We start from the raw sequence: 121,896 nt of genomic DNA on the forward strand, positions 1-121,896 counted from the left end.
CGATTCAAACCGATACTCCGATGAAAGCAAAAAAGGTAAACAATTCGCTAAAATGTCTCTCAAACAACTTAAAACTGCACTTCTAGGTCACTGGCGGTCAACCGAAATTCTCCTGTTCATAATTGAGAAAGGCACAATTGCACCGCTAGGTGGATTAAAACAGGTTTTAACTTTCTTTTTGTCCAATTTTTGACGTAGGACTACGTCTTTGTTTTCGATATGGGGGTGCGCTTTGCAAATTCTACAAAAATGGTATAAAAACGAAAAGTGGTCTAATTTTAAACGCATATAATTCAGCCATCTCATGATAAATTTTCAATTTTTTTTGCACATATCGCCCCGAAATACCTCTAAGAATAGATTCCAATAGAAAAACCCAAAGATTTTGAATAACATGGCATTAAAAATTTAAATAATGTGCAACCTAGTCAAAATATCGCGCATTTACACACAGAAGATAGCGTTTCCCAAGTCCCGCACGACAGATTTGTGTACCTAGCGCGCTAAACTTCTTTGAATGACGTCACCATCGACTATTTAAAGAACGGATTTGGCCGGACAAGCTCAGTTGTCTGTTGAATGGCAGGTGGAGCAGATCTCTGCGCTGTGTTAGTTAGTCCGTTACCCTGGCTGTGGAGGTACGCTACACAGGGCCGTCCAACGCGCGACTGAGCTTGTTCGTTCAAACACTATGCTTTCTTTTGTGTAGTGCTCGCTTCCTGCTCACTTTTGTGTACAATCTCGAACACAATTATTCGTACACAAAATCGCTTGTACATTCGAGCTCCATTTGCAAATACGATTAACATAGTGTCGTGGTACAGTTGTCTCTTTCGCTCTACCCATCATCATCAACGTTGACTCATTTTTCATTTTTGATCACAGATTCTTTTTCACAGATGGTAAATTTTTGGCATTTTGATGAAAATTTCAGATTTACACAGGTTTTTAGAAATATTGTGATTTTTCACAGATTTTTCGGAAATTTGTCACAGATTTTTTTCAGTTATCACAGATGGTTAAAAGATATTTGTGACCGGGACACAGATTTTAATGTGGTCTTTCTGTTTGTTATCGGTTGCATGCGTAACCTGCATGATAGCAATCTGTGCTTTCGTTGCGCAAAGAAGAAAACTTTCTTAGCAACAAATTTACGCGGATCGATGGAAAGCACAACGAAAGTTTATTATTTACGTTCGATCAATTAATTGATTCATTTACACTTCACGTGATTCATTTACACTCATACTCATTTTGGTTCTGCTAATAGGTACAATCTACAAAGCTTATTTATGAATGAATACACTGCCACTCGAAAAACCGTTGCAAAGCGCATCTAAGTCCATATATAATTTGTATGCGTACTTTAAGAAACTTACAATAATGGCAAAGAAAGCACGGTCTGTACATGAATTTGACTATATAGTCTAAAATTTGATTCTTCTTCACCGGTTCGGGTTTTTTACCACACACAATCGAAAAGTTTTTACGATTTTTAAAAGCTGATCTTGTGCTATAAAGATTTAGTTCCAGATATAAGTTTGGTCACGGTTTTCTGTCTTCTTTTTTCGGATCTTCTCAAATAAGTTTAATCGGATTCGATCACCTACTACAAATAAAATGACAAATAGAGAATAACGTAATTCAAGCAATCATACTCATAGGTACACACCAAAAAGAACATGAATTTTATCGTGGACGTGATTGCAAGCATGATAGAATTTAACAAACCGTAATTTACGAAATGACGAAATATAACCGTGCTCCATTTAATTTTACATGAAGCATATACATTACATGCGCAATGACATAAAATTACACTTACTTCCATTCAAAACAAACGCTACATGTGGAGTAAAATTACGTGATTTACGAAATTCAACGGCATGTAAAATTAAAATCAAACTTAAAAGTAAGTCATTTTTTATGCTCGTATATGCCAGGGTCAAGAGACGTAAATTTACACGATTTTTTCTAGGTGTGTAAATTCAAGAGCGGGAAAGAGTTGATTCATAGAATCCCACTAATTCCAACCGACATTCAATTTGCGGTGCGCTTTACATTCAGCATGATAATCAATTAATCAAAAGGCAAACCTTTGAAGTTTCTCGAATTCCCGTGTTTCTCGCATGGCCAATTTTTAATTATATGTAGCCTGTAGGTTAGGGTGACCATACGCCCTGGTTTTTCCCAGGACATGTCCTGGTTTTTAACAAACTATCCTGGTGTCCTGGTATGTCGAGGAAATAGTTTCATTTGTTCTGTTTTCTTTCTACTCTAAGCCTTAAATATTATTTTTGTTGAGTCTTCCCTTTATTCAGCCTGATCGATATTGCAGTTACGGCCGGTCGCAACCACAACTGCAACGTAAACTCACTCTCAGTCAGAGTACAAGAAGCAAAACAAAATACACTCGAATCTCCCGATTATACGTTGCCGATATCTCTGATAACTGACAGATAGGGTTCCCAACCAATTTTGGACCCCTAGAGAAAGTGAAATTACGTTAACGTCAATAATATTTGCTTGTCTATGATTTTTACTGCAATACATGCACGAGTCTGCTACAAAATTACTGTTCTTGAAAGAAAACTGTCAACTGTTTTATACATTTCGGACCCTTCCACAATAAATTAGATAAATCATTACAAAGAAACCTTTTCAAACACGTTACATGCATAATACCAAATCATGTAAACGTGTAGAATCGCGGCACCTTTTCCAAATTATGTCATGTTTTCGAGTTTTTTTAGTTTGTGCGTTCAATTTAGCTATTCTCTTTGGTAGAGCCAGCATACAGAAGCTGTTCAATTGCTTGTAAAGCTTACTATTGTGTACCATTTTATGTAGAAGGCTGATGGTACAATTTAATTATTTCTAAATCATCAAAATAATAGTATGAAAATTTGCTGCATCCACAAACTACTTCACGTATACAGTATATGGTACGTGTAATAACAACTCAAGACATTGTCAAATTTATGTTGAAAATAACAAGCTGAGGAATCATGGTTCAGATAAGAGAGAAATGCTTAATTGCACCACTAGGTGGATTGAAGCAGGTTTTTATTTCATTACCGACATATTTTTGGACCCAATTGGAAGCCGAGTATGGTGCAATTAATATTTAAGAAAAAACAATACTTCTCTTACAGAGCTGAACGCTAGAACGAACCGTGAAACAGAGATTGATATGGATTTATGGTTGGTAGTTTGCGAGAGGAAGCAGCAGCTGGCGGGGCACCACTGAGTCAGATCTCTCCCGACCAGGAGGAAATAACTGGCTAACAAGCCGAGCATACTATTTGCTGGTATCATACCAAAACTTGGTATCAATTATTTATTTCATTTGTCTCTCCAATACTTGCGCTAATACCTCAATAAGCTATAATGTTTTATTTGAGTAATATCTTTGTATTCTATTGACTTTTACAAAAACCAAATCAAGACCGTACTGTATTAAGGTGGTGGCGTGGTATGAATACAGGAACGAGCTATTTTATTATTATTGAATAACTTCATACAGTAAATTTTATTATTGGAAGTTTGGAAAATGTTTTATTATTATTATAACTTATTTCATTATCAACTAGTAATTCGTAGAATATGTCTGAGTTATTATTTTTGGTATTTTTCCTCTTATGTTGAACTTATTTACACCATAATGTAGAATTAAGTTGTTGATATGGAATACCTGTATTTAATATTGCGGAGTTATTTTCTTCTGCTCGGGATAGGCCGCACTCCAACGAATTGGAAAATGTTCAGTTCATGAATGGGAAGTGCTGTGCTTGCTTGATCTGGCTGAGGTGATGAAAAACAGCAAAATTGAATATTTCAGCCAAACTAAAAAAAATGTTTGTTGCTAAAGCAGTTTCCATTGGGCACGATGAAACTGATGCTGCCGAATACTTTCGCAGATTGTGTGAAAAGGTTTTGTTGTATTATGCAAATCCGTAGTTTTTTCTTTAAGTTAAAATAAAATCAATTGATTCATATACCACCATAATTAACCAGGGGTATCGAGGGTCCCAACTACAATAAGTTCTTGAACAAACTGAAAGTACGCTATTTTCATACAAGGTGTTGAAAAATTTCGAGCAGAAGCTATGTGTCTGATTTGTCAGAGTGATGGTAGGTGGTCGAACTGTAGTGTCTAAAACAATATTAGCACTAACAGGAGTCGTTAATTATTGCGACACTACAGATAAATGGGCTATTGTGTTCAAAATGAGAATTTTACAGAAGATTAGTATCTATTTATTTATTTCAATTCCCATATTTAGGATAAATTTTAGGATGCGTTTGAGTAATATACTCGGCATTTGCGATTGATGCCCTCCATCAGAGCCTGTATCGTTGTTTCCGGTACGTTTTTCTTCCTTCTCATCCTTCGCCTCTTCTTTGGTCTTTCAAAGTTTGCACTTCATCTTGATCCAAAAGGTTTCGGCCAAATGAAGTTCAAGACTATTTGGTGGGTTCATGTCGCGCTTTGACAACACTCTCGTCTCCTCACGATTTGGAATGTTCTGCAACTGGTACGTTTTCAATCTAGATCGCTTCTTGGACCTCAGCACGAAACTTTGCGAAATATCAACATCAGGACTATGCATTCAGGTGATCTAAATTCTTTCGCGAACGGTTTGACAATTTTTACAGCTCGACTGGAATCTCACTGACCACTACACAACTGAGCGGATTTGAGCAAAAGAAACTTAAAGAAAAACTGAATAAAATTAGGTTAATACCGGTCTAGAATAAACAAAGTTACACAAGTTTGAAAGTGTCGCAATGATTATCGACTTAAGGATCATCCATAAATGACGTAGCATTTTTTGAGTGATTTTTAACACCCCCCTCCCCCATCGTAGCATTTCGTCACAAGCCCCTAAATAGCCCCCTGGAATTTACGTAGCTTGACGGTAAACCTCCCCCCCACTTGACCCCGTAAAAATCTAAAAAAATAAAAAAAAACAATGTTAGTTAGATGAAATGGGTAAAGCTACGTAGCATGACATGACCCCCTACACATCATCACAAAATACAAAACTCCCCCCTCCCCATATAATGCTGCGTCATTTATGGATGATCCCTTATGGCATTTTCGTTTTTGACAGTGCACTACACCGGTGTAGTCGGTGCTACACTCATTCAACCTTGGGTGTAATCAGTCCATCTCTTTCTTTGCACTACATCGGTGTAGCACCAAGAAAAACGAAAACGCTATCAGCCTGACAACGGTGGAGTGTGAGTATTACCAGGCGACCATGTTAGACAAAGTAATTTGATGTGAGTGTATGAGTGCCCTATTTAAAAGAAGCGTGCCTTTAACGGACCACTTAAAAGTCAACTGTGGATTATTGGGAAGTTCACAAAAAACGCTCATTCCTAGGTTATTAGAGCGAGGAGCGTATTCATAGCGCCTTGATCCCTGTAATAAATAGCAAGAAACAATAAGAAATAGAGAGCGGTTTAATGCACTTGTCTGATTCGAAGATATCCTGTCCAAAAGAGTTAGAGCTCAGTACCGATCGAACAGTATGAGATTCTCAAACTCTTTTCTCTTTTGGACCGCTTATCTTCGATACTCTAGTATTGATGATATCCAACTTACCTTGATCCCTTCACGATAAAAAAGTGGACGTATTCCAACCTGGAGTATATGAATAGACGACCTGTGGACCAGAATTTCCTCCCCGAAACAAAAAAGGACAATTTCCATTTGTTTACATTGACTTTGGCAACAATATGGTATCGGAAAAGTTTTTCTCAAGGCCGACTAGTAGTAATTTCCCCTGTTTGTTAATGAATATGGCTTGTCAAACTATATACCCTGCAAATTAACTGAAAAGGGATTGGCATAATTAGTATTCCATACTATGTTGCGTTTCGGCTTCGCCTCATCAGAAACCGACACTAACGTATTGTCGGAATAGATTAGCGCCGGCTTGACGCAAATCCCTTAAAACTAAAACACACTATGTGTTTCAATCAAACGTGATGTCCCGTTAGAGCAGAAGTTCTGTTTATGCCGATGAGACACAAGTGAAGCCGAAACTTGTCTTGGCTTAGCAGGCCTATGCGAAAGCACTATGCTATATTTCACCCTAAGGAGGAAAATTTGGTAAAAACCAAAATTTCTCACTAGGGTGAAAATTTGTTGGTATAAACCAGTCTTTGTACAGGAGGGCACAAATCCAAATATAGCATAATAATTAGTATTGGTTATGCACTAGCAAATTTGTTATAATACATTCAGCAATGTGACGGTTGAGGCATTGGGCAATACTGCTTCCATCATATCCCTCGGTAAAGTAAATTAATTAAATTATTTAACCCGAAAAGACGAATGACCTTAAGGTTAAAACCGTAGCGAAATAAAAAAATAAAATAAACACTAACAAAAGGGAGAATTAAGGCAAAACAAGTATGATAGCGTACTTTGCGGCCATTTTAAATACCATTTTAAAATAAATTAAATAAATCGATTCCCCAAGCATTTTTACATAAGGAGTGCACATTTTCGATAACCGCACTTAGCTATCTATTATGCTATTGACTAATGTTACGACAAGGTTCACCGTTCAATGAGTAACACTTGTCGCGGCGCCTCATCGACCTTCCACAGCGGCGCGTCAACTTGGTCAACAGCGGCGTCATCCGGTCGCGGGAGAATAGCAACTGTCTCATGAACGTCAACGATTGAAATGCAATTAAAGCTCCTTCTTCTCGAGCAGTACATGGAACAAGAAGTGCTTCTCATACTCTGATCATTTTCAATCCTAAAACCTATCTTTCATGCAACAATTAAAATCTAAATTCGTGCTAAAATTAAAACCTGAATTCGTGCAAAAATTCAAATAAATTAAAATTTATACACTGAAAGTAACTATATTATAGTGAAAACGACACGATTAACTAAGTAATTTGTTAACCTAGGAATGTTGATTGAGCGTTTGTGCACCAAAAAATGTACGTTTTCCGAACATTTCTTATAATAAAATTATTTATAGCTTAAAGCTGACGATTATTGACACTGTCTGCTTTCTCGATTTGGACTGCCACACGAAAATTACCTCAATAGCTAAAGCCGCGATTTTAATACTTTTTACCCACTGTGCGGTGCTTGAATCCATCCAACCAGCGATCGTCGTTGCCCGAGATAAGGCGGTACCAGTGTTGCAAAATCAGGTGACCAACTCTTTCCAAATTAATAACACGACGAAAAAACTTATCCGTCTCCATAATATTCATCGGAGAAAAAATCAAAGAACTGGCGTCCGGGATAAATCTTAAATGCACAGCTCTCTATCTAGGGTTATCCACGCGAGAATTCTGGACCTTCTTAACAAAGATTTTCAGAGAAAACTTCAACAAATCCCTCCTCACTCGGAACCATTCTATTCCCTGACGAAGGTTCTTAAGTAAAAACCGAAACCTAGGGGACATTATGGAACCATTTCGCATCGAATTTTTCATACAAACTTGCATATAATAAACCTTTCGTTTCGAGATGTGTACCTCCGCTGGTCTCGTCTGGAGATGTAGACCATGGGTCTTCCTGATAATACCTACCGAAAAGGATAATGCGCTGGGACAGATTGTGTGTTCTCATAAATTGGAGATTGCGATAGATCGTCCACCCGAAAGGGCCGTTGTTGAGGGCATTGATCAATCTGACAGTTCGGTCTCAGAGATGTCGAGAGCTGCCGCAGGTGAGCTGGTGACTTCTGCTAAATCATCCCGAAACATGAAATCCACTGGCTTTGACAATACTTTTATCATCGAGCTAAAACATTTAAGCCCCAGTTCATTTGCTTTCATAGCAAAAATATTCAACCGGTGCTGGGAGCTTAGCTACTTTCTCTCAGTGTGAAAGCTAGTAAAAGTTCTGCCGGTGCTGAAATCGGGAAAAGATCTTTCTGTATCCAAAAGCTAACGACCCATCAGCTTATTCTCTGCCCTCTCCAAGCTGTTTGAGAAATATATCCAATGCGGAACAATTTCTTTCGCTAATGAACATGATGTTTTCCTTGAGGAACAGTTTGGGTTCAGCAAAGGAAGAACAATCATCAATCAACTCACTAGAGCTACCAACATCTTATAGTGTAACAAACAGCTGCCCCAGATGACAACAACGGCCATCTCGAACATCGAAAAAGCGTTGAACAACTTATGGCATGATAGTCTGGTGTTTAAGCTATTTTCTAATGTATCTGATCAAGACCATCAAAATAATTTTTCAAAATAGAGCGCTCCACGTGTCGTTGTAAAATGTTCTTTCAGAAAAAATTTAATCCCTTCAGGTACGCCCCAAGGAAGTATTCTTAAGCCAATTTTTTACAACATCTACACTTCCGACATCTAACCTTTTCCAGACGGTGGAATCCTGTCACATTTCGCTGATGATACAGCAATCCTGTACAAGGGTCGCTTCATCAACGCTTTGAACAACAAATTGCAGAGATGACTGGATTCCCTAACTGAATATTTCACGAACTGGAAAATTGTAATCAGTGAGGCGAAAACGCAGGTCATCCTGTTCCGTCCTGGATTGCAAGAGAGCGGCTCGATCCGTTTTCATGATATTGATATCAAATTGAAGGTAATTTCAAGCTCTTCAATGTAAACCTAAAAATAAAAAATGTTCTCCCTTTGGTTTCCTAATTTTAATTGCTAAATGCAATTATGCCCAATGCCCAAATGTACTTCTATTCATACAAATTGCTCCCCCTCCTCTTAGTAAAATTTAATTACCGCCTATTGTATTTCGAAATGCACATACCCCTATGCTTAACATACTTATAAAATTTTCCTTTTCGATTATAATATAAAAAAAACTTCAATTGATAATCCCCTAGTTTTAGGAAATTTAAAATATAAAACAAAGAAATCCGTGCAGTCCAGCCAACACAAAAGTGCTTTATCAAATAAAAACCTGTTTTAATCCAACTAGTGCTGCGGTTGTGCCATTCTCATTTATCCAAACTATGATTATTGTTATAATATAATTGTGGAAATGTCCATTACATTCTTATTACACTTAGCACGTACCCACGACTACCACAAAAGTCGACACTGACTAAATTTAAACGAAAAAGTATAATATTTCGCGACGCAGGCGTCACCCCACTTTTGAGATAACCCTTTCTGTGACCTTTGACCACAGAATCAGCTGGAGGGGAAACTGATTGTCTCTGGGGTTTGAAAGACATTCGGCAGGACCCGGGGTTTGGTGGTAGAAGATCGAGGTCTGGGGATATTCAAAAGAAGTTGAAGCCGTCTACAAAAAGGCTTCGGGGAAACTTGCGCAATTTCGTGAACGATTGCGTAGTTCCGGTCACGAAGATATGACTCATGCTTTAAACTGAGGACTCCAAAGATCTGATCGTTCACATTGTTCTAGATCGTGGAAGAGGCAAGAGCGGTTTAGTTTTCCTCGCGCCTCGGTGTGGTTTTATAGGTAAATCATTTAAATCGTGAAATTCTATACATCAGTTTAGCCATAAAATTAGTTTTCCCTTCCCAGTTCTAGCTCACAAAAGTTAAGTGGCTTCCCGCATATAGAAGCAGTAGTTTAGAGAGTCGGTCTTCCCGAATTAAGGTAACGTGCAAATTGTGGACAGTGCAGTGCGTGCTCTAATACCAACTTGTTGTTGGATGCGTTGTTTTCGTGCAGGTTTCAAGCTGCAGGATCCCGCCACACCGATCATCATTTGTCATCAACCGCTTCTGATCCCGCTATCTAGCTACAAAGCTCCCGGTGAACCATCCGGAAGAGCGACGACCGTCAAATTCGTACTAGCTAGGAAGCAGTGTCGTTGCCAGGGTACCGACAATCAACCCATGTGGGAAAATGTAAAACAGTGACCTCCATCAGGTCAGACTCTGCCAGCATACGACCGGTCAAATCGTTTGTGGCAACCGGATCAACATGTCCAGCGACCCACGTAAAACCATGGTAGTGTGAGTACCCATTTTCATTTAAACCCGCAAAAGCCTGTTCAGTGTGCTAAGTGACGTTTTCGTGACTAGCTCAAAAAGCCCGGGTTCGAAACCCGATTATCAGTTTTTTTTGTTCGGCGATTTTTTCCCCGCCCCATGAAAATCCTAGGTCAGCGATGAAATCGCTGTACACGCAAGCACGCCGACGAAAGATGCACTCACCGTAAGTTTGGCACTCATTTTCGGATGAACACCACGTTAGGTAGGTAGATTTTTGATATGCTTTGGGAAAGGGAGATAGACAGGATAGGCGGTGACCATGTTGGTTAGCGCGCTGCATGGAAATTAGTTGGAAGGCCTGGGTTCGAGACCCGAAATGTGAAATAAATATTTTTTGTAAGCGAACATGATTTGAAGTGATTAAACAGTTTTTTTGCAGTAAACTATTTTTTGGTATTTTCTGGTGTAGTTGGTTTCACGATTTTCGGTCGTTTCCGTTTTGTAGCGAACATCGTTGACTCGTTTTCCCTTCGACTCCACCTTTCCTAAATCGGCCACGATTGGGGACCTGGTGTTTGAGAAGTTTTTTGCACGTGATGATAAAAAGCGATAAAGCTAATCAATTATACCGGTCTGAGGCCTTCTTTGTATACTGACTTTGATTTCTAGCGAATATTTTCAGACTGGTAATCAAGGTACCTGAAGCCAGTTGGACCATTCTGGACCAAGAACTTAGAAACAAATAGTACCCGCCCGTAGGAGGGGTCTCAATAGCTGGGCAAAACCGAAAAAGGCGGATGAACTCCTTCGGGAGTGGCGTTGAAGCCATCCGATAAATACTGATTTAAGCTCCGGTTCCAACAGTCACGGGTAACAGAGGGTGGTCAAAGGGGAGGGGAGTGATGAGGGGGGGGGGGGGGGGTAAGTGTTAAGGAGGAGGGTGATGCAGCAACCCTTCATGATGGCACTAGTTTATATGGGAATTTGCTGTGTGACCGCACGCTTCAAACCGTTATTCCGGAATCTGAAGTCGGATCAACTAAAAATTCAATAGCAGCGATATACCTTTCAATTGAAACTAACTTTGTGTATTCAGCTATCTCTGAGAGAATATATGAGTACATGACACCTGCAGGCCTCGGTTAATAAGACGATTTTTACAGTGATTGCGTAGTCTTTCTTTATCCCTCCGGAAGTCGCGCAAATCGCCCACTGAACGAGCAGCCGCTGGTGCGCTAAGACGATGTCGCTAGATTTTCAGAGCAGCGTGCACTCAGTGCACTAGCGCGACTTCCGGAGGGTTATATGAGATGTGCAAAAACTGAATAAAAATAATAAACAACGATTTTGGAACATCCGACCGTTGCTCGTTAGTAATTGCTTTCCACTAATTCTGCAAATCCTAACTTGAAACAAACGAAAACCGTCATTGTTTACCATTTTTCGTATACTTTCCGAAAAACAAATTACGTTTATCACAGTATTTTTTGTCGAACACAATACCAATATTTCCCGGGTATCGAAGATCAAGAGGAAGACGTGTTACCTTTTCGATGAGTAGATTTGGCTTTCCTCGTTATGTTATTATGTAAACACTTGATAAAATAGCATTTAACTAGAATGTATCAAGTGTGCAAAATTTAATTAAATTGGTAATAATCGATCTGGATTGCTTCGCCTAGTTCCATGAAATACTTCTGCTTCGTCAATTAAATATATGCTGTCATTCTCGTGTATGTGTTGTTTTGACTTCCGTTTTCTCATGCTTGAGTGGATACATATTTAGTTTTTTTGCCAATCTCTTCATGTATACAAAAACATTCTGTGATCAATAATCTGATGGTAGATCCTATGATTATGCAATTTTCTATCAATCCAGTCGACTTCCTCGTCGCGCCAGCAGCAAAAGGATGCAACTTTTTCACGACTCATGCCTGAAGTTGCGTTCCATCAAAACCGACAAAAATGTTATTTCAAAAGGTTTCAAACAAGTTTCCCAACCGCTTAATGAACTTCTCTCTCAACAGCCTTAAGATGCGCCTCATACAGCCTTTTTGCTATACGCCGGTTTTGTACCAGCCATTACGGTCATCATATCTTTGGTCTGTGCACTGAGCGTTAAATTTGAGTAGGGTTTTTCTTCAACGATCCGCTGTGGATGATGCCGGATGCATAGTGGAATAACTTCAAACTCATGTTGGCTACAACTCACCTTGTACAAATAGATTGATCATTTCCTAACATTTTCATCATTATTCAGCTAACCGGTGTGCCGGGAATCAAAAAAAGCATTTATTAAAATTTAGACAATGCACAATGATAAATTTAATAAAATATGATTGCTTTGTATTCCTATTGTATTTTTTTTTAGAAGAAGACGGATACCCAAATTTTCATTACCTACAAGTTAATGATACTCGTGCGGTATTGAAGAATATCAAGTTTTGGTGAATAGTAGCGATGTTATACCGGTTGAAGCAAATTAAAAAACGAAAACACCAATAATGTTTATTGGTACTCGTAAGTTTATTTGAAAAAATGGTGCAAGAATCCAATAATCATTACATTGTCAAACATTGCTGACCCGGAAAGTACTTCAAAAGTTATTCTTTTTAATCTAGAATAGCTTTAAAATCAGTTTTTACAGTTCGCATTCTGGGATATACGCTTCATCGTTTGTATGCATTCTTACTTTTATATCGCACATGTCAGTAGACGACCCAATGTTTCATGGTATCCATCGTTAGCATACACCGTCCATCGTACATTTTGTTCTCTGGAATGGGCGGCAAGCATAGTCGAAAAATGGTTTCTTTTGAAGAGGCACTGCTATGAACAGAAAACCACATCCCGCTTTGCTGTGCTTTAAGGTTGACCTATGCATTCATTGGATATCCTTGAGGTTAGACTTTTTTTGTTGTTTTCTTTTCCGGTACGAGTTTTTTCTATCGGCCATCGTCCACTATGACTGTCGTCAGTTGTTCCTTCCGTTACAGTCAACATGACGCAATATACGACCAATTTGGATAGGGGAAGCATATATTTCATCAATAATGACAAACGATCGAGGGAACCATTCATCACACTACGGGGAGCAGAAAAATCACTTCAGTGAACAGATTTTGGAGGGCAGCCTAGCAAAGAAAAATGTTTTTGGGACAAAAATCGAATAATTCGACAAAAATACACAGGGTTGGGATGGAAAACTAAATAAACCAAAATATGAGTGATTTATTATCAACAGACGCCAAAAACCACATCCGCTTCACGCGCTAGTTGTACACTTTATAGACAAGCACACACTGTGGTGCTTGGTCGAGAAACGTCCGATTTTATGTACTAGCGGAAAATCGTGACTACCGTGGGTTAGGATAGGGATAAAATGTGTAATAGGAACACGAGATAGTGCTGCTGAGGCAACCGCCGACGTTGCAATAGTATCTCCGTGCCAGGGAATGGAGAGTCAGTCATAAAGCGTTAGCAGCTAACCGAGGTTCTGTGTTGCGGGATGGCACCGAGGCTTTTTGGTATTTATCGTTATCGCGCCAGCAACACAACCACCGACAAGGGTGTACCACAAATCCTGAAGGATGTCGCGTAAAACCATTCTATGAATATAAAACAAGCTAGAGTTCGACCTTTTTTGCAACCTGTAAGCCGCATGACGGAGCAAGCACGAATTCCTTTTTTCTCTTTTCTTTCTATCTGCAATCATAATTAAACTGACGAATAAGGATGATGGTAGTAAACAAAGCAACGTCCCGAAATATATATCTAGTTGGGATTGCAGATGAACTATATTTCACACAGTGGAACTAGTCAAGAGAATTCGAATTTAACGTTGTATTCGTTTATGCATAAAAGAATAGTTTTTATGCGTTTTCGTTAGAAACAGCACGAACAACGGAATTTGGTTGCTCACACTCGCCACAACCAAAGTAGAGCTGCGCCCTATTTCCGAGCGACGCACAGTGGTCGGAAATTGAAAAAATGTAGAATATACTCCTCGTGGTTACGGTATAGTGTTTTCAGCAAAGTTGATGCTTCGTAACTAGGCCTTCATATGGTTGTATCAAAGTAGCTCGGAACTCAGCCGCTAGGGTGGCGCTTCATTAGATGAAGGTGTCTTTGGCGAAGTTTTGAAAATGCTATTTCAAGCAATTCTTCTGAAAGTACTAACTATGTAGGGCCTAATGGTTTTGAGTTAAAGCGCACTTTTTCAAAATGATTTTAATAGTTAAATTTAACCAAAAACTTACATAGTTTCTGTTCAAGTTTATTATCTCTTTTTTCTGTATTTTTTCCTACTGTGACATTAACATCACTGAAACAGTGACATCTTTGGGCTTGCTAGCAACTAACTTTAACATATTTGCTTGTGGTATCTCGTGTATGACATTCAAAATGGAAAACATAACATGACACAATTTAACAAACCGTAATTCACGAAATGACGGAATATAACCGCGTTCCGTTTAATTTTACATGAAACATATACTATACATGCGCAATCAAACGTAAAACTATGAATCATTTTTGATGCTGGTATATGTTAGAGTCAGGAGACGTAAATTTACACGATTTCTTATAGGTGTGCATTAGGCTGTCCCAAAAAATCGATGTTCAAAAAGCCATGGTGCTCAACCCTATAATGAAAGATAAGCTTACTTCAAGGTGAAGATATGTGGAAGCCACGTTGCTAGGCACCGACTCGCTTGTTTACATTGAAAAAAAAACTGCAATCTGACGTGAAAATTCAAACGCACAAATGAGAGTTTCCGAACATTTTCCTTTGGCAACACATTGGCAGAAAAATTGAAGTTTAGTTAGTAAACGATTAAAGTTTCGCGAGTGTTTTTGCAGTGGTGTGTGAATAAAGTGCATTTGAAAAAGTGCAATGAAAACGAGAAGAAGAAAAATAAGAGTGTTTCGAAAAGAAACCCCAAGTGAAGAGGGGTGATATTTTCGCACAAAATAGGAGCTACAGATGGCATTCCGTCAAAAACTCGGATTGATTGTATAGGAAAATGTTCTAGCTTCCTTAAGTAGCAGTTTCGTGGCACACCAGCAAGGTTAGTGTGTTGAAAAACGTATTTTTATATTTGCTCATGTCAGATACATGGTTAGGCAGGGGAGAGGGGTGTGTGCGGCGTGGCAGCTATGTTGTGGCTCGCATGTATAATGTCCTTAAGCACTTTTGTAGAACAAATCAAATTTCTAAAAAATCATCTATAGGTTCCGCAATTTCAATTTATGAAAAATGGCCGTAATTTTTTATTTTCCTGTGGATCTTAGAAAACAAGCCTCGATTAAAATTTCTTTCACAAAAAAGTGCTTATATCAATAATAAAAGCTCTTATTCAAGGCGATACTAGTTTTTTTAATCAATTTTGAAACATGAATATTAAAAATATACATGTTGCATGGAATGAGATGCTTAAAGAATTTTCATTAAAAAGACTGGCACCACTAGCACTCCCGATAAATATTCACACGAATACACAACCGCAATGCAACTAAGGTTTGATTTCGTATTTTTCGTGGTTCGTTCCATACTCGTGCACCGATAAACGAAAGCCAAAAACAAACCGAGATGCAGTGTGAACGAAATTTCAATGTGGTTTACTTGCCTCGGCTGAACACAACCAAGAGCAAAACCGCACACGGTGTAAAGCAAATAGAAACACGTTTGGAGATTTCGTTTACCGTACCGGTACTCAACCGGTTTTTCCTATCTCTGCTAGATATTTTGGGTGTCAAATAAATAGGATTTCTCTTTATCTTACAAAACTTTTCCATATGTGGAATATACCAACTTGTTCTGAGGTAGTTATTCAGATATTTATGGAATTGTGTATGATAAACAACTTTTTCGAATAAGATGTGATAATACGATTGATTAGATTTATTTATTAATGTTTAATTAGACTTATGTCTTGTAATAAAGTAATCCAAATGAAACTATTTCATATGTTATAGAATATATATGACATGATTGAAGCTTCAGAAGAGTTATTTCGGCCCTTTGTGTTTTTGGTGATAGTAATCACTAGTTTTTATCTATACCATTCTATGGGCCATCTTTGTTAAATTCTTCACATGAAGCTATTAATCGTACAGTTCGATCACGATGCAAAAACCGCTAATATACGACAATTTTGCTCGAAAATTGCAATTTTTCATTAATCGCAATTGCGGAACATCTATGATTTTTTAGAAACTTGATTTGTTCTACAAAAGTGCTTAAAATAAGTTTCTCTTTCATTATAGGGTTGAGCATCATGACCTTTCGAATATCATTTTTTTTGAAACAGCCTAGTGTGCATATCATCCTGAGCTCGCCTCAAGCGATCACAATTGACTTTTCTCTTAAGTTCGTTATCAAAAATGATCATCACAGAAGAAATGAAAGTGCAAATAAAGAAGATAATTAACCCTTTTTCCGCCCTGCTTCTGTTATGCTCCACATGGAAAAGGAAAATTTAACCAAGCAGCTAAAACCTTAGTTGATTTTCTATTTTTTATTCGGTAATATTTGATATAGCTGTTTCGATAACCCGTATAGTTATTATAGTTATTATTTTAAAAATCCCGGAATTCTACCAAAACACTAGTTAGAACTGCCGCTTTTCTAGTTTAATTTGTGGAATAAAAAAGGTGTCACTTTGACAAAGGCAAACTCCTTTCATATTCAATCACTTTCCTAATGAATTTAGTTATAATATTAGATGATAGCAACTAACATACATTGTTATTTTCAGCAACGACTTATATTGAACTGGATAACAGTTTTTGTTGGTTTCAACAACTATTTACTGTTGATTTCAATAAATTTTTTTAACGAATGCAACAATAGTTTGAGTGCTTTTAGCTAATGTTTATTATTGATAGGAATAAGAACCTTAATTATATTTAACTGTTTCACCTGCTCATTTCATCCAAACCTAGTTTTTAAATTTAGAGACATTCCTTAACGAATGAATAAAATAATTAATAGCTCTACATCCTCTATTTCCACTGCTTACACTGGTCACCAGATAATTGACTGAAAATGAATTAATTTCAATTGGGTTGGCACCTATAAACGATCCAGTTGCCGCAAACTCACGGTTATTGATGTAAAGACAGTAAGATTTATGCACTAGCCATGTAATTGGTGGTTGGCGTTGAACAGGTCTACATGTTCGGTCGAGATTGTCTGCTAGGTCGACTGGTGGAGAGTTGTGACAACAACAACTGGAAGCATTGTTCTAGCTGGAGTAAGAAAGTCTTAAAAATACATAATTCCTTTGTTAGATGTATACCTCACCGCATTAGTTTGACGCTTAATCCTTTAACGTAATAAAGCTGACAATTTTATAAGCGAGCACCGACGCCTCCACTTCTTCAAGTGTCTCACCCATCACCGTTAGTCCGCGTCCGCGAAACCTACGATTTTCCTGGGTAGCCGCAGTGTTAAGACCCAATCGTACATGCCATTCCAAAGAGTTGGACCGAGAATGAAACCCTGAGGAATGCCCGCTGTGACTCGCATTGACTTCTGCTCTTCGCTCGTCTAGTACAGCAGAACTCTGCTCTGGAAGTAGTTCTTCAGGATCCGGCAAAGATAGTCGGGAACCCTCATTCTGTGCGGCGCTGCACCCATAGCTTCTCAGTTGGCGCTGTAAAATGTTCTTCAAATCTGTCGTCATCACAACGCATTATCGATCTCCTATTTGCTTCTGTTTAGATGCCTTCTCAGCACGCTTGAGCACTGTATTGCATCCACTGTCGATGTTCCTTTGCGAAATCCTGGATATCTTGGACAGCCCGTGCTCACCATCCGTGCATTTCGTCGACCTGTTAAGAATGATTCTTTTCAGAAGTTTTCCGAGAGTATCCAGCAGTCACACGGACCTATACGAGGCCGGATGGACCAGTGACTTTCCTGGCTCCGGCAGCAACACCAACTTCAGGACCTTCCACATTTCGGGGAAGTTGCCTTCACTTAAACACATCTGCAGCACCATCATGAAGATTTCCAGATATACCTGAATCGCTTTCAGCACCACGTTTGGCGTTTTTTCTTTAATTTCAGGCGATGCTTCTGCGAGCTCATCGTTAGTCACTTGCCGATGGTCCATGTTTGATCATTCTTCTTTGCCGTATGGTGTCGGAGGCCAGATAGTTGGATCGTGCTTCGGAAAGAGACCCTCAACGATTATCCTCAGCTTACCCAGACACATTTCGGCTGACGTTGTCGAACCCTTCATTTTCGCCATCACGACTCGGGACGCGTCGCCTCAGGAATTGGCGTCTACTTCTCGGCACTGATCCTTGTGGCCATCTGACTTGCTAAGCCTGATCTCCCGTTTTAAAACGGGCCTAACTTCGCCAAACTCCGCCTCGCGCTCTTCTCTATCTGGCTCCGATATTGCTCTCTGGGCCCGACTTCTGGCTCTGAGACAAGCAGCGCGTAGCGTACTAAGCATCTCGTTCCACCAGTAAGTTGGACGCCGTTTATTGCGTGGTTCCAGTTTCCGCGGCATTGAGTCGTAACAAGCCGTCACAATCCTTCTTGTTAGATCAGCCGCATCCACGTTTCGGTCCCGCCATTCGGCCTGGTGGTCGCTATGCGTATACGTTTCGTATACTCTCCAATCCATGTTCACCGTCAATGAAGGACTAAAGATTGTGACGTAGATGATGACTCCCTCCCGTTACTACGAAATGTACTAACAGAACCTACATTACACAATCGTTCGTCTAACTTCGCTAAAGCTTCCTGGAGGATACACGCTCTTGTATCGGTTACTCTACTGCCCACACGGTGAAGTCAACAGGGTTAGGCTGAACAGCTCAGGGTCGGTGGAACACTTTTACCCCGAGTAGGCAGTAAGATTCGGCGTGATTTCTATCCATAGTGGCGACATGGCATGTGTAAGTAAAAATGCAAATTTCTGGATAATAGCTAATGGCTATTTGAATACACCACTTGTTCATGGGCTGTATGACCGACGGCTCAGCGAAAATGTTTTCGTTGATTACTGATACTACAAATGTTCCACAGATAAGTACCAATTACTCCATTTTCTATATTTCGTTGGATTAATTTTTCGTTTCCTCCGTTAAAACTTCTTTTCGTTGGTAATGTAACCCACATAATAGGGTTGACTAATGCGAAGGTACCTCCAACGAACGACATTCCCTCTTGCTCAGGGGAGGTCGATTTGAATATTTCTCCGCTAAATTTCCTAATCGATAGTAATTATATGCATCTAATAAAACCGACCTCTGGATGGTCTACTTCCGGATCGAAGATAAGCCATTAACTAAACAACACTAGGCCGTGTAAGAAGAAGTATCTTGTCTACGTTTCCGCCTGAGAAATAGAGATTGATGGTGTAGTCTCCGACAGGGGCCTTAATTGCGAAGTTGCAAGCAAAAATCGAAGAAAACTTCTTTTCAATCAGTTTCTGAAGCATTCTTTTAAGGAACGCTCCGAGCAGAATGGTAAAGAGGGCTACGCTACCGGCCACGACTAATTTCTACGTTCTCTTGTTTATTATAGAGCGCGAGTCTGACAATCCCATTGAGGGAACATATTCTAATGTGCCAATAATTTTTTGAAGGGCGAAAATCAGTCCCTCTCCTAAGCTTCCTAGTAAAGACCTGAGAGTGTCCCTTGATGGGTGCTGTTACAAAACCGAAATCAATTTCTCCTGGTCTTAGAAACTAACAGAAATTTCCATATGAGACATCAAAAACCACAAGTGTTCCAATATTTCTGTCGTCATTTTGTCAGGTTTTACACAATGCATTTGGTTTACTTCCGATGTAGATTATACACCATTTAAACATTAGTTGCCAGGGATGGTAAAACACTAGAAGGAGCGTTTTTGGAGATCAACATTAGAGATGGGCAAACCGATTCAGTTTGGTGAGTGATCCGTATCCGATTCACTCACTAAAATAATTCGACTCTTTTGATCGATTCAGTGACTCGTACTTTGAAAAATGATTGTTTAAGATAAAATGAGAAAAAATCCAAGAAACACTTTCGCATTACACATATTTGAAGTACTTCATGATTATAACCGATTTATCAAGCGCGTTAGAATTATCGAAATACTCTAACTTAATTAGTGTGCCCATTGATTGAAAGAGCTACGCGTTCACTATATCCGAAACAATCCAATCAAAACGATAAATTCCTCCGGTGGAAGCGTACAAGGCTTTAACTGGCTTGGTTCTCGACACTGCGATTAAAGATCATACGAAACGAATACTTGGCGCGTACAACAGTGGACGGTCTACCATTCCATGGTGGGCAGAGAGCGCTCAGAATTGCAGGCGAACACATCGAAAGGTACGTTAGAAACGCACATACAAAACTTCATGAAAACTGAAAAACGCGGATAATGGAACCGGTTCGTCGACGAATTAACGAGAGAAACAATGGTGGTTAGGTCATACGTAGTGTATTCGATTCAGCATTGGGTCGAAATACAAGGAACCAAGAATTTTTTTTTCGGCGACTACAGCATTCCATGTAGATCCATCCACATTCAAATAATCAGCGGAACGTTCGTTAGATGATGTACGCATCGCTTATGGAAATTGAGCAATCCCAAAGGAATCAACAAGCCTTGGTTCAAAGGGATGGATAAGGGTCGCGACTTAATTCGGGTCATAAAGGGCGTTTACATGCTGTCAAAGTCGAAGTCGTGTTTTTCGATTCAACGAAAATGGAAGTGAACCAACGCGAGTCGAGAGAACAAATTCTTTCCAAACACCTGGAATTTCCTGACCTGTCGCACCGGCAGTTGGGAAAAATGTTGAACATTCACCATTCAACCGTCTCCAGAGTGTTGAAGCGGTTCCAGGAGCGGTTGACGTTGGACCACGGCAAAGGAGCTGGAAGAAAACCGGGACCGGAGAACAAAAAGACGGTGGGAAAGGTGAAGCGGATGATTAAAGCAAATCCCAACGTCTCAAGCCGTGATTTGGCTAAAAATATCGGCATGTCGCAGAGCTACGTCCAGAATGCAAAGAAGAGAGCTGGACTACATACATACAAGGTACAGAACTTTCCAAACCGCGATGAGCGGCTACAATCGACGACTAAAACTCGGGAACGGAAGCTCTACGAGAAGATGCTGACAAAATATGGCTGCTGTGTGACGGACGACGAAACGTATATAAAAGCCGATTTTAAGCAAATTCTGGGGTTGGAGTTTTTCACCGGCAAGAGCAAGTTCTTTGTGGACGACAAATTTAAGAAGAAGAAAATGTCGAAGTTCGCCTCCAAATATCTCATTTGGCAGGCATCTGCTCTTGCGGACTGAGTAGTGAGCCTTTCGTGACAAAGGGCACAGTAAATGGCGAGATCTACAAATCTGAGTGCCTCGAGAAGCGCCTATTGCCGTTCTTGTAGCAGCACGACGAAGCTCCGCTATTTTGGCCAGATTTGGCATCATGCCACTATTCTAAAAGTGTCCTGGAGTGGTATGAGGCCAATTCTGTCCATTTTGTTCCAAAGGACATGAATCCGCCAAACTGTCCGGAGCTGCGCCCGGTGGAGCAGTACTGGGCAATGATGAAGCGGGAACTTCGGAAGAGCAAGAAGACAGTCAAAGACGAGAAGGACATGTTAAGAAAATGGAAAAAAAACTGAGAAACTGGTACCGGATGACACTGTAAAGACTTTTATGGAGGGCATCAAGCGAAAATGCGTTCAATTTTACACTCAAGGCTCCATCGATTGACTTTTATTTTGATTTTTGAAGTAAATATATGTATGAAACTACCCTAAAATTTTGGTTTGATTTTAAACATTGGCAAGACATTTTCGGTGTCGCAATAATTTCGTGTTCGCCCTTTACCTCGGGTCATGTCCAATCATTATAAATTGGATGAGTATCTCCGATGTATTAGGGTCGTAGAGAGCGGACTCTGTGCTTATGGTGACGGTTGTCGCAACATTAAGCATGTTATCCGGTCATGGCTATGATTTAACGGAGATCTGGCACTAGTGCCCTAGTGCCAGATCTCCGTTAAATCAGGTCCTTTCGGCCTCGTTCCAGCCTGAGATGTGCTGGCTATCCTCTATCTCCCTACACACTGAATTCGGCTCGGCAATTTCCCAACAGCTGCGTGGTCAGAAAATTTAGAAACTGATAGCTTAGTAAAGTGAAATTTGTTTGCTGATTTTCATTGAAGTATTTTCCGAGTCTCAGCTATCAAATGTCACTTTTACTAAGATCCAAGCAAGACAACCCATCTCCCCGCATTTCCAGCACATCCGGGATCTATCAGAGCTTTTGCAAACCCCTGCCAAATGACCAAAATCCATCCACTTGAAGCATTTCTCCGCTTGTTTATATTCTCGTGGGACGTCTGAATTTTATGGGGACGTTACTCATTGCTGTGGTCAACTCAAACTGCTGTTCAGGAACTTTCCTGAAATTCATCTTGACCAAGGTTACGTCATCCACGAGAAGGTATATTTTCAGAACCAGGTAGTACAGTACTTCTGGTCGCTAGTTTCTGTTTCATCATTCGGTTCGGTTGTTTGGAGATACGAAATTAACGGTAACTACTTTAGACCGTTCAATGGCTTGCATCGCAAATTTAGCGTAATCCCGGTCAAAAAATCAAGGGTTTTTCACCGTCCAACTAAGCTTCCGTCCAAAGGTCCAGAACGACGTTTGCTTTGAATCTTCTGGGCCACAATCTTGTGTTCATGGAATCGCCCACGGTAGAAACGGCAGACCAAATTGGGTTTCCGGCGTGTGTGTGCAGGCTCAATATCTTCATCTTGTCTTTCATCTAGGACAACTTTTTATTACAGTATCCAGAAGAAAATTTCGCCACTAACACACATGTTTTTCAAAACAAATCGTTGTCAAAACTCTTCGATGGAATCCGCTAGCGTTTAAATAAATTGTTCGAATTCAACGTGAAGCAGACCTTAGAGCCCAATAAATGAGCACTATCATAGCGGAATGAGACCTTGCGACAAGACTAAAGTATTTTATGCATTAGTGAATGTTTGAGAAACTTGCTACCAGGGATATGAACGCTCACGTAGGTCGGGACATGGTGTACAGACGGAAAAAATCGGTCAAGAATTCGCCGAAAAATAGATGTCATAGGGGTCACATTAACACAGGAACCAGAGGTGGGAAAATACCGTTTGAGTACCGGTACGGTAAACTAAATTTTCACAAGTGTTTATGTTTCCTTTACATTGTGTGCGGTCTCATCGCTGGTTGTGTTTATACGAGACACGAAAACCAAACCGAGTTTCGTTTACACAGCACCGCGGTTTGGTTTTGATTTTCGTTTACCGGTGCACGAGTATGGGAAGGAAACACGAGAATAACAAAACCAAACTTCGGTTGTGTTGCGGTTGTGTATTCGGGTTGATGTTTATCGGCTGTGCTAGTGCTGCTAGTATTTTTATTAAGAATTCTAAACAAATTTCTTTATAATATAAGGTATCTTTTCGGTAATTGAAAAAATGTCTTCAGAAATATTTCTGTTCAAATAAATTATGTTCGAGGTCATGAATGGCGTTCCTTAACTCAATATTGCGACATTTTCATAATGATTTATCATCAGGAAGTTTTCAATATGGGTATGTTTGGTATGGGAAACTGCCCAAAAATCGAAAGTAAAAGGAAATTTAATAGCCTCCGCTATTTTTATACCTATGATAGCAGATCAAAATTTAAGATGACGGTATATTCAAGATATTCTGAAGAGATCTGAAATGGCGAGCTATATTTAATACTACTGGTATTCAATAACGTTTTAATGGTAAAAAATATCATGAAACGAGGGTATTTTTGATATCGAAAAGTTGTGTAGAGATTAAAAATTGTTATTCGTCGTCATTTTGCATCCCAATATGGTGGTATTTTCACGAAAATTTAGCATTTAATAGCATGCATATTTAAATAGGCATATATTTCCAAGGAAACGAAACTTGAATTGCGTCGTAAATTAGAAATTCAAAATGGCGGCCTATTCATGATGATTTAACAACTAGCATGGTTATATTGTGGACCAATATCCACATTAATGATTGAAGGTCGTTTTACATGTTTTGTTGTAATGAGACAGACAACTTCGGGATTGGACACAATGTGATCAAATTTTTTTATTCAAATTATTGCGCAACATTTTTTAAAAATTTAATTGTTCTGCAGTAGATTTACATACACACATCGACTGGTATCGCCGGAAATATTTATTCCTTAAAGAAACTTAGTTTTTAATGGCGGTCTATAAAATGAGTGTTTTGCTATTCGTTAGTTGGTTGCTGCTCTCAATGAATTAAGTTTTTTTGTAATTGAATAATTTAGTGGTAGTTTTCTCTAAACTCGAATGTACGCGACCAAACCTTCTAGATGTTTCAAAACGATGTACAGTAACAGCAAAAACAAACTGAAATTCGGATTACCAGCACTCAGTAAATAAGAACCTAATCGTGAGTTTCCCCCCACTTGCGTCTGAGTTGCTTACCATATGTAAATAACACACACATACACGCAATTGCCTCTGTGCAAGGATAGATGTATCAATACGATGCGCCGTAGCAGTAATAATAAGGATATATGTATACAAAATGCGAGTGTGTGCTCGAGATTATTCGAGAATCGCTTAACCAGCGCAACCAGACGTGGATTAGATCTCATTTATACGATTACTGGCGATATAAATACAGGCTACTTTGAATGCATTGAGTGTTAATGTCACGTCATGTTTAATTGATTTAATTAATTTTATTGATTTCATTAATTTAATTGATTTTATTGTTTTTGTCATTTTATTGACATCGCTGATTTCATTGTTTTCTTTAATTTCAATTTAAACAATTGTTGAACTTTTAACAACTGCTCAGAACCAGCCATTTCTATATTACCCCATTGACTCTCAACAACTAATTGAACTCGATTCAGTTGTCTATTCGGCAGCACTGCAGACGAGTTTACTGCTTCTTCTTTCAACCGAAGCACCGTGTACAGAAAAAACCAGGCCCGGTTTTCTAAAGCCAAACCGAAACCGCTGCTGAGAATAAATCAACACAAGTTGAAATTCGTACACACATGTAAACGGTGCTGAGTGGCTCGGTTTGGTTTTGTAAACTGAGAGTCGGTGGAGGTTTTCCTTTCGTTTACCGTGTGAACGAAATCCAAACCGAATACGATGTGCATCACTCGTTTACACGTGTTGAGATTTTGAGAACAATACCAGTGTATGTACGTACCGGTTGGTTTTCTTACCCACCTCTGACAGGAACTTGGCAAATTCTCCGGGGGATCAAGGACCATCGTAGATGGCTAATATAGTCAAAGACTTTGATTGATTATTAGTGATATAGACCCGAAAATTCAGGTGATGTTGCTTCCATTTTAATATTATTACATGATTTCGACATCTGGGTGGTACCAGTTTATAAAGGAATTTGCTGTGTGACCGCGGTCTTCAACTCCTAACTCCGAAACCAGTAGTCCGATCAACTACAAGCTCAATAGCAGCTTATAAGTGTTAAACCATTCAACACTAAGTTAGTGCGAAACGGTTAAACCTTCTCTGAGAAAATTGAGAGACACACACACTCGCGCACGCCCGCGTCCAAGGCTTAGCTGCGAGCTGTGGAATGGCAGTGTAGGTTAGTTCAATAAACCCAAATAAACAAAACAGGACGGATAGCGGGAGCCTAGGATGCGTAGGAGGTAGTGGGAATCCCAAATGAGCTCTATTAAATCTTTATAAAAAGCTACGAAAATCCGCTTCCGTTGAGATTTGAGTAAAGAAGTCCTAGCCCAACTGTAGTGTAACCCGGTACATTAGGATCGATACCAGTAAGATCCTAATTATGATAAATTGGACCACGAACCGAAAAAGAATACTTGAACAACTTTGGTGTTTCAACAATAACAAATTACTATTACTAGGTATTACTAGGTTTTGATGACACGAGCTTCCCTGCTTTCAAAGCCTCATTCGGGAGAACTGATGGCTTCATGAAGACAAATAGTATATCGTTTTTAAATTAAGCCTCTATTTGATTACCAAGCCAGCGCCAGATACTGATGAAACGAAGTCAAAACGCAATATAGCGTAATATTTTTAACATAAAAAAATAATTCAGTGTTCTAAAACTCTTTAAACCGGTTATGCTAAACGTTACAACCCTCAACTATTTTTATTTAAAATATGTAAAGGATATAGATTTGCTAGTTTATATTTCTCACCGGTTATTAGAAATGCTCAGTATGCGCATTTTTTCAAGCCATTCCCGTTTCGTGGGTGGGTCTAGTCAAGTGAGCAACATTTCATTAAACTGGATCACCGAACGACTGTAATGGAATTAAGCGCACCGTAAACGAATCCTCATCTGGCATTTTTTCTTCGCCGAGTTTATGGCACAAGCAAACACACAAAGGTACAAGAGTTTGTATTAAATTTGGACTGACACCTTCGTTTGCTTCTCCGCCTGTCAGCAACCGAAGAAAAAAGGAAAATGATTATGTGCCAAGTCTTCCGGTTCCACGAACTCCGGCTTCTCGCCCAAAGCGGGCATTTGCGATGTCAGGCACATCAGGCTTCCGCCGAGTACTATGAAATCCTGAACAAGCAAATCATCATCAGCAAGATCCCACTATGGGTACCGTTCTAAGTTTGTCTGTCCTCACTGGAACATGCACTTCCAGGCAAAAAAGTTAACCTTTCTGCCACTGCAACTATCAGCCACATCATAACTGTGAAAGTCTACGTTTGTTCGCGAGAAAAGCTAACTCCAATGCTCCGATGCTGGTGGCATTTCATTTTACGATATCCAACTGCAACGAGATGAAAACGATGCTGAAAGTCGTCGGTGGCAAGCTGTTTATTCATTTTTCAGAATCCTATGAATTTCTAGCAGAGCAACGAAATATGCTCTTGCACTGACATTCATAGCGAAAATTATAGCTGGCCTGGTGCATTCAGCAGATTGTTGGGATTGGTCAGACTAGGTGAATGTTTGTAGATCATATGTATTTTCTATGGTTTTGTGTACTTGGATTCGCTCCTCAGAAGTCTGCTAGGTAGATTATCCCATCCAACCGTAATCTGTTGATCATACCAGACACAAAGGGCAATTTGAATAGTGTCCAAAACTTGATGTGAATTCTATAATAACAGATAAAAGAGCGAGAATGTCATATCCTTTCCAATCTTGGAGAAACTGATGAAAATATTTTGACTTTACTTATCTCGTTGACGACCAGATAGACGATGAGATGGCCTGAGCGAATCTTGAGATGACCCAGACGTTGTTATACTGGTTGTCAAATGAACGGAGCATTACCTTCGTTTGTTTCAACGTCCGAAACATGGTTGCTCTGGAATCGTTGATTCGATTGTAAAGAATTTTATTTCGTCCATTCTAAAATCGATTTTTTCGGAAGCTAGTGGATCGGACTTTCAACATCTATACTGCCTATGATCGCAAACCAGTCCCATAAAGATAGGAAATCCCATAGAAAACGGGACAAATATGCGATCATGGGTAGTATATAACACTGCAAGAAATAACAGCACAACAGCCGAGTGTAGCATGAATTCAAGGCGTTTCTGCATGAACATTGAGAACTCTCGTATTTCCTTTAGTGGATAGATACTATGGGCCGGCATATAAATCTGATGTGTAAATATACAAGAAATATTGATCTTAAATCCATGCTTCATAACTAAGCCACATAACACTCGTTTCTATAACAAGGTATATATATATATATATATATATATATATATATATATATGTATATATATATATATATATATATATATATATATATATATATATATATATATATATATATATATATATATATATATATATATATATATATATATATATATATATATATATATATATATATATATATATATATATATATATATATATATATATATATATATATATATATATATATATATATATATATATGCGCAGAAATAATATTTACAATTGTTACATAAATCGTAAGTGCATGCTTGATCACTTATTATAACCTTATATTTCATAACGATTTTGGGTGTGTGAAGCAAATAGAATTTGCAGTCGGATTTGTGAATTTACCGCAACTAGCATTGCCATGCAATCAGCAATCGATTACCAATTCCGCACACAGGATTAGAGATTTTCAAAAAAAGATTTTTCTTACTCGAAAAAAGAAACGAATGACGGAAAGTTAAAAACTTCTAGCGAAATTAAAACGATGTGTGTAATTTTTTCTTTTGTAATGCCAGATATCATTATTACCAAATATTGTTTCCGTGAACTAATTTCCAACTTTATAAACATTATTTACGAACATTGGGAACATTCTTTGCAGTTCGAATAAATAACATCGACTGATTCATGATTCATAAAATCTTGATCATGACTTGGTTGTAGTAGTTAACAAAATGAAATCAGTCATAACACCGTCATCGGGGGTTACTTTACGACAGAAATAGAACTTTTTGTACATTTCACTCAAGAACTATGGTCACGCAACTTCAAATTAGAAACTGTTTAATGTTTTACATATGGCAGTACCTCCATTAAACTGGTCAGTTAAATGAACTTTTGAAGAATGAAAATTGGATATGAGATAAAAAGAAATAAAAATTGGCGTCAAGTCGCCCCCACAGGGGGGTTACCTTACTCCAAAAACTTATTTTTCCAAAATCACGTTAACTTCTTGATTTATTGTTATGGATTATGCTGGTTATTAATGTGTGAATGCGAATGAATGTCGTGCTCGTAAAAATAAAAGCGTATGTTTAAAAACTGCGTACCACGCATCCAATAACCTTGGTTTGGGGAGTCAATGAATTCTACAATGAAAAACAGCAAGCCGAGAAAAAACGTTTTTCATGATATACTTTTTCATTGAGCCTTATGAATTAGACAACCTTGTTTTAGTATTTTTCTTAAAGTAGCTTTAATTGTGTTCCGGAGTGCAAAAGTTTTTCCAACAGAAACGAGATATTTAAGGTTCAAAGAACTTTCGGAGTGCGTCTACACGAATTGAACGCTTGGTAGAATGCGTTGGAAAAAATGCGTTCAACTTTGTCACCAAATCATCCATATAAAGCATTTATTAAACTTTGAAAGAAGAATATCAGTCGATTTATTAGATTATCACGATTCAAATCATGCAAAATAGTTGACCGGGCGGAATGGTGCTTTTGAAAAAGCGGCGGGGATTTTTCGTCACACCACCACACTGTGCCGGGGCACGCAGCACAACTGCGTAGTGAAGAAACCACAGCCACTTTTTCAAAAGCACCATCCCGCCCGGTCAATTGTTTTTCCAGCAACTCTTTTGCACAATTTGAATCCTAATAATCTAATAAATCGACTGATTTTCTTCTTTTAGAGTTTAATAAATGCTTTATATGGATAAATCGGCGGTAAAGCTATACACAATTTTTTCTTAAGCATACTACCAAGCGTTCAATTCTTACACATACTCAAACAAAGTAACTTGAGCCGGTCCGGTCAGTGCATCCAGCTTTTATGAGAAATTCATTTCCAATATACTGAGGACCATTTTAGTTTAGTAAGGTTTTAACCATAAGATCATTCGCCTACACTGCAGAACTATTCCTCGCTGCTTTTTCTGTCATACCACAACAAACCGCTTCAATACACATATTTTAAATACTTCTAGAAACGATGTCGTTTTTATATGTTTGCTCCATTGCAACTACACTACTCTACTTGCAAATTTTCGATTATTGTTTTTTTTTCCAAAACAGTCAAACTAGTACGTTAATAAAAATCTTCTTAGAATTAGTATCAAATTCCAAAATAAAAGTAAATTTTTGATCAAATATACAGATTGTGTAATATAGACTTAAGTAAAACTGGGCGAAAATTTTAGATAAAATGGACATATGGTCACCAATTTCCAAACAATCTAAAATACGGACAAAAAGTACAAACACAAATAATTGTATTACATTGCCAGGTTAATTTCACGTAATCTATATCCCCTTATCTAATAATTTGATTAGTGTATCACACTTTCCCAAGAGAATTTAAGTTGCGTATATTTTATATTTCAGTTTCATCGCCTACTACGATTACTTGCAAGCAGTTTTTTTAAACCTATATCCATTTCAATTTGTGTTAAACTAGTGAATAATACTATGTTTTGCTTTTGTCAAAATATAACGTTAAAATTGAACTAGAAGTCAAGTATCATTCATTAATTTTGGCCTTTACGCCCGTGGTGTAAAGTAACTACCGATGACGGTATATTATACATATTTCAATTATTTCACAAAACTCACATTTATTTTTGTAGAAGATATCCCAAAAACGTGCACGTTCATGTTATTGTTAATAAATCAAAAGACCCAGAGCTTGCTGTTTATAATTTAATATGAACGACCCACATAACATTCGGAATATTATTCATAGTCCCACTTTTGTTTATTTGTTTGGTATAATTTCGTCTGACACAGATGGTCTTAATGAAAACTTAAAACTAAAAGTTAAAACTAATTAAAAATTTAAACATTACGAACAACACTAAAATTATCAAGCACTCGTTGACGAAACGCATTAGTCGACACATTAAAATCGAAGAAATCAGCAAGTTCGTTAAATCGCGGGCAGACGAATTGAAGCGGGTCGTGCTGTTCGTACTGTGTATTTGGTGACTCCAGGAACAAAAAGTTACGACGACGAAGTTGTCTCACAGGAGCGTACCAATTCAGCAGAGTAAGCAGAGCAGAGCTTTCAATATCGCCTGTGAGTAGCTTTGCAGCGAATAATCCCTGTGAGGTGATCCGTCGTACCTCCAGCAGCTCGATGTTTAACAGCGTTCCTCGTGAAGCATCTTACCCGAACAGTGGCCTCTGGTTTTATAACGATGACAAACACAATTATGAATTTTAAACTTTCTTCTGTTTATTGACGATATAAATTCTGCACGCCTGTTAATTATCACTAATTATCGCGTATTTATCCCTGATTACTTTGAAACCTAAGAACAGAATGATCACCGTATAAGTCACTTTCGCTTCAGCGTAATCGTCGCTAAAAATACTTCTTTCTATAAATCACACCTCATGCGCAGCGCGGGTCATGAACTCCTATCAGCTGCCTACAACGACTCTGACTTTCGCACGCGCGCCTGCTACGCGTGCGAACGCTCATTAACTTCTTACGACTGACCGACACCTCGCGCGGTGCACGGGTCACAAACTTCTATCAACTCACTGAACCCCATAAACTGGACCCAAAAGACTGTTATCAATTCGTCTGTGTAGACTTTTCTCGGAGAGAGAGTCTCAGACCTAAACAAATTATTTTTCTTTGCTCGCGAGTGTAAAGACCCCGGTGGATGAATCAGTAGTTCATTATGATTCACACTCGGAAGTCTTTATTTTCTGCAACAGCGTCGCTATCGCGGCTAGCAACAACAAGTTGCGTTTTTTTTATATAATTAATTAATTTATTTAGGCCCAAATGCGGTAGCTCGACGAGGCCGATTGTTTGTTTTTTTTACAATAAATAAAAAAACAGCTACGTTAAATTTTTGATCTCGTTCAGGCGCAGCTTTCTGCTGCGTGTTGAGATCCTTTTTCTAGGGGGCGAAATATTGCCAGTGTTGTCCACTGCAAGTTGAGGTTCATTTCGTTTGTCTTTCGCGTTATCGTTCACGTCCATGTCCTCATCCGTACTACTTTCCTGCTGCTCGCTGTCGGATGTTCCAGTTTGTGTTTTACTCTTAAGGGTCGTTTTAGTATGTTCGTTATCGGCATTCGTTTCGTTGTTGTTGTTGCTGGTTGTTGGTGCTTGATCCATAGATGTTGGTTTTGCCGCTGTTAGTGGTTTAGCGTAAGATGGTTGTGTGCTGATTTCAGTTGGATTTGAGTTTTCCTTAACAGTTTCTACGCAAGGTTTTCCGAGGTGCAGCTTCTTCGTGCAGAACTGGCACGTAGGAATTTGCCCTGGGTACGTGACTAGTGATGTTTGATGAATGAGAACATCGTCACTTCCTAACGCTGTGACGGTTATGTATGAGGGAATTGGCTTGGTCACACGCATTCTCACCACACGAACACCGTTAGGGATGCCCGGGAAAAAATTTCTCCAAGTCTCATGTGTAACGGAGTCTACTTCTCCGTATTTTTGCAAGCATTTTTTAATCGCGCCGTCAGGGGTACGCGTAGCCAAATCATGGACACGAACTTCTACAGCGCCGTTCTCGATGTATACGGGAATGCTATATTTAACATTGCCGCATTCGGCGGTGTGCTGCATGTTGTTTCGCGAGGCGAATGACTCAGCTTGGTTAATGTTGTTGAACGAAATCAGCACGCAATGTTTGATATGATGCATTTGTAGGGTTTTCACTTCAGCCAGATTGAGTTTCATCTGCACTTTTAATAACTGTTCCACTTCCCGAATGGCTGGTCTTACGGGGCATTTCGAAAAATCAACAGCAACACAGTTCAACCGCAGCTGGGTTGCTTTTTGCTGGGCACCGTCACTCATCACTAAATCGCACAGTAGGTATAGGCTATTGTTATATGGACTGCTTGTGTGATAGGCACCGATTGATTTTTAGGTAGAATTGACTGTATCACTTGCGCGGGACGATTTTTTGCTTCTGCTCAGGGCGAGATGTGAAGACAAACTGACAAGTTGCGTTTAATTAAACCACTTGTTTTCTCGCCTCCGTAAGCATATGGCTTGGAAAGCGCGAGTGCATCAAAATATCAGCTCAGCTTAAGGCTATAGCTGGTGATGTAACCCAGGAAATTAGCTTCCATGGTACATCACTTGGTGAAATTTTGCCAGGGTTGATTCTGGCCAAAAACTGTGGGCATTGCATGCCCCCTTACTTACTTTAATTATTTTGAAAATTTTCGTATCGTCTGCACGACAGTCCGATGGTAGTAGCGATGCAACATCGTTTATAAAAATTGAGAACAGTAGTGGACTAAGGTTGCTGCCTTGTGGAACTCCGGACCGGTTTGTGAACGATTCCAAAGTTGTCGAGCCGATTTGGATCTGTACAGAACGGTTTGTTAGATATGAGACCCAACGCTGAGACGCCGAGGCGCTGCAATTTTCCCAGGTGTATTCCATGATCCACTCGATTGAATGCTGCTATATGCCAAATCTATTTGCCACCCAGCATCCATATTCCGTTAACAGTTCGAGGTAAACTGTATAAGGATGGTGGATGCTGAGCGCTTTGGGTAAAAGCCATGTTGTTCAGTGTCAATATAACTTTTACAGCTGGCGAAAAGAGTGTCGTTCACGATTATTTCGAATAACTTGGAGCAGGCACACAATAAAGGAATTCCACGATAATTAGAGACATTGTGTTTGTCACAACCTAGCCACCGGATTACAGAGAGCGAGTGCACATCGCTTTAGCACGGATGACGATATACCATCAGGGCCAGCAGCAAAGGATAACTTCTATTTTTGCATGGCCGTCGCTAGCATGCTTTCAGTTATATGCGGAATACTGTAGTCGAACACGTCACGTAGCATTTCACGCGTAGCTTCTTCTATCTGCATCGAAGTGACGGAACTATCGTGGAACGCCTGCTTAAAATGTTCTGCGAACAAATTGCACTTCTCGCTTTAGTTGCAGGCTGTTGCATTTTTCAAAAACCTGTTTTAATCCACCTAGAGGTGCAATTGTGCCTTTCTCATTTCTCCAAACTATGATTTAATAACTGGTTCGTACAATATAACATTATGGAAATGTCTTTCATTCTTATTACACTTGGTAAGTATATATAAGAGCACCTTTTTAATTCATCGCGGTATCGGTTTGAATCGGAGTTTTCTATGTGATCGCACTCCACAACCCGTAACTCCGGAGCCGGAAGTTGGATGGAGATGGAATTTAATATCAGCTTCCGAGGACGCAACACCTTTCATTTGAGGCTAAGTTGATCAAATCGTTCTAGCCATTTTCGAGAAACCAATATAACCGTTATTCTGAATTTGGATGCTTCCGGATCCGTCGATGGAGACTTTGAATGACTTGGTGAATCTACAAATTCAACAGCAGCTCATGGACGTTTCATTTAAAATCAAGTTTGTCAAAACCGGTTCAGAAAATTCCGAGAAACCGATGTGGACAAATCAACAAATTTTGTTTTGTAACCATACTCTTCAACTCGTAATCCGGAACAAGATGTCGGTTGAAAATGAAATTCAATAGCAACCTATGGGAATATTATACCTTTCATTTGAATCTTAGTTTGTAAAAATCGGTTCAGCCATCTCCGAGAAACCGATGTGTACATTTTGTTAACAAATCCGCACATACACGCACATACATACATACATCCATACATACACACATACATACACACAGATATTTTGCGATCTCAACGAACTGAGTCGAATGTTATATGAGACACTGCCCTCCGGGCCTCGGTTAGAAAGTCGGTTTTTGGAGCAATTGCATAACCTTTCTATATGAAAAAGGCAAAAGAATAATATTTAATTAGCTTAATCAGCATGATTTCAATGTTATCTTCATGTGATTATATTTTGAAATGTTGGTGGAATGGGTTTGAACGTGTAGGGAATGGGGGGTTAGTAGAGTGGGAGTGGAGGATGCGTCAGAAATCCTTCATCTTATTTCGGTATACGGGGTGGATGAAGGAAATGCGGGCGTGAGGGTGGTCCAAGGAGAGGGGAGTGATGAAGGAGGGAGGTGTAAGGGCAAGGCGGGGGGGGGGTGGTAAGGGATGCGGCAACGCAATACTCAACTGCATATTTTGCCTTCCATTTGAGACTTGGTTTGAGAAAATCGGTTCAGTCATCACCGATGAACCGATGTGACTTTAATTGTGGAATATGCCCGGAATTCCGGACTTCCGGAATCGTCGATAGTGGACAATATATTCAAAGAATGTTTGATTGGCAATCAGTGATCTAGATCTGCGATTAGAAGTAATTTGGTGGCCATTTCAATAGTTTTTAGCCTCTGAGGTATTACGTTTGTACCGATTTATATGGGATAATTCCAGTGTACCCTTACTAACACCCCTGTAACTCCGGAAGTAAGAGTCAGAACTGAATGAAATTCAGCAGCAGTCAATGGTATTACTGTATCTTTCATTTGAAATCAAGTTTGTAAAAATCGGTAAAGAATTCGTTGGGGAATGGATGTGATATTAGCTTAGGAACTTGGCGGGTTCCCCGGGGACGTCATGAACCGTCATAGGTGGCCAATGTGGCCAAAGCTACTTTGATTGATCATTAGTGATCCAGACCCGCAGACTAGAGTAATGTTACATCAATTTTAATATGTTTTACATCATTTGAACATCATGGTGGTACCAGTTTATATGGGAATTTGTTGTGTGACCGCACTCTTCAACCCGTAACTCCGGAACCGGAAGTCGGATCAACTAAAAATTCAATAGCAGCTTATGGGAGCGTTATACCTTTCAGATGAACCTAAGTTTGCGAAAATCGGTTCAGCCATCTCTGAGAAAATTGTGAGTTTAAATGACACACACACATACACACACATACACACACATACACACACATACATACACACACAGAGACACTTGCCGATCTCGACGAACTGAATCGAATGGTGTATGACACTCGGCCCTCCGGGCCTCGGTTAAAAAGTCGATTTTTACAGTGATTGCATAGCCTTTCTTTATATGAGAAAGGCAAAACATGGAGCGAGGCAGGCCAATTTCCTTTCGCTTTAAGTTGACGAACGACCAAAAAAGTTTGGGGTTTCGACGAAGGTTGTCTTCTGTGCGCTTCACATGTTGATTGTAGAGGTAGCGGTTGTAGTGACGATACCGGTTGCTTGTGATGTTCAACTGTTGTTTAAGGGGGGATAAGGGTTTCAGCGTGAAAAAAGAACACTTTTTTTGCGATTTTTTTTAGAACTTTGCGTAAAGCGAATTAAACCAAAACTTAAGTATAGCATTTCAATAACATGCTGTAATTTTTCTATGCAAAAATACCGACAAACGACTTGGTGACGAAGCTTTTTGTAGAACGTCTCTGGAAAAACATGATTTGCGGTGTTACCTGCCATTCCAAAGCTACTGAACCGATTTCTTTCAAACTTTGCATACACAGTCTGTATACAAAATACCTAACCCCTACGTTAAGTTTTTGAGATAAATTTTAAATTAAGGAGGTTTTTACTCATTTTAAATAAAAATTACCATTTTTCACGAAAAATTTCGCCTTTTTATGAGTAAACACCCCGTTAAAAAAAATTATTCCAAAAACTCAACGTAGGGGTCAGGTATTTTTAACATAGAATGTTTGCAAAGTTTGAAAGATATCGGTTAAGTAGTTTTTGAATGGCAGGTAACCGCGAATCAGGTTTTTTCCAGAGACGTTCTACTAAAAGCTTCGTCACCGAGTCGGTTGTCTATATTTTTGCATAGAAAAATTACAGCGTGTTATTTAAATGATGCATTATTATGTACAAAAGTTTTGATAAATTTGCTTCACGCAAAGTTCTAAATAAATTCGCAAAAAAGTGTGTTTTTTCACGCTGAAACCTTTACCCTCCTTAAAATAGGGCGAACGAGAACTGCAATATTTCCGAAGGTCAGTCGATCGTGTTCGCTTGAGCGCACGTAATTGTTGATTCGACCAATTACCACCAATGTATTCAATAAGGTGTTAATCTCGGTGAATACCTGTAGGTTGAACCCGTCGATAAGAGCGCAGCTACCGGCCTGCATATGCGAGAGCTCAGGAAAACGCCATTACAGGTTTGACTGGTTATAGTCGCGAAATAGAATCCGCCGCGAGTCTTACGGCTGTTCAAGTGGGACCGATCAGTTCTGAATACGGCGTACTGATGTCCAAAAAGTTGTGCAGAATAGATTTGCTCATTCAGCCACGTTTCCGTTAGAACAATTATGTCGTACTCAACTTCCTAAACAGCCAAAAAGAATGCCAAATTGCTTATGATCTTATATCCGTGCTAGTGAAATAGTTCACTAAATCATGATACCACAGATCGATTCCACTTTCACAATTTGGTTAATTTTAATTCATGCTTCTGATACTAGCATACGATTTTTTTTTTCGAAATGCGAAATATTATTCATGGATAGTTTCACGCCTCGTGAACTTATTCATAATTTCGCGTGTATTAGACACGATTTACCGTTGGTGCTCGCTAAAAAGTTCACGACATCACAAAACATTTTCACTATTTTGATTTTTTCGTGTGAATAATATCACGGAGTCCGGAATATTATTCATGGATTCATGCTTAGTTGATAAACTGGTTATTAATTTTAGGTATATTAGTCATGATCTATCTTACATGTTCGCGACTAAGTGTACGATTTGGAAGATATCCTAATCATTGCCACATTCATGCAACTCTGCACATATTCTTGAAATTTTTACAAGGAATATGTTCATAAAAATTTCATGCATTCATTTGAATTCCGTGAACTAGTTCCTGAAATATGATATAGTAGAGATCAGCTGCTAGCGACCAGTACCTTCGTTTTTTGGCTTTCATCAAATTCTTCATTCGCGTGTCTAACGTCGCGTATTGTCGATAACGAGCGGATAACCCGCCATCCCGAAAGGTTTTATATGCGGCGGCCTTCGTATTCCGCGTATACGTCTGAGCACTCGTCCCATCATGGGTTGGGGGCCATCCGCGAGAGTTCGTGTCTGGTACGCGTTTGGTCTGAGCTTGAATCGCGGTGTCGAGAACAAAACCAGCCAGGAACCCGCATTGTTCCTCCGGAGGAAGCTCTTGTGTGGACACGATTTTGCCGGAAATCGTGGACGCGTAGCACTTCCAAACAATATTTAGTGTGAGGTCATAAGAAACATTAATTGTATTCGGTGGCCCTGAATCGTTAGCAATAGTAATTACTATTGGCAAATGGTCGCTGCCGTGAGGATCAGGGATTACCTTCCATGTGCGATCTAACCGCAAAGATGTCGAGCAGAGGGACAAGTCTAAGGAACTCGGGTGGGCTGGGAGCACAGGACTCCGTGTCACTTCACCCGTGTTCAAAATGGTCATATAGAAGTTGTCGCAAAGCTCGTGGAGTGAGGTACATCGATTATCGGCATGAACGCAATCCCATGCCATTCAGTGGGAGATCACATAAAAGTAGCCTCTGTGTGGGGAGGAGTCCCGCAATATCGTAAAGCCGTCGGTGGCCAACTGAGGCTTTAGGGGGGATGTAGGTTGAAGCAATACAAAGGTCTTTGCCTTTAATTCTGGTTTGGCAAACGACAACTTCAATGTCTGGGGTCGATTCGATTGAAAGAATAGCACTTCTTGATCCCCACACGTACTCCTACGTGAGAGTCTTCTCAATCTAGGGGAATAATATTAAAATCGTGAAAGTTTCGATGTATTTCTGCAGCAAGCTATGTTTCACATAATGCAAATGCATCACTTTTCAAGTTATTTAGTAAATTTTAAAAGAATCGATTTTCTGGATAATGCTTCTGCAATTCCACTATAGAACAGTGATCGGATCCGGGACCTCGTTCAAAGAATTAGCCATTAAAGGATAGACTAGCTGAAACGAAGGGCCATTTTACAGTCCAATACACCAAGAATGTTTTTCACTGCGGGGAGAAAACTTGTCGAGATACTTTTAAGAGCGTCAGAGATATTTAAAGCTGATAAAATAAGGTCCGCAAAGTCAGAGTTGTCAACGTCAATATTGTTTGCCTTTAGTACACTTACACGGCACAAAAAGGGGAGCAGGTAAACAAACCTTGTCAAAAAAGAAGTAGTAGTTTGGTAGAGCAGAACCGGCGAAGGTAACCCGATAAGAGCCTGAGTTGACGTATGTTTCTTCCCGTCAACTGCGACTAAAGCTGAATGCAAACGTTTGCACTCCAGGATGATCACTGGCTGGAGGATGGGGTCTTTAAAACAACCAACCCCTTATGTCAGCAGATCCGCGAATTGAAACTCGGATCGGAGGCTACCCGCCGCACTTAACCCAATTTGATGGCACATAAATAGTATACTCCTTCGTAAAAAGATCGTAGCTAAAAAAATCGTTTGCCTGTCAGAGCTCGGGAAATCTTCAGTAAATGCAAACACGTTTTGTCTTTGGCCCGGAAGCAGACCACGTAAGGCTCGGTGACCGAGCATGGATATACCTTGAACCGGGGAGTCTATTTTGTTGCCACATCCATCGTACCTTGAGGTGTTTTATTGTCAAGGAGAATTCATTTTTGCATGGGCTTGTTGCCCAATGATCATTTGTAAGAGCCCCAAAACAGGGAACCGTAATATAATTTCGATACATATCTTTTATTTATAACAGCACATATGATACACACTGCCACAGCATCATTGGTCGTATAACTGTTAACGGATAAACACAAAAGACAAAAAATAAAAAACCTCGAAGTGGCGCAGAAGGCTTAGGATAACCTTTAAAACGGATTAGCTTGTTTTACTTTCTGCGCTACACTGCACGGACTGAAAAACACGTCTACACGCTCTGAGAGTCACTGTGCGTAACGGATGTTCAATAAAAAATAAGAATGATTTCAATACCTTTCTGTAATTAAAGTAAAGAGCGTTCTCTCCTAGAGAATTGCTCTCTGGACTCCCTAGAAATAGGTGGCATGTTTCTTTTCGCTCGGGTGCTGTCAGTTTAATCGAAGAAGGCGTCGAAACAGTAAGCACTCCGCGAGCGTGTTGTACGATTTTACGAAACGCATGGTCATCGTGAAAAAAGGTTTACAGTAGACCACTTTCGAGACGAAAACAGTTTGATTACAGTTTACTGGATCCTGGCATCCCTGAGCGTGAAGCGGAAGGCCGGTAACGGCCATCCGGCGAAGATAATGACGAAGAAGAAGGAAGTGTTTGAAAAAATTGTTCAACAACAAGAACGGAACGAGTTTGTGTGACGCCGGTCGAACATATCACTGCTCCCATACCTTGATTGACCGAACTCCTCCATATAGAGGACATTATCTGTCGGAAGAAGACTCGGTCCTCCGAGTACACGGACGAGCGGATAACGATCGTGAAATCGAAAAAAGTTATGCTGTGCATCGCCATATCGGACAGAGGGATTTCAAAGCCGTTGTTCAAGCCGAGCGGTCTGGCTATCAACCGACAAGTGTACCAGGAGGAGTGTTCTAAGAAAATTCTTCTGCCGTTCTTAAAGGAGCATCATGCGAATGGGAAGTACGTCTTCTGGCCGGACAAGACCATTTAGGATTTTTTCGGCTCCCTCAGAGCCCTAGTATACAAAAATAATACAAAATGCGTAGTACGGCTGACCAGGGCCTCTTCTCCAATATTCATTGGCGTTTTTTTTTAAGAATTAACATTATGTTTTTAATAAAAAATACTGAATTCGTTGAATTTTTGTTTAGTTTTTAACTACATGACTGAAAAAATTCTCATTTTTTATTGAACACCCGTTATGACAAGTTCCACAGGGGAATCAAGAACCGTCATATGTGGTCAATGTGGCCAAAACTGCATTTATTGGTTATTAATGATCTAGATCCACGAATCCAAATAATGTTGCATCCATTTGTATAAAATCGTGGGGCAAGTTTATATCAGAATTTGGTATGTTATTGCACTCTTCAACCCGAAGCCGATCCACAGCGGCTTATCGGAGTGTTATGCCGTTGTTTTACAACTAAGTTTATGCAAATTAGCTCAGCCATTGCCGAGAAATTTGTATCATGACACATACACACATATACACACGTACACACATACATACAGCCACATACATGTACCACGATGAGCATATCCGGGATGCGGTCAACAAAGTAATGTCGAGTAGGATCAACAAAGCAGCGCTTTAGAATTAGAAGGCCGCCATGAAACAACAAATCGGGTTCGGAAAAAATTCCGCCGCCGAGGAACCCTCCGCAATAGCTGGGGCAATAGCTCCACCACCGGGGACCAATTGAGTAGTACGCGACGCAGCAACCGGATCGGGTCATCGGGGCGTCAGCGAACAGTACGTCAGGCTCCACCGGAATTGACGGGCCGACCTCGCTACACCGGGTGGCTAATGAGTAGACTAGATCCGCCGCCGGGGACTATAAAGAATAGAACGCGTCGAACAGCCAGCAGCGAGTTGTTAGGACGCCGGTGAATCGGAAGCTGAGCTCCATCCGAAATCGCTGAATAGACCTCGGTTCCTACTCACTGGCCCGTTGAGAAGGTTAGGTCTACCGCCGGGGACTAGGACTAGATCGAGTAGATCGGGACGAAGCAGGGCGCTAAATGGCTCAGGGAAACGAACATCAGTATAAAGAGAGATAATAATAGATAGAGCCGAAAAACTAGCGAAAAGTCGAGAGTAGAGTTAAATGGCTCAAAGGTCGAGTCATTTCATGGTAAATAAAACAAAGTGGCGCGACGAAAGGACAACGAACTCCCACTTCCCCCTAAGTAATACTTTGATGCAGCTCACAGGGAAAGAAGAGCGAAAAAAGTAAGGAGTGTTTTTAGTGGTTAGGTACAAAAATAACTCGTGAGTTCCACATAGTGCCAATACACTACATGCAAGACTTTTGAAGCTTTCAAAATCTTATTATGAAAAAAACACACACAGACATTTTCCGAGCTTGACGAACTAAATCAAATAGCTCGTTCTTCGCAGTGTTCGGAGATTTGTGCCTTTATTCCCAGCCGTATGTCCATAGGCGTGCGCAGCCTTTTCCATTAGGGGGGGGGCTAACAACTTAAAAAAAATCAGTTATGTTAAGCCTTCATTATCACTTGGATTTCTGGTAGAGATTCGATTGTAAAACAGTTATTTTATTTTGTAATTTAATTTTACGTTGTTTCATTTATTTCCTTAATCTAGAAAAAATTAACAACAAACATATTCAACTTCCTTGAAAAAAAATTCTCGTGGTCTTTAGCGTAAAATACTCGTCACGTTTTTTGCAATATGATTTTTTGAAGTTTATAAAATTGAACATTTTTCAATCGCAGATAACATGTGAACTATTGATGCGAGGAATTTTGCTACAAATAATTAAAGTTGTGTTTTGGTATGAGCAGTCTGAAAATCTTTTTAAAACCTTTTTTATCATTTGACTTATGTATCCTGCAATAAGCAAGGCCAATTTAAAATCTAAAAGGGTAGCGATTTTTGGAAGTATGATTTAGCATGATACGAAGTATGATTTAGTATAATACGTTATCAGAAAAAAAAAATGATGCGTATTTATTGTGGTTTAAAGACACAATTTGGGGTTTTGCGGTTTATATTCCTCTCGAATGAAAATTTGAACTTTGGGCACGAAACCTGCCTTTAATTTCTGCACAAGCTGCTGATCAACATCGCCGGCTGCTTTTTTCCAGTATCTAGTCATTGAAATAACATCCTTAGCCATGTTTCCATTCTATATATTTAGAGTACATATATTGGTTTGGGTGGAATTCCTATATACTGCGATTGTGTGGAATTGCGGGAGGTTAGGGGGTTCAACCCATTCTCATTATTGAATTTATTCAGATCATGATCATACGTCATTCAGACCCGCGATTTTGGCCATAATGTTTTGCTTTACGGTCCAGTTTAATTGCTTGATAGCGCTATACTTGAAGAATACTTCCCACATCCATGCCCGAAATTCCTTGATTAGCTTTGAAAGCCTTCATGCAGGACTCATGTTTCTGGTACCGCTTCGACGATACGATGGCATCTTCTGAACAGCAGACAAACATTACTTGAAATCTATTTGTAATGAACATATAGAGGTGGGCGTAGCGTAGTAGTAAATCGATTGCCTTGTACGCAGTGCACCTGGGTTCGAGACCCGACCCCGCACATAGGGTTAAAACCTCTATAATCGAAATAAAAAAACATAGAGGTTTGGATATTGTGCTCGGGTTTTTATTTCTTTTGTGTAAATTTAATTCTTGCTTTTCCATCGCTTGACAATTTAAGAAAACATTAAATTTTTTTGCGCAAGGTCAAGGTCTCAAGAGAAAGACACAGTGTTGCAGTCAAAAGCTTCCGGAACAGACCACAAAGAGCACTGCACCGGATAAGAAGAAGCATCGTTATTCTACATTCGTTAGCTTCAAATTTTTCCAACTTGGACTTTTTTTGTAAATTTGAAGAATTATGTTGGGAAAATTTTGTTAAAAAATCAGAGTGATTCTCAACATACGAGCTATTTCAATTTTAATTTTTCTTGAAGATCCAAAACTCAACAATGTGAAAAGTTTTACAACTGAACAAAAAACCAAAAATAAACAAGATCAATAAAAAGTATTATTAACTAGTGGAAAAATCCATTAAAAAATTCATTTTGAGATATAAAAAACAACAAAAATTCGTATCTCTTTTGAATTTACGTAATCAGATCAAAATATTTACGAAATATAATATTTCTCTTTCTATCTCGCCAGGATTCGGTAGTGGATTATGGTTCACTGACGACGTAAATTATAGTGCATTCAAAAAAATCTGGATGACCTTTGTTAATCTATTAATTGTGATATATTATCTCCACTGTAGGATTTATGCTTAAAAATAATATTTATCTCGCTTTTAAATTTTTTAGTTTTGTTTTATGATGTGCCCTATTCTCATAGTCACGTCACTCAGTGACTAGAAGGAAATTTTCTTCAATTCACTAGGTGACGTGATTGTGAGAATAGGGCCCGATATCTATTTTTTCAGGAATGAATGAATTCTGACATCACCTCAATTCTCATCTAGATTTTCACCAAAAATTACTTCTTCAATTTATAAAAAATCTCTATCTGTAGTATTGGGTGAATCTCTAATGGGTTTATAAGAAAAATGAAGACAAACAAGCAACTCCAAGAATCAAGAAAAAAAATAGAAAATCCTCTTTCTGTAGGAAAAAATTTATTATCACTTTTCGGGCTATATGAGTGGTCCAAAATAGATTTAGAAAAAATAGTTAGGAAAGGAATCAATTTTTTTCGAAAACATTACTATTTGTAGCGACTGAACAATCCGGATATTTGATGCAAAGCATGGTCGAATGCATAAGAGATTTTCTGGAAGCCACTTTCCAATCACGCTCCACACACATATATTCATCGATTGCAAGCGTGATATACGTTTTCCCCAAAAGTCGACGATGCCTTGCAGATTGTCTACCCACGCGTTACATGTCCAAAAGCCTCCCGACGTAAGCCTGCGTGTATAATCCGTACAGCTCGATGCTCATGCTACAGGATCATTTTCCATTTTCTTTTCTTCATCATAGTATTTAGTAGTAAAGTAGTAGGTTGGTAGAACTTATGTTTAGTCATTTAGTCTCTGATCGACGCCAATTCCGAAGTCTTTCATGAAACCAAGAAGCATGTGATTATGGTTTCGTTTCTTCGTACACTGTATCGTATCGTATTTTCGAGTGCATCACCTTCAATGTATCTTTTAATCTGATCAGCAGCCCGCAAGTAGTATTGTCATAAGGCAATGGTCCGTAGTTTGTCTTCTGGTAACCCGCTGTGGTAATCACTGATAAAATATTCTGTCAATAAGCGCTGTTTACTAAACAGAACACGGGAGAGTAGTTTATAAGCGGTATTGAGGCGCTTTATATCTAGATGATTATCACAGCCGAGCCTGTAGATTCCAAACTATTCAGTTTTTTTCCATTCATCATCACGATCGCGTGGATGATCACTTCGTGCCGTTTTAAAACTCCTGAATATTTTTTTACACTGCCTCTAGCATACTAGTCCATAATTCTCAAGCCTTATGCATCCCTTGATTGTCTTTTTCAGCGGCGTTCAGTTCACTACACTGTTCTAACATAAAACCAGTTTGAGCAATAAGCTCCTAGTCTGATTTTTCTCATCTGTTGCTCGTTGGCACTCCACATCGAACCAGTTTCCTGGTGTGTCATCCGATAGTTATGTGACTGCTGATTTGGTCGCCCTATGAACGTGCTGCTACGTTGCGATCAGGTGATCTCTTATTGGTCATTCCTCAAAACTTTGTGTCCTAAAGCCGGAGTTATATATCTCAGGCTTTCCATGAAATAAGAAATTAAACGTGTATTTTTTGGTATTCACTATTAAACTATGTATATTAATATATTTTTTCAGTTTGCCAAAGGGATCTTTTCATATGTTTCATAAGCATTTTTTTTTCTATAAATGAAACTTCCAGCTTCAATATATGGGTTTCATTCTAGGGCAAATAACACATTAATTATGGTAGCTGATACCATCATGATGCATTGCTTTTTCAGTAGGTCACACTCAAAAAAAAATAACAAATTAACATAAAAACTATAAATGATTAAAACCGTTTTGGAACATGCATTCCAAAAGCCTATTTTCATATTTCTCATTCGTGTAATGAAGAGTTCTTTTACAGTTTAATTTTTTCCGTTTTAACGATATTAAATTAGCTGAACATTACTTAGAAGGGCAAGTTATGAAAATTTAGAGCCATAGTACTCAAGTGGGAGCAAGGATTTAAAATATACAGATCGCAAAACTAGAAAAAAATAGAAGTAGAATACGTTGTTATCCAAACAAATAACATCTATATAATTCCAAAAGTTCATCTATTATTATATTACTGTTAAGTTTTAGAAGAAAGTTGAATGTTTCTCTTGTTATCGCTTACCATCTAATACCTCCTGGAATCGCCATATATGCCTTTGTAATAAAAAGTTTAAATTTTTAGGTAATGCAAAAAATGAAATTGATCACGAGCACTCTTATATTTTTAAGTCGGTAACCGAATTTTTGCTGCAGTTACCGCTTATCTTGTTATCGATAGAGATTCCTGATTTCAACGAACTTGCACCAACTGTTGATTTTAACGAGGCGTTCTAAGATTACAAGGCTTGCTTAAACAAAATGAGTTATGCAGTAAGATTCACATGTTTCTGGTATGTCTTCAACAATATAATCATATTTATAAAAGTTTTAAAAAATTCCAAAACATTAGGGGGGGGCTATAGCCCCCCCTAGCCCCCCCTTGCGCACGCCAATGCGTATGTCTATATGTATGTTTATGTTAGTATCTGTTCAATCTGTTATGATGTGCGTGGGAAGTTTGTTACGTCGTTTTGCGGACACTGTCCAAATGCTTCTCTGTACCTGACAACGGAATTATGTCTAGTCATTTTATCCGGACGATGAAGCGTTGTCAAAAAATGCAAAATAAATGCTTTGTGGTTGAGACCAAAATGCCATCTTTAAATCTACAACGGAATTGGTCATTCCAATCCCTCCTAAAATGGCTCTTGCTTGATAAGAAAGGTAGAAAATCTAATTTTGCTGCAGTTGACTTCGATAATTTGTAGAAAAAATAAAACTGCGTTTTACATAGCCAGTACCTAGCTAGATTGATTGATATGATTGTATAAGGACGGTAACACAAGCAACTCTATGTGATTAAATGGTTTAAATTTTTATTTAACTAATTTGAAAAAGTTTACCGCCTGCGACAATTGTTGTGTTGTACAGCGAAACGCATGAATTAGTTATCACATCAGCAAGTCTCAAAGGAAAAATAAACACTTTGATTGTCGCTCCGCTTACCGTTGGCATGTTTCGCCGTTTCATGCAAATTAATCATAATTTTAATTAATCTTTCAATAACATTATCAGCTTTACATGTGATTTGACTCTCGACAGTGGCAATCCCTTCATCATTTCCACTACCAACTGATAGGCCAGATGCCAAGCGCCTCCATCCAAGAAGATGCCCAGTATCCCATTCCCGCATCATTTGCGGTAGGCCGGAAGCACGGAGTAAAACGGCGGTAAAAACAAGAGAAAGTTTGCAAAACCTATCACTGACATCCTGACTGACACCGTGTCACAATGCATAGGCAGAACGTAAGCCGTGATGCTCTTTTCAATTCTCTACTCTCACCAAATGACCTCGATGCACTGCAACTGGAGCGAGAGAGATACTAGGAAGATAAGATTTTTTATTGTAAGAGAACTCAGATCAAGGCTCGCGCTTGAATACTGCGCGCACTCCACGAATATTCCAAAATAAGAACCGTGGAGACAGGCAACATCCTCAGCTGGATGCTGCTAGCAGTAAAGTTAGTTGATTGTGAAACGTCCTTGCGTCCAGACGGTTGGCAACCAATGTTCGTGAAATAAACCCGTTGAACGCATATGAAACGGCAGAACTAAGAGCTACCGTGCGGTGGAAAGCTCCATTTCATCGTACACCACGGCTTTTACACCCAGTAGACTGAACCCAAAAAATACGCAGGTGGTGTGCGGTCGCAGGCTCCTACTGGAAGTTGTAACGAGCTAAGCGAAATGAGGCTTCGTGCAATGCGTGGTTTGCTTCGCTGTTATCGTTACTCGTGCCATTTGGATATGCCCGAGATGAAATTGGATTATTGAATTAAAACACAACTTTCTCATTCTGCCCACACACGAAACGGTTCGAGTGGATAATGGAAGGTACGAATACACAACCGGTAACTATCAGTGCTTGGTTTGGCTGATGTTCCCAGAGTGTGGTGCTGGGCGTAGTGACAGCAGGAGCGAAAGCCGCAATGAATTTATATGTGCGTTTCGCGTACGAGTGCTAATTGCCATAAACGCAAACTGGTGATTCACCCGTACGGTGCACCTTCCGGGGAGCAGTTTGTGGGTAAAAGTGTAGTGTACTGTAGTGATAGCATGAAATATCCTCTTTCAATCATACACGCGGGTAACACCTTCCAACCAAGATCGGAGCAGTTCAAGTGTTTAGGCTACTGTTTGTATGCAATGTGTAGTGTGCAGTACCTGTGATGATAATGAGGAAAATGTAATCACTTGACTTATACTAGTATTCAGTGACGTTAATGAATTTATCGTGTCGGTGAAATGTGATAGGAGTGTGAGATGTGAAATTAGATCGTTACTCACACTCGCTCTACTAAAAGCAACGACGAAAGCAAGGCTCGTGCAGAGCACATATTGGCAATAATGTTATTCGTGTCCTCCAACGGCTTCTCAATTATGTTTGTTGCCTACCAATATAGTACTAAGAGTGGGAATGTACGATTATCACACTTCAGGTGCCATAAATCAATACTTGTGTGTTCCATTAGTGAATCCCTATTTCATACAGTTCGTTAGTGATTCCTTGCTTGGAGGTACCGTACGTTAAAGGCGTTGGTCTGGGCAAAAAGGTCATGGCAAATGCAGAAGGTGTTGCAACGAGATTGTGGTTTGCGGCACTGTGGACTTACTTCGCAACACCTACGTTTGAATGTTCCTTTGCTAGTGATTTTTTATGCTAACACCGGTGTCAACAGCGCTTGAACTCCACTGCTTTTATCTATGAAGTGGAACATACGATGCCTTATATTGTGAAAGAATGTCAAGATGACGACACTGTTTGGTCTGAAGAAGTAAACTTTTTTACAAACAAGTATTTGCGAGCACAGTGCACATGAAAAACTTTTTATCGCACAATCTCCGGGAGCCGTGTCAAAAACTTTACGATTTACGAACCATCTAAGAGTTCAACACTTGCTATTAATTTTATACATCAATTTGGAGCAGCACTCCAAGGACATCTAAAAGTTATGTGAAAAAAATCGAGCTACGCTTAATACAGTAAAAACTTGTATTACTGGCGAAATAATGTACTGACTGCAATATTGCTTTTTATTAGAACTTACTACACTAATTCAGATAATCAATAACAATACTACTTTCTTGAGGGACACAATATTCGGAAGTAGAATGATACTGAGCTGAGATGTATTTTAGCACTTATAATTGATGTTCTATTTTGTAACTCAAAACATTCTGCAATGACCACTTGATGGATCGTGATTGATGAGCAATAGCTGAAAATTTTGAATAGAAAATCCATCATCCTTACGAGTAGAAGTAATATCCCAGATTCTACGTGATGTGATGTGAATTACTGTGAACACACTGAATTGCCGAAAAAAGTCTAATCTACATCTCCATAGAAAATGCCTACTTTAGACTACACAGAAAAATACGAATATTTGTAGACTCAACTCAAACTCCTGAGTTGATTTCTAGATCCACCAGGAGGTCATACTACAAATTTGAGCCAAATTGAATAATTCCAACGTATTCGAAGTTTGTGTGGGTTTTTCGACGATTTACATAGAGAAAACGCATTAAGTTACATTTGCACCACTAGGTGGTACTGTATCCATCAGTTTTTCACTACAAGTGAAAATAAGAAACATTATTTTATTACTTACAACTTTGTCGAAGACTGCAAACCAATCCAGCTTCCTTAGGAGAAGTTATTTAACTTTTAATGGCGTGATGAATGTATCAGTTTTGCATGGTGCTTAACGGCACAGGATGCTGAGCCAGAAGTCGATTCCCACGAACTTTATATTTTGCAAAATAACAGTTGGGTTTAAATAAACCGTATGTTTGGAAGAATTTTAGTACATGATACGAGGCATCTTTTGACAATATAATTTAAGTTTTCTATATCACCGCATAAAAAGCGCCAAAACTAACTCTTAATAGAAGAGAGCTAAAATATGAACATATTCAGAAGAATTACTTGAAAAGGCTTGTGCTACAACTTTGTAGAAGACACTTAGTTTCCATCTCTTTCCGCTGACAAGTTAGTGTAGGCACCCTAAACGTAGTGAAATGTAGAGCTAAAAAGATGACTCATAGCATGTTCTCAAATTCTTCAAAACATACTATTCAGCTAAATTCAACAATTATTTCGCAAGCAATAAGGTTCGTGGTAATCGATTACGAATTCACTACCATGTGCTGTTGTCCCATACAATACTGACCCAGATATTACTTCATTATAAGTTTAACAACTTCTCCCAAGGAAGATGTACTGATTTAACGAAGATATGGTCGGTGTTAAGTCAGACCGGACTAAGTCGCAAAACATCAAAAAATGAGATAATGATAGCCCTGGATAAATAATTTCGTCAGCTACATTGAACTTTTGCCAGAATTTAAATATGTAACAATAAACAGGAATTATGGCAAAAATAATTTTCTAATTATAATGTAAAGGATGCTGCGATTCAAACTTTGAACTCGTTTTTCTCGAAATCAATATTTTGTCACTTAGTCCGGTCTGACTTAACACCGACCATACAAACAATGAATTTATCTTTCTTATTTTCACTTGCAGTGAAATACTGATGCATACAGTGCCACCTAGCGCTAAAAATGCAAGTTAACGTGTTTTCTCCATGTAAATTGTCGAAAAATCTCATACAAAGTTTGAAGACGTTAGTTCGGTAGCTACACTTGTTGGATTTAGAGCAGACACTCCTGGTGAGACTAGGAATCGATCCGGTGGGGATAATTTTTTTCTTGTTACTCGAGTCTTCACCTTATAAATACGTTCAATTTTACGGAAAAATTATGTCTCACTAACACGATTACAACATGTAATGCTTTATCATAATGTTAACAATTTTTTATCAGCGTGATTAAAATTTAATAAATTCTATTTCAAAAGAACCTACTTTGAGACAGTAGTTATGGATACGTTTCCTCTGTAAACATTTTAAGATTTCATTTAAGATCATTGCGTACAGTTTAGTACACTGCACCCAAGTTTAAATTCTCATGACATCCTGTTCTGTAAATTCAAATATGCACTGTGACCGACAATTGACCGGACAATCACAAAGTGTTTATAAATCTGTAGGTTAAACACAAACTGTTTTCAGTTTTGGTCATCGTTCGATTTTGTCGATAGGTTTTGGTAGATGCTTTTCGGAGAAAATAAAAATAATTTTTTTCTGTAGCTATCAAAATAAGGAATCAGAATAATATGGCTATATTGGCACGTTGTCCATGTTATTAAGAGATTTGTTCCTTGCCATGTAGTCTCGTCACTTTCCTGATGGGAATGGAAAGGGAGATGAAAGAAAATGGTACACCAAAAAATAATGAAATTTAAACGACATGTAAATCAATACGAATGTAAACATACAACGATTGAATCAAAAATTTGATTGAAAGTTACATTAAAATCAATTGGAGCGTCAAAGGGATCAACATAAATGACGTAGCATTTTCTGAGTGATTTTTAGCACCCCCCTCCCCCATCGTAGCATTTCGTCACAAACCCCTAAATACCCCTGGTAATTACGTAACTTGACGGTAAACCTTCGTCCCCCTTGACACCGTAAAAATTTAAATAAATAAAAAAAAGATGTTAGTTAGATGAAACGGTAAAGCTAAAGTAATACAATACCCCCCTCCTCCCCCATATAATGCTACGTCATTTATGGATGATCCCAAACAGCATACAATTTTACACTTTCATTCGTGTAATATTACATGTCATTCATTTTACAGCAATATTCGAGTAAAAATACATTGAAGGGCATTGGTTTTCCGTTTAAAGAAACTGTAATTTTCAACCCACGTGTAAAATTATAATTAAATTCGTTGAAGAAAGCACGACGAGTCGTATGTATTTGTGGTGGAACTTAACTTTACATTTATATTCATGCTCCAAATATGTGCATGAAAATAAACTTAAAATTACAAAATATTTTTTCCTATAGGGAAATGGAAAATGTCAACGCAATACAATTACAATAAAGAACAGCAAACAGCCTGGATTCTTTATACCCGAAGGAATGGTTAACCCTACTAATAAAGCCTATAGCTCTTTACCACACTGGACTAGCAACTATTTATGTATGGAGAATCAAAAATCCGGATACGCAATTGCATTACATATCAAATCACAAAGATCACGTGATTAATCATCAAATTACGGATGCGCTAATTGTACGATTTTTAACGCTCTATCCACATGTGCTACAGTCTGTGCTACGATACGCAAGGTCGTGTGTTCGAGTCTAGGTGTGCGCCCCTTTACTGTTTTCATTCATCGTGAAATCATCCATGTGTTTACATATGATTTTTATCCACTCATAATTATCTGATAGCATGGTTGAATGGATTAAGTATTCTTCAGCGATCTCCCCGTGAGAGGCTAATTCTTCAATGCCAGCAGTATTTTTTATCTAACGCATATTGGTCACCAATACGCATACATCGCTAATACATAGGCAAGATTCGTTTTTTCTGTTTCTTACATTACATGCAAGGAAGCTTCTTGCAATTTTTGCACATTACCAGAACGCTTGCAATTTTTGCTCGTATTTATTGCATTAATTTAAGCGAATCTTACCGGGTACGTTTTGGGTGTAGTGCAGGAACAATTGCAGTATTACAATTGACAAACTAAAATGTATTCAACTTTACTTCAATTATGTCTCTGACATTAACCACAAATCTGAAGAGATGGCAAAGTTAGTTGCTTGGACAAATACTCGATGCTCGTGATAAATATTTTTTCTAGAGAACTCAAATTTATAGGACTAGAGGTTATCGGCATGTTCAGGAGTGATTCAGTTCTGAATTCTTACTTTTTGACAGTTCTAAAAGCATGTTCAGTAGCGTTTTATTTTATATAGGAATTTCAAATTAGATCTTGAACTGAATATATCCCCAGCAGAGCGTTTTGTTTTTTGATTTCGAACAGTTTTGTTTTAAAATTTGAAACTATTATACAACACCGTTCTATTTGTTGCTGATTTTAAAACACGTTTAGAACTGTATTTAATTACATAGAAAGTATTCGACACAGACATTTAAACCCGACAGACGAGGGCAAATAAATTTGAGACCAGTAATGCTGAAGACATGAATTTTAAACTAACTACACCCAAAACTCGACCGTAGTACCTTTACGGTAATAAGAAAAAATTGCTAATAGCAAGTTGAATACTAAAACGGTCCCAACCAAAAAATCCCCAAACGGCAATACCAACACATTCAAATCTTCTCTGCGTCGCACTCATGTTTCATCCACTCTTATACAATAAATATTAACGCGTCGGATTGTCTGGAAGTGTGTAGCGCTTCGCTTGTCATTGTATTGCGCATCAAGCGAAGTGAACACAATGTGGATAAAGACGAGTTTCTATTTTCTCTACATGACACATTCCGTATTTGAAGATTGGCTCACGCTCAGCTAGCTTCAAAGCCCAGTCAGAAAAAAACGACTCGAAATAGTTGTGGGGTATTTCGGCCGGTGTTAGATTGAAATTGCTTTTCTATCACTTTTTATCACAGACCTCAACAGCAAGGTAACGACTGCACAAAACATGATCAGTCCTTCCCGTCATGTACGAAAAGCAAGTCCTACGGTTTGGATCCACGCATCCGAATCGAGGGTCCAGATCCAGATACTTGTCTGGATCTAAGCACTTTAATAACTTTTCTCAGCGAATTTTCACAAACTAACAATGTTCCACGAATGTGTTCAGTAGAAGAATACCTTTAGAAATATATAGTGTTCTCATGAATTGATTGATGAGGTGATTATTTATGAATTTATTTTTAATTTTAACCGATTTTCCATACTAATTTCCATATAAACTTTGAAATTTTTGGATTCCTTACCGATTTTTACAAACTTTGTCTCAAATGAAAGGTGTAACGTTCCCATTGGTTACTATTGAATTTCTAATTGATCTGACCTCCGGTTCCGGTATTACAAGGTGATGAGTTCTAACACGTAGAAAATACATATTTAACATATACGACGATGAATGTAAAAAGGTGAAATGTTTTCCAAAAGGTGAAAACAGACTTTTTAGGACTGCTGATTTCACACCTTTTAGCCTTTCTCATATAGAAAGGTTATGCAATCGGTCGGAATTTCGACCTATTAACCGAGGCCCTTAGGGCCGAGTCCCTTATACCATCTCGGACCTACCTGACGCCCGCATTCCCTTCGCCCACTCGTATACCAAAAAGGTTGTTCCCAACGCATGCTGTTCTCCCACTAATTATCCCTCTACTCTCACCCACCAACACGCATTTCAAAATGTATGTTAACATGAAGGCAACATTGATTCACGATGATTACCATAATTAAATATTATATATTTATTTGTTTCAAGTTTGTCACAGTCGACATGATGCTCATCGTGTTCGTGGTAGTCCTACTCTCATATATACTTATCAAGCGTTATAAGAATGCAATAGATATTTCCACAATGTTTTATTGAACGTAGCCAACTCTTAATCATAACTTTGATAAATGAGAAAGGCACAACTGCACCACTAGGTGGCTTAAAACATTTTTTTACATTTTTCTTTGCTTTGCTTCCCATCTGCGAATAGCGACGTTGGCTTCGGTTGGAAGAGGTTACCAAATATACGCACTCGCTATTAACCAAAACGATAAGTTTCCATTTCCCAACCTTTTTGCCAACCGCCGGTACGGTGTCGTGTTATGATGGCGATTTGCAAATCGCTATTAACCACGGTGCGGTGCGGTTAGTCTAAATGAAATGGCGATAGTAGCATATCCGCTGGTGATACCCTAATTACCTTTCAATTATTTTTACACAAATTTTACGACGTATGTTCTCTGTGAGCATTCTAGTGCTTTTAATAATAAAAGAGAAGTGTTGTAAAGTATTATCAAAAATCTTTTTGATTCGAAATTCGGTCTGGTTTCAAAGCACACTCATGTTTCTCATGTTTTTTAGGTGTAGACCCAAGTCAGTAACAATATCCGAGTAAAGGTCCCACCAGAGTCCCTCTTACCCATGTCAGGTGTCCGTCTTTCCCATTATAGTTTTAAAAGGACGATTTCGTACCTCTTTTTTACTATCACTTTAACCCTATAACATTGCACTTACGTTTTCCACCCTAGAACGTTCCACTGGGGTACAAATGTACGCCACGCCAACTTTGACTCCTGCTTCGACGAAGGCCAAAAACAAATTGGCTGTACCATCTTTTCCCACTCTTACTATGAACTCTAAATTGAATTATGGTTAACGTCCCAGGTCGGTAAATGCCTAATTCTCGTCTACACACGGCTCCAAAGAAGGCGTGGGGTATATTTATACGCCAGTGTAACGTTCTAGGGTTAAACATCTTTCTTTTTAAAATTTTATGAGAATAAGTTACTATATTGATGGAGTATGATCTGAAATCACGGTTTGCATACAATTTGCGAGTAATGCGTCAATGGATGAGTCGAATTAACGATTTAACCAGTTCCCCTATAATAATAAACAAAAAGCTAATGAAGTTCGTAGTGTGCCCTTCATACTAGCTTTTTAGGTACAGACAGAATAGGGAGAGAAAAGCTAAAGCCAAAAATATCTTTTTGAGCAGACCAACCATACAATGTAAATAAACATTATTCATGCCTGATTTGGAGGAGATAAGTATTGTACATCCTTCTAAAAAGAAACATAAATATTCGTCAGAATTTAGTTAAATCGTGATTGTAAGGTGCATTCTAGAGTATATGTATTAGTAAAAGCAAGCTTTAAAATTATCTCATCTCTTTGTTTCAAAATGCACATCATTTGCTAAACAAATCCAACGATCACCATACGGTTTGTTTTCAAAATATAAAAATATAATAACATTCACAGTGCTGCACGTGGAAGCGGTTGCCAGAATGTTAGTGTTGAAACCATCATACAAGGAGTGTTGCTGCTTTGACTGATTTTCACTATTCGTCTCTCTCCCTATTCTCTCTAGTTAGGTACAATGTACATATTTGATACTTAAAATAATCACTTTTTCCGTCGCGGTCGATACTTCTTTTATTATATTTTTGTTTAAAATCTTTTACCCTTTATTTCGAAACTATATTGCGCTATTCCATTTTCTTATTCAACGTCCATCGCTTTATAGACGGTACTCTTGAATGCGAACTGAAATTTTCAGTACGCAACAGTCTCTCTACAGCTTTTTGACGTTAATCCTAGAACATTGCACTGGGGTACAAATGTGCCTACGCTAATAAAAATAAATTATACACGAACTTTAACCCATATAGTGCAACGATTCCACATATTGTTTGGATGATACCCTGAACAGGTCGTTAGGCTCTTAAATCATACGATGTTTATTAGGGTAACGTCTTTTGTGAGGCCGTGTGAAGACGTGAATTCGGTATTTACCAGCATGGGACCATAACCATAATTCAATTTAGAGTTCTTAGTAAGAGTAAGAAAAGGTGGTATAGCCAGTTTGCTTATAGCCTTCGTGGAAGCACGTGTCAAAGTTGGCGTGGGGTACGCTTGTACGCCAGTGTACGGTTGCCGTTAGCGTTTCGCCATGTTTCTTTCAAATCGGTTGAAAATTCGCAAAGTTTTAGTAATTTTTGTGAGAAAAAACGAAATCGGGATTTTTTCACTTCCTTTTTGTTCAAACCAATTTATGTATCATTGATTCAATAAATTCCGTACATTCACTTACACAGCTGTTTTTGCAATCAAAAAACAAAGAAAATTATATATTATACATTTCTTTTGTTTGCATATTTATCTGCGACAATTGCGACATTTGTACCCCAGTGCAACGTTCTAGGATGAAAAACGAAAGTGCAACGTACACGGGGTAATACGTCATGCACCTACGATGCTTCTAAATTGTTGAACTATTTTGTTTACGCTACGCTCTTTTTATGTCATAATTGAAAATCAATTGAAATGAAATATATCTGCATTCACATTAAACATACCCTTAGATCGACGAATACCTGTTTGTTTGTTCTATCAATCTACCCACCCCAGTCCCGGGTCTAAGTAAAAACGGCATAAGATGTGTGAATTTTCAATAGTCTTTTTTTTCTATTTAAGGGAGACCGAGGAGGGTTGAATCAGTTTTTTGTTTTAATTAGATAAATTTAAAAAAACTGTCATTAGATAATTGTCTATTTTTAAATTTCTCATTTCTGTTTATACTTCATCAAATTACATCAGAATAAATGGTACAAATCAATAACAAATCATCAATATATTGATTTTTGGAACAGTGTTCTCTTTGTTCCAACTCTCCTCCTACCGAGGTAAGTTGAAACAGCAATCAATGTAAGTTGATACAAGTAACCAATTATTTTAAATGTAATAAAAATGATTTCTAAAGAACCAAATGTTATAATTGTGTCATTTTTATTCGTTCACACTACGATATTTTCTTAAAATGACATAAATTCTTATAATTATTTTTCACAGTGTCGATCTACGAAGAAATTGACACTTGTTTATAAAATTATTGTTAGATTTTGGCCACAAGTTGAAACAATGTGCTTCAACTCTTCTAGATCGAGAAGTAAAGCTTGATCCACAATTTACAATTTATACATTGCAACGATGGAAAGAAGACTACATAATTATGATATTGTCAGGATCCAACATCGCTTAATGCCCTATATATACTAAGTTAAAAAATATTACAAAAACTTACTTTTGCGCATTTTTTGTTGTGTGTTCACCTTAAATACCCTATCACTCATTTAACATCGTTCACATGTATTGGAGGATTTGCAAGCACGATGTAAATAAAACAAATCTCTAACGCTACTACTTCGCCAGTAATTGGCATTGTTTCAAATCTCCTCGTTCCCTTACTCTCCTTTAAAATTCGAATTGCAAAAAAAAATCGAACCAAAATCATCAGCATCACGTAATAAAGTACTCCATCAAAACAAAAATTTCGGATTGTTCGTCGTATCATTATGTACCTCTTGGTGAACTTACAAGTAAATCATTTGACTTATAAGTCACACCCTTTAATGAAATACAATAAAATCAATCAATTCAACAAAACTTTAAACGCCTATTTGATTATTCCACTACCGATTCGATAAAAGCGATATTTGTACAACAATATTTTTCAAAATGAACTTAGAAATGTAGAATGGTGTTGTCCGTTGACTTTTACTCATTATACAGGTACAGAATTAGTGTTTTTCTGATTAGCGCTCAGCTCTTCACTTTTCCGACTCAAAATGCCTCTTATCTTCGATTGCAGATACATTCGAAACAATAACATCTGTCATCTAGTAATTTGAGGTACCACATGAGTGCACTAGAGTCAACATAGTTATATTACTCTCGTATATGTCTTTGATGGGGTATTATCTTATCCTTGTAGTTAAATATTTTTTTGTATTTTTGGATTGCAGTATTGGCAAATCTTTTATCTAATTTATTATTTAAATTTCCAAGTTATTATACCTGAAAATCTATTATCAATAGCATCATCTATTGCAACAATAACCTTATTCAGTACAACATATCTGAGTGACATTTTATAGCCTTTAAACATTATTATTAGACTGACGAAAATAACAGTTGGTGATCGGTTAGCTGATGAACTGAAACTTAAAGCGATTTGGTGTAAATAACTAGTCCACATAATTTCCCATTTGAACGGCGAGTGACTGGCAAATCGCCAAGAGAAAACTTTCATTAACCTACACAGAGAAATTGTGATCTGCATTGTTTGCATATTTTCTATCTCCGTCCCGTTTTTTCTACTATGTAGCTTGAGTCTTGCGTTGCCTGCAGTTCCACTCAACAGTCAGTTCAGGTTTCATAACCATTCTGAATTTAACATACCGATTTTTAAAGGCTCAACGTGGGGAGAGGAAGAAAAGGATGGTACTAGGGTTGAAACAAAGTGCAATGTAAATTGAAACATACGAGTATACTTTAAAAAAGGATGCCGCTTCATTTGTAATTTAAACGAGCTTTGTCCTTCGGCGCTTTCCATTCACACATCGCATGCCAAAGCAAATTCAAGTGCTGCCTTGAATTATTTTGTAAACTTCTGTACACAAACCATGGATGAATGGAACGTATTGTTATAATTTATTACATTATTGATACCAAACCAAATGGAATGAATTCCTTTCGGCGTCATTTTTGCACCAATTATAAGCTGGTAAGGGCAAAACGGAAAATTAGAGCTAAAAGAGAAATTGGAGGAGGCGCATGGTAGGTTATGGAGAGGAAAATAGAAATTTAAAACGATTTTTAAAGTTTGAGATTGAATATCTTGAAACATTAATGGTGGACATAATTCAGAAAAGACAGCATCAATCAGAGAATCTAGAAAAATAGTAATTGTTAGTTACAGTGTTGCCAAATATGCAATACTTCCAGTTTAAAACTTAAACTGCATTTTTCTCACAATTTGTGTATTTTTATCTTGAAAATGATTATTTCGTTGTGTTTCTCAGACAGTTTTACATATAAAAACATCTAATACATCAAGATAACTTGTACCAATCCTCAGACATAGTCATTTTAAGCAAAAATCACAGAATATCTCAGTACGTTTCTCGCCATATCGCAGTAACTAAGCAGAATATCAAAACTCTGAAAACACCACTTTGTAGAGATTAGACAAATAATATGGCATATCTAGCTCAGTTTACCCCAAAATGGCGTTTGTCATATGATAACACAACAGCAGCGATATAGCTAACCTGCAATCTTTTTGGTTCAATGAAAGCACATGACGACATGTACACTTTTCAGACCACGGTGCAGAAACAAGGTGTCAAATCACATCACGGATACTCAGATAACGTCTGTTGAATGATTGCATTATTAGTAAAGTAAGAATTGGTAGAACTTGAATATGACTGCGTTGTAAATAACATATGGTGTATACGAAACTAATGAAATGACACGGTATAAAGGATCCCGATGTAATTATTTTGTGTAATTATCCCAAAGTAATTGTTTTGTGGACCATTCCTTGATTTTGGACACCAGCCACAATGTCGAAACAATCTATCAGTTGTTGGATTACCTTCATACTAAATCACATAGCTGGTGTACTGATACATGTCTTCCATTTTCTTAGCAACATCTATGCGAATTGGCTTATATTGCTAGCAATTTATTACAGCAGAAAAATACGAATGCCTCAACGAAACAGCTGGTGCAAAATGATTATGCGATTGCTCACTCTAATTTGCTGCCGTTCACCGCCATCTGCACAATGTCTGAAAAATATGGTATCATTTTTCGCTCACGTATAACAGTTTTATTCCGTATGCCGTCTGCCAGCCCGCGAAATTACATGAAAGTGGAAATATATCAAACAGGTACAGTCCTTGGTACAGTCACATTCTGTTTCCAGCTCACGTGGCAACTTGAAGGCCTCGTAGGACAGTAACGTAGCGATAAGGCAAGCTTTGCACTGCACAGGTTCAACTATACATCCACCTTGCTCACTTCATAGGCATCCATTCAAATCACACAGGTTTGCTAATCCGATCGACGAAACGTGTTTGATATTGCACAGAAAAAAGGATTGATTGCAAATGCATGTAGGAATTTTCTTCCACGAAGCAATCGCATCAGTCAGTTCGACAGAAAAGGTTGTAGAGGAAAATAGCCTAAGACGGACCTTGCGCTTCTCCATACTGGAAAAGATGGGCATATTTTCTATGCTAAAACAAAGCAGAATACTGTTAAATTGCACACCCATGGACTTTTTTTTATTATCACAACATCGTGATGTACCGACAGAAAACAAAACTTATTGGTCTCACTCTGCCCTTGCCCTATGCTCATCTTTACCAATGCTGCATGTCCATTTTACCCATGCCAGGTGTCCGTATTTCCCACCCCCGTTTTGAAATGACGATTATGTTCCTCTTTTTCACAACTATTTTAAACATCTTTCTGTTTGAAAATCTTTAAGTATAAGTTACTATATTGATATAATATGATCTCAAATCACGGTTTGCGTACAATTTGCGAGCAATGCATCATTGAATGAGTCGAATTAGCTATTTAACATTAAGGTGTCCGTCATAGGCACAGCTCCCCTATTCGTATAGAGTTGAACACACATAAAAATTTCGCCTTTATCGAGATTTCTAAAAAAGTGTGGCAATTCATTCTATCATACGAAGTTCCCATAAAGATTTGACATCAAACTGCCATTGCATTCGGTATGTCGTAGAAGAGCACGGTCAGATTAATGTCCATTTCATTAGACAAAGTCTCAATCTACCAAATTGTTCAGATTTTCATCCTACCGAAAATTTTTGGCCAATCCATACAATCTCTTTTGAGGCAAAACAATCCATACAATCTCTTTTGAGATTAAAAGAACCTTTGCGATATTTGGGTTTTCACCGTGAGTGTGCAGAAACTTTTCACGTATCTTGCTACAACAAATTTAGAGAGGTGGTGGCAGCCAAACTCTAAATGGAAACGTGTACCTAATAGGGCGATATTGCAGTAATTGACTTGAAAAGTAAAGTGCAGTAAGTTTTTTTCTGCAGTAGGTGGAATCAGGAATCAGTAGCGACTGGCTCAAATGGCATGTTTCCCATATTGATCGAAGATTTGTGCCTTACCATGATTTGTCTTTTCGTCATTTTTCTGACGGGCAGGATTGGGGAAATGATAAAGTTAGGGATAAGGGAAATAACGACACAGAGAACATGGACAATACGGAAGTATTCTTCACTCTCAAGGGAATAAACACACTTCTCGATGAGCGGATACATTAACACCCCGAGTTATTGAGATAACAGAACGACAACACATCTGAAGAGATACTGTCATTCAAATTCGGCTTAAACCGTTGTAGGTTTATAAACTATCGTTGTGACATTTGAAAGCCATAATTCAGTTTATAACCCTTTTTAGCTAAAAATTCCAGAGAACGGTCGTCGATATTGCAAAAATATTGCTGTGTTTTCTCTGTAAGCGACTTTGTTCACAGAAGTTCACAGTAAACTGCCCACGAAACAGGATTATGGAACTCTAGGCTAATCAAAACATCAGTACTCTTCAAACAGTCGTTGGGATTCCATTGAATGTAAAGGAATACCTTATTCTAGTGAAGGCTATATGGTTCGACAATAAAACAGGAGTGACCTGCCTTCTCACGTATCTCCTTCAAGTTCTATTTCAACCATGTACAGCTTTTCCGGAGAGAACCAAACAATACCATACGTAGCCAAACTCACTGAACCTGGGGATGAACGAATTAGGAGGGTTTGAAAGGAGGCACCCGTGAAGATCTTTTAACAGATCATCCTTCAGCGATTTCGAAAGGTAAACTTTCTCCAACCTTGCTTGCAATCGATAAGTATTGAAACTCGAAGATCCTATACAATCAGCCGAAGCATTGTTGAAGAGAGCACTTCTACGGTTGTGCTTCTTTTCTTTGATTTTAATCAATTTGTTTCCCATTTTTATAGATTTAGAAGGAGCACATTTCTCATCACTACCAGTATTCACACTTGATGCTGTAGGAAGTGACTCAATTTTCGATTCCCCGAAAATCCAAAAAGGATCTACACGCATCAATGGTTTCATCAAAATGAGTGGGAATTTACAATCTGGCAAAGTCCACACCAATAAACTCAATTTTTTCTACCACTTATTAAAAATCGAATTATCATACAGTAGAACCACATCTAGGCGTTCAAATGATCAAATACGATATGATCAGATAACGACGGCTCGAGCTCATTGGGTACGAGCCAGTTTGCCAACTCATGCGTAATACAGTCAGAGCAGAGAGTTCTTCTCTGCCAGATCGTGCAAATGTTGGGTGATTTGCTACATTAAGTATAAGCAAATTAGTGCTGCTTAAACAGTCCATCAATTCGGTGCCTCCCAAAGTATTATCTGAACTGCCTCAAATTATGTGGTGGGTATTTTCCGATTATGAGTGGAAACCTATTTCTGCCACAGTATGATACAACCCTTTTGAAATCATCAGAAGGTGTGGTCGGATAAAAGATATGCGTCGATAGCACTTTTCACAAGTTAACATGCACGAGGTATTCAGGCATTGCACATTTCATCACCGGCACTTATTGTACAGCTACTAGACCCACATGCATCCCCTTAAACTAAGCGTTCGTCGACACCTACGGTATAATAGAGTGTAGCCAGTGACTAAGCCTACCGTCATTCCACGTGGTCTGCCAACTTTCGAGTGTCCTCTGGCGAGAGATAGAGCAAAATTCATTGGAACAGATTGGCCTTTCATAGATGGCACCAGGGCCGGCGGAAAGCGTGAGTAATTACCCACTCGAAATTTTGAACCATTTCAAAAAATTTAGATGTGCAACGCATGTATCTCGCACTACACATATTTGAAAACATCGATGTACCACAATTCCATTTGCATAAACGAACGTAATTTAATTATTGAATGTAATGTAAGCTTGAGCATTGCGAAAATGGAAAATATCCCTACTAATGGACCCCTCACCCTATGCTTTCTACCCACTCGGGCGTAAAGTGTTTCGCCGCCCCTGGATGGCACCCTCTAATGCGCCCTCCTTAGCTGAGGAATCTGCATTCTCATTGCCCGTAATAGACCAATGCGAGGGAACCCGTACTAAGGTAATCAGGTGTGATTTTAAAGATAAAGCACATAAGGGCTCCCGTATTTTCTAGTTGCACCTAGTTTTGCGACGTAAACTGAAGCAGGATCATTGACCTCGAGTGAAGCGAATGGAAGATACAGAAACCGGTGGGCGATTTGATTGGTTAGTGTTGAACATGTTATTGAAAACAATATTTTGGGTCACTTGAGGACGTTTGTGATCCGGGATTCCATTGATCTCTTCCGCCATAGATATGTCGTAAAATACAGTTGAATCAGAAGTACCTAGAAAATGAACACTATTGAGATTATATGTAGAAGAATTGATGTTCTGTGCCATGAAGTCGAAGTACAAGGACAAAAATCGGTTGTAAGAATTAAGCTCCACATACCTTTTGAAAATTGCATTTACCAAAGGGTACAAGATATCGTATCGAATCGCATGAATGAAAGATCCAAAAATCGATTTTAGAGAACACCCGCCAGCACTTCAAACCTCATCGTACGGGTCGACTGCATGCAACCCAAGGCATTACGCAAACAACGATGTTGGATTCTGTCCACTTTGATAAAATGAATGCTCGCAGCGGATTAAAATCAGACACACCCATACTCCATTACCGACAATATTGTTGTTTGGCACAACCTGATCAGATCTCCTGTGTCGCCACCTCACCATGTTCTAGTTATTGTACCAAGAAAGTTGATCCTTTGTTGACATTTGTGTTTCTGATACCTAATGTGGCATCCCCAGTTACCGTTAGAGTCGAACCATACCCCGAGATATTTAAAAAAATAAAACTTGAGCTTGATCCATCAATTGCGCTGGTTCGTGCTTCCTTGAAAATACTCTCAGTTTTCTCCGTAGAGGGTTCAATATCCAGCTGAAGAGCCCTAGTAGACAAATCGTTCAAGGTGTCTTGCGATGGTCATTGCAGATTGACAGCTTTCGGTCCTATAACAGAACCACTTCGTCATTCTCAAGTTGCCTTAGCTTGCAGGAATTCGCAAGACCTTCGTCAATGTCATTCAGGTACACATTGTATAGTAGGAGGCTAAGACATGCCTTGGGAAAGACCTATAGAACCAAATATAGATGTTATTTAATCATCGTGCGAAAAAAGCATGTTCTTTTGAGATAAATGCAGCAAAAAAGTTATAAAAAATCGGTGAAATCCACGCTTGTGCAGCTTTTCTGAGAGAACGCTTTTTAAAACTGAGTCAAAATGACACCTAATATACAAGAACACTAATGCCATCTGCTCTTTTTAGCATAGACCATTTAAATTTCTTTTGAAAGCAACGCCTCCCTTTGCCTTTTAGGACGGCAATTCGTGTATCTGATAGAGAGCCGTTTACTTCGGCCAAATGGTCAAGGTGGATTAGGAATTTTCGAGTCCAGGATAGCATTTGAGTTGGCCGCTATGAATTATGGTCGGAGGCCAGTTTTCCTGTTTTTTGAATTTTACTCGCCAGGAACTGGTTGAATAAAAGCAAAAAAGGCCTTTTCGCAGAGTGGTTTATCTAACCCTGGAGGGTTATTTTTGCATGATAAAAGCGCATGTGAGAAAACCGCTTTTTAATGAATTATAATACTCTCAAAATGGCATCTATTTGGCCTTATTCAGGACATTTTAATAATAGTTTTATGCATAATTGCATTCTCCGTAAGCAATAGGGATAAGTATTTCGCCAGATTGGTTTAAAATTGCGAATCGTAAAATAATTATTGTTTAAAAATATAGCTGCATTCAAGATGAGAAGAATCTCGATTCAAAGCGCTGGCCATTTACGCAAAATAAATTTTTGTTGTCCCAGACCAAAAGTTAACATTTACAAAGTGGTCGTTTATGCTCTTGATTCAATCCAAAAAATATCGAATTTATGTCGAAAATAGATGCGTTAAATTATATAGTATAATACTTTCACTCAAAACGTCAGACTAGCAGAAGATGAGTTTTATACGTGATTAAAATATGTTTAACAAATTTAAACAGATTTTAAAAATCCCTCTAGTCCTTGCACCCTTGCACTCGCTAGCGATTGTACACTCTTTGTTTTCCCGAAGAAAATATATTCAGAAGATACCATGATAGTTTAATGCGAAGATAACCAAAATAGTTTCCAGCATATTTTCTTAACAAAAAGTTCAATATTCTTATTCAGCATAATTTTTTTATACAAAATTATTTTAGCTTGGTTGGGAATCAAGATTTCGTTACTGGTCATGTGAAATACCCACATGAGTTTCCAAGAATGGAATTTTATAAAACCTACATGGCACCGAAAAATGGAAGCTTTAACTGTGAAACATACATACATACATACTATTCAGGTATTTCAGATTGATTACGTTTTCACAATCATTGGGTTTCTACTATCCAGGAATTTCCAGGAATAGCCAGCGATATTCGGTGCAACTAAAACGGGTTATACAAGCTGGTACCACGTATTCCTGCACAAAATCGACAAATGGGTTGGGTTGGATACCTGTTGTGCTGGTGACTAGTATCCAATTATTTGAGAGATTCCTCTTCACAAGACTTGGAAAACATTGATTCATTCCATCATACCCATTCGCATATGAAAAAGAGGCATCAAACCGTGTAAATACGCTAACACTAAAATTAATTGTGTGAAATCGGATCCTTTTTTTCCATCGCCAATACTAGCACAAAGAGAAGGGATCGATAAGTGTTCGTCAGGTTGAAAATATCTCGAATAAAACACGGCACTCTACCAGTCAGTTGTGAACATCGAGGTTTGTGGCAAAAGCATTAATTTAAAAAATTATGCAAAGTTACGCTACACAACCCACCACCGCCCTGCCCAGAAGCCAACAAGGGTAACTTTCAAGGTAATACACGCTATTCGATGTATCCAGCAGGATAAAAAAACACGAATAAAACCTTGCTGAATTTTGCATATCTCTTTCGCGAATGATGTAGTTGTACAAATTCGAGAATTCTTTCGTGTCCATGTTTTGTGTGGCTGAGTAGAAAGTTTGTTGTGCAGCAATTTTGCTAAAAACCGAAAACAATTCTCGAATAAAGAGTTCAAAGGATGCTGAATGCGCCTGAAGCTTCATTAGAAATCTAGTAATTTCGGCACTCACTAAAACCATTCTGCATGCGCCATTGCATGCAACCGACTGAGTTGTTGCGATATAAATTTTATTTATTTTTGCTATTATTCATTGTTAGACGTGCATGCGTTGAAGCAGCATTGAAACCACGGGACATGGCTACCCGTGATTTTGAGCGGTTGTACCTCACCGCGAGCATGAAGACGACGACAACGATGCCCGGGAAAAATCATGAACAGCAACGGTTCCTAACGGTACGATTTTATCTTGAAACATGATTGCCATATTTTCTACAGACCGAAACATTCCGACACAGCAAGGAGCGCGTTCGTACAACGTTTCGTAAGGAATCGAAAATAAATTTATGATAGCGAGAAGAAAATTTATGAATGATTCCGGTTTGTACACCACTAGCTGGAATCGGCAAATTGCCGCTTTGAGAGAAACCAACTTTCCAGTTTTGGGAAATCGTTTTTGTCCTATTTTAAGCCGACAAAGTTCTGCTGCTAAAAAGCGATAGATCATATGTCGGTATGTGCTTTCAGTCACTGTTTTGGTAAAGCCAGTAATCTGTTTCTGCGGAGGCTGAATAATTTTATATGGTGTTGAGTCCCTTTACATCATTTTTCTTTTGTTGCCCAAACCATTTGAATCTAGGAGCTTTCTCAGTTCAAAGCGTAAGTAACTTCCAGCGTCACGTCGGAATTCAAATTATTTTTGTTTAGATAAGAAGTGATTATATCGAAGCTAAATTCAGACCGTGTAATTATCGAAATCGCTTTGTTCCTACCCTTCCTAATGCTTTAATTGGACAATTTTGAGTTCACCCACTCCACTATATAGTTTCAAAGTTCCTTTATGCCCGCTGTTAAAATATTTGAAAAATCAACTATGGAAGCATTAAATTCAATGTGAATACCAAAAATCCGCTGTTTAGTTTGTATTACTTTTGGGAAATATTCTGTTATCATTTTGGTAATAGACCATGCAGTTGCACATTGCGGTATTAAACCGTATTACCGGTAAGATTCTAAACGGAGGAATGGCGAACTTCGTTAGCTATGCATGTATGTGTCAACCTCGGCTCTGTTCGTACGTGCGTTACTTCAGTTTCCTGTGTTAGGGTGACGAGCCCATTTTTGCCATGTTTCTATTGTTACCATACCCATTTGAAGCCGTTGGTTAGAGCAGTGTTTGCCATCTTTGTTCAACGTATTGAATCAAATGGTAGCGCAACAATAGGGGCACTCGATTCGAGTTTTTGTTGCGCTCAAACACGAGAATTTCACTGTTTTCATCGCATTTGTGTTATTATATTGGTTTTTAACAACTAAGCAAAGCTTTTGATGTCAATTTGTAGGCATTTCATTGATTGTAAGCCGAGAAATCAATGAATTAGTGAGGCACCCTGCTTAGTATGGTGAAAATAGGCACTTTACCTTATATATTTATATTTTGTGGCACTAAACACTCTTCCATATCATACCATGGATGTTCGAAGTAATCACAACTGTCTCGATTTTCGAGCCTTCACTCTTGAATCACGAATCGTACGAATCATATTTTATTTGGTCAACTTAATCTACTTATGCTAACTAATACATATAAACCTTAAAAGCTATTTTTAAATCGGATAGGTAACTAAGTTCTAGCGGGCGTGGCTTGAACAAGCTCGCCATGATTGTTCTTTACGCCTAAAGTTACTGCTATGGCTATTGTGATAGTATAGATATTTCTCGAGTACTTTTTCAAATGGACGTAAGTAACATTGAGAGCCTCTCTTTGTTTACTTTCTCTTTCGTTTATTACGACGTCATTACAACACTTTGTACTAATTTTCCAGTACATATCGAAAGCCGACGGTTTTTACTACAATATTATGCAGAGTAGAGTAGTAAATGTTGAAATGGCCGAGTAATGAACAGAAGAGAAAGACCTCAAAGAGAATCTCTCATTGTTACTTACGTCCATTCGAAAAAGTACTCGAGATTTGCTTTGGTCAAAGATTAAGTTGGTTTTTCTATTCTCTTGCGTCACGCTCTCGTCTGTGCGTGCGCGGGATGTTTTCTCCCGGTTGCCTTTGAGAATTGAGCGTGGGTTACCGTGAGTTACCGTTCGTCATTGTTATTGCTACTTGTCGAAAAGTAGGTTGAAATTGGAGAACGGTTCTTGTTTATTTATTGGTCGTCATGCGAAATGTTCTTTGGGTTTGTATGTCGAAACGGAAAGCAAGTTTGTTTTAGGTACTGAGGTTCAACTGTTTTACTTGAGGTGTCGAGAATGTGGGTCTTGTTTTCGTTTGGTTTGCATTAGCTGTGAAAAACATGGGTTCTTGTCGATGTTTGGGATTGTACTTGTTGTCATTTCTTGAGCGTTTTTTGAAAACGTCATATCTGCAATGAGTTACTCTCTTTGTTTACTTCCTCTTCTGTTAATAATTCGGTCACTTTAACATTTATCCCTCAACTCTTTGCATAATATGCTAGTTAAAACCACTGTCTTTCGATCTGTACTATAAAATAAGTGAAAAGTGTTATAGTGACGCCGTAAAAATCGAAAGAGAAAGTAAACAAAGAGAGTAACTCATTGCAGATGACTTTTTGAAAAAACGCTCCAGATTTATGAAGTTGAGCATGGAATGCATGGTCTACGGGTTTGATTTATGTTATCGTTTGTCGGGAATTCTTGCGTGGTACGATTTTGTCATGTTCGATATGAGGTTTTTGGTTCGTGGGAAACTATCTGTTTGAGATGGGATGTAAAGTCGTAAGTTGAGGATTGTGTATAATGTCATTAGCTCAATTAGTATTATTGTTTAGGGTATGGTTTAGTACGGGTATAGTACAATTGTATTGTTACCGAGCCAAACCGGCCAGAATTCTGGCTGGTTTCTGCCGAAATACTGGCAAGAACCAATCGAAATTCCGGACTTTTGTGTGAGTAGGTCGAATGAAACAAATTTCAAAAATCGATGCGTAGCTTTTTACTGATCGTTAGCATTAGGTATTATGTTACCTGGTTCCGCTGTATACCCAGATCCCAAATCTGGGTAAGATCACGGATCCAGCCCGTCTATGGATATGAACTAGTTTAGTCTGAATTAGGACCAGTTTCAGTACCCGGACTTAACCCATCCTCTTTTCCTTTACCAGGTCTACACCTGAGCAAGGCGCAGACCCGGGTTTAGATCCAAACAAGTTCGGATAAGTCTTGCTTCTCATACAGGATGGGAAGGACTGTTTTTATTTTGTCCACTTGCTACCATGTTGTTGATGTCCGGATAGATAAGCGATTTCAACTCAACACGGCACGAAACACCCCATCACTATGGCCAAGTGTGAGCCAATCTGCAAATACGAAAACGAAACCCATCTTTCTGCACATTATGTTCGCTTTGACTGATGCGCAATACACTGACAAGCGAAATGCTGCACACTTTAAGGTTCAAAGAACTTTCGGTGAGCGTCTACACGAATTGAACGCTTGATAGTATGCGTTGGAAAAAAATGCGTTCAACTTTGTCACCGGTTTATCCACATAAAGCATTTATTAAACCCTAAAAGAAGAAAATCAGTCAATTTATTAGAAACAATGGTGGAAAAACAATTGACCGGGTGGAATGGTGCTCTTGAGAAAGTGGTGATTTATCGTCCTACCACCACACTGTCCCGGGGCACGCAATACAACTGCGTAGTGAAAAAAAACCACAAAAGCTTCATCCCGCCCGGTCGATTGTTTTTACACCAAATATTTTGCATGATTTGAATCCTGATAATCTAATAAATCGACTGATTTTCTTCTTTTAGAGTTTAAAGAATGCTTTAGAGTTTAAAGAATGCTTTATAGCGGTTCTCAACCTTTTTCGTACCACGGACCCCCTAAAAATCCCCTTAGCTTGTTGCTGACCCCAACGGATAAACATCGATTTTGTATGCTATCAATATGTTATTTTCAGTTTGTTAGGAAACAAGACTTAAAATTTCAATATGCATTCGGAAAACATGTTTTTCTACGAGGACCTTTAGCAACGACTTCACGGCCCCCTAGTGGTCCGCGGACACCAGGTTGAGAATCACTGCTTTATAGGATAAATCGGCGGCAAAGCTGTACACAATTTGTCCTACGCATACTACCAAGCGCTCAATTCTAACACATGCTCAAAGAAAGTAACTTGAGCCTTAAGAAGATCCGAAACGGTCACATGCATTGTATAAGAAATGGCGAAACGCGAAAGATCTCATATTTCATCGTGAGTGCTACACAGAGAGGGTTTGAATGATGTTACCGTTTAGAAATTTTATTCTTAATACCTTTTTAGTGTTACACGTCTTGCTATTAGAGCTTTTTTTCTTATTGCCGCCAAGGTATTACGGCGTAGTTTTGGGTGTACTACACAATTTGGTAACATTGAGTACAGTCATGATTCACTGGTAGGACACTTTTTAATTAGGTTTTCTAGTTGGACCTCCGTTAGTTGGACCATTGCCCAACTAATAGGCACCTAAATGCCAAAATCTCATGTCAAGTTTACTTTGACAATCAATCTGACAATATTTATTGATGTGAACAGATGCTTTAGACTACTAACATCTCCTTTGGAGAGTTTCTAACATCTGTCACTCGGTCTAACTAGCGAATGAAATAGCTGAACCTAGAGTGTAGCCAAACCAGTGAATCACGATTGTACTTTGCTTCGTTTATAACATACCTGAGCTCAGACCTCGAGTAAAATGAAAGCTATGAATTCTTCTCAAATAAGTCAAGATTTTTTCTTCCATATGTCTAAGTGTCCGTGATACCTATCAGCTAGTCGTAAAGTCACTGCTGAAGCTATTGGGATGTATAATCAAAGATGTCAATTAACCACATATTTCGATGTATATAACAGCTGTAATCGAGCTGAATAAATTGTAAACAACTACTTAATCCACCTAACAGTAAGATGAGACATTTCTTACACATGATCAGCTGTTGGATCTTTCATTAGTTAGTAGAGCTTATGCGAAGTAGGCACCCAACTAGAGGCGGAATGAACACAGTTTCAATTTCTGCATGTATAATACAGCGAATAAATTGAATAAATTAAAGAAAATAAAAAAAACAAATGAAATTTAAACATTTCTAAAGCAATGAATTGATAATAAATTGATGAAAAGTTACCCAATTCATAAAACAAGTGCAGTGATTAATGTAAATCATATCTATGGAATAAATAAATCAATTTAGTTCTGCTCATTGAGTAAAAATTTAGATAACATAAAACAGTTATAAAATTAATTGATTCAAACTAGCAAATTGAATGAAATGAACAAAAGAAATGATTGAATAGAATCAATCAAATTAATACAACGATGACACTGAATAAAATGTGTCGACTTGAAAAAGGAGTAAAATTAACGAATACAGTTTAATTTAATAAAATTTATAGAATAAATAAAATAAATAAAATGAATAAAACATAAAAAATAATTTAAATGGATAAAACGTCAAAAATAAATAAAATAAATGAAATGAATAAAATAAATGAAACTAATGAAATTAATAAAATGTTTTTTTTTCCTTTTTTTTATTAACCCTCCGGAAGTCGCGCTAGTGCACTGAGTGCACGTTGCGCTGAAAATCTAGCAAAATCGTCTTAGGGCACCAGCGGCTGCTCGTTCAGTGGGCCATAAGCGCGACTTCCGGAGGGTTAACGACTAAGAGAGTCAATTTTACTTTTTTTATGTTTTAACGACATTTAATTAGCTAGGGACTGGAAGGTGTGAAATATTTTTCAATTTTAAGAGCCATAGTACTCAAGGGAGAGCAAGGAGTTAAATGAAAAAAGTTTAGAAAAGCTTGGCGTAGGGTCATATGAACAAGCTTAGAGTTTTCCGGCAAATTAACCTTTTGTCTGCTACCGCAGGAGTCAGGATATTTTGGCATTTGAAATGCGAATCACCTGAGTCTGCGGCATGGCCTGGACGAACGTAAAGTAACTTTGTACTTTATGCTGTCGGAACCGACAAAGATAGCACTGTTGCCCAATAAAATACGTGATAAGGGACGCGGACGAAAATAGCTGACCACCGCCATATTAACAACTAGAGCATATAATAATTTATTAAGCTAGCTGCAAAGTTTGTCGCAGAATTGCAGACAGTCGAATTGAGTACCGGACTTTTTCAGAATGATATAGCGCATTAGTATATATGTAGGATTATTACAACCCATGCAATGATCATGTACGCCAACGGATTGAATTTCCAAGAATTTGCTTTACTGTTAAAACACACTCTTGAAACTACTATACAAAATGTACATCACATAACGCAACTCATAAAACAGCTCTGTTTCCGTTTTAATCAATCTTACGATAATACTCTACACAAACTCCAATGTCGTGTTATCGGAAAGCGTAGGAACAAATATTTGAATATTTCCTCAACCTACGTACCAACCTAGTTACCAAAATAAAAGACTTTAGCGTAACAAAAAACATTTTCGCGAAATTGCTGTCATCAAGTTTTTGTACATTGTACTTAATTACTCTTTTTATATAAGGTTCGTGACTATCAACTAAAGTTTATAAAAAGCACGATTGAAAGAATTTGAAACCCGCTACGGGGTGTCAATTAAAATGGGTACCTTTTCAAGACTCAGGTCAAATAACGGGTGCCATGATAATAATGAGTTTATTACACACCCGTCACATTTTCGGGGTGTCCACGAAAACCCAAATACAGGATGTAACGCTAAAAGGTGTATGTTTTCACACTATATACTACACTGCCCGACGGGACCAGAACTCGTCTCGCGGCAAATATAAATAATTTTTCATTTTTAATTTTCCAGCTTCCTGTGTCTCTGCCAGATGCCTCCCATATGGTTGTTTTCTTTCCGCTGACTCGTGACATGATACTGCGAATTTCGACGAATCACAAAATTCACGAGCAACGCAAATGAGCAGGGAGCGTATGTTTGGTGCGACCAGGCGACTAGAGCCTCTCGGTGGTGACATGGGCAAACTTATTCGGCAGTATCATGCGGCAACAAAAATCGGTACGAGTTTGGTGGTCGGATCACGGCATAGCGCCTCAGTGACACCAGAATATCGTATACGCTTGGCTAGTCAATTCGTTTTCACTTGGCCTGAGATACGCCTGTGTGGCTCGCTTGTCCTGATGGGACCATTCAGCAGTGCAAATGCCAAGCGGTAAATTTCGTACATTTACTTGTCCCCCAGCGTATTGCAACTCTCTGGGAGGCGGACTGTGATGAGGGTCTCCCGACAAGTGTCCCGTCAGAGCAGGTGCTTTCGTGTAGAGTTGCTGTGCTTTTGTTGTGCCAGAAGGATATAGTTCTAGGAAGTGCATTTCTGATTAAATGCATATGTTCTCATTTGATTTCTCTCGTACATACATTCATTCGACTGAAAAACGTTTCACCTGATGATTGTGCACCAGACTCTGGTGAAACCTTTTAAGCAGGCTGGTTATGTTAGTGTTGATAGCTTAATCCACGGACTGATTGTGCATGGAGCATGAAATGGAAGCAACATTTTCGTTCCAAATTGCGAGTTTGGACCTTCCCCACGAAAAAACAACTTAATTATTTTTAAATTTAGCTGGCTGGCGAGAAACTATAGGTACGGGATTTGCAAGGGAATTCTATTCATATGAAAATAAAATCGAGATTGAAGGAACCGCCGTAATTAAATCTAGTTGGTTGTTGGTCAGCAATTACGGCAGCGTAAGTTGCTTTCTTTATTTACTTCAGTTTATTGTCGCCGGTTTATTTTTAAAGAAACTCTTTCAAAAAAAAATCGTGCTTTTAGGAGATTTACAAGATTCTAAAACACAATTCAGTCTATAAAGATAAGCGTAAATTTTACACAATTTACCATAAATAGATATACGACCTTTTGCCTGTTACTTCAAATCAAACATTATTGGACTATTGGACGAAAACGTAAAATATCCATTAAAGTATAAAGGCCTATGATAGCGACCTTGTGATTCGTTTAAAAAGAGCGCCACGGCATATTATGCAAATCGGTAAATACCTGTGGAAGGATAATATCAGGCGTCTGCTTTAATTTCCCTATTGCCATTCATTGGAAAGTTAACTTTTGAACATAAAGGGTGAGTTGATAATTATGGCGACACTTCAGATTGGTTGGTAAATCGGTTATAGTTATAAATTGAATTTTAGAATGAGTTTGAGTAATATGCTGGCATGAAACCGAGCCAAAACAACGATTGGAGGCACTGCATTTTTTAAACCTAACTGTTTATGGTGCCTTTGGTCAGGAATGGATCATCATTACGTTTGCCACAAGTGCATGAAGCCTGCCAAATCAGGTACTACGAGGCGAATTTCGATAGCTTCATTTATTTGTAACGGTCAGCAAACTTGTCCTTACTAGTGAAATGTTCTCCTGTCCTGGAAACCGCTTAAACTCCCCTTTGATGTAGGTCACATGACCAATGTCGCAACACCGGTATTTCGTATAGAATTTCCAGGCGCGCGTTTTGGCAACACTCTGCTGGCGTTCCATTTGATTTGGAAAATTCATCATCTATTACGTTTACAATCGGCATTGTTTTTTGGCCCTGAGAAAGAGACGTAACGAAAGGTCAAATTTCTTACCAAATCTCGCGTCAAAATGTTCGGATTACACTTAAAATGAGCAATCAGCACTCTCTCGGTTTTCGACCAGCTCCTGGCTTGTTATCCATTGTCTTCCATAGCTGGAACATTTGGAATATATATGAGATGGTCGAATAATCCCATATGATTTATTGATTTTCTTCCATCTTGATCGGAACCTCACTGACGATTGCACAACTAAGCGTATGTAAACAATGAACTCTAAAAAACCTGGGTAAATTGGCACAATTTGAAAAAAGTTAACAGGCTTGAAAGTGTCGCCATAATTATCGACTCACTCTTTATTTGTACGCATTTCGGTAATCCTATTTTATCCGGTTGATTTAATTTTTTTTAAATGCCGCGTCATATTATATGTTGAGTTTATCCGGCTTTATAATTAAAATTAAATTCCAATTATACCTCAAGTAAGTGCAAGAAAATTTTTATTATGCGATTAACAATATAATAGCGAATAATAAACTCTGCTTTTAGTTGAATTCATCACATCGGAAACGAATTTCATTTCAAAATTCCCCACCAGTTTCGATAGAATCTCTTCCATAAAAAATACATATTGCACCGAGATGCAAATCGTTCTATTTTTTATGTTGCTCACTTCGTTATCATTTCCGTTCAATCGCCATAGCGGAGATAAAATTCCATTCCGGATGCTACCAAGCTAACAGTTTAATATTTGATTGTGACAAAAATGTCATGCAGATCTAGATGTAAAGGACAACCGTCGTTTTATCAAAATTTCCAATATGGACCATTCATTTGTGTTATTCAATTGCCGAGAAACTGCAGTTATAGCACTATTTTGCATCGAAAAGGCACCTAAATCTGGGCTAGGAGATTGTTGGCAGAGGATTCAACCAAATTTTAGCTTTTATCTTTTATTTTTTCATTTATGGTATAGCGAATCAAATTGTCTGTATTAACTATTACGTGGTGTTAGTTCGTACTATTCTCCTAGGAAGCTATTATTCGCACATACTGAAAAACTGGTCATTATTCGAAGAATTATCTAAACATTTTGAATTACTAATATTTTAGAATAGCCAGTCAACAGTTACTAAGACATCTACTCAAATCCCAATTGTAATTAGGGAAATTTTGTCGATAGTCTACTAATCTTCAGGGAGTTTTGGTGAATCTTTTTGTGTCCAATTTGACATAACCGATCAGAATACAATGGGTGATCTGAAGAGTCTGATAGCGATACAAACTCAGAGACCATTTTCAGTACTGTCAACATAAATAACTTACTAGAGACGGGAAGGACCACTTTGTTAGTAAATTTAAAGATGGCGTTTTGGTCTCAGGTTTCAATTACATAACATTTATTTTGCGTTAAAGTCGTGGCGGAAAATAATTAGTAAGTTCATGAGGAAGCAAAGAGCTTTAAACCCATCAGTCTGATCGTCTTTCTTCTCAAATCAGTGGAACACTTATTCGATCATTACCTTTGGGATATGAACTTGGACGGTCGCTCGCTGCATGCAATGACAAATCCATTTCAGCGGAGGAAGTCTATTACCACTCAGTTACACAATGTTGTTTATAAAATTAGACATCGACTATGTGCCTTTGGAATCCGTTTTGGAAGCAGCACAAGGTCACCTTTATATATCACAAACTGCATAGACGCAATGCTTAGCAACCGACATATATTCTCATCAGTAGAGATAATGAAACTGGGTGTCTGTGGATGCCCTCAGAACGGTGTAGTGTTCGTACTTTTATGAAATCTTGTCACTTGTTGAGAAAACTTAAAGAGCTTGGTTTTCCGACATATGATTTCGCTCATGATTATCACCGATCATCGGTATTTACATAAATGCACTGGTTGATTTAATGCAGTAAGCCTTATGTGTTATTGAGAAACCCGAGCCAATACTCAGGGGTTCACCATACAACCTCATAAAAATACCACGAATATGGCATGCGCCAAATTTTACAACTATCAAAACAGCATAAAATGGTTTGAAAAGTTCATAAATTTCCAAGAATATAGTTTTTATATGGGATTTTCCGCACCATGCGGCATCTGAAATTATGAACTATTCTAGCCAATACTTTTCTGCCGGGTGTGACGCACAATTGCAGTATTCTAATCGGGGTACTGACTGGACACTGCTGACTGTTCAGCAGGCTGAACTCGTGTGATTTTTGTGAATTTGATTACGGAACTTCAGCCCTGCAGAAATGCAATTGCTTTCCGAATTTTTGATTTTACATACATAGATTCACAGCCCAGTGTTGTAAAGCGCTATATGTTTTATCAGAACGAGTTAAGAATCCAGGCTACTTACTGTTTCATGTTGCGATTGTATTGTATTGTGTTGGCATTTTCCATTTTCCCATCTTTTTTCCACTTACCTTTCCCTTCCCATCAGGAAAGTAATGAGACGACATAGCACGGCTCCGAATAACATGGGAAATGCGCCAATCGAGCCAATATAGCCAAGATTGTGCTGATTGATTGGTTAAAAGGCTATATCACAGTGAAAAAAATTTCCGTGAAAATACACGAATTTTTTGCCTACAATGTGCACAAGAGTCTTTGAAATGTCAATAAGACGAGATTTATTTATGACTAATCTTAAGTGTGACATTCCATTAAATTGTTTAAAAAATTCTTTAAAATTGTAATATTACATATGTTAATCACGAGGTTTAGAAATTCAAGTATCTCTGGAATAGAATAGTTTCTCCTTTGTGGAGAAAAAATATGGTAAAAACTATTTTTTCTCTATAAAGGAATTTTCAAACCATCTTTGCGCGGGAAGAGCAAAAAACCCAAAAATGCCTTAGTTATGGAATTTGCGTTTCGACTTCGCCTCATTAGAATCCGACACTAACTTAGTGACAGGACTAAGCCAGCGCCGGACTGACGCTAGCTCCAAAAAAGTCATGTCATGTGTAAACTGATGAGAATTAATGAAATCGAAACTTTGTTTGGCTTAGCATGCCAAGTCAATATGAAATGCAGTATTTTGAAATCACATTTGTAGAGGGCTATCATAAGAATAAATAAATAGGGTGATGAGCCTATTTTCACCATACTAAGCAAGGTGCCTCACTAATTCGGTAATTTCTTGACTTACAATCAATGGAATGCGTAAAAATTGACATCAACCGCTGTGCTTCGTGGTTAAGAACCAATATAATAACAGAAATGCGTTGAAAACAGTAAAATTCTCGTGTTTGAGCACAATGAAAACTCGAATCGAGTGCCCCTATTGTTGCGCTACCATTTGACTCAATGCGTTGAACAAAGATGGCAGACACTGCTCTAACCAACGGCTTCAAATGGGAACGGTGATAATAGAAACATGGCGCAAATAGGCTCATCACCCTAAATAAAGGATTTTCGATAAAAGGAATTTCACTGGGTACTACTTTGCCGATAAGATGATATTAAGTGTATATGAAATATTTATTTGGAGAATATTAATAATAGCGTTAAACAACACAGAAAGCTTTCGCTGAAATGAATTTTCCCGAAACAGTCGTTAAAAAAATAAAACGAATTTTGAAAAAAATGGCGGTCATACGACTTTGCACCCTTCAAATGAACAATTAGAGATACACCATCTAAAGTTAATTAAAAAAGTCCTCTGCACTTGACACGTTCTAGCTCGGAAAATATGGAAAATCCGACACGGAGTGCGTTTTAGCTCAAACTGCAATTCTTCCAGCATTTCCTGTTGTTTTTTTAACGTGGATGCAAATATTTCATACAAGCAAGCTTCAAACGTGATACAATTTTTCCTACATCATCATCACACATCGCCGCATGTTGCACGTAGTACATAAAGGCATCAACCCATTTCACGACGCATTAGAATGGAAATGGCTCGAACGGAACAGCTCGGAACTTCAGCAGTGGATTTATGCAGGAGTGCAAAAATGAAGTTCAAACTTATGATAGTGCAGTGTCTATAGAGAATAATAAATAAAATTCAAGACGTCGAGCTATCTGAGGTCTGACTGCATACTTGTCGAGAAAAATGAGCTATAGATATTAAATTCAATTACAGTAGAGTGAAGCTGAATAGAGGCAAGTGAAAAAAGAGTGCCGAAGCGATGACAGCAAAATTCAAAAGATGCCAAGAAAAGAAGCTCTCGTATTCCATCGTGCGAAGGAACGGAAGCTGCTGGAGGATAAACGAAATTACGATGTAGGAGTGAAAACTTTCTATATAGACAGAGCATGTGCCATCAGTGATTGTGATAAAATCGTCTTCATGCGGAGAATGTAGATGCAGTAAAATATTTTGTGATGACATCGTCGTATTGCTCACACCATCAATGTAACAATGTCGCTTTCGCGACCATTGTCTTTTTGCTGACGACGATGATAGGTGAGTTCAAATCTATAACGCATTTACGATACTTACATTTTGCATCTTTCACAACTCTTTTCCATGTACATCCATTGTTTCGCCATTGTTAATGGGCGGTTGGAGGTGGTTTTAGCGAATATATGCTCTCGTGCGACGAAAAATATATGGTTATGGAGACATCTGCGAATTCTAATTTATTATTCGTTCAGGTTCAGCACATTCTTTGCACACTTAAGCATTTCTTTGTGGGGCTTTCGTTATCTGGTCAAAAAGAGTTTAAGTACGATTCACACTATACATCAGGCTTCCGTCACCGGTATAGAATGTCAACGGAACGTCAAAACTATTTACATACAGTTGAATGAGGACATTCACACACTGCATCAACGACACAAAACGTTTTGACGTACGAAACATGTGAACGGCCAGACGATAAATGCTTTTAACTTGTACTACTGCAACGGTGACGTGGCGTTGACGTTCTTTTCCGTTGGCGGAAGCTGATGTATCGTCTGAATTGGGCTTAATGATTTGAAGCTTCAAGTATAATATATTTGTATTTCTAATTACCTCCAAATTGTAAATTGTTTCAAGATGATGATTTAAAATGGACGAATTCATGAAGTTGGAAATATACCTCGATCCCAACCTTTCTTAATTGTGTATTTGCATATTTTTTCGGACTTTAGAGTTGTTGAAAATTTAATATCCAATGAACTGCCCATGATCGCATAGTTGTCCCGTTTTCTATAGGATTTCCTATCTTTATGGGACTGATATGCGATCATGGGCAGTGAACTAGTGTATTAACTTATAATTTAAAAGTTTGGTATGAATATCTAAAATTATCTTATTCAACCTAGAATAACCCAAAATTCTGAAATCGCATAGTGCACTGAGTGCACATCATTATGAAATTCAAGAGAAATTGTCTTAACTCAAGTAGCAATTTTTGTAGCCACAACTAGTGTATAACCAGTTTGTCACAAAAAAATGCACTAGTTAGCGGCGGAAAAAAAATTCGCTACTTGGGCAACGATAATGACGTGATTTCCGGAGAGTTAATAAAACAATAAAAGTTCAACTGTTCCAACATCAACAACATCATAGTGGAGAACAATCATAACAAAAGCAGCACAAGTGTCTGCCCGAAGTCAACAACCTCTACCTTTCACTTCTTCTATGGCATATCTCTCTGAATTTCGTGAACAAATTGCTATGAAGTCTGGAACAATCACAATTTTACGTTACTCCACGCGAAATCCCGTGCAAAACTACGTGCGAAATTCCGCGTGAAATTCCAAGAGAAATCCCATGCGAAATTCAGCGCGAAATCTTTAAAATTAAAATATTCTAAATTATGTACATTATTTATTAATTATTCATGGACGATCTACGGCACAATTTTACAAAAGCATCCTGAATGACAATTACAATTACAAAAATGCGCTAACGAGAACTGCTGTTAGTTCAAATCAGCATTATAGCGATGGAGTGCTTCATTTTGTTGAAATACATCTTCCGTTTGTATAGTTTTTAATTCTTCTGTAGCTCCAACCGCCGCGGATTTTTTTGGCTGAAAATCAAAGAAAAAAAGCAAAAGAAGCAAAGCTGTTGATGTCAATTTTTAAACCTTCCATCGACTATAGGCCGAGTAATTAGTAAGGCCAAAATATGCACTTTACCCTATTTATTACACCCATAACGTGAAAAAACGCAAAATATTTTTTCTCGGAGCGGAGTATCTGTCTCCTTTTATCACATTCTATCGACTTAGCGCGATAGAGTGTATTCGACTCTAAGTTTGGATTAATCCAAATACTATCTCAACTCTCTGTTTTCAACACGAGTGACTGTAGATAAATGCTCTGACAACAAAGTATACCATTTCTTAATGATTTCTGCCTGATGTAGTGCTAGAAACCACTCGCTAAATCAAATCCTGCTGATACATTCAAAATGCACTGTACCGTTTCCATATTCCGTGCCTCCAGAAAGTTGCAACACCTTTGAGTTTGCCTCCTTTTTTCCCACAATAACACCCTAGCTTGCAGTAATTTTACCCTGTGAACCTACCTGGAAAAAATCAAGTTTCATATCATTAGCGACGATTCGTTAGAGACCTGCTCTTGATTCTGTGATTGCTGGGGTAACAACCACGTTCTTTTCTTTTCTATGCATTCTGTTTATTCAAATGGCACGTTGTTTCAGCTCGACGGTACTAAAATGCTTGCGTTTAAATATTTGAACTTATTTTAAAGTGGTGCGCCAAAGTTTGAACGATTCTTACAGTCCTTTGGACTGCAGACATCTAAAAAAATTGCAAAAAATCGTATTATCACCAATATATTACTTGATATATTTTTGCAAAAACGTCGGGGTTTTTATTGAATTGAATTCGAATTGAGTTTTTTTTTTATTCAATTCGATTATTTGTCACTTGTTGAGAAAACTGAATGAGCTTGGTTTTCCGACTTATGGTTTCGCTCATGATTATCACCGATCATCGGTATTTACATAAATGCACTGGTTGATTTGATGCAGTAAGCCTTATGTGTTATTGAGAAACCCGAGCCAATACTTAGGGGTTCACCATACAACCTCATAAAAATACCACGAATATGGCATGCGCCAAATTTTACAACTATTAAAACAGCATAAAATGGTTTGAAAAGTTCATAAATTTCCAAGAATATAAATTTTATATGGGATTTTCCGCACCATGCGGCATCTGAACTTGTGAACTATTGTACACACCAAAAAATCTGAATTTTATCGTTGACGTAATTGCAAACATGACACAATTCAACAAACCGTAATTTACGAAATGACAGAACATTACCGTGTTTGAACGATTCTTACAGTCCTTTGGACTGCAGACATCTAAAAAAATTGCAAACAATCGTATTATCACCAATATATTACTTGATATATTTTTGCAAAAACGTCGGGGTTTTTTTTTTGAATTGAATTCGAATTGAGTTTTTTTAATTCAATTCGATTATTTGATAAATCAGTTGAGGTGAGTTATTCCTATTAGTAATGTAAAAAATACATACGATTTTTCTCTGCGTTTTTGGCATTTCCTGTAGCATGAGAATTTCCCAAAATGTTTACTGTGACTCAAAGGGTTGAATAAAATAATACGAAATTGGAACCTTGTGAAGAACTTTTCTCCTAATAAGCCGTTGGGCCAAACCTACAGTACATGCCTACGTCAAAGTCAAACATTTACCGATACTCAGCCCTAACCTTAGTTAAGATTTGGCCGGATAAGCTAGAAGTAACTGTGAATTACCTTAAGCAGGCAAACAAGATTGTTTGCTGGAAGCTTTCTACGCAAGGTATCATATCTACGTACAAAGACAGTTGACCCGCATAGGGCAGACATGCGAAAATCTGCTGCAGTATGAGGTTAGGACTTTCAAATACCCGGTGCTTCAATCAGCGAAAATTCTGAATAGCTAACAACTACATTCAGCAAAAATCGCGGAGGATGGGAAAACATTTTTTTCTTAACCAGCCACGGTTCGTGTGGTTTTCGACAGGTCAACTTTGCCAAACTGTGTCCTCTTAGATCAAATTAGTCTAACAGTTCGCAGCTTTATGCCGAGGGTCGTGAGCTACATTTGTTCTCATTGTAGCAACAAGGATAAATCAGCGAGAATTGTGAGGATGAGTTTTGGGACAGAGTTGCTGAAAATTTCTCTAATGTGAGGAAAAATTTAAAGACGCGACCACGGATGCGGTTATTGAAAAGCATGTTTAACGAACACCACGTGCAAATTTTAGCTTCCTAGATAATCAATAACTACCAGACTATCCGAAATATTTGCACGGATCGTCGTTTGTATTTACCATCACAGATAAAAGATCGTTTAACCTGAAATACTAATATTAATGTGGCAAAATGTACTTTGGGACGGAACAATTATTCTTTGGAAAAGGCATAGAACTAATCATTAGTGCAGAAATAAAACATGTCAATAAAAGGATTTTTCTAATCCAATTCTTTTCCTATTATGAATTCTTCCTGGTAGCAAGGCATACATAAGAACGGTGCTGCACCGTGTCTTATTCCTGTGCACTGGCTCATAACGTGTCTTAGCTCAGATCATTTAGGTAGTGCTCTTGATAGTATTCGATGAGTCAGAGTTAGTATTTTTTTACTCTCATTTGAAACATCGATCGCTCGGAGAATTCGAGTTGAAACAGCAAAAACGCGAGTCTCAGATTTTTTTTCGAAAAATATCATAGAACATATTTTAAACTTTCAACTAATATAAATATAAAATAACATGTTTTAAACTTTCATCGCATTTCCAATCGACAGGATAATGAAAAATATGAGACAGATATGATTGGAACGGCACTGCTAGATTTGCTTCTTTAAGGGATTGAGGGTTGCCATGGAAAAACAACAGTTTTTCTCAAGTACATGTCTGGACGCCCTTAGTAAACGAAGGACTTTAAAAACTTCTGTTTTGCTTCAAAATGGTGATCATTTTTCGGAAATTGTTTATTTTGAATGACTCAAAATAAAAATTCCTTGGTACAGGAAGAAGTACAATAAGAAGAAGAAGTAAGAAATGAGAGGGTAAATGTTTCAAACCGATTGGTTTAGCTGTTGCCGATACACCGCTAAGCCGTTTTCGAAAAAATACGATTTTTAGATAATTGCATCAAAAGTTTCATGTTAATTTTTTGCAATACTGAAATCAGGTATATTCGATCTACATAGAATCATCTATTCCGAGGCCATAGTGACTACACAGCGAGAGCAGCTGATGCTGTTGGATTAATTGCGTATACAAATACGAGAACAAACTAAATTTACACTCTCATGTAAAAGGTTTTGAACAGAAGATACTTTTCCACCCAGTGTCTGCCTGGTTACAGAAACGACCAAAGAAAACATGATGGAAACTTTTGAATAAAGAAGCGATGAAAGCGCTCCAAAATTTAATCGAACAATAGGTTTGATGTGAGTTTCTTTCTGGCTTCTGGCTGTTTCTGCGAATGTCTATCACAGACTAACAGACATAACAATCGAAAACAATGCTTTACCCGCTTTAATGGTTATTTTAAATATATTTGTAGTTGGGACTGTGGCCGCATTTGAAATTATTGCGCCACTGACATATGAACAATGATATGGGGGATAGACCACTGGTGAAAAAGCTAGTGTTCTGGGAAATTGCCTGATCAATATTTTTAAGGGAATTCGCTCATAGTGTTATGCCTGTTAATCTGTGTGTCTAGCTCCAGGACACTAATAATCTCCTGGTTGAAATCTACCAAGCGGTGGTAGCCCCGAACAACCCCCAACTAAAACGACAAAAATAGTGTAAAATAGAGAGCAATTGGAACACGGTCTCATCGGTGGAAGTTTTGGTTTACACCACTATGCACAGGCACCATGACTTTCGATTCTCTTTCGATTAGCAACTGTCATCGCGCCGTCGATTACTACTTTTTCAAATTCGAATTCAAACAAGGGGTGAGTCCCTTAGAACAATTCACAGTAATACACGATCAATTCACTCGTTACCACAAAGTGTGGCACAATGAGGCACACTTCTGACAACTCGAAAACTGTCAACAAAGTGTAGTTAAATAATCATAGCAACCATTGCTTTTGTATTACTGAACACCGTGGCACATCGTGGCACATCTTGGAACATTGCGGCACAAGCTACCACGCTGTTTGTTTGCGAGCACAATTCGATTTGTGCCAAGCGACTCACCCCTTGAATTCAATTCAAAATTTGATTGACCTGTCGACCAACACACTATATTCAGCTTTTTGTTCGTGGCTGCATTCCCAACTGCGCACCTCTCTTTGACTAGTCGTCTGTCTAGTGTCAATTTTGACATATCAGTTGTGTTAATTTTGACAAGCCGTTCCTTCGGTCTCAATTTTCACATCGCGGTAGGCGTTCATTTCAATTCTCATCTCAAACATTGAACGTCAAATCATAATTTTTGATTTTCTTTCTCGAAGAAAAAGCCTAGTTCGGTTCGAGTCGTGGCAATGGATTCAGCCGATTGTAGTCCCAGCGGCACAAGTACAGAACATAGAATATTCGAAATCACGTATACGAAAATGGCTTTCAATAATCGTTCCACTAACAGCGCACAATACGATGACCATTCGTTCTTATAATTTAATCGGGCGACCGCTATACTGAGCTAATTATCACAATTAGTTTTTTTTATTTTTTTGCTACAAATTGTGATCGAAATTCGCGCAGATCTTTAACAAACATTGCTAAGGTACTGTATTGTTAGAAGGTTGCACGATTTTCCTGGTCATTTTAAACCGAGCTTCATTGATTTATTACTAGTCGTATTGTATGTGATGAGATGATCTCGACTTTCACATAGCTTTCAAAAATCTGATAATGTGCTTATAAATTTATTGATCAGCTTATAAATAGATACGCGAATAAATTGATAGCAACGACAATGTGATTGAAAACAAACTAACAAATTTAAATTTGACGTTTAACGTTTGAATTGAGAACATAAATGAGCAAGGTAGGTGAGAGTTGTGACACTTGTGGCTTGTCAAAATTGACATTACTGACGAATTGTCAAAACTGACACTGGACGAACAACTTGTCAAAGTAGAGGTCTCATTTTAAAACGCAGCCACCAGCAAAAAGCTGAATACCATTTGTGAGAAATACCCTGTTCGATTCCCCAAATATTTAAACAAACATTGTGTGGGCTTATTGCTTGACATTTCCTCCAACCTATTCCGAAACTACATACTGTCATTCAAAAACATCCCAAATTCATCCTAATTCATTTTCATGATGTAATATATTCTCCCTTATATACCATACAATTAAAAATGAAACGTCGACATTCGACCGTGGTTAATCTTTCTCGAGGTTTATGGATAATCCTTCAATGATGCGAGAAATTCAAACACATCACGTACCCGATTTCGACAGGTTTCAATTTCCGGAATTTCTAACCCACCTTACGTGTTCGACAAGCAACTGGGCAAATAAGTTTGGGTAGAAATCTGTTCCTCAGCTTCAATTCGAAAACAACGGAAGCACATATTCCTCCGAGTCGGTTCAGTCAAAATCATGTGCGGTTTCCCATCAAATAGTACGTGACGTCTGTACATACAGTCTTTCTTTTTTCTGCTCTGCTTCCAGATATGAGAGAACAAACCATGTTAACCGAGTATCCCCCAACGACGGAAGCCGTACCATATTCTAAACAAATCAGTTCGAGCAGCAAATTGTCATCGCCGTCAGTTCCGATGTCGGCGACGGAGAAGATATTGCTTAATGTGACAACGACAGACACGTTGACACCTTCGGAGCAGCTTCGAGAAAATTTCTCGACACCTCAGTACGAGACGGCAGCATTGCCGCAGTCACCGCCCACGATTGCGGCAGCATCATCGCAACCAACGACCGTAGTACCATCCTCTTCTCTGACAACAGGAGCACAGACGGTGGATCAACACAAATCTAACTATAGCATAAAGTTCACAACTTTTCGACCATGTAAGTTCCCGTTGCAAAGAGACCGCTGCGTTAGAATTGCAAATAGGTATGGCGAAAAATACTAATAGCTTCCAATTTGGTGATTTATTGTTCCAGTACTAGTACCTACTTTACCTGATATTCGACATAGGATTATACATTCGATGCCTTATCAGTCCAAGCATCACCACGAGCGGCATTGGGGTCCATTTTTCGAAGAGCCACTCAACGTGACTTCCGGGGCACTGCAAGTCGGCTATCATTTGTCAACGGAAGCAATCCTCAACTGTAGGGTAGGGATGCTCAAGGATAAAACGGTAAGCCAACAATTTTCCAATCTTCTAACTGAAGAATCCCTTTTAGTTCGGGTTGAATAAATCGCTCACGTATGAATTGTACGTTGGCTCAAAACAATCGATTGCTATAGTGTAGTGTGCTAATGGCAAAAATGTCTCCATTAATCTTATCTCTGTCGGTAGCCCAAACTGCTCTAATTTTCATCCAAAGCCAATGCTTTTATCCTTTTTCCTCTCCCCATTTCCACGTTACACTGCTGACCGACAAATTCCACCTATTAGGTGATGTGGATCCGTAGGACAACCGATAAGGTATCTCTGCTCACAGTAGGAAACAATACGTATAGTGGCGATCCGAGGATAAGAGTGAAATTTCAATATCCAAATAACTGGCGCCTACATATCAACCCGATCAAGAATGACGATGGTGGCTTATATATGTGCCAAGTTTCTACGCATCCGCCCAGAGTTTTCGCCACCAATCTCACAGTACTAGGTAGGTAGCATTCTTTTTTAGATTGCATCCGATCAATGGGCGATCCGGCACAATTAGCATGGCCCCGAACAAAGCAGCGTGAGTGATTGTCCCGTTGTTCATCGGTTGTCCTTTCATTTCCATTCTAGTGAAAAATTGCCAAGCAATCATACTGCATAACAAAGCAAAAGCTCAATGACGGCAGAAATACGTCGGAAGGGTACAGAGACAGGTAGCATGCCATTTGTCTGATGATGGGTAAGTGGGAAATCCCCTTAAGTAGCGATACGCCGAGCGATGGGCATTTACATGGGTATCGATTTCCTTTCCAAGAATACATCTTTTGCCCTGCTCTGGTGGATAGGTGATCCGAATATATATGAAAAGCGCTAGAAGGAAAAATCTGAAAAGTTCGACTAGACGGAAGTAAACGAATAGTTACTGATGATTCGTGCGTGTGCCTTCAGTGGAATAATGAAATGCGTATATCAGTCATATTAGCATTCATACACATTATTAGATAACATATGCGATGGACACATTTGATGATTTGTGTCCACATAGTAATGCAGTGTGTACCACATATATACTGCCCATATATGCATAAGAGTCCCATATTGAAAAACAGCAAGCCGAGAAAAACGCTGTTCAAGATTTACATTTTTCATTGAGCCTTATGGATGGGACAACCATGTTTTGGTATTTTTTCAATATTTTCTGAACAAACCTGGTAAACTGATTTGTACATTATGATTCAGTGGTGATACAGAATACAATCCAACAGATATCTCATTTTCGACAAAAATCCATATGGGACTCTAATGCTTATATGGGCAGTATACGTTTTCAATACTTTTTCATAGTAACTTTTTTCTATTCAAACGAACTGCACCACATTTTCAGCGTTTGTTTTAAACCCTAATCAATGATGTTTTTCGAATTCTGAAAGCCTTGGTGCGTTCTGTTCGTTTGTTATGGCCAGGCCCGATGAGAGGGGGGGTCAGCCAGGGCAATTACCCTGGGGCCCGGGTCGCATTTAGGGGCCCGCGCTTTAACCCGGAAGATGGTCGAACATGTTCCGATAAAAATGGTAATAGTAATTTCTTTATAATCATTCGCCTTATTAAATTGTCATATGATGAAAGTGTTAAAAAATGAAAACTTTATTTGATAGTTGTCTTTTGTTAAAACAAACGTTCTTAAGCGAGTTTTCCACTTTGTGTACATGTTAAAAAACAAACGAAGGAGTATACACTATAAATTATTGAGAAGCCAATTCAAAACATGTTCGAAGAAAGCAATAGAGCGTCAAACCGAAATCCGAGCGCGAGGACAAACGCATCCGTTCTCTTCTACGTTCGATTCTTAATGGTGGTGCCGGTTGTTGGCTTGGAGATACTGTGTGTGATTGTTGTTGAGTGAAGATTTGTTCCTGTCAAATTCGTGGATATTTTTGCAGAAATAGGCATAGGAATCTACCATGGGTGCATAACCAGTGTTTTTCTGGTGAAACGTCCCATTTTCGCTTGATAAGCATAAAAAGTTACGTATGAAGGAGTTGGTTTGTACGGAAGCATTCTCACCATAAGAACAATGTTAGGGGCACCCGGGAAAATGGGAATATTCAGCTGTTATGAAAACCACTTCTCCGTTTCTTGGCATGATTTTATTAATCACGATGGTGTGTGAAGATAAGTCATGTAAGCACATATCTCTGGAGGCCTTTATATACGAGGATATTGTTGCTAACGAGGCAGCTTTCGTTGGTGTGCTGCACATTGTTCCGCGAAACACACGACTGTGCTTCTTAATGTTTGATATGGTGCATTTACAGGGCATTAACTTTTCCCGGATTGAGCACAATCTGTACGTTTAGTAATTGTTTTACTACCCGAGTAGCTAGTCTTGCAACACATTTCCAAAAATCAATAGCAAGACAATTCGTCTGCAGTCGTTTTTGCCGTGTATCTTTAGTGGAACGATTTTTAGCTTCTACTCTATGCGAGATGAGAAGGTAGACTGACCTTATTTAACCGGTGATAAAAAAGGATAATTTTTGTATTTTTAATTGCACGTTCAAGGATTGTTCCCTCTAGCAAAATATCCCTAGCAAAGAATTGTGTTGAGATAGAACGGTAATTTTGGGCCTCGCCAAAGATGCATGTGATGTCTATAAGAACCCAATTATAATGTGCAAACTAAAGCAATCAAACAGTTCAGTTCAGCCAACAGCAGCAGTACTCGGTTGCCCGCTGTACTCGCAGTTGTTTAATTTGCGTCTGATTACTGCGATGATTACTCTATATTGTTGTCGGGTTCTGCATATTCTCACAGCATATAAAAACCGGCTCCTACGTGAGACATAGCACATTGTTTATTTACAAAACCTGCATAATATTTACAATTGGAACCGGTTTAAACTTATGTAAATTAAAAAATCTTTTTGATTTAATAATTTTAAACGAGAATTTCGAGCTGCATCTGCTACCTTCTCATCTTGCTTACAACAAAAGCTACAAACTGCTCCACCGTTACCAGCAAATAACTCAATCCGTGTTCCTGCTTTGTCTGCACAGTAGAAGTAATGTATCGTGTTCCAATTCAGTATGTCGAAAAAATGAGTGATGATTATAAGCAGATCATAAGGTTTATTGTGGTCGAACTGTATTCCTGTTTACTTTTCGAGGCTTCCTTAAGATGTATTGTTAGAAGGACAAATGGAGCTAAAGATGGCCAATGTTTACACTCTACAATTTCACCATGTTAGACATACCGTGCTGATTATGTTTCAGAACATCAATCAAGTAGAAGCGTTTTTTTTGCGAAACGAAATATATCGTTGAATGTGGCAACATGAAGTCAGAACCTCTGTATATATAGGCGATGACACAAACGAGGTACGAATACACGAATTAGCACTGTGCGCCTCTAATTACGTCGATAATCGTTATTTACACCCGAGTACCCGCATGTTGAAAAAATCGTTACTATGGAAATTTTACCCGATTTGGATACCACGGAATAAGAAGCTGTCGAAATTCAACCTGTCTGGCACGCTATCTGTGGATGTGGATATATGAGTCAACCGGAGACTAATAGAAACCACGGACTCACGAATTTCCCATGGCAGAAGAGGTACCAACTCATGCTGAGCTAGACGGCTTAGGTTTAAAAGGGCCCAGCAGTAATACAAACCTTGGGGCCCGACGCGGCTCTCGACGGCCCTGGTTATGGCAGTTTAAGTGAAAAAAGCTGTTCAGTTCATTTCTAAAAAAAATCACAAGTGTTTTTTACGCTGAAACCCTTACCTCCCCTTAAGAAAATAAAAATTCACAAAAAATGCAGTACTCGAGTAATCTCTCTGTAATAATTAACACTACATGTAGCAGTCAATTGTATTTCTTTAATTTTTGAATATAAGTTTAATTCGCTTCGTCATTTAATTGTTACAGTTTCCTATGTTTTTTGCTCTGAGCTTGTTTTAGAATGATTTGAGTGCTTTCTTGAATTTTTCAACTAACTAATACTGCTTCGCGTTGTCACAGAAACCGGAGGTCATTAAAATTCCGCTTTCTCCGGTTGTCAACCCAATTGAAAATGTTTCGAGTATGATGGTTCGCGATGTATATGACAACGCGAAACAGTATTCGTCAGTTTCAAACTTCAAGAAAACAAACTAATCATTCTAAAACAACACACCTAGAAAAAACAGTGTAAATTTACGTCTCCTGACCCTGACATATACGAGCATCAAAAATGACTTAGTTTTACGTTTGATTTTAATTTTACATGACGTTTAATTTCGTAAATCATGTAATTTTACTCCACATACAGCGTTTGTTCTGAATGGTAGGAAGTGTAATTTTATGTTATTGCGCATGTAAAGTATATGTTTCATGTAATATTAAACGGAACACGGTAATGTTCCGTCATTTCGTAAATTACGGTTTGTTGAATTGTGTCATGTTTGCAATTACGTCAACGATAAAATTCAGATTTTTTTAGTGTGAAGCTCAGGGCAAGAAATATAGAAAATAGTAATAATTAACCCTCCGGAAATCGCGCTTATGGCCCACTGAACGAGCAGCCGCTGGTGCCCTAACACGATTTCGCTAGATTTTTAGAGCAGCGTGCACTCAGTGCGACTGTCGGAGGGTTAAATGACGAAGCGAATGAAACTTGTATTGAAAAATGATAGGAATTCGTTGACTAATAAATGTAGTGTACATTATTACTGGATTATTACTTGAATAAAGCATTTTTTGAGAATAACTATATTTTTATTTAGTGAACGTATATATGTAGGGCACCACTTTTTTCATTTAAACTGCCATAACAAACGAACAAAACGTACCAGGGTTTCCAAATGTCGAGAAACACTGTTGACACATTTTTTACTTAAATTACCATAACAAACAAACAAAACGAACAAATCCCAGGAAATATTGTTGATTGAGCTTTTAAACCAAGCTTTGAGAATTTGGTGTAAATTGTTTGAATAGAAAAAAAAAGTTATCCTGGAAAAATAGGGTGAACGTATAAATGTGAGGTACACTGAATGTGTCTGTAGATCTCACATTTTGGAACCATTTCGCTTCTGGAGGTTACATTATCCCGGCAGAATACAAACTACAAAATACATTATCCCGGCAGAATACAAATAAAAATACTAATAGCTGTGTTATATATTTTATTACTGGTTTCTAACTTATGGATCGCATTTAAATTCCAGTCATACTCTGGATAATAGTGGCGGGATATCAGGGGTTATCAATGAATAATCAAATGTTCGGAATCTGTTGAACAAATCAATAACAATTCTGAATCTAAAACACTATCTGCTTCGAAGGGGCTGCGTTTAAATTAATTCACTGAAACGAAACAGATGGTTTTGTTGAAATCGGTATATAAATAATCAATTTTGGGAATATTAGAGCAGACAATAAAAATAACATGCTTAGGAGCGGGCATAGCGTAGTTGGTAGTCGATTGGCTTGTTCGCAGCTCACCTGGGTTCGATTTCTAACCCTGCACATGGGGTTACAGATTTTTCTAAAAGAGGCGAATGACCGTAAAGTTAAAACATCCATAATCGAAATAAACAAAAAATAAACAAAATGGATGTAAAGTTGGTACACAGCGGGAACTGATACGCAACTCGGTATAGTTAACATACTCGGGACGTACAACACAGGGCCACCTTCCTCTAGATTGATTTTGAAATCAAGCATAAAAGTGGTACGTTCTCTGTTTCAGTAGCTGACGAATAAAAAATGTCATGGAAGCGAAAAATCGATTATACACTAAAAAATTATTTCCATTTTTTGAGTGCATTACAGGATTTTTAGTGCACCTCGAGTTGACCGATTCGGTTATTCAAGCACTCAAATAAATGGTTAGAGAATCTTATTTTACTGTATCAGTTTTATTTATTTTTGGCAAATTTTAGACTAAGAGAAACGGAAGCAATGAACTTAAAAGACGGATAGGTATTCTAGAGCGAATCAGTTATAAACTTAAAAGAGAAAAAGAGTCCTTTGGCTTCTGCTAAGTGGGACTTGGGCGTTGAACCCAAGTCTACCACATGGTCATTGATAGAACATAACTCATCATCATATTTTTCCGCCAATACTGGCAGGAAACTAGTTAAAGATTTTTCGTTGTGGTTATATGCCTGAAAAATATTAAGTTATTGATGTTTTAGTGGACATTTGAGCACAGTTCTTCCTTCGGCAATGTTTTCAGTGTTTATCGGCAAGTAGATAGAAAAGGATGAAAAATGGAGTTCATAGTTTGTTTCTAGTACGTCAGGATCGGTGTCAACAAAAGTTTGAAGATTTGTGTATTACCAATTATTACACTAACCATCCAGTTGGATTGAAAATCTAGTAAAATGAGAAAAGTGAAGTAAGAGAGTTTTTATAGTATACATTTGAAAACGGAATAGAATGGCATAATTGGACCTTGTATACAAGGTCACCTTTTCAAGCTAAGCACTTTTAAAGTCGAGAATTCAGAAATAAATGTTCAAAAACAGTTTTGATGCTTAATTTCGAAGCCATCAAGTTTGGAGTATCTTTAAAAAATTTAATAATATAATTCAGTGCATCTCATGACGACTTCATTTTGGCGATGAATCCCCCTAAAAGTAATTATAGCGAATCAACTCGTTAAAAACATTATCTAGAGACCTGGAACCTTCAATATAGTTGTTATGAATGATATCAGAAACAATTCCGTTGTAAACATGTGAGCTCTATAAGAGTAGCATATCGAGATACAGAATAATGTCTACAAATTATTATTAAATTCTATTTTCTTGAATATAACTATTTATTGTAAGCTTTAGAGACTCGTACCATGGATAAACATGTGTATTCTAGTAATATAAACAACTTTGCAAAAATTAAAAAAAGTTAAAGTAATCATAAGAACTAGTATATAAATAATTAGTTTTTTTCCGCAAATAATCTAATATATCTTGATATCCTGAATGTGTTGAACATCCATGTCTTCAACAAAGTTGTTTCTAGTATCATTCTCTTTTAGCATATTTTATTTGCCGCAAAGCTATTCTATATCGAACTCAGGAACTATACGGAAGACGCCAAGTCTTTTCATAATGTTTTGGAAGAGTTGATTCTTTATAATTACTTCTAGGGGGATTAAACACCAAAAATATTGTTTCCAATAAATGCGCTGAATTATGGTACGAAACTTTTTCGAAGATACTAAACCTTCAAAGTTGACGGTTAAAGAAATTATGTGATCTTAAACGTGGATATCACCACAAACAGCAGCTTATTTAACTTTATTTATTTTCCTACATTTTTATCCCACTGGGTTGCTTTTTTATAAGTGGCACAAGCTAAATTCGATTATCCGTAGACTTGAATATCCGAAGATAATGACACGATTATTCGCAATCCATTTAAAAGGAGACATCGCCTCGATTATTCGAACTATTTTTCCAAACTAGATTAAGTAGGATGCTGGCTCAGTGGGCAAAAAGAATCGACTTTTTTTTATTCGCTTAATTGTTAGTATTGAGCCTCTAGAATAGCCTCTAGTGGCCACACTAAACTTCTTTCGTTTTAAACAGCAATGCATTCCTCGTGCGTATTTGCTGTAACACACGTAGATATCAATTTATGGTCAACTTTAATAGCGCTTTTCTCGAAACCGCGTTTTTAAAATTGGCGAACACGATAACTTAAAAACTCATTAACGAATCGAATTGTTTTTTTATGTAAATACACATTATGTGTAGTATGTCGTTGAACAACACAAAACTAAATAAAATTTTTCCCCCTATTATTTTGAGAAAAGTGAGCGAATTTTATGGTAAAATATGAGATTCTTCGGTTTTCACGAAACCTTTTCCAAATCTCAAACTTTTTTATTTTCGCTGGGTAATCGAGTAACTACAAGTCCGAATCCTATTGAATTTCCTGTGTCAGACAATTTTATCAAGAGTTATCATATTCGACATGGCGCTCTTCGATATGGAAATGGTTGGACGTCTCGTCTTGGAATGTATATAGCATAGGGTCTAACAGCGTGTTGTTGTGAATCAGTAATCGATTCCCACGTACTTTGGACATGATCGCACTTAGTCAAATAACATTTTTGGAAGTATTTTATTACATAAATAGAGTTAATAGAGTTAGCGAGATAAAACACGAAGAATCACTGATAAAGACCAGTGCTAAAACTTTGCTTTAAACGCCTAATTCCTATCTCTCTCAGTTGAAAAGTTCATGCTGGCATAGAGGGTATTCGGTGAAATGTGGAACTAAAATTTTCTGGCCGAAAGATTATTCATATTTTGTACTAAAATCTTGCACTATGCTATATTTCTCCATTTAAGAGAAAATTGTTTAAAACCATCTTTGCGCTTGAAGAGCTTAAAACCTATAACTATATTAGTTATTGAATTTGCGTTTCGACTTCGTCTCATCAGAATCCGATACTAACTTAGTGAGAGAGAACTAGGTGCACTGACACATACCAGTCGTGAAATTTAGTGCTCTGTATAATTGTTGAATTTTAAATGGTTTACAAGTTAGAATACAAAGTATTATGTACTAAATGATTGAATGAAATAGTTAAGTTCATTGTGAGTTTTTGTTTGTGTATAGTGGAAAAAATTAATTTTAATAGAAGATACATTTCTTAAAAGCAGAGCTTACGAAAGTGTGTGTGTGTTACGACTTTGATTAAGGAATCTTCGTGTTAGTGAGCGAATCACTAATAAATATGTGAACGAAAAATATCTGTGCTACGTGAAGATGCAGAGGAACACCAAACGGATGAGTCTTCTTTAAATATATTCATTATGTGTTTGTGGTGGGTTGTAGTATTGAGCAAACAATCGTGTTTTTGACGCAGGACTACGTCTTTGATTTTGATATGGAGGTGCACTTTGCACATTCTACAAAAATGGTATGTAACGAAAAGTGGTCCAATTTTAAACGCATATAATTCAGCCATCTCACGATAAATTTTCAAATTTTTTGCACATATCGCCCCGAAATACTTCTAAGAATAGATTCCAATAGATAAACCCAAAAAAATTGATATCATGGCATTAAAAATTTAAATAATGTACAACCTAGTCAAAATATCGCGTATTTACACACAGAAGATAGCGCTTCCCAAGTCCGGCACGAGAGATTTGTGTACCTAGCGTGCTACGCTTCTATGAATGACGTCATCGTCGACTATTTAAAGAACGGATTTGGTCGGACAAGATCAGCTGCCTGTTGAGCGACAGGCGGAGCAGATCGCTGCGTTGTGTGATTTCACAGCCAGTGTAGCTGAGTTAGAAGTCCGTTACACTGGCTGTAGAGGTACGCTACCCAGTGCCGTCCAACACGCGACTGAGCTTGTCCATTCAAACACTATGCTTTCTTTTTTGTTGTACTCGTTTCCAGCACACTTTTATGTACAATCTCTAACACAAAATCGCTTGTACATTCGAGCTCCGTTTGCAAACACGGTTAACATAATGTCGTGGTACTAGTTGTCTCTTTCGCTCTACCCATCATCATCAGCGTTGACTCATTTTGCTTTGCGCGCATTGGTTCAATATTTGAGGCAAATGTGTAAGTAGGTATACTTAATATGTTAGCAGGGTTACCATATTCACAGATTTTTGAAAATATTGTGATTTTTCACAGATTTTTTGAAATTTGGAAATCACAGATTTTCACAAATTCACAGATGGTAAAAATATATTTTTGACCGAAACACAGATTTCAATGTGGCATCCCTGTTTGTTAGCTATCTGTGCTTTCGTTGCGCAAAGAAGAAAACTTTCGCGGATCGATGGAAAGCACAACGAAAGTTACGTTCGATCAATTGATTAATTCATTTCCACTTAGCCTATTCTATTTTGATTCTGATAATAGCTACATGCTGCTAAGCCTATGTATGAATGAATAAAATGAAAAAAATGAAATGAAAAAAAAAATACACTGCCACTCGAAAAACCGTTGCAAAAACGCATCTAAGTCCTTATAAAAAATTGTTTTCGATTTTTGTATATTTATAGTTTTGATATATGATTAAGACCACTGCATTCGCTACATTCGCTACAGCTATACTTAAGGAAAGTTAATGTTAATGGCAAAATATAACTAGAAAGCATGGTCTATACATGAAATGTGATAATATTGTCCAAAATTTTATTTTTCTTCGCCGGTTCGAGATTTTTACCACACACAATCGAAAAGTTTTTACAATTTTGAAAGCTGATCTTGTGCTATAAAGATTTAGTTCCAGATATTAGTTCGATCACTCAAATAAGTTTAATCGGATTCGATCACCTACTACAAATGAAATGACATGATTACCAAGAAGGTTTGGTTCAATATGTAACATTCGATGTTGATTGCTTAAACTATGCGTAAGAAATATATTTGATTTATTATTACTCTAAATGTACTAAGAAAATAAATATGTTACATTAAGTAGTATAGTCCTACAGTTCGCGCAACCCCATAGGGCTGCCCCTTGCAGTTTTTAATATTCGGACGTATGCCGCAGCGCAGTTATGTGTACATGGTACATTGGTCATGTCGCTTGTACCCAAGTAACCAATAAGCATTATAACGTAGCCTAATATTTGCTTTAAATCCACATATAAAGCAGTCTTATAGAGCCGTGAAGCCCTAAATACTGATATAATGCTGGTATTATGCCAAATATAGTGCTATTATAGTGCTATCACTGTGCAGAGATTGACTGTTCGTTTTTGCAGCGCTAATGCTATTATATAGCACTAGCGTACAAATGTCAAATTTGAAAGCCTAATATTGGCACTACTAATGCTATTAGAAACTTTCAGTTGGCTGTCATCGTCCGCCATGGTTTTAAAACCATTTCTTATGTTTCCTTTTGGTATAGTGAGCAAAAAGGAAAATTTTCAATATAAAATGTTCTGTTTAAAACCGTGATTGACTCTTTTCTAATGCATTGTAATGAATATCCTTAATGGGTTTTCTTTCTCACATGATATGAATGTTTTACGAAAATTACCTTTAGTAAGTCTCGAACTGAGGTACCTTGCCTCATCCTTCACGGTAAGTGCATTGCGTTTGCTGCCTGGACTATATCGCATATGTTCGATTGAAATGAAATATGCCCAATATAATCTTCAAGAAGAGTTGCATAACGAATAAACCCACAACATTACAATAGCATTATATCGGCTTTTTATTTGCTCTATAATTGCATTAAATGCACATGTCAAGCTTACATGCTTTAAAGATCCTTGAAGCATGTACGCGTTATATCAGCTTTATATGCGCATATAGAGCAAGCGATAATGCTATATTTCGGCTGTGCATTTATACATTATTGATGTTAATATAGAGCTTTATTGCATTGTTAATGCTGTAATGGAGTTTCAATGCAACATTAGTGCAAATGTATAGCCAATATAGTGCAATCGCTTAATGCTTATGGTTACTTCGGTAGTGTCCCATTCACACGATCCGTCGGTCTTGCGCCACCGGAGCATTGCGCCAACGGAGCGTCAAAATTATTTACATGCAGGTTTTAGGAGACGTTCAGACACAACTTTAACGGCACAGAGTATTTTGTCGTACAAACGAGCGTCAATTTTTTCTGACGGAATCGTGATGTGACGTTGACGTTTTATTCCGTTGGTGGAGGCTGAAGTGTCGTGTGAATCGTACTTTAGTTTCTTTCAAGCATACGCTTCGCTGGTGTTAAGTTAGAATTTCCTTTTTCATTTCAATAACATGCTGTAATTTTTCTATGCAAATATATCGACAAACGATTCGGTGACGAAGTTTTTTGAAGAATGTCTCTGAAAAAACATGATTTTCGGTGTTACCTGCCATTCAAAAGCTACTTAACCGATTTCTTTCAAATTTTGCAGACCAATTCTACGTTAAAAATACCTAACCCCTACTTAGAGTTTTTGAGATAATTTTTCGATGAGAGGGTATTTACTCATAAAAGCCAGAATTTTTCGTGAAAAATAGAAATTTTTATTTAAAAGGAGTAAAAAAACCCTTAATTGAACATTTATCTCGAAAAATTTGTCTGTTTACATCCTGCGTCAGAGGAGTCGTTTAATACTCTATAGTTTTTCATGTCCAGGTTATCCGCGATCAGATGTTCTTTCCTGCTCTTGAACTTATTGTTGACCAGCGTAAATCCATCGTCATTGGTACTACCTTCCTTGTCGATGTTGCATACAATTGATTTTGGGGTGCTGGATGCTTCTTTTGCGGTTGTCACGGTTTGTGATTCAGGCATTGGTATTGAAAACTGTTTTAGGTTAGTTTGCTGTGGATGAGTTGGCAATCGGTTGATATGCATTTTCCTCTGCATCTTCCGTGCTAGGTTTCCCATGACGTGCGGTCTGATTACAATACTTGCCTGTAGAAGGATTAGGATGTTTAGGGAATACTACTCCTATTCTTAATGCAATCTAACTTAGAATTGTAAAAAATTGTTTCAGAATTGTAAAAAATTGTTTCAGAATTCTCCTCAGTATGCCGATGTAAACGTTCTCAGAATTATGATGGAATACTGCTATTTTGACGTTAGCCTCTTCCATCAGAATCCCCATAAAGATGCTATCATGATTATTTCATAAGGGGTTACATACCATATTTTTCAAAATATTGAATTTTTTTTATTACTCCATCTGAAAGTACAACTCCTTGAGAATATATTCCCAAATTTTTATAGAGATCCGAGAAACAGATCTAAAGTTACAGCGCTTCCAAGCGCGCTTTGTCTACCAAGAGCAGTAACTTGAAATTTTAAACTCGATTATCTCGAAATGCTGTTTTTTCAAAAATGGTTTTTCACGATGGTGATCACGATTGCCGAAAAACCACTCAATCGATTTTCTTCCATTTTTCTTTTCAATTGATCGTAATTAATTTTTCTCATACCTTAACAATTCCTTTTTATGCATAAATTTTTGTTTGATAGGTGAGAATTTTTTTTATTTCGATTCTAGAGGTTTCAATCGCCTCTTCGGGTTATGAAAAATTTCTAACCCTATGTGCGGGGTCGGTAATCGAACCAAGGTGCGCTGCGTCATGTAATTATCTCAGCAATGGCTGAACCGATCTTTATGAAATTAGTTTCAAATGAAAGGCCTAACGTTGCCATTTGACACTATTATTTTTGATTTTCGATATGTTGTTTACTCTCTGAGATATGGACGATTTTGTCAAAACACAGCAGGTTTTTGGCGAATAACTTTTGAACAATACAATATTGTCCAACAAGCTGCACATAAAAAGAAAGTATGCATTTTATTCATTTTTTCCAGTTTATTCATTTTGTTCAGTTTCTTCATTTTAATAATCTGACTACTTTTTCAGTTTCAATCTTTTCTTCCAAATAGTTTATTTGATTCAATTTATTTCTTTATATTAATTTATAACCTTTTACCATTGTTCAATTTTTCATTTTAATCGATGCATTCTGTTCATTTTCTTCTTTTTATTCATTTTATCACTTCAGCTCATTTTGTTTATTTGATACGTTTGTTTTATTTATGCATTTCCTTTATTTTTTACTTTATTCATTTTGTTCATTCATTCTTTTTATTCATTTGATCCATTTCATTAATTTGATTCATTGTATTCACTGGATGAATTAAATCAATTTGACTCATTTGATTTATTTGATTCATTTGATTCGTTTGATTCATATGATTCATTTGATTCATTTGATTCATTTGATTCATTTGATTCATTTGATTCATTTGATTCATTTGATTCATTTGATTCATTTGATTCATTTGATTCATTTGATTCATTTGATTCATTTGATTCATTTGATTCATTTGATTCATTTGTTTCATTTGATTCATTTGATTCATTTGATTCATTTGATTCATTTGATTCATTTGATTCATTTGATTCATTTGATTCATTTGATTCATTTGATTCATTTGATTCATTTGATTCATTTGATTCATTTGATTCATTTGATTCATTTGATTCATTTGATTCATTTGATTCATTTGATCCATTTGATTCATTTGATTCATTTGATTCATTTGATTCATTTGATTCATTTGATTCATTTGATTCATTTGATTCATTTGATTCATTTGATTCATTTGATTCATTTGATTCATTTGATTCATTTGATTCATTTGATTCATTTGATTCATTTGATTCATTTGGTTCATTTGATTCATTTGATTCATTTGATTCATTTGATTCATTTGATTCATTTGATTCATTTGATTCATTTGATTCATTTGATTCATTTGATTCATTTGATTCATTTGATTCATTTGATTCATTTGATTCATTTGATTCATTTGATTCATTTGATTCATTTGATTCATTTGATTCATTTGATTCATTTGATTCATTTGATTCATTTGATTCATTTGATTCATTTGATTCATTTGATTCATTCGATACATTCGATACATTTGATTCATTTGATTCATTTGATTCATTTGATTCATTTGATTCATTTGATTCATTTGATTCATTTGATTCATTTGATTCATTTGATTCATTTGATTCATTTGATTCATTTGATTCATTTGATTCATTTGATTCATTTGATTCATTTGATTCATTTGATTCATTTGATTCATTTGATTCATTTGATTCATTTGATTCATTTGATTCATTTGATTCATTTGATTCATTTGATTCATTTGATTCATTTGATTCATTTGATTCATTTGATTCATTTGATTCATTTGATTCATTTGATTCATTTGATTCATTTGATTCATTTGATTCATTTGATTCATTTGATTCATTTGATTCATTTGATTCATTTGATTCATTTGATTCATTTGATTCATTTGATTCATTTGATTCATTTGATTCATTTGATTCATTTGATTCATTTGATTCATTTGATTCATTTGATTCATTTGATTCATTTGATTCATTTGATTCATTTGATTCATTTGATTCACTTGATTCATTTGATTCATTTGATTCATTTGATTCATTTGATTCATTTGATTCATTTGATTCATTTGATTCATTTGATTCATTTGATTCATTTGATTCATTTGATTCATTTGATTCATTAGATTAATTTGATTCATTTGATTCATTTGATTCATTTGATTCATTTGATTCATTTGATTCATTTGATTCATTTGATTCAATTGATTCATTTGATTCATTTGATTCATTTGATTCATTTGATTCATTTGATTCATTTGATTCATTTGATTCATTTGATTCATTTGATTCATTTGATTCATTTGATTCATTTGATTCATTTGATTCATTTGATTCATTTGATTCATTTGATTCATTTGATTCATTTGATTCATTTGATTCATTTGATTCATTTGATTCATTTGATTCATTTGATTCATTTGATTCATTTGATTCATTTGATTCATTTGATTCATTTGATTCATTTGATTCATTTGATTCATTTGATTCATTTGATTCATTTGATTCATTTGATTTATTTGATTCATTTGATTCATTTGATTCATTTGATTCATTTGATTCATTTGATTCATTTGATTCATTTGATTCATTTGATTCATTTGATTCATTTGATTCATTTGATTCATTTGATTCATTTGATTCATTTGATTCATTTGATTCATTTGATTCATTTGATTCATTTGATTCATTTGATTCATTTGATTCATTTGATTCATTTGATTCATTTGATTCATTTGATTCATTTGATTCATTTGATTTATTTGATTTATTTGATTTATTTGATTCATTTGATTCATTTGATTCATTTGATTCATTTGATTCATTTGATTCATTTGATTCATTTGATTCATTTGATTCATTTGATTCATTTGATTCATTTGATTCATTTGATTCATTTGATTCATTTGATTCATTTGATTCATTTGATTCATTTGATTCATTTGATTCATTTGATTCATTTGATTCATTTGATTCATTTGATTCATTTAATTCATTTGATTCATTTGATTCATTTGATTCATTTGATTCATTTGATTCATTTGATTCATTTGATTCATTTGATTCATTTGATTCATTTGATTCATTTGATTCATTTGATTCATTTGATTCATTTGATTCATTTGATTCATTTGATTCATTTGATTCATTTGATTCATTTGATTCATTTGATTCATTTGATTCATTTGATTCATTTGATTCATTTGATTCATTTGATTCATTTGATTCATTTGATTCATTTGATTCATTTGATTCATTTGATTCATTTGATTCGTGTGATTCATGTGATTCATGTGATTCATGTGATTCATGTGATTCATTTGATTCATTTGATTCATTTGATTCATTTGATTCATTTGATTCATTTGATTCATTTGATTCATTTGATTCATTTGATTCATTTGATTCATTTGATTCATTTGATTCATTTGATTCATTTGATTCATTTGATTCATTTGATTCATTTGATTTATTTGATTAATTTGATTTATTTGATTTATTTAATTCATTTGATTCATTTGATTCGTTTGAATCATTTGATTCATTTGATTCGTTTGATTCATTTGATTCATTTGATTCATTTGATTCATTTGTTTCATTTGATTCATTTGATTCATTTGATTCATTTGATTCATTTGATTCATTTGATTCATTTGATTCGTGTGATTCGTTTGATTCATTTGATTCATTTGATTCATTTGATTCGTTTGATTCGTTTGATTCATTTGATTCATTTGATTCATTTGATTCATTTGATTCATTTGATTCATTTGATTCATTTGATTCATTTGATTCATTTAATTCATTTGATTCATTTGATTCATTTGATTCATTTGATTCATTTGATTCATTTGATTCATTTGATTCATTTGATTCATTTGATTCATTTGATTCATTTGATTCATTTGATTCATTTGATTCATTTGATTCATTTGATTCATTTAATTCATTTGATTCATTTGATTCATTTGATTCATTTGATTCATTTGATTCATTTGATTCATTTGATTCATTTGATTCATTTGATTCATTTGATTCATTTGATTCATTTGATTCATTTGATTCATTTGATTCATTTGATTCATTTGATTCATTTGATTCATTTGATTCATTTGATTCATTTGATTCATTTGATTCATTTAATTCATTTAATTCATTTGATTCATTTGATTCATTTGATTCATTTGATTCATTTGATTCATTTGATTCATTTGATTCATTTGATTCATTTGATTCATTTGATTCATTTGATTCATTTGATTCATTTGATTCATTTGATTCATTTGATTCATTTGATTCATTTGATTCATTTGATTCATTTGATTCATTTGATTCATTTGATTCATTTGATTCATTTGATTCATTTGATTCATTTGATTCATTTGATTCATTTGATTCATTTGATTCATTTGATTCATTTGATTCATTTGATTCATTTGATTCATTTGATTCATTTGATTCATTTGATTCATTTGATACATTTGATTCATTTGATTCATTTGATTCATTTGATTCATTTGATTCATTTGATTCATTTGATTCATTTGATTCATTTGATTCATTTGATTCATTTGATTCATTTGATTCATTTGATTCATTTGATTCATTTGATTCATTTGATTCATTTGATTCATTTGATTCATTTGATTCATTTGATTCATTTGATTCATTTGATTCATTTGATTCATTTGATTCATTTGATTCATTTGATTCATTTGGTTCATTTGGTTCATTTGGTTCATTTGATTCATTTGATTCATTTGATTCATTTGATTCATTTGATTCATTTGATTCATTTGATTTATTTGATTCATTTGATTCATTTGATTCATTTGATTCATTTGATTCATTTGATTCATTTGATTCATTTGATTCATTTGATTCATTTGATTCATTTGATTCATTTGATTCATTTGATTCATTTGATTCATTTGATTCATTTGATTCATTTGATTCATTTGATTCATTTGATTCATTTGATTCATTTGATTCATTTGATTCATTTGATTCATTTGATTCATTTGATTCATTTGATTCATTTGATTCATTTGATTCATTTGATTCATTTGATTCATTTGATTCATTTGATTCATTTGATTCATTTGATTCATTTGATTCATTTGATTCATTTGATTCATTTGATTCATTTGATTCATTTGATTCATTTGATTCATTTGATTCATTTGATTCATTTGATTCATTTGATTCATTTGATTCATTTGATTCATTTGATTCATTTGATTCATTTGATTCATTTGATTCATTTGATTCATTTGATTCATTAGATTCATTTGATTCATTTGATTCATTTGATTCATTTGATTCATTTGATTCATTTGATTCATTTGATTCATTTGATTCGTTTGATTCATTTGATTCATTTGATTCATTTGATTCATTTGATTCATTTGATTCATTTGATTCATTTGATTCATTTGATTCATTTGATTCATTTGATTCATTTGATTCATTTGATACATTTGATTCATTTGATTCATTTGATTCATTTGATTCATTTGATTCGTTTGATTCGTTTGATTCGTTTGATTCATTTGATTCATTTGATGCATTGGAATCATTTGATTCATTTTATTCATCTGATTCATTTTATTCATATCTTTAATTTTATGCATTTCATGTTCAGTTATTCGTTTTATTTCATTCAATTTGTTAGTATGAGTCAATTTATTCTATTGATCTTAGAACTATATCTAAATATAATCATTTTTTGCTTTACTTTTTTATTTCGGTCGTTTTGTTGATATCTATAATTCAGTTTATTCGATATTTTATTCGTGCAAGACAAGAAACTATTTTCATCCCACCTCTAGTTGGGTGCATACTTCTCGTGAGTTCTGCAAACTAATCCAATAGTGAAATGTGTAAGAAATGCCTCATCTCACTGCTAGGTGGATTAAATCGGTTTTTTTATACAAATTTTAGTGCTCAAAACAGCGATTTTTTAGGAAAAACATTCCCGAATGCAGGAAAAACTTATTATTTATTCAACTAATCGTTAAGATACGAGGAATAATCGTATTAGCATGATTTTTTGGGCTTTGGGATTTCAAACCATTTTTTATTTAAGAGGTTTGCGGTGATCATGATTCTCCAATCATGATCACCGCTAACCTCTTAAATAAAAAATAGTTTCGTGGAAAAAGCTATTACTCCGCCAATTATCAATATAAAATTGGCGGAGTAATAGCTTGTTTATATAAACTTATGCTTGTTTTTTCCACTGAAAAATGTACTACCATACTACCACACTATAAGTTTGATTTAATGAAATTATTGCTTATGCCTTTACGTGAATTTAAACTTTCTTGACATTTTTCGCACTAAAAGGTATGTAACCCCATGGGCGAGGTTGCCTCAAGATGCAGATTTCCTTCAAAATGTTGAATAGAATAGTATTTAAATCGTTAGCAACATTATGTCAAAATACTGAACAGTATCTCGCCAGAATTCTGAGGATCAAATTGTACATCAAAATATTTTACAAGATTTCATTGGAGATCTGAGCATGATTCTACCAGAATCCTGAGAAACTCACAGTTTCAGCAGAACTTCGCAAGAAATCGTCCACCAGAACTCCGAGAGTTTCAGAATCCAGATACTGCTAGAAACCATCGCAGTTTTGAGCATCATACTTTCACAATCCTGAGTCAGATTCCACAGGAAAATTAGTATGGATATTACCGGAATCCTGGCTAGAATTCCCTTAGAGTTATGAACCGAAAAGCGTAGAAATACTGATAAGGATTTCTTCGGAGGGCTAAGAAGAATCATCAAAACAGATTCAAACAGATTTCGGTAAAAAATCTGAAGAAGTCGCCTTAGAAAAAAAATGTGCGAAATTGATCAGGCTTTTAGCAAAAAATATTTATTTGTTATTCGGTTGGCACGTTTCAGTTCTATAGCTCATAAACCCTTACTAGGTCCAAATGGCACCAGTTTCCCCTACACAATTTTTCAGTGCTCAGCGAGTTAAGAAATTTTAAAATGTGATTAAATTTTTTATGCTATGAACTAAAACCATCGCTCTTTTCGCATGGACACACAATAGATTATGCTCAATTTTACTAAAAAATGCCGGAATTGTATGAAATCTTAATCATTTATTGAAAAATGGTTTGAACATTCCTGCAATTCTTAATTTTCAAGAAATTGTAAGCAATTTGCAAAAATCTTAAAAAATCGTTTTAACGGATATGTTTAGACAAATATGCAATCGATCAATTGAACGTATGAAAAGTCAATTTAAAATATAAAAAATCTGATGGGGAACCTTGTCCAACGATCGATCTTTATCCAAATTCACGAAAGATTTATTTAAATAAATTCCGTTCCATGCATGTTATGCATTTTAATATATAAAAATATATAGTGCTAAATATAAAATATAAATATAATTTACATTATTCGGTTGGGTTCATTCCAAATAGGCACAGATTTGACGGGATCACAAAGCGAAGCGATTTCTACGGGTAGCATATCAGCAAATCTTTTTATATGTTTTCTTTAATGCACGAGTAAAGCAGCAAACGCTCCAGGCTTCAAAGGCGAAGATTTTCCATTGCTTAAATCCTCAGATGAATACGCTTACTCCTTCCTGTACGCCTTATCGAGGTCGTTACCCGAATGACGGAAACAGTATATTCACGAACCGTAAAAGTCGAAGGATTTACGTCCATTCTCATGCAGATGTACTATATATGTAACACACCCAGTTTAATGCAAATAAAAATCACCCTCCCACGTGTAACGACGAGCAAATCGGTATACAATTGTCTCAAGCCTTGGGTCGGTAAATTTTCCACCAGATTGATTACGAGATGTTAGTGTAATTGAGCGAAAAAAGAGTCTGTTTAGGAAGTATTTATGGCGACAATAAGTCCCACGCCCGACAAGTTTCAGTCAGTTGTTTCAATTTTGGGTATGCCATGTTGTGCCGGAAATTGCTACACCATAATCGAAATTATACACGATGAAATCGGAAAAACAATCAATCTTCCCTGTGTCTTATTTTATTCGTTTTACAACAGAACCCGCAGTCCGGATCGTCGATGAGATGGGATACGAGTTCTATGACCGATACTATAAATTAGGTAGCACAATCGATATATCATGTCAGGTGTCGTTATCGTATCTGGCAACCCTGCCGGTGAGAACCCGGCCGGTGTCGACAGGACATGATGCCAATAGTCTACAGATGGTGCCATCTGGCGGCGACAGCACCGGCGGCATCAATAGCGCGAGTACGACCAATTCCAAACTTTTCAACGAGGGAGCGACAACTAGCAATAATAATAAAGATAAGGCCAAACAATCGTTACCGCAAAACATCGTGTGGAAAAAAGATAGTACCGAGCTACCGAAAGATATCAAGCTCAGCTATAGGTGAGTCTATGCAAACTGTAAATGGTTCCATCTGGTGGCTTGCCATACTGAGGTTCTCAACCACTGATTGTACCGTCACGAATTTCCGACTCATAATCGTGCCACGAGTTGTTTCTAGAGATTGTGGTTGGCATGAAATGTATTCTTACTGAAGCGGAAACTCGTTTGATTATGCTTAGTGTTTACCATTATTAACGATATGTTTTAGGTAATATTTGGGGACTAGAACTTGGCGTAATTGTGCTGTAACATTTAATGGTATTCACAACAGGTAGAGTGAAATGGCAACTATCTAGATGATAGGCTGTGAATTTAGTTAATTTGATGTTCGAAACACCGCCGTTATGCATCGAAACAAAATAGAAGGTGTAGAATTTTCCGAGAAAAGGAACGAAGCTGGAGAAGGTCTTATGGAGTTTTTTTTCTTGTTTGGTTTGTTGAGAATTGTATCCTAGCCTACAATTTCTCACAGGGACACGGAACGATACATCCGCTTTGAAAGAAAACATGAGATTAAGGTGACTTTTGTTGACTAAATTAATTATTTAATTCAATGAAGGTAACGGAAGGCATCTCATCAGCTTAGCGATGTATAGTATACATGTCCAATACTGGCACTCGTCCACATTAATAATGTATCATCTGTTTGAGACAACACATGTGGACGACAACTCACACTTCCAACTAGAACCAATTCAGGTAACATACGTTATGTTGAGCGACAACTACGAAAGATTCGTAAGGAGATGAAAAATTTTACCAACGGTTGATGAACGTAAGGCGACATGTGGCTGGTAAATAAGGAAAAATAAGCATAATTTGAATTGGTCTCTTGTCTAAACTTGTCTTATGTATTATTTTTATTCGCATGTAGTGTTATCGTAATCTCAATTTGAACGCTTTTGCAAAGTAGCACGATTATTATGTATAAAATATGTATCGATTTAATGGTGATTTAATGATATTCTCGTGAAATAAAACCGTACACAAATACATACTATTTCGGGAAACCGCGAAAAACATCCATATTATCTTAAGACCACGTGTATATCAAATTTCAAGTTATGCTAGTTGAAAATCAATAATGTTGGACATTTACAACACACAAGGTGGTCCCCCTTAGAATGTTACAATGGTTACAATGGAGGCTTTTTCAGAAATAAATTTTAGTTAAAAAGTAATTCATTGTCATTTGAAAAAAAAAAGATGTTCGATGTTTTAAATGGACAAGGTGGTTCGCCAATTGGGTTAAATTGGTAATATCTTGAACTTCTCAGGAAAAAGTTTTTAATTAGAACTTAGGTCAGATAGTGAATGTTTTGGCTCGACACAAAAGGTGCATTAGCAACCGGAACATAAATTTAAAAAAAACGCGGACCGCTGAAATGCGCTTGGTGGCGCAATCATCGACGCAATGCAGTTGGAGCGCAACTGTGAAACACATGTAGCAAACAATGGCGTTCTTAGTTTTTAACTTGGCTTAAAATTATATGTGCGTGTAGAATTATTAGGGCATTCACAACAGCTCATCACCGGCTAAAACACCCCATCCATTGTTGTGAAGCATCTTCACCAATTGCTGTGGGGCATACCAACCTCTTGTTGGCATATTACACTGTAACCGGGGGCATTTTGCCCTAGGTGAAAGAAAAAACTAGAATTTAGACATCATTGAAAAATGTTTAATAATAGGTACTTGTATCAGGATGTTTTTAATAAAAATGAAACGGGTGCTAATTTTTACCTAATATAACAATAAATTAGAGCAGTTGGAACGGAGATCACAGTGTCGAGTGTTGAAGTATAGCTATTTTTGCTTAAGGGGGGCGTATTAGACCTGTTTACCCTAATAGGATAATGTGCTTTGTGTTCGTTTCAAACTATCGATTGCACTCAATGTATTAACTAGTGGTGGGAAACCACTAATTTAAATGGCAATTGCCGCGCGAGTTTACCGCAACTAGCCTTTCTTGTTCATTCACTCGCAAGCTCACAAAGTATTACGAATATCTGAAAGCCTCAGTTCAAAATAAAATATAAACATAACTGTACAAATATGTTTCTTCGTGGCGATTGTCAGAGTTTCACTCTTCCTCTGACAAAAGTCTGCGATTGGTACTGAATGCAATTTCTTGCAATCCAGTATCATTTCCTGTTGAAGTGAAGGATCCCTTAGTGAAATCAACTCTATATTTCAGTGGCTGATAAGATACGATCGCTGATTGATTCTAAATGAAATTGTTAACAGTTTGGTATTTTCACTCACAAATGTACAGTATCCTTAAAACAGTCAACCCCATACTTTATAAGATCATTGCAAGTCAAATTGCTATCGTTTACCACGCCGTTGATCTTAACTTCGCGCGACGCTGCGTTGGCACGGTACCGATCCGTAAAAGGCTTTTTGGAAACAATCTCATTTGCATGCTTTTGGCTGGACACAAAAAGGAAGATTAGTATATACCAAAATTTGGTTGTCGATTTCCGCAGAAATTTGCTGAATTTTCATCAGCTGAAAGTTTCGGCAATACAAGATGCCGAAAAATCGGCAATTTGAATTGAATCTGTTTGACAGATTCAGTTTGCTGAAAATTCAGTAATTCAAATTGTCAAATTGACAGCGCAGTTACCGGATCCAGCCCGGAATACTGAGAATTCGGCAATTTCGCTGTCAATTTGACAATTTGAATAACTGAATTTGCAGCAAAGCAAATCTGTCAAACAGGTACAATTCAAATTGCCGATTTTTCGGCTTTTTGTGTTGCTGAAACTTACAGCTGATGAAAATTCAGTAAACTTTTGCTGGCATTCGTCGAAAAAAATTTGGTGTGTAGACATCCATTCCACCATGAGGGGGAAGCTGTTCTTGAAGGAAGCTATATATGCACGCGTGTTGAGCCCAAGGTAGAGTAAGATCACATTAAATAAAAATGTCGGACCAAGTGTGGAACGGAAAATACAAAAGATGTTAATGATTAAATGAAGTCAAGCCAAGAATTTTGAACAAAAATAAATCAACGTTCGACAGTGAAATCTGACGGCTACAAAGCACAAAACATTCAGAAACAGGTGCAACCACCTTCACAGAAAAAAAACAAAAGCATCGTTGTGCACGCTTAAAGCATAAGCAAACACAAGTAGAGCTTCCACTTCCCAACGGTTTTCAGTTTCCCGGGATTCAGGAAATAAATTAAAAAAATCACGGAAACTCCCAGGATCCCGGAAATACAGAAGAAAAAAAAATAAATGCTTTTCTTAGAAACGAAACAATAAATTAAAAAACCCGAATGATTGCATGAATATCTGTCTTAAAACAATTGTCAGAAAATGTTGATTTGAAGAACTACATATTATTGAATCATTTGATAACTCGTTACTCAAAAAATATTGCATCAAGCAATGGCTGACGTCTTCCATCGACTTCCCGTTACGGGCAGTATCCGGATTGCCTAACCTTAAGGCCATTCAAAAATACTGCTTCTTTGAAAACGACATTATATGTTTGGATGTGTAGGATATTGGATGGATACGGCGTGTACATACGTGTACGGTACGCATGCCGTATCCATATAATATCCTACACATCTCTACATACATTTAAAAAATTTAATCGTCCGGAATGCAAAATTGTAGCCATAATTCATAATAAAATTGATATTACAGTTCTGGTACAACACATTGGACGAAATATGCATTCGATGATTCAAATATATCTGCAGACGTTCAGGAACCTTACTTGTTTCAAATAGTATTTGCGTTAAGCACGAAATCTCTGCGAACTATCTCAATTTTTGAAACAAAAGCTAATCGATTTTTTTTAAATAAATCAACACCGTTTTCATAACTAATCTTGATAGCAAACTTGTTAAATTAAGATCTAGCTATTGAAATAAGAAAAAACCTTCAAAAATCAAATCAATCGGTTCATCGGTTGTGGAGATATCATGACCACCACTGCAATGCTTCGGGGTAATAGTCGGCAAATTTTTCCATTTTTAGCAGTGACTTGAGTGAGGTTTGGACTGTCTACCTGAAAAATCACGAAAAATATCTGCATTTTATCAGATTCAAAAATATATAGCCCATTAAGCTGCGAAACAGTTAAAAAAGTATAATTTACAACTACACTGGAACCTCCATTTACGATCTAAATAGGGGGTTCGTAAATTGAATTAGTTAATAAAAAAGAGTTCCTTATTTGGGATTTAGTTCGTAATTTTGCTTTACATTCTTATTAAAATTCCCTGGATGCGCAATATTCTCGATAACCCTAACAATATGGGTATTTTTGGAACGGGCTTGACAAGTAGATGAACCGGAAAGCGCAACCTTAGATTACAAAACGGCTAAAGACACTGATTTCCGTCATACACTCGTCAACCTTAGATTACAAAATGGTTCAGGATATCAATTTCCATCATGCACTCGTCAAACCCGTTCTGAAAATACCCATGTTGTTGAGGTTAAAGAGAATTTATCTAAACCAGAAGTCGGCATCTTGGATTTCAAAATGGCTTCAGACATCGATTTCCGTCATTAGCTCGTCAACCCCATTGCGAAAATACCCAACTTTTATTAGTAACAGAAGAATTAGTTAAATTGTGTACAACTTCATATTGTATTGCACGTACTCAAACTTTTTTATGAACTTGATTCGTAAAAAAGAGTTTGTTATTTCGAAGTCAATTCGTAAAAAAAATTACGTAAATTGAATATTACGTAAAAGAAGAGTTTGTAAATGGAGGTTCCAGTGAACTACCCACATCAAGTGTTTACCGGACGAAGCAATGTCTGCTGAATTTCTTTTGCAAAATGCAAATCTTTTGGAATAAACTATAAAATATTTTTCCCGGGATTCCCGAATGCCGGAAATGGAAAAGCACAATTTTCCGGGATTCGGGAAGCCCACGAAATCCAAAAAACATGGTATAGAACGTGTCATCTGGGACACAGACATAACAAGAATGACCGGCGGAACGGTAAGAATGATGAAACGGTAAAAATTTATCTTTTAAGATATGTCCTCAAGCTGAAATGGAACCTAGTTGGGTGCGTTAACCACTCCGCCATCGAGGGTGGTGGGTTGGTTGGTGATGGGAAAGCATTTTCCAGAATTTTTTCACGTCCAGAGTATTTACGTCAGTTCCAGGCGAGACATAGTGCAAATATCATATGAAGTGCAATGAGTGCTTTTTCCGTAATAAACAAAAAATTAAAAATTTCAAAAGAAATAATCTCTGAGTAACTTTAATTTTCAAACGAAAATTATTTAACTCATTCGAGATACTTATGGTTCGTTATGATAAAGCTTTTTAAAATGATTGAAACAATATTTCTATTTATTATTATCATTTAAGCTGATCATCGTTATACACCAGATCAAAATGCTCGAATCAACAGAATGTTTATTCTTCCTTACTGCATAGCCAAAATTAATTTCCAGTTGATATTTTATCAAAAAATATTAGTATTCTTTTCTAGCTGAACCGTCTTGTAGAATAATTTACCGTTCCTTCAATACTAATTCGATAGTGAAAGAACTCTTTTAAAAGCGTCCACATACAATAATTGAAAATGTAGAAGTTTTACCTAGTATTTCGACGGCTTCTTTACTTACTACATATCGTCGCTGTTGTGCTATCTTATGACAAACGCCATTTTGGGGTAAACTGAGTTAGATATGCCACATTACTTGTTTGAAAAATCTCTACAAAGTGGCGTTTTCAGAATTTTGAAATTCTACTTGGTTACTTAGATATAGCGAGAAACATGATGAGAAATTGTGAGTTTTTTGCTTCAAATCACTGTATCTAGAGATTCGCTCAAGTTATATTGAAGTTTTAGATGTTTTTATGTGTGAACATGTCTGAGGAACGCAATGGCATAAACATTTTCAAAAGAAAATTACACGAGTTGTGAGAAAAACACAGTTTTAGTTTTAAACTGGAAATAAAGCATATTTGGCAACACTGTAATCAAAAATAACATTTTTTTTCTAGATTCCCTGGCTCATTTCCTTCAAAATGAATTTCACCGATTGTTTATAGACTATATGAACGCAAAGATATGAATAAAAGTTAAAAATTGATGATTTTTTTCTATGGAAACTTTTCCATGCACGATTATGACACGTCATATAAATTTTGTCATCAATACACGCCTATGACACGTGTGAGTGCGACTTTTGTTTACATTCATAGTAAAAACTCGCAACATAGTCAACCGATCTTCATAATATTTGAGAGATTAATTCAGAATAGATAGAAGCATCAATTGTCTCCTTTGGATTGTTTATACTATTTATAAGTTTCAAGATATTCAATCTCAAACTTTAAAAATCGTTTTTCTCGAAATGTGCTAAATGGCGCTTGTCATAAGATAGCACAACAGCGACGATATGTTCACAAACTACCGCGTTACTCCATTATATGTTGTTTGATGAAGGCGCCTGATTATTTGGTAAGAACAAACCCTACAATTACGGAAATACTCACAGCCTATTGATCTTCTTTGAGTAGTATGCTTAAATATAAAGAACAGATTGAAATGAAAAAACATTCATTGTTGGGACAATGGAAAGAGTATGGGAGATTCAGCCAATGAAAATTAAATAAGATTCAACCGTGTGTTCCCATTACAATGTTGCCAAAAACACCTCTAAATCACTTGTCTATGTAAAATTTACCATTCGAGGGAATTGTATGCATTTGAAGTAATTAAATTTTCACTCCGGAGCGATCCAATACCAGTCGTACAATTTATTACTCCCTGCTGTCCCGTTGACATAATCACAGCTGTGAGCAGTCGTTGTGGCACTCACATTTGTTGGAAAGTCATCATGCATTGCGATGAAAACAATTTCTATTAGCACGAAATTGCAAACACGATTACGCCAATTCAATACGACCCTTTTGTTTCTTTGTTCAAGTATTGACCATAGCTCGGTATTGAAATGCTCTAATCATTTGCAGCCTGTCGAAGCAGTGGTTCAACAGCCGACTCTCCATTAGACAGGCCGAGCGGATACATAGCGGTATCTACACGTGCACGGTTGCCGACAAACAGACGATCTCCGCACAAATTCAAGTACTGAACGGTATGTGAAACTGTTTCTCTAGTGCCGCTCAGGATGTGTCTTTTGGTCACGCCACAATACAGATACCCGGCAATTGGAGTACAATTGCCTGGAAGAAAGGACACACCCTGATGAACAACGTAAATGGAACACGAGTAACTCACAGTGTATGCTAATGAAAATTTTATTCGTAAAATTTAGGTGAAACGCCGGCTGCGGTCCAGCATAACCGAGGAGACAGGGAAAGGACAATTTCTGCACTGATCTTCTATTGCGTTCTCTGCTGGATCCAACTGCACATATCCTACACGTAATGTACCGGTGAAGTCCGAGGCACGAAAGCGACAATATATCAATCATTCCGAAAAGGCGCAACCATCATGATTAATTATTCCCTCTTTGTGGGTGGGTCGGCGGCGGCGGTTGGCTCTACTCATTCAACAATCACTGGCCAACACAATCGAAGCATAGCCCCGGGCACATTTATCCAGTTGCAGATGGTCACAATCAGCGCAATTTCGGTCATCATCCGATTAGGAAAGATTTCGGTGCGAATAATGAAGCGCCTTTAGCGGAACCACCCAACAATAGAACCCGAGAGTCATGATTTATGCATCATTTTTCATCTCTGGCACCACCAACGGCTGATGATTCCGAATAAGCGTTCGTTTAATCGCCATTCTCAGCCTCATTGTTATTCCATTGCATCTCGTTCCTACCATTCATCCGAAAACGTTCTTTTTTTCATTTTATTACCAAAAACTCTCGGCATATCGTGGTGGACAAATGCACAATGAGAAAACAGTTGACCATTTGATTGCACATTATGAAGTGAATAATACCAACCAAACGAACGAGAAAAAAATCAAAAGGAAGTTTATTTTCTAGGAATTGAATTCTAACAAATTGTTAAAAGTTTATTAACGGTTATGTAAATACACTACTAACTACAGCTGTAAGTGATGTTTTGAGTGAATATTAGTAAGATAAAACAACTAGTTAAAATTCTAGTGAATTTTGAAAATATTGAAACAATAGTAATCTCATCTGACAAACATTTCAAGCAGAACGATGAAAATGGTTAAAGGTAAAATATATCTTCGAACTCATTATTGCAAAATCTATATATATATACACAAATCTTCTAAACACACATATTGCAAAAACAACACAGCTGTATCTAAAAAATGAGTGTAATATATGAAAACAAACTAAAGAAAGAATGAACTATTGTACTATTAAATCACGGGATAAAATAAAAAAAATTATATACGAAAAGGGAACTGAGAAAAACTTACACAGCGTATATAAACAAACGAAAAACATGTTTCATTTCACGTTTCACCATCCTTCGCAGACGTCACTGTTCGATATTGAGTTTTCCCAAAGGCCACAAGTCGATTGTCTCGTATCTGATTTTAATTTCAACTTGTGCTGCATCTGACATCCTTGAAATGTACTGCCACGATCCGAAAACCACAACCGTTATTATGTAAGTATTTCAAACCGGATTCCAAGGGGAGTCACGTATGTGTTTTGTGTAATCAAGTATCAAACCGAGAGAGACATCACAAAATAACCCTACCTAAGCGGAACTGTACGAACCCAAACGGTAGTTTCATTCGTTTATTTGCTCTCCCCTTCTTTTACCGACTTTCAACATCGTTAGTTTGCTTTTTCCTCAGACTGCGTTCAGGGCATCTGAGTGCTTGACAAAACATAAACTCGCAGCAGTGGCGAGCTGAAATTGCTGGAAGGCAATATAAATTGCTTGCCTAAACGACGGAACACAATCTGCGAACAAAGGTAAGCTAAAAATGTACAATGTATCATTTTTTCTGCTGCAAGGGAAATCGAAAAGCACACTCCGCAATTAACGATGGACTAAACGCTGAGGATGCGTTTGTTTTAATATATCGATACAATAAATTGTGTGGAATAATGCGAAAATATTGATAAATGTTGCGATCTTTTTTCATTAAACGTTAATTTTTTACTGGTTCGCATTTTCCTAAGCTTTCCTAGCCAATCGAATTCGAAAAATAATAACATGCCCCCTAATCAACCCGTAAGTGTTTTAGTAGACAAGTATTTTTTTTAAATGCAATGTTTCAATGTTTTCATTATTTTAAAATTAATATGTTAATATTTTGGAAAAATCAACTAAGTGTTCAGTTTATTTGTTTTTTTTTGTGTAAAACTTCTGCTATTGATGTCAAAGCAATTATTTAGTTTAAGAGGACCCCTCTAATTACTAACCAAGAACATAGCACCTTTTCTGGATTTTTAAATAGAATAATGATGAGATATATCAATAATATTTTACATGTATTTGGTTAAATGTTTGAAGCTAGCAAAAAAAGGTTTTTAACAAAAAAAGCAAATTTCCAGACGTATCAGGAACCTCGCGTGGTGCACAGGAACAGACTATTTGAACAGGCGACATCCCGGCATCCAAAGTTTTCATCCGAAACAAAAATAATCAAAAATTAAGAAGAAGTCTTACGGTTTGAGTATGACGCTACAGTATCAAATTTCCAATTTCTTAATTTAGCAAAAAATAAAACTATTTAGGAGGGGGTTCAATAGTGTAGGGGAGCCCGGGGCTAGTTGGCGGAATCTCCTTTTCTCCGTTGCCATTAGACATATAGCACTGCCTCTCTTTGTGTACCTCAAGTAATGTGGAAAACATTATTCAATGTGTTTTTGTTTTGTAGAAGTTGTGGGCGATATTGTGTTTTTGAGCATGCTTTGAAAATTTTCTTAATTTTAAATGCTTTTTATTTTATTTAATAATTTATTTTGTTTACTGTGTTTACTTTGTGTTATTTAAGGTAATTTTTTATCTATTCCCCTTACGATTACATATTTTATTAGTGCGTGAAAAGAGCTTTCAGTATCCATATAGATATTAAACATATTCGCAAACAAAAGTTATTTTTAAACTAATTTTTTTTATAAAATATGCGAGTTGGGGTAAGTTGGCGGTGACGCGCGCGGGGCAAGTTGCCGGTACTATTTACAGTGAACAAATAGCCATCAAACATTTTCATTACTGTAATTCACTCCAAAGTAAGAGAATCATTTGGTATTGTCTCTCGTCAATACAGGGGACATTTATTTTGAGCAAACACCAGAAGAATTTAGAAAATTTGCTTTTGAATATGGAGTATGCGTCGAAGTCAAAATGCCGGGGTATTGAGACTGAAACATGATGGCAAGTGTCCAATAATATACAGTTTTATTGAAAAGACAATCGCCACATTCCATAAGGAACACTGATGTAATCGAATTTTTATTCTATTGATTATTTTCTGGCATTCCGCCAACTTACCTTACTTATGTGCTAAGAACCCTTTCTAATCCGATCGAGAGAATGGTTTAAAAGATTAAATACACAACTTAGTACAACCGACCCAGGGAAATTTGGTAAAAGGATTATGTGAAGAAGATGTACTATCCCATGTAGGGCAGCATGGGGAGACTTGACCAAGCGCTTGATTCAACAATTATCAATAACGTGTTCCATTTAGTTCTAAAATATTTTTATGCTTGTTTCGATCCCATCAGGTAACTTTAGAAGTTTGGAATGAAAAAAATCTTTCCTTATAGAAAATATTCCGTAATTAATAAATTTGTGTTGAATGATGTGATTTTTTATCATACTTTGTATGGACATATCACCCAGAGTAATTATTTTTTATATAATATTGGAAGTTATTTATAAAGTTAGCACGACATTGAACGTGAGAACTTATGTTGGGGAGATTTGACCAAGATTTTGCGGGAGACTTGGTCAAGTGGCAATAAGCTGAAGAAAGTTACGAAATTTCTGATATTTACTATTCTGTGGTACCTACTGTGAATGTTAATCACGTCACAAAAAATCCCACCTTAAACACCAGTCTATATCTTTATAGTACATGTCAACAGAGTGCGCAAGCATATGGTTGATTTTGTACCGTGTGAATATGCAATATAGTCAGTAACAGTTAATCCCAAAAAGGGAATGCATTAAAAAATACAAATTCATGAAATACAATTCTTTTATATTTTTTGCTGCTACTAAGGATCTCGAAAATATGGAAAACAATGATTATAAGCATGGTTTATGCCATTATTTTTCGTACTGATATTTCAAAATTCTCTTGGTCATGTCTCCCCATGCCCCACGATCACGATACTTTTGCACATAACATTAAGTTTTGAGGGATTGAAAACTTTTTAGAGGGCTACATAGGTTTAACTGAAAACCTGGTCAAGTCTCCCCATGTTTACTTATTCAGTCTCATTTATCACATACCTATTTTTATCGTACACTCTTTAGTTCTGTATATTTCATATTTCATAAACAAATTATCCAAATTAATTAACTCCCCGCTGCTCTACATACCTAAACAGTTTAATGGGTAAAATGAAAAGGATAAATTTCAAAATCCGCGTAAAAAAAACGCGTAAATTCAAAAATACCACGCAAAAACCGTGTAAAAAAACTGAGTGAATATCCAAATATCGTTTCTGTCAAATGTTTTAAAAACTGGTATTTAACTTCAAAACTCTTGGGCCTCTCCTGAATTTGTTCTGGCTACATACATTTGTCAACTTTTAGTAGTGTTGTATCGACTTTTAAAACATCGAATACGTAATAGAGGCCTTTCTGCTTTACCTGCCGGCGCGTTTTATTGACATTTGAATAATCTGTAAATTAACTATCGGTTTTCAGTGTAAGGTTAAAACCTCTATAACTGAAATAATATTTTTTTTTGGTTTACATATTGAATTTCTGTAAACTAAGGGATAACACATTTAATTATTATTATTTTTCATAATGAAAATTAAGAAATTTTGCTGCTAACTTATACATAAACAAGAGGGGATTATATATTATTCGTAAGATTATGGGGGGGGAGGGTCATTTAGTGTGTTTTTATAGTAATGTACATTAGAATGACAAGGAGATTATTGGAGCAATTAATTATTAACTAAGCGGAATATTTTACAATCATATCAAAACTAGGAATAACTAGAGGGATTTATTAATTTTTTGTAAGATTAAGGGGGGGTTAATAAGGGAGCATGTTTATGAGTAGTAGTACTGTTGGGTATTTCTTAACGAAATAATATATAGAACAACTAAAACTAAAAAAACAGGAGGCAAATAAATTTTGGAAAGATAGTCAGGGGAGGGGGGTGAATTCCTTCATCTGGGTATCAGAGATAGGGGATAGAAGGTTGAAAAAGCTAAAGCGGGGGGGGGGGGGGTGGTCGGTAAAGTATTAACTTTCGATTACCGGCATCGGGAATCAACGGTAAGGACTACAGACTAGGACGGTCTTCCTCAGGAGAGTTCCTCCAGACGATTTCGCGTGTTGTGTTTGTGTTGTAGGTCCCGCGTTTGTTGGCTCATTCGATAGAGATGTTTCGTGCCAGCTTAAAGTTGCATCAAACCATCGTTGGTGTACGGTACAGGCGGAAGAGGATACGTCCAAGAATGATAAGAAAAATAATAGGAACAATTAAATCTGTATATTGACAGTTTTTAGAAAGCTGTATATGAGGGAACTAACAGAAGAGATCGCGGCTTGCCAGTACATCTCAAACCGGGACACTGGGTGATGTTCCTCGGGTCCGAAGGGAGTCCAATTGAACAGTAATCGGCGCATGCCCAGGCAATATGTTCGATATCATGGTAACCGTTGATAGAATGTAACCACCGTCCTCCATTGCTCAAAGATGTCTGACAACTTCCTAGCGTCCTCTGACGAGAGATATTGAAAAATTAATTGAAGAAGACTAAGGTAACTAAGGTAATCTTGTAGGATCTTACATACAAAGTATGCAAGAGCTCTCATATTTTCTCCAGAAAATATGGAATATGCTATTTAGCTTTCATTAAACGGAGAGCTTCTATTGAGCTGAGGCTATCCGAGACAACAAAGAAATGATCGGTGGTCAAAGTATCAATAATACCAAGTGTATACTGAATAGCAGCAAGTTCTGCGATGTAAACTGAAGCATGATTATTAAATGATACAATGAGGCTTTGATTGAATTTACTGAAGCCAGTGGAGCAGTCGAGGCTTGACCCGTTGGTGTAAGACATCTTGTTGCAGTCGACTTCTCGAAATTTACTATGAAAGATGCTAAGGATCACTTGCGGAAGTATGTGATCCGGGATTCCACGAATCTCGTCTTTCATGAATATCTCGAAGAATACAGTTGAATCAGAAGCATGAGAGAGATTGACACGGTTGGAATAATATGAAGGATTAATATCTTGTGCCAAGTACTCGAAGTACAAGGACATAAATCTGGTTTGAGAATTAACCTCGATAAGCTTCTTGAAATTTGTGATTACTAAGGGGTTCAAGATATCGCATCGAATGAGCAATCGATATGAGAGGTCCCAAAATCGATTTTGCAGCGGAAGGAGTCCCGCCACCACTTCTAGACTCACCGTATGAGTCGAGTATATGCAACCCAAAACA

At 37.1% G+C, this 121,896-nt stretch overlaps 1 protein-coding gene across 15 annotated transcripts; it reads left to right on the forward strand.

The window, feature by feature from the left end:
- Nucleotides 1-47,009: 47,009 nt before the first annotated feature.
- Nucleotides 47,010-116,731, forward strand: LOC131683405 (uncharacterized). Of its 15 annotated transcripts, none has more exons than XM_058965366.1 (8): nt 47,010-47,646; nt 78,897-79,220; nt 86,378-86,734; nt 86,831-87,030; nt 87,292-87,505; nt 107,979-108,333; nt 115,305-115,429; nt 115,610-116,731. In XM_058965366.1, the coding sequence occupies exons 2-8, from the start codon at nt 79,139-79,141 to the stop codon at nt 115,720-115,722; spliced, it is 1,446 nt and encodes a 481-aa protein (XP_058821349.1). In that variant the 5' UTR covers nt 47,010-47,646; nt 78,897-79,138; the 3' UTR covers nt 115,723-116,731. The 15 variants fall into 15 exon arrangements, with proteins under 15 accessions (XP_058821349.1, XP_058821341.1, XP_058821350.1 ...); XM_058965358.1 differs by having other exon boundaries at nt 47,010-47,586; nt 78,702-79,220; XM_058965367.1 differs by having other exon boundaries at nt 47,010-47,586.
- Nucleotides 116,732-121,896: the final 5,165 nt, after the last annotated feature.

This window comes from Topomyia yanbarensis, chromosome 2, assembly GCF_030247195.1.
Source record: "Topomyia yanbarensis strain Yona2022 chromosome 2, ASM3024719v1, whole genome shotgun sequence".
Classification (NCBI taxonomy): Eukaryota; Metazoa; Arthropoda; class Insecta; order Diptera; family Culicidae; genus Topomyia; species Topomyia yanbarensis.

Bases quoted from the DNA above. Each gene is read 5' to 3' on its own strand.
- LOC131683405 (XM_058965366.1), top strand. From the start codon at position 79,139: ATGACATCGTCGTATTGCTCACACCATCAATGTAACAATGTCGCTTTC. The intron at 79,221-86,377 runs GTGAGTTCAAAT...CTCTGCTTCCAG, and splicing joins TTTGCTGACGACGATGATAG to ATATGAGAGAACAAACCATG. The intron at 108,334-115,304 runs GTGAGTCTATGC...AATCATTTGCAG, and splicing joins GATATCAAGCTCAGCTATAG to CCTGTCGAAGCAGTGGTTCA.